This window comes from Sorex fumeus, unplaced genomic scaffold, assembly GCF_029834395.1.
Source record: "Sorex fumeus unplaced genomic scaffold, SorFum_2.1 ptg000093l, whole genome shotgun sequence".
NCBI classification, from domain to species: domain Eukaryota; kingdom Metazoa; phylum Chordata; class Mammalia; order Eulipotyphla; family Soricidae; genus Sorex; species Sorex fumeus.
Genome location: NW_026606150.1, coordinates 10,327,113 through 10,464,252, shown reverse-complemented (window position 1 = coordinate 10,464,252; position 137,140 = coordinate 10,327,113). Strand labels below are relative to the sequence as shown.

Sequence of the window (137,140 nt, the reverse complement as noted above, 5' to 3'; positions counted from 1 at the left end):
GGAACGACCATCTCCGAATGCAACAGCTATGTGTACCTAGGTCAAGAGGTCAACATGACAAATGATCTGGTACCGGAGCTGCGCAGGAGGAGGAGAGTGGCTTGGAACGCCTTCAAGAACGTCGAAGAAATAGCTAAGAGGACGAAGAACCTCCGGCTCCGGGCACATCTCTTTGATTCCACTGTTCTTCCTGCATTAACATATGCCTCAGAGACCTGGGCCCTCTGCAAACAGGATGAGAACGCTATTCGGGTCTCCCAAAGAGGAATAGAAAGAGCTATGCTTGGAATATCACGTTTCACTCAAATGAGAGAAAGAATCCAGAGTTCCGACCTCCGTCGACGATCAAGAATCAGGGACGCTGTCTCGTTTGCCAAGGTGTCAAAAGTCAGATGGGCTGGTCACGTAATGAGATTTAAAGACGACCGCTGGACTAGAGCTGTTACCGACTGGATTCCATGGGATGTCAAAAGACTGCGTGGCCGCCCACCTACCAGATGGTCAGACTTTTTCATCAAGATCATGAACGATCGGTTTGAGGCTCTTCATGTTCCCAGAGCGAACAGATGCCATTGGGCTACACTAGCACGCGACAGGGACAAATGGAGACGTTACTGGCGCCTACTCGAGCAAATCGACGACTAAGGGGAAGTTAAGTGATTAAGTGATTAAGTACAACTAGAAAGAAAGACGAAAGCCATATAGGTGCCCCTGGAAGATAGTCTCCTTGAGTTAATCCCCCCTAGAAAATTGCCTCCATCAAAATGTTTTTTTGTTTGTTTTTTTATTTTGGGTCACACCTGGCAATGCACAGGAGTTACTCCTGGTTCTGCACTCAGGAACTATTCCTGGCGATGCTCAGGGAACCTTATGGGATGCTGGGAATCAAACCCGGGTCGGCCACATGCAAGGCAAACGCCCTACCCACTGTGCTATCACTCCAGCCCCAGGTAAGGAATTTTAAAGACCATCAACTACTCCTAATCTACCTCCTTGGCAACCACCCTAAGCAAGAGACTCTTGGGTAGAAAGTTCCACATAGGCAGCTTGGGAAAAAAAACCTGTAAAAGCCAACTGAACAAAAGAAGTTCAGGCATATGCTGGCCCAGCCCATGTGCTGCCTGTGCCCATTGTGGTGCCTGAGCGTCTCCCCTTTTGAAATCTGTACGGTCACACTTTCATATCTAATGCTGGACGTATACTGGGACTTCCTCTTCACTCTGGAAAAGTCCATGTTCTCTCTTAAGTGAGTTCTCTCTCTCTCTCTCTCTCTCTCTCTCTCTCTCTCTCTCTCTCTCTCTTTCTCTCTCTCTGTCTGTCTCTCTCTCTGTCTGTCTCTCTCTCCCTCACTCCCCTTTCTAAGAATTTCCAAATAAAAATCTGTTTTACTGGGCGTTTGCCTTGCGCGCAGCCGGCCCGGCTGAGCCGGGTTCAATTCCTCCGCCTCTCTCGGAGAGCCCGGCAAGCTACTGAGAGTATCTCGCCCACACGGCAAAGCCTGGCAAGCTACCTGTGATGTATTTAATATGCCAAACACAGTAACAACAAGTCTCATGATGGAGACACTACTGGGCCAGCTCGAGCAAATTGATGAATAACAGGAGGACCGAGACTGTGACCGTTTACTATTACACTTCACTGTTGCTCTCTTCCTGAAATTCTTTTCTGTGAGGAAAGGCAGAGGGACCCAAAGGACCCGTGAGGTCTATGGCTGACTTTGCTTTCCTGCAAGGAGCAAGTCTCACAGCTCTAATCAACCCTAGATTTCCCTAGCTGTTCCCAGGTGGCAGAGATGGATAGAGAAAAAGTAGATTCCATCCTCATAACTCCCACCTCGGTCCTTCCCACTTCATCTACGTCACCCGAGGACCCCACTGGCATCAAAGCTGTCACAGTCCTGTAGAAAAGGTGGCAGGAGGTGCACAGCCTGTCTGTAGTTGCAGGTGCCCTTAGCTGCCAGCTGAGGGTCTGCATCTCTGCAACAGAGCCAGGAACTAAGGAAATGGCCTTGGGCAGAGGCTGGAGGACCTGATGAGGCAGAAGCCCCCACCCACGCTGGCACAGGCCTCTGAGGAAAGGCGGGGTGCACCCAGTCTGGGTTTCTTTCTGCCTCTGCCAGGAAGCAGGGTGAGAAAGTCCGTGTTTGGGGGTGTTCTGGGGATTCCCCGACACTCTCTGCGACTTTGAGGTGGTTTGGGAGCTGTACTTAGCACTTGGCCGAGGCAGGGGGATGCCCAGTCATCAGGGCTGAGTTCGCTGGGACCCAGAGGCAGCTGGGAGGGAAGGAAAGGGGCAGTGTTTCTGGAGCTCTCGAGGGTTGTGAACTCCCACAGTTTCCATTTGGGGCTCTAAGAGGAAGGGTCCCCATGAAAGTGCATCACCCCAGAAGTCCTTGGAGAAATTTCACCTTGGGGAGGGGGAACACACATGAGAGTGCTCAGGGATCACTCCTACAGTGTTCAGTAGACTGTATAGGATGCTGGAGATCGAGCCCTGGTCATCCATGTGCAAGGCAAGTTCCCTGCCCGCTGTACTACCACTTGGGCCCCAGAATTTGCACTTTTCCTCAACCCTAGATGTGCAAATCTAATCAGATCCTGATTAGATTTACAAATCTAAATATATTAGCTTGGATTAGACCTTATTAGATTATTGAATCAGATTTTGAATTGTCAAAAAATGATAACAGGGCAGGGACAGCAGACAGGAACCCAGCCCATCAAAAGGTAAAGAACTTTATCCCTGTTTTAATTCTTGTTTCTTTGTTTGTGGTGTGTCCAGACTTACTCCCAGCATGGTGCTCATGGCTCACTCCTGGTCGCTGGTGGGGACATCACAGTGCTGGGGGTCAAATCAGCCATTTATGCACTCCAGTCCTCTGAGCTATTTCCCCAGGCCCTGGTTTGGGGCCTCCCCCCCTCCCCTTTCACTCTTGCTGTGGTTGAACCTGTGCCCAGGCGCATGTGGCACATGCCTGACTGGTGCAGTGGACACTGCTGGCAGCACCAAGGACCACAGACAGCAGAACTTCTGGGATCATTCTGCATGCATGTGGGACACCTGGAGTTCAAGCTCACGGCCATTCACTTGCAAGACAGTTTACTCTCAGCCCATCTGCTGCCCCTTCAGCCCCAGATGACAGAAGCTTCCTAACAACAGGCTGCTGGAGCAGGGATGGGCTTCTGTGGTAGGGCTTAGTGAGCAAGGCCCAGGCCAAGTTTGATCTCCTGCATTACATGGCACCCGCTGGGCAGAGCATCACCAGAAGTGACCCCATACCCCACTAGTACCACTGTGGGTCGCACTTATAAAATAAATAAATTTGGGCCAGAGAGATAGCACAGCCGGTACGGAGATTGTTTTGCACATGACTGACCCAAATTCCAACCCCCAGAATCCCATGTGGTCCCCTGAGCACAGCAAGGAGTGATCCCTGACTGCAGAGCCAGGAGTTACCCCTGAGCATCGCAGGTGTATCCCCAAAACCAAACCAACAAACAAAAATACGTGATGTAAAACTTCCTTTAGACAATACATATATCCATACAAAAATTTAAAAAACACCTGCTGTGTTCAGATTGAGCATTGTCAGGGAGATGCTCAGAAGTCTAAAGTGTGGGCTGTCCCAGGTCTGAGCCCACCAGCACACAGCCCCTTGAGAACTGTGCTGGGAGTAGACGCCAAGCACCATCAGGGCTAGCCCTCCAAAGATCGATATCAAAGAATCAACAGAATTCGCTTGTTAGTCACATGGGACCTCTTAGTACATGGGACTCTGTACAGACAGGGCTTAAGCCAGGGATGTGACTAATTCTGCAACACTCCAGAATTTCAAAGATCTAGGTCTGCAAGGAGACTCACAGGGGGATAAAGGGCCCAAGATCTTGAACCAATTTACCTTCATGCAGAAGGGTCAACAGGGTTCTCCAGGGGTTTCCCCAAGGCCCACTGCCAGGAGCTGCCCACCTGGACCGAGCGCCACCTGCTATGAGAGAGGCTCCTGTTCACTGAGGAAAGTGGCTTCTGTCTCAACAGTGACAGACAGTGCAACTGAGATTCAGGCCTGGGCTCCGAGGTAAGGACTGAAGGAGTGGTTGTTGCTATGGATGCCGTGTGGTTCTAGAAGTCGTGAGGTTCTAGAAGGCGAGGCTGGGATGCTGGCTTGGGGCTCTTGCACCCTGCTCTGGCCCAGAGCCCCATGGCTTTGCCACAGGCACAGGCCTCGGGTCCACAGAGCATTTGAGACCTTGTGGAGACCGCAGACAAAAGTCAGAGCCACCAGACTCGGGAGCTGGGGTAACAAAGGGGACTGGGAGAGGGGGCCCCAGCACAGTGCCTCGCAGCAGGCTCCATCCAGGGCAGGTACCCAGGAATGAACTCTTATTCCTGCTGGAGCTGGGCTGCTCTAGAACCTTCCTTGGGGCTGGAGAGAGGGAGACGAGGAGGGAACAGATGCTGTCTAGGCCCTGTGGGGTGAGTATGTGGGAGGACATGTGGGTCCCCTGAATGAGTCTGAGGAGGTCTTCAGTGTCCTCCAGGCTGCCTCATAGGAAAGACCCCTGAAGCCAGGAGCCAAACCCCCTCAGCAGAGGGCACAGGGCTTTGGGAAGATACCAAGTTCTTGTTTACCTACCTCTACCCCTGCACTTCCTGTATGAGCTAGACTGAAACTCGAGAGACATCACCCCGTGGCCCCAGATGGTTCCCCCCCACCTTCCAAGCTGCCTGTCACCCTGTGGTCTCAGCCTCCTCCCTGTCACCCCATCACCCCCCCCCCTTGTCCAGATGGAGGCCTTTGATGCAAGGATCCATCTCAGGAAAGTCACTGATGCAGAATTCCAGGCCAAGTGCAGGAAGCTTCCTGAGAGGAGAGGTCACTGCACCCCTTGGGAGGAGAGAGGCCCAGGTTCTGAAACAGAGGGCATTAAAGAATATTAGAAGACCATCAACTCCCCAGACTCCCTTGGCAATCACCCTACCAAGAGATGTGTGTGTGTGTGTGTGTGTGTGTGTGTGTGTGTGTGTGTGTCTTTAGAAAAGTGTAAATAAGCTACCTTGGAAAAGGAAGAGCTCCTGTGTGCTGTCCGAAAACATGTGGCCCAAATCTCTCTTCAGGCTGCAACAAATAATGTCTCTTTTCAGGCAAGGAAAGTCAGCCCTAAGTTCTTCCCCAGGCTTTCCCAGTCTGATACCTTGTCCTCACGAAAAAGAACTTTAGGAGGAGACAGTAGTGAGGTAAAACAGCTTTATTTAGAGATTATGAGGAAGTGGAGAGAGAGAGTCAAGCATTTAAGAGAGAACCCAGGCTGATTACTGAGAATACACATCTTGGTGAAGGGACAGGCCACCCACAAGGCTGGGAGAGCATGTTTGAAGTTTCTAGGAGGGAAACAGAGCTACTCGGATACCCTTGATCCAAGAATGCGGTCAGTCTCCATTCAGGGAAGACTGTCCTCTTCGACCAAGCGCACAGCCTCAGGAGGGATGCATGGAGTGGAAAGAGAGGAAAAGGTACCAGTTCAACCAGCCAGATCAGCGGAATCAACTCTGGCAATCAATGGGGTGAGAGACGCCACAGACACCCTCACATCCCACCCCCAGAGTGGGGAAGCACTCACTTCCTTTGCAGAGTTGGTTTAGTAGGTTTTCTCCCAAGTTGTCCCCACATGGTGCTTCCTACTTAGATAAGAGCCCTTGCTATGGCATTGTCAAGGAGAAAAATTCAAAGTTATTTATTGTTTTGATTTTGGACCACACCCCAAGGTACTCAGGGCTTATTCCTAGTTGTGCACTCAGGAATCACTCCTGGAGGGGCTCAGGGGACCATATGGAATGCTGGATTTGAACCCAGGTGGCTGCAGGCAAGTAAGTGCCCTACCTGCTGTACTGTCGCTCCAGCCCCAAGTGTTTGCTGCCTTACTGCAGGCCTGGGCCATACTGCGAACAGAATGTTCCGTTTTGACTTTGTGGGTCCCTGTTCATCTTCCCTGGGTCACACAGATCTAGGTGAAGGCTTCGATGGAGAAAAGACAGACAAAATCCAGACACTTCATGTGCCGCACAGCAGGGTACCACCTCAGGGTTGGCTGGTTCCTGGGGAAGGTCCCTCCCTGTCCCTGCTCCCCCCACATGAGCCGTTGACCAAGGCACACTGGTGCAGAGTCTCTTCACATGAATCTAACCCCTGGTCCCACCTATCAGTGGGAGGTATTGGGACCATGTAAGCTTGAGCACATCTATGAGTGTATGAGTGTGCATTTATGTGTCAATGCAGGCACATACGTGTGTACATATGCAGCATGAGCATCTTGTGAGCATGTATATGAAGGGACTTAAAGATGAAAGCTCACATGTGCATGCATGTCAGCGTACGTGACTACAATGTGTAATGCATGGGCACATCTGAGCAGTGTCCCCATACCCAGCCCAACAAGGAACTCTGGGAAACCAGTGTCACCAAGGCCTAGGGGCTCCTTCCCTAAGAAAATCCCAGCTCAGGCACGAGGCTATCACCAGCACTACAGGTGGCAGAAGGAGAGTCTTAAGGCCCCTACTCAGGTGCAGTTCATTTCTACCCCCCCAGGACTCCAGAAACCCTCCCCCAGACATCTTCTCTGGCAACCCTCTTAGGAAAAGGGGGTAGCTGGTCTCAAACAGCCCTGGAAATCATACAGTCTCATTTTTTTTTTGGCTTTTTGGGTCACACCTGGCGTTGCTCAGGGGTTATTCCTGGCTCTGCACTCAGGAATTACTCCTGGCGGTGCTCGGGGGACCCTATGGGATGCTGGGAATCGAACTCCGGTCATGCAAGGCAAACACCCTAAACACCCTACCCACTGTGCTATCGCTCCAACCCCACAGCCTCACTTCTAAGAGAGTCCTGGATATGAACACGGAGAGATGGGTGACACATTCTGCAAGAGGACTCCAGCTCAGGGCAGAAGTTCAGTTACCCACCACTTCCTGTCTTAAGCACACTTCCCACCACCCCAAGATTTAGTATTAGGAAGACACGTCCAATGTTGAACTCAATGCCCCATTCGGTGTCCACCTGTAACCGAGGATCACAGGAAGAATCTATGGGAAAGTGAATGATCCAGATGCTGCTCCCAGCAGGGCCCAGAAGCCAACCAGGCCCGACCCCACCCCCACCCCAGGGCAGTGGCACATAGCCCCGGCAGGTGGGTCAGTGTCAGGGAGGTGGGATACAGGGAACCCGCACCCCAAGGACCACCACAAAGTGTCACATATGAAAATCTTTATTAACATCAATGCAGAAACTGCTGATGAGGGGGTGGGCCACAGGCAGGTCCAGCCCACATAGCGGGAGGTGGTTATGAGGGGCCATCACGAGGCGACGAGATTCTAGCATCCTCCATCCCTCCGCATTCTTTCATACTACAAATTCCCTGCGGGTGGCTATCAAAGCAATGATGATGATTCCAATGAAGAAGAGGCCCACGATCAGGCTGCAGATGTTCAGGCATTTGGCAGTGGATGCATAGCTCCGGGCCCCAATCATGTCGCCCACCATCTTCCTGTCCCTAGACTGGGGAGAAGAGGGTGAGGGGGCTGTAGCAGCTCCTGCTGACCCAGGGGCTCTGCCTCAGTCCCCCTGCAGTCCTGCCACAGCACTTCCAGCTGAGAACATCAGGGCGCCCCTCCCTCACCCCACTCCCTGCAGCCTGAGCAGGACAGGGCTTGCTGCCCTCCTCTGGTCAGCTTCCTCCCCACAGACACTCAGGGCCTCTGGGAGGCACCAGGCTCTCCTCCCTCTGCTCTGGTCCAGGTAGCCTCACCCGTGCTCTCACAGGACAGATCCCTGCCACAGCACTCACTCACTCACTCACACACATACAGACATAGAGACATACACACATACATACACACACACAAACCAAAAACACATGCACACACACACACAAAGCATGCATACATGAACACACAACTACAAAGAGAACCAACCCATGTACACTTACAGACTTCCTGACACACACATTCACAATCACGTTCTTGTTCATTCACTTTACATGTACACACAAATACACATGCACACATATGAAGAGTTTCAAGCCCATGAGCATTCACTCCCTCATTCACACACTACTCCAACACAGACATTAATAAAGTCACTTATACTTACTCGCTCATTCACTCATACACACGCTCACTGACAAATCCACTCATGCACTTACACTCACTCAAACACAGTCCTCTACTCACACGCCCTTATCCACTCCCTTATCTACTTCCTTATCCACTCACCTATCCACTCCCTTATGCACTCACTTATCCACTCATGTATCTACTCCCTTACCCACTCACTTATCCACTCATGTATCTACTCCCTTATTCACTCATTTATCTACTCCCTTATCCACTCCCTTACCCACTCACTTATCTACTTTCTTATCCACTCAGTCACTCAAACACACAGACACTCATCCATTTACTCCCTCATGCAATCTCTCTCTCTCTCTCTCTCTCTCTCTCTCTCTCTCTCTCTCACACACACACACACACACACACACACACACACATCTCAGGCTCTGACTCAACCATCTACAGTCTCCATCTACTTTCAGGGATATGCTGCACCCACCACACACCTTCACGGAGTAGGTGAAAGCCATGAAGCCCAGGCAGCAGACATTCAAGAAGAGGGTGTTGAACAGAGACCAGACGACGTGGTCGACCACCGGGGGGACCTCAGGCTGGATGTTGATCACGGTGGAGGTCACAGGGGCTCCCCTATGCTGGGGCGCCCCCAGCATGGCCACCTCGTGCTCCTCTTTGATCATCTTTCTTTGTGGGGGAAGCAAGAGATTTCACAGAGAAGAGATCTTTGATGATGAGGAAGTGAGTGACACAGACCTGAACTGCTCTGTGCAGGATGAGGGTGGAGACAGGCCTTTCATCTCCCAGGAGGCCTCTGTCACCCTGGGCACTTCAGATTTAGCTCACTTAGATTTTACCGTGAGCTGGGCGGGGAAAAAGATGTCTAATATCCCCAGGCAGCCATGAAAGAGGAAGCTTTGATTTCCTCTTGCCAGCTGCTGTGAGCAGTCCCAATTTAGTGTCTTTATTCCACACTTTGTACATTTCTGCAAGATCCTGGACTATTCCTAAGAGAGGGAAGTTAGTAATTTCCCAAAATCGTAAATTCTGCCTTGGAATTATTGCCTAATTCTGGGCAATACCAAAGGCAAATGGTCAAATTAGTGACCCAAACGATCTAAACAACCAAGACACTCTGTACCATCCCTGCATTCTCTGTAATGTTCCTGTCACTTGATAAGTAACTCAAAGATCCAGTTTTCCTTTAAGAAATCCACAAAATGATCTATCTTTATCTTAGACCTATGCTAAGATCCTCAACTACCGGACAGTTTCCTTCTTTTCTGCTTACTTTCCAGTAGTTTTTATCTTTTTGTTTTTGTTTTGGGGCTGCACTCTGGATACTCAGAGTTTACGCCTGGCTTAATCTGCCTGGCCTCAGGGATGGGATGGCCTACTGACAGATGACCAACACTCCTAAGGAATGAAATGGATTCTTTAGGTAGTCAGGCAATTTTATTCAGGGCAAACAGCACTACACAGGGACAGATGAATGTGGTACATGGAAAAGGAGATGAGGGCAAGTGATGAAGGGGATGCAGAGAAGGTTACCAGAACTATGTCAACAGGCTGTCTAATCAATCCCATATGGCGATGGTACCCTGTTTCAAGCCTGGCCATCAGTAAATAATCAATTTGCATTAATCTTCACAAGACATCAGGTCCCCTGCCCAGCCCACTGCCACCATCTGGATTAGTACACCAGGGGCCATTGCCTCCCGCATCCTGGCACATTCATGGGTCACCTATCCAGATGACTAGGGGACTGAAGCATCGGAAACTCCAACAGGGGGGTGCTCAGGGTCAAAGTGGGTTCGGTCTTGTGTAAGGCAAGCACCCTACCCAGCCCCCTAAACTTTTTATTTTCTTTCTTTCTCAATCTGATGGGGTCCCTGGGTGACTTGTGTGAAGTGGGGGAGGAAAGAGGTGGCAGCCTCGAGAAGGGAATCTGCTGCTTTCTCTCTATCCAGGGAAAGGTTGAAGAGATCTCTGACTGATAAGAATGTGCTGTGAGCCTCGCTGCTTGCAAGAAAGAAAACTGTCCTAGACTTTATCCAGACCTTTTAGGTCCTTCATCTTTGCATCTCAGAAAAGAATTTTAGGACAAGAGTAGTGAAGTAAAAACAGGTTATATTTGGAAGCTCAAAAAAGGGGGGGGGGGGGAGGGGAAGGGGACAGAGAGAGAGAGAGAGAGAGAGAAAATGTACTCAAGTGGGAAAGAGGGGGGGCTGAAGCGATAGCACAGCGGGTAGGGTGTTTGCCTTGCACACCTTGCCTTGACCCGGGTTCAATCCCCAGTATCTCATATGGTCCCCTGAGCACCACTAGGAGTAACTCCTGAGTGCAGAACCAGGAGTAATCCCTATGCATCGCCGGGTGTGACCCAAAAAGCAAAAAAAAAAAAAAAAAGGGGGAAAGAGGGGCAGAGATAGTACAGCAGGTAGAGTTTGCCTTGCACACAGCTGACCTAGATTCAATTCCCAGCACCCCTATGGTCCACTAAGCCCACCAGGCATAATTCCTGAGTGCAGAATCAGGAGTTACCCCTGAGCACTGTGGGAAGTGACCAAAATAATTGAAGAGAGAAGAAGAGCGAGAGAGAGAGAATATGGGCTTCTCCAGAATAGAGAGCCCCAGTAAACATCCCAACATTAAGTGTCAAGGTATGAAAGTATACATCTCAAGAAGAGAAATGAGATTGACACACGTGCTTGGGCACCACGTGAGCTTGGCAGCAGTACATGGGCACAGGCAGCACGTGGGCTGGGGGAGCACATAACCACACTTTCTTCTCTCAAGTTGACTTTCACAGGGTTTCTTCTAAGCTGCACATCAAGCTTACAATGTGTACTGGCTTTTTTCCAATTTGGAAAAACCAGGATTCATGATTAAGCATGTATCTTTGTCTACCTATCTCCTTCCCTCTCTTTCCTGAATAAAATTACTCCACTATTGTTTCCTACTAAAATTATTTTTGCATATTTTTGGGGGGAGAGCCACACCAGGTATGCTTACAGTTGACTTATGGCTCTGTTCTCAGGTATCACTCCTGGTAGACAATATGGGGTGCCAGGAATTGAAGCAGAGGCAACTGCATACAAGGCAAGAGCCCAACCAGCTGTATCACAGATATTTTCTGTGAGGAAACATCTTTTGGACCCCAAAAGCCTGGTTCAGAGTTAAGACCGACTTTCCTTTCCTGCAAAGAGCAAGTGTTTGCTCCAACCTGAGTCCATGGCATCCCGGAGAAATCGGGAGTCAGCGACCCTTTCCCATGCTATGCAGAGCAAGGTTTAGGGTTGCCTTGTGGGCTGGTGGAAACTTGAGGTCTGTACCATGCAGGTGCTCACCACAGACTCTCAGCCACCTGGGAACTCTTCTCCTTCACTAGTGGGGGTCTGTCTCCCATCAGCAACAGAGCCAGGCCTCACCCCCTCTCCCCAGGGCAGTGGCACAGGGCCCCGGGAGGAGGGTCAGTGTCAGGGAGGTGGGATACAGAGAACCCGCACCCCAAGGACCACCACACAGCGTCACATATGAGAATCTTTATTGACATCAATGCTGAGGGCCTGTCTGCAGAAACTGCTGATGAGGGGGCGGGCCACAGGCAGGCCCAGCCCACAGAGCGGGAGGTGGGGCACATCAGATGGTGGGCAGATTCTAGAAGCCTCCACCTCTCTGCACACTTCGATAGTACATTTCGGAAAATATTATGGCAGCAAACACCACAGCGACGATGATTCCAATGTTGAGGAGGATGCCCAGGATCAGGGCGCTGATGTTCAGGCACTTGGCGGTGGACGCATAGCTCCGGGCCCCAATCATGTCGCCCACCATCTTCCTGTCCCTAGACTGGGGAGAAGGGGGTGAGGGGGCTGTAGCAGCTCCTGCTGACCCAGGGGCTCTGCCTCAGTCCCCCTGCACTTCCAGCTGCTTGAGCACATCAGGGCGCCCCTCCCCCACCCCACGCCCTGCAGCCTGAGCAGGACAGGGCTTGCTGCCCTCCTCTGGTCAGCCTCCTCTCCACAGACACTCAGGCATTCTGGGAGGCACCAGGCTCTCCTCCCTCTGCTCTGGTCCAGGTAGCCTCACCCATGCTCTCACAGGACAGATCCCTGCCACAGCACTCACATATCTACGCACACTGATGTGCACACAAATGTACACACACGTGCGCACGCCTGCACACACACATGCACATGTACATACGTGCATACACACACATGTACGTGCACGCACATACACGGAGATGTATATACTCCACCCCTGGCACACTGACACACACATACGCACATTCTCTCTGGACACTCACACTCTCAGTCACTCGTTCTCTTGCTCTCCCACTCACCCACTCAGTTACTCCCTCTTACTCTCTCTCTCATAAGGGCACTCCTCACTCATGCATCCATCTGCTCACTCATTCACACACACAGGCACTCTCACTCGCATTCTCTTACTCTCACACACTTCCTTTCTTGCTCACCCTTTTTCTCACGCTCACACTCACTCTCTTATGTTGGGGTTCCCCACCAAGTGCAGAATATAGGCTCTACATGCTTTTCTGGTGCCCACCCACCCACCACACACCTTCACAGCATATGCGAAAGCCACGAAGCCCAGACAGCAGACATTGAAGTAGAGGGTATTGAACAGGGACCAGACGATGTGGTCCGGCTCCGAGATCTCAGGCTGGATGCTGACCACGGTGGAGGTCACAGGCACTGAAGGCTGGGGTGCTCCGACTTCTCCTATCTCATACTCCTCCTTATTCATGGTATAGCTTGGGGGGGCGACGATAGGGGTTCCTGTGAGGAAGGGCCGAGAAGTGTGGCTCATGGTTCCACTGGAAGCAGCAGCTGTGCTTTGCATGGCCAAGTGCTGCTCCTGAGGTTTTGGGAAACCCTCCTCTCCGCCCCCTTTTCTTTCCTCTTAGTTTCGATTTCTCCAAATGGCTTTTCCTGGAATTTAAGGCTGAAAATTAACTGTGTCCATGGAGACCAATCACAGAGAATCAGGTTTCACTGGGTGGGGGTGTGCCCTGGACTGGGCAGTTTCCTGTTCCAGACAGCAAGTTCCCTCCTCAAGCAGGGGTGAGGGTGGGCCCCAGGAAGATCGGCAGCCTGGGGCAGCCCCTTTCCTGTTCAGGCCCCCCCAACCCCCACCCCACACTCAGCTGTGGGTGACCTTCTGGTCCATCCCTGTTCCACAGGGTCCAAGGGACTTTCCAGGTCAGAAGTCAGGACCCAGTGGTCTGGGCTGCCTGGCTCTAAGAGCAGCCCTGTGTGTCCAGGTTACAGGGGCTTCCTGACACCAGACGGGTGAGGCCTCTGGCTGCTGCTGCCAGGCTGGGCGGGCAGCCCCTGAGCAACTCTGGCTTCACCATGTACGAGATTCTTGGAATTTGGGAATAGCAGCACTGGGATACTTGGTAGGAAGTATCCCAACCCCACCGGCATGGTGGGATAATTCCCTTCACCCTCCATCTCTCTCTGACTGCACCCAGAGACAGGTATGCCCTACAGTGCCTGCTCTCAGCTGCCCCAGGTCTTCAGCACAGCCCCTCTGGGTGCAGGACTTACCCAAATCACAGGCTTTCTGAGGTGCAGGCCTGGCCTACATCATACGCACTCAGACTCCCATCACTAACTCTCACTCACTCTCACTCACACTCACTCACATTTACCCACTCCCTCTCACTCTGTCATTCAATCACATCCACTCACCGTCACTCTCACTTATACTCATCATTGTGAGTTTACTACAGGGCCCTGACGTTCTGTCTTTCTTGCCACTTGCGTTCGGTGGTCTCCACTTCCCCCACCCTGGGGCGGTCCACGGCGATGGGTCGGTAAAGGAAGGAAGAGGGCCAGGCTGGTCGGGTATCAGTTGCATTTTATTCCTATGTCCTCTCCAGTCTCCTCTGATACCCCTCTGATTGCCCTCTGCTTCTCTTCTCTTCTCTCTCTCTCTCTCTCTCTCTCTCTCTCTCTCTCTCTCTCTCGTGCCCTTCATCTTCATTCCCTTCTTGCTTCCCCTTCACTCTCCTCCCGGCCCCTGAATCTGACTCTGCCCCCGCTGCTCTTACAGTCTTAGTTTATATAGCAATCACATAGGGTGGTGATACAAAGGTGGGTTGAATATTAACAAATCGACAAAAAGAGGTAAGACCACTCCTCCAGGAGATTAACTCAAGGACAAAATCTCATCTGAGGAGATTACTCCAGATTACTAGGAGATCTGCTGAAGACTGGGATCCCAACGAGGGTATGTCGTTTTCTTCTTTCCTTAGCTAGTAATCCACCTACATAGTTGTTGTAAATCTACTTCTAATATTTCTAGCAATGTCATTCTGTATGAGCACAGTAAAAGATATAAACTTAAGGTTTGATTCTTCTTGAGGACATCTCACTATATATTCCAGACCTCAGGCCAGATGAGTCTTCCTAACCCCAGCAGGGTTCTAATCTCATCCTTACTTTTGGATCATGACAGCATTTGTCCATGATCATGCCCTCAACTTGTAGTTGAGTATTGTGGCACTTTGTCCTGGCCCATTTTGATGCCAGGGTAGCTCACAGCTTGCCCTGGGTCCATTCAGTCCCTCATCGGGACCCTGCTTTTGGGGTGGTAGGAACTAAGGGCAACTGAGTCAAGAAAGCAGATGCCCAGGAGTAAATATTATTTGGAGTCAATCAACTCCCAAGTTACAAAGCATAATATTCACTGTCTTCCTGTGTCCAAACAGAAAGGAAATTGCTTTAAGACATAACTTACAATACAAGTTCAGTGTTCTTAGAGGAATCTGATCTTACAACAAACAGAATCTGATTAGGGAGAAAAGGTGATTAACTGGTTGGGGAAGAGAGCACAGAGAAAAGTTTACAGATAAACACAGAGAAATGGGAGTGACTCGGGAGCACTGTGATGGGTGTAACCCGATAAACCTAAGCTCCCTGTGGCAGGGAGAAAGGACAAACCAATGTTATCCTACAACCGTCATACTCACTCACACTCAGTCACACTCACTCTGTCACTCTCACTCATTCACTCACCTTATCACACTCACTCACACTCAGTCACTCTCACTCACTCACCCTGTCACTCTCATTCACTCACACTCACTCACCTTGTCACTCTCACTCATTCACTCATACTCTCTGTCACTGTCACTCACACTCACCCTGTCACACTCACTCACTCTGTCACTCTTACTCATTTACTCACACTCACTCACCCTGTCATTCTCACTCACACTCATCCTGTCACACGTATTCATCCTGTCACTCTCACTCATTGTCACACTCACTCTGTCTCTCTCACTCACATTCACCCTGTCACACCCACCCTGTCACTCTTACTCATTTACTCACATTCACTCACCCTGTCATTCTCACTCACACCTCATCACTCTCACTCACGATCATCCTGTCATGCTCACTTACCATGTCACACTCACTCACTCACTCACCGTGTCTGTTGGATAACATTGGGTTGTCCTTGCTCCTCCCTCAGGGAACTTAGGTTTATTGAGCTACTCCCACAACAGTGCCCCTGATGCACACCCAATTCCAGCAAGCACTAATAATCCTATATTGCTTTTCTCTTTCCCTGTATCATTTGCACGGCTTAGCAATGTTCTTTTTGTATAGACACAGGAAGACAGTTGATGATATGCTTTTGTAACATGAGAGTTAACTGACTCCAAATAATATTTACTCCTGGTCATCCATCATATTTATTTGACTTGAGCCTCAGTTGCCTTTACTTCCTAACACCCCCAAAAGGAGGGTCCCAACAAAGGGACTGGATGGACTCGGGGCAAGCTGTAAGCTACCCTGGCCTTTAAAGGGGACAAGCTAAGTACCATAAGAAGTACAATAAGTTAAGAACATGGTCATGGACTGTGAGTTCACAGTAAAATACAGGGGCTGCTACTGCTCCAATGCATGTGCATTCGGTGGCCCAGAGCCACCTCCCCCACTCCCCAGGCCTCCCCAGCAGAGAGACAGAGAGACAGGGAGACGGGCACCACTGCCTGATGGTGAAAATGGCCCGTTTAATGAAGAGCTGCTAGTATACTTAAAGAACATCTGAGGGGGCTTGAGGTATGGACATAGGCATGATTGATCATTCACATAGGGAAGACATCTGGAAGTTTACATAGATCATTTACACCGATAAAACGTAGAAAATTCTCTTTTGGGGAGATTAAAGAAGGAGACATTCTGTCTCCCAGGTACATCTACATTGCTTTTATTTTTCCCTCTAGTTGTATATGTATCAATACTTGAGTTTGGATAAACACAGTAAGAGAAAAAGATCCCAAAACTTCTCTGGGCTCTGAGAGCAAATGAGGCTTTTTTCATAAATCTCAGACTAAGTTCTCAGGCCAGTTCAAACTCCCCATTGGGAGTCCTGTCTCTTAAGTTATAACAGCTTGCATCAAGATCATGCATTTATGCTTTCTAGAATGTACCATTTCAATGCCGGGGTAGATTTGCCACTTGCCCCCGGCCCATCCCAAGTCCCACAACGGGACCTCCGTTTTGGGGTATTAGGACTATAGCAGCTGAAGCCTGAGTCAAGTAATTATGACCAATACACTCTGGATGGAATCCCACCCTTGAGCCTTGATTACTCCTAGTAATCTGGAGTGCTGAACCCTCAGATGAGGTTTTGTCCTTGAGTTAATCTCCTAGAACTTCCCCTGAAGGAGTGGCTTTTCCTCTGTTTGTTGTTATGACAATGTTCAACCCCACCTATGTGTACCCCCACCCTTCAGGATTTCTGTATAACTACTGTAAGTGGAAAGAGGGGACTAGATGTGGGAAATGGCGAGGATTAGGATGACAGAACTGTGATGACCGGGACTATGACGACCAAAACTAAGACTATGATTGTGCTATAAGGGGAGAGATTGTGCTATAAGGGGAGAGATCAGACTACACTACACTGGGAAGGCGAGAGAAATAAACTGACTACCAACAAGCCCGGGGCCCTGTTTCTCCTTCCCCAGTCCTTCATCCCTCCGTTGCCGTGGGCCGGCCAGGGGAATGGCTCTCAGCCACCGAATGCTCTAGTCCTGCCTGTCCAGGCTTTTATCTTGAAACTCATGCTTCACCCTCACTCACACTCACTCACCCTATCACTAAATCTCACTAATTCACTCACTCTCACACAGAACACTCATGGGAGGCTCATCCCAGCTTCTCACCCAGGCACCATTTTGTGTCTTGCCCCAGGAGAAGCCCCACCCACCACAAACATTTACGGAATAGGTGAAAGCCACGAAACCCAGACACCAGAAGTTCATGAAGAAGGCAGTGAACATGGAGGACCAGATGACATAACTGGGCCTTCAAGACTAATAGAGTCTGCCAGGACGACCAGCCTCCAGGGCTGCTATCAAGCTGTGTCTGAAGTCCACTTGTTCTTCATGACATGGAAGCTATGGGCTCAGGCCAGAGCCGGGACTTGCTCTCCCTCCACCTGAGTTCTAGGGAGTCCAGGCCTCAGGCTGAAGCAAGAAATTGCTCTCTGCAGAAAACGGAAGTTAGTCCTGATCTCCACCAGGTCTCACAGGTTTGCTGCCTTCCTTTGCAGAAGCAAGTTCAGGAAGAATAGTGAAGTGAAATCGTTTCATTTATTAAATGTGAGGAGGGAGCAAGAGTGATGCATTCAAGAGAGGACTCTGGCTTCTCCGGAGGGGAGAAAGCCCCCCAGTCAGGAAAAAAAGGAACCACACACCCCGAGTCCAGAATGGGGTGGGTATTGTCTTTGTGAATTTGGTCTTAGAACATTTTCCCTCCAAATCTCTCTCATTCAAGATTCTCAATGTGGATAAAAGTCTGCTGCTAGAGTGTTGTCAAGGAAAAAATAATTTTTAATTTTCAGGGTCTTCCTTCCAGCTTTATTTTGTTTTGGTTTGGGGCCACACCCAGGGAAGTTCATATGAAGTGCCTGGGATGGAACCAGGTCTGTGTGTGTGTTTGTGTGTGTGTGTGGGGGGGGGCAGGGGTTGGCAAGTGCCCTATCTTTCCAGCCCTTACTTCCTGTTCTTATCACAGCCTTTTGTCTCTATGGCAGGTTCCCTCTCCGGAGGGGTCCAGCCTTCTCTGGGTAGGTGCTGGCTCCAGGTGGTCTTATTGACTTCAGTTTCTGTACCCACAATCTCTTCTTGAATTTGTTGCTTCCTGAGAGGCTCATTGCCAGGGCCCCCATCTACCTGCCTGCTCTGGGCAGGCTGGGCTTGCTCTGGATCTGCGGGTCTGCAGGAGCCCTTGGTCCTCCTTGACTTTAGGTCTGGTTCCATTGCAGATGGGAGAAGGGGCTCCACTGGGGAAGCAGCTCCGGTGGCCGTAGGTCACCCTACTCGTGGCTGTCTAGCTGAGTGTTGGCGTGACTCGGGTGAAGTGGGGAGGGAGGAAAGTAGACTCAAGAAAAGAGCTTCCACCTGTGTGTTCAATGCACTCTGGCCACCTGGAACGGTGCCTGGAGGGTCAGGATGGGAAAGTCAGACTCAAGAACTTATGTGGTGTGGACAGCATGGGACACCAGCATTTCATCAGCACCCCGAGGAGCTGGAAGGATAGTACCTCAGGTAGAATACTTGCCTTGTTATCAAAAATCTGGGTTTTGGAAGTCTCCAGAACGCTCCAGGAAAGATCCCTGAAAGCAGAGCTAGGAAAGCCCTGTACTAATGATAGCCCTTTTCCAGTCTCATTCTGACCTTCAGATTCTTTGGTAGCTCCTCCTTTTCTGAGAAGTCCACCCTCCTCTGGGTGGGCCTAGGATTTCTCCATCTGGGTGTGGTTTCATTTTCTACCTCCAAAGCCCTCAGGATTTGCATCTTGGAGCTCAGCTGTCTTCATGCTTTTGGGCTACTTGCGTGCTAGGTTTGGGCTACAGACTACAAGAACAACGCACAAACTGGCTCCCACCACTAGAGTTCATGGGGAGAGTGGACTCAGGCCAGAGCCAGGACTTGCTCTCAGCAGAGAAGGGACAGTCTGCCCCAAAAGAAGTGATCTGCCTTAATGCGCATGGAAAAACCCTGGTCTGCTTGCCATGAATCTGTCAGGAAGAACAGTCCATCATAAGCCAACTCTCTCCTCTAGTCTAACTCTGTTCTGAACTCCCAGTAACTGTTGTTCACACCTTGCCAATTCCAAGGATTTTGTCAGTGAAAAACAGTGGATCCTCTCCCCTCACCTTCCTGCCTAATGAGACCCCCGTCAGTCCCCAAGAAAGAGAATAAACTCCTCAAAATACTGGGCAGATGCCACTGAAGCCCACTGTATCCTCACCAGCATCCTCCCTGAGAAGCTCGACGTCTGTCTCACTATTTGGAAAATCCTATCAGTGACCTCTCAAGCCCCTTAAGATCCAGGTCTAAGTAACACCCCTTTAACCTCTATCAGATTTTTCAAGAAACATTATTACTTCTCAAAGAAAAGAATTTCTGGAGAAGACAAATAATGAAATAAGATGGTTTTATTTAGAGAAATATGAGGGGAGGAGAGGGAGAGTGGGAGTGAGAGGGAGGAGAAAAGAGAGAGAGACAGAGACAGAGACAGAGAGACAGAGACAGAGAAACAGACAGACAGAAACAGAGAGACAGAGAGACAGAGACAGACAGAGAACATGCATGAACTGCTCCAGACGGGCTCTGGGCATGCGGTGCTGGACATTGAACTGGATCAACCATGGCAAAGCAAGTGCCCTTCAGCTGTATTATTGCTCTGGCCTCATCTTGAGGGTCTTTTTCATACTCTTATCACAGTCTTTAGTTTTTTCAAGTGTGTGTGTGTGTGTGTGTGTGTGTGTGTGTGTGTGTGAAGCAAGACCATTTTTATTGAATGAAATTTACTTAGACTTGAGGAGAGAGAAAGAAAGGAAATATATGCTCAAGGGAGAGAGCGTTCACCCTTTTCTGGTGGTGCCTCATGTTCTCCAACGCCAACATTCTCAGTAGTCGTGGCTTGGCAGTGTCAGAGATGGTGACTAGGCAGTTTTAGTCACATTTGTTTCTTTGTTGGGGCCACCCCTGCACTCCTCAGGGCTTACTCCTGGCTCTGCATGCCAGTATCCCTCCTAGTGGTGCTCAGGGGACCATTTGTGGTGCTAGGGATAAATGGGGTCAGCCATATGCAAGGTTATGGGTCAGCCCAGGGGGCTCAAGGTTGAGGGGCAACTTGAAACAGCTGGTGAGTGTCTGCAGACACAACTCCTAACTCTTGGGACTCACACAAAGACCCTCATTTGACAGGCTCTGGAGTGAGCCAACTCTCTCATCAGGCAGAAAGAGGAGCTGGTACCGAGCTAACCGCGCGTTTCTCCCCCATGCTACACCTCCTTTCCATCCCTGTCAACCTGCCCTAAGACACAGGTCTCTTTAGAAACCCGTGTTCCTCGCCCAGGAGCACTTCAATAGCCTCTTCAGCCTGACTCTCCTCTGGCTCTCTGTTTCTTCCTTTCTGCAAGCCTATCCCCAGACCTTTCACAGGCCAGCGCCCTTCCCACTGGACTATTGCTCTGACTCCTGATCACATTTTGGTTTTATTGCTAAAAGAAACCCTTGTCACTAGAGGGTCCGTCCGTGTCTGTGTGCCTGCAACAGTTAATGCTCATCACCCTCTTGGCTCCAGGCCCATGCAAGTAATGATTCAGTGTCAGAGTTATGAAGGTCAGACATTCCTTCTCTTCACATCTCTGTCCACTTCCTCTGTTGGCTGGGAGGCAGGGGTGTGTCAGTCCCCGACTGAAGCTGCTTCTTCCAGACCTCCCACCCCCCCCCCCATCCATCACCTCCCGCAACCCCCTACCCCCAACCCCGGGCCAGAACTGGGCAGCTACTGGCTGGCCTTTCACAGGGCAGGGGAGGAGGATCCCGAACAATTTCAGCATTGGGATCAAGCCCGCTGCCTTCACTGGCTCTTCCTCCTCCCTCAGATGCTCCAGCCTGCCCCTGGAGCAGGCCCCTTCCTGTGGAATCTCAGCGAACTGGCTCCATGTCCTGAACTGGGTGGCGCCTGCCGGGACTTGACAACCAAATTGATGCCTGGAACTTGGGGTTGGGTTGGGTTGTTTTTTTCTTTCTCTCTTTTATTTATTTATTTTTGAGGACACACCCAGTGATGCTCAGAGATTATTCCTGGTTCTGCACTTAGAAATAATTCCTGGAAGTGCTCAGGGCCCATATGAGATGCTGGGTATTGAACTCAGGTTGTCCACATGCAAGGCCAGCACCCGGCCCACTGTGCTATTGCTCCTGCTCCAATGCTGGGAACTCTGGACTGGAGGGTGAGACTGTATTTTCCTGCATCTGACATGTGCACTTTCTCTTTTTTTTCTTGCTTTTTGTGTGACACCCGGTAGCAGTTTCCCACTCTCTTACCCATCCTTAATCTGGATTGACCTTCAAGTATCAGTATGAACCTTCTCTTTGCCCTATGTGTAACTGACCACAAGAATGTGGGATTACGTTAATCTGTAGAGCCTACGTGTCCAGCTCCATATCTTCCTCTGATATTTTTAATCGTAACAACATAGCTTTGACAGCGTAGCTTTGATAAGACAATGTATACCCTGATGTTCCTTTGACAAATGCTCATCCTATAACTGTTTGTACTCTTGCTAGTGAGTCTTTGTGATGAAGTCATTAGGATGTAACAAACAAAAAAATAGAATAAAAGGAGGCCTCTGGCAGACGCTCCTCTCCTCGGGCCAGAATAAGTCTTGGCCCTCTGTGCTCTTTCCATTCCTCTCCCGTGCTTTATCTCCGTGCCTCCGACCGAAAGAATATTCATGCAGCACTCCTGAAATTCTTCTCTGTGAGGAAAAGGTGACCAATCGAAAAAGCCTGGGTAAGGTCTAGGACCGACCTTCCCACAAAAAGTAATTCCTGGCTCCAGTCTGAGTACGGCTCCCTGAGAAATCAGGTGTCAGGGATCACTTCCCAGATTCTCTGAGAAGAGGCAGAGTGAGTGGACTCAGGCGCAGCATGCCAGGGCCTGAGGCGGGTGAGCATGTGGCCCTCGGGTTCCCCAGCAACGCTGTGAGAGGAGAGGGATGTGGCAGACGCTCCTCCCAGGCTGCAGCCTCTCCCCTGCCTGCTTATAAGTCATCTGCATCGTTAGAACTTTGCTTTCCTGTGAAGAGCTATTCCTTGCCCCAGCCTGAGTTCCCAGCTCCCAGAGAACGGTGCGGGAGTCATTCCCATCCATTCCCACCGGGCAGAAGGAGGGGGCTCGGCAGGTGTGTCCCTGCAGTGCTCAGAGCTTAGTCTCAGTCCTCGGTTCCCTGGGCACACCGGTGACTGAGGGCTGTGGAGACAGACGCCCCTCACGGGCGGCCACCTCCCCGTAAATTTGTTTTCTGGTACGTGAACAAAAGTTAGGACCGCTCAGGAACCTGGGGTGCCTGTGCTCCGGCCCGGCCCAATCCTCTAACCCTGCTGGGCCTCCACTCAGAGCTAAGATGCGGGTTGACACAGGGCAGCCACGGGGGTCCAGGCTCCAGCAGGCGGCTGCGAGTCTCCCAGTGAGTCTGTGCAGACCCTGACCTCCCCCTGCAACTACACATGGGCCTGCAGCGCCCCCTGGCGGCATCCCCGTCACGATGCCGAACCACGCGACGGAGAGTGGGCAGGAGCCAAGGCCAGGAGTGGCCAGGAAGAGTCACTAGACCCCACAGGAGCCGGGGCACCCCAGGAGAGGCACTCAGCCCACACCACGCATTGAGCTGTCCAGTTCTGATTCTGATCTGCCCATAATTTTCTGGCAGCCTTAGGGAGAGCAGAAAAGCCACCAATCCCTCTAGGAGGCCAGAGGACAGGATCATTCTGGGTCTGTGAACTGGACAGGAGCAGGACAGCCGGGTGACCGGCTGCACCTTCTCAACAATTGTGCTTCAGCCAAATTTGTACTGCCACCCTGGCAAGCTGGGACAAACTCACCTCATCAGGCTGCTCGTGTACTGTGGACCGGTGCTGACCTTTGCCCCCTCCCAGGGTCTGACTTTAGCAGACCCTGGGTCCTGAAAGGTCAGGCTATATCACAGTTCCCCTTAGTGTCCTTTCTCGGGGCTGCTGGTGATACATGCCCAGACACGCAGGAAGTCCTCTTTGCTGCCAATCCTGCATGAGGTGGCACCCCCATAGCCTGATGTGAGCTTGGCCCCTGCTCCAGTGAACAAGGCCCTCACGTGGCCTAGGCACAGAACCAGAGGGTGGATTTCAGCGGTGTGAGTACTGAGGGGTGGCACTGCAACTCTGAAGCTGAGCCAGGGCTCAGGAACCAGAACAGGAGTCCCAGGAGAAAGTTTAAAAGAATTGAGTTTTAAGTGAAAACACAGCTTAGAAAAATCAGCACTTGGCAGCCTCTGTTATAAAAGGGGAATGTGAGACAGTGGCGCCTACAGCTGTCCAGAGTGATAGTGCAACAAGAGGAGCAATTCCTGACAGCCCATATGGTCCCCTGTGCCCACCAGGAGTGATTCCTTCCCACAGACCCAGGAATAAGCTTTCAGCACCCCTGGGTATGGCCTGAAACCCAAAAATAAATAAATGGAGACAGGAAGCTACAGTTTATCTCTCATGAACATATCACCTCAACACAATATGAGCAAATCATATTCAATAATAAATTATAGCATTGTATACCAATACATATATATCAATAATTATATTATTATTATATATACCATTATATACTAAGAATCATATACCATTACCAAGTGGGATTTATTTGAGTTATACAAAATTGGTTCAACTTTTTTTTTTGGCTTTTTGGGTCATATTCTGCATTGCACAGGGGTTACTCCTGGCTCATGCACTCAGGAATTACTCCTGGCAGTGCTCAGGGGACCATATGGGGTGCTGGGAATTGAACCCAGGTCGGCCGTGTGCAAGGCAAACACCCTTGCTATTGCTCCAGCCCCTGGCTCAACATTTAAAATCAACTTAAAAACCTATATCATTTGGGGCTTGGGGAATTAGTATAGGAGGTAGGGCACTTGCCTTGAAAGAGGAAGATCCGTTTTTTTTTTCCCTTTTTGGGTCACACCCAGTGATGTTTAAGGGTTACTCCTGGCTCCACACTCAGAGATTACTCCTGGCTGTGCTCAGGGGACCATATGGAATGCTGGGGATCAAACCCAGCTGGGCCATGTGCAAGGCAAATGCCCTACCTGTTGTACTATCGCTCCAATCCCTGACCCAGGTTTGATCCCCAGCACCACATATAGTCCCTCAAGCACCACCACGAGTAATTCCTGAGTGTAGAGCCAGGAGTAATCCTGAGCATCACAAGTATGACCCCCAAAACCAAAAACCAAAATCAAAAACAATGTTACCTACAGGCTGAGGAAGAACAATAATACAAATTAACTGTTGTACATAAAGCTTTTGATAAAATTTAATGCACTTTGGTTTTGTTTTGTTTGTCTTGCTTTTGGGGACACATCCAATGGTGCTTGGGACTTATTCCCAGCTCCATAATCAGAAATCACTACTGGCAGGCCTGGGGACCATACAGAGTGTCAGGATTAAACCCGGGTTGGTGGCGTGCAAAGCAAGCACCCTCCCTGCTGCACTACCACTCCGGGCCTCAGTGCATTATCCTGATTAAAAATCCTAAATAAGTTAACAAAGAGATCAGGTAATCCCCAAACAAGCCCTGAGACATGATCAATACAATTGGAACCAAGAGGTAGTGATGGGAGGGACTGTGGAACAATGTGGTATCTTCAAACACAGGTGAGGGGCTAGGGTGGTTGTTCTGCAACTGTAAAACATCGATGTCAACAGTGTTGTAAACTAGGGAAACTCAATAAAATTATTTGTGTTTGTTTATATTATTGGGCTTTGGGCCACACCTGACAATGCTCAGGACTTTACTCCTTGCTCTGTGCTTAGGGATCATCCCTGGTAGTGCTTGGGAAACATATGGGGTGTCGGAGACTTAACCCAGGTAGGTTATGTGCAAGGCAAGTGTCCTGTCCACTGTACTATCTCTCTGGCCTGGGAATTTCTTTAACTTGACAAAGAATACATTCCAAAAATCATCCAGCTAACACCTCATACAATTGTGAGAAACCAGAATCATCCCTTTATTGCCAGGCAAGGGAAGCCCCCTTGCTTCTCTTGTAGTACCAGAGATCCAGCTATAGAACTAGGACAAGAAAAGCAAACTCATGCAGAGTGGGAAGAAGATGCCTCGGCACAGAGAACTGTCCCTGTGGGAACAGGATTAGCTCCTCATGGAATTAATGAGCAAGTATTATGGGCACGGGATTAATATCCCACATACATACTGCTGAAAGGCAGAACAGGGCTGGAGGCTTTGTGACTCATTTGGAAGCTACAGGAATGGAGACTCATTGCCTGGGAGTGAGAATAGAGTGGAGAACCAGATGCTTGGTAAGGGGCCCACCACCCTCTCACAGGGAGAGAAGGCACAGGGGCGGGCTGGGGGGGGTTGGGTCCCATGGACCAGACGGCTAAGCCAGAAATAAATCTAGAAACACCCTTGATGATTCACAAAATTTAAGAAAACAGATCTAAATTTAAGGTCTATATGCAAAACTATTCTCCTGGCAGATAACACCGGAGGAATCTCAGTGAGCTAGAGTTGGTGATGGCTCATTCGATGAAATATCCTACTGGGGATACTGGAGAGATAGTACAGTTCATAAGTTTGATCCCTGACACGCCATATGGTGCCCTGAGCCCACCCCCCTTCAGAACAGTTGGTGTGGCCCCCAAACCAAAACAAAACAAAAAATTAGATACAAATCCTAAGTATAGTTCATGAAAGAAAAAAGGGATTTCTTAAAATATTAAAATTTGGGTATCAGGGAGTTAAGTCAATGAGCCGGAGTGCAGGCTTTGCATGCAGGAGCTCAATCCTCAGGATGGCCTACTCCCCTGATTCTTTGTTTGGTTGGTTGATTTTGGGCCGGGATGGGGGTTTACACCTGGCGATGCTCAGGGGTTACTCCTGACTCTGCAGTCAGAAATTAGTATCTCAAAAGTACAATCTAGGAGATGGAAAGATAGTACAGTGGGTAAAGCCCTTGCTTTGCACATGACTGACCTGGGTTTAATCCCCAGTGTCCCGAGCACTGCCATTGATTGCCTCAAGCAGGCCCCAGTAACGTCTCCTTTGTCCTAGCCCTGAGATTTTTAAAAGAAGTGCCATATTCAAGGCTCTTTCAGAGTTAGGAGAATGAGACCCATCATTGTTACTGGTATTTGGCACATTGGGTATGCCACGGGGAGTTTGCCAGACTCTGCCGTGTGGGCAGGTTACATTCAGTAGCCTGCCAGTTTGTCCAAAGTAGGAATGAGATGATAAGATGTCGTGTGGCTGTTTCCGGGAGCTGGGTTTTATAGTCTTGGCCGTTGATGGGATTACACGGCGCCAGGGGGCCAGTTGGTGGGTGTGACCCCCGCCTACTGGAATTTGGAGGGTCCTGGGTGGAGGATGCTCAGCCCCAACCTGCGTAGGCTTGGAGATCTCAGCCCCGGGACCCACGTGCCTTTGTTCCTCTGCTGATACCTTCATGTGTGCAGAGAGTGGTTTCAGCATGGTGGTGGCTGGTTCTGGAGGTCTTCGGCTGTGTAACTAACAACAAGAAAAACAACATAATCTCTCTCTCTCTCTTTATTGGGGGGAGGGGGAAGCCACACCCAGCAGTGCTCAGGGATTACACCTGGCTCTCTGGATCAGGGGGACAGATGAGGTGCCGGGATAGAACTTGGATTTGTTATATGCAAGGTAAGTGCCCTACCTGCTACCCACTGCAATATATCTCCATCCCCAACTTCTCTGATCCTTGAACTGAGAATGACTCCTGAACACCACTGGATCTGGCCCCCAAACAAACGAAAATACACCTCCAGAGCTGTAAAGATAGTATGGCAGGTTGGGCTCTTGCTTTGCAAAAGACCAACCAGGGTTTGATCCCCCACGCCATATATGGTCCCCTGCATCCACCAGGCATGATCCCTAAGCACAAAGCCATGAGTAAGGCCTTATGTGAACCCAAAAGAAACAAAAATGTATATATAATTTTTGACAATAAGAAAATAAGATACATTTATATATACACATCTTATTTTATGTATGTGGACGGTTCCACAATGAAATAGACCACATCATATTCAATCGGCGGTTTTGCCTAATCGATGTTGCTGTTGTCCCAAAATTCCAAACGGGATCGGACCACTATCTCCTTCGTGCAAAATTCTACCTCACAGGACGAGGAGAAAAGAATGCAAAGTTTAAGAAGAGAACTCCCAGAACAACCACCAACTGGGAGCTCTTTGGCTCTGTTGCGGCAACATGGGAAGATGCCATCATTGACAACATTGATGAGGAATATGATCGAATGATTCAGTACCTCCATGATTGTGTGAGGAATGCCAAGAGAGAGATAACCACAAAAAAACACCTTTCTTCGAACACTCTTGAACTTATTCACCAACGTGGCTTGGCACATGCCTCAGGCAACCACAAGCGAACATCTGAGCTGGCAAAACAATGCAGAGAAGCCATCAAGGATGACCTCAAAGACAGGAGAGCAGCAGTGCTGATAGATGCGGCAGAAGCCGGTAAAAGCATTCGTAATGCCCGCCTGTCCTTCACCAACTACAAGACCAAGATGACTGCCCTCCGACATCCTGATAGATCTATCACATCTTCCAGAAGGGCAATGGAGAAGATTATTCATGACTTCTACTCAGATCTCTTTAATAGCCACGTCCACTTGCCCACATACCACATTCCGCATGATGAATATGTCGTTCCCAGTGTTCTCCCTTCCGAAATCCAACATGCCATCTCATCGGTAAAGAAACAAAGAGCACCTGGTCCAGGCAAGATCAGACCTGAACACCTAAGAACTTACCATCAGTACTCATCAATACACTGGCTTGGCTCTTCACACGCTACCTGTCTGAATGCAAGTTTCCATCCCAGTGGAAAACCAGCAGGACTGTACTACTATACAAGAAGGGAGACATCCACGACACTGGCAACTATCGCCCAATCTGCCTATTGTCTGTCATCTACAAACTGTTCACTCGAGTCATCCTGAATAGGATTAGCGGAACACTAGATGAAGGACAACCATGTGAAGAAGCCAGATTCCGAAAAGGATTCAGTACTATCGACCATATCCACACGATTACTAAGCTCACTGAGGTTTCTCAGGAGTTCAAGATGCCGCTCTGTCTAACGTTCATTGATTTAAAGGAGGCCTTTGATTCTGTTGAGACGGAAGCGGTCATAAAAGCCCTAACCAATCAGGGCGTACAAACTCAATACATCAGGATCCTTCGTGAGCTCTATTATGGATTCACTACCAAGATCTCACCATTCTACAAAGAGGTAATCATTGATGTCAAGAGAGGGGTTCGGCAGGGTGATACCATTTCACCAAAACTTTTCAGTGCCGCCCTCGAAAATATAATGCAATGATTGGAATGGGAAAGAAAGGGAGTGAAGATAGATGGTCGGCAACTATACCACCTCCGCTTTGCTGATGACATGGTTCTAATAACACCAAACATCAGCCAGGCGGCACAAATGCTGGCTGACTTTGACCATGAGTGTGGAAAGGTTGGACTACAGCTGAATCTTACGAAGACAATGTTTATGAGAAACAGCCTCGTTCCTGACGCTCCATTCGCTCTCAATAGAACCACCATCTCCGAATGCAACAGTTATATATACCTAGGTCGAGAAATCAACATGATGAATGACCTGGCACCTGAGTTGCACAGGAGGAAGAGAGCGGCTTGGAATGCCTTCAAGAGCATCAAAGAAATAACTAAGAGGACAAAGAACCTCCAGCTACGAGCATATCTCTTCGATTCCACTGTTCTTCCTGCATTAACATATGCCTCAGAGACCTGGGCCCTACGAAAACAGGATGAGAACACTATTCAGGTCTCTCAAAGAGGAATCAAAAGAGCTATGCTTGGAATATCATGATTCACTCAAATGAGAGATAGAATCCGGACTTCTGACCTCCATCAACGCTCAAGAATCAGGAACGCTGTCTCATTTGCCAAAGCATCAAAAATCAGATGGGCTGGACACATAGTGAGGTTTACAGACAACCGCTGGACTAGAGTCATTACTGACTGGATTCCATGGGACGTCAAAAGATTGCATGGATGCCCACCTACAAGATGGTCAGACTTCTTCGTCAAGACCCTGAATGAATGGTTTGAGGCTCTGCATGTTCCTAGAACGAACAGATGCCATTGGGCCACGCTAGCACGCAACAGGGATGAATGGAGACATTATTGGCACCCGCTCAAGTAAATCGATGAATAACGGGGGATCAAGTGATCTTATTTTATATAATATATATAGATAGAGAGACAAGAAAACAACCCATGGGTTTGTTTTATGTTTGGTTTGTTTTTGTGGGTTTTTTTTTTTGCTTTTTGGGGTCATACCTGGCAATGCACAGGGGTTACCCCTGGCTTTGCACTCAGGAATTACTCCTGGTGCTCAGGGGACCATAATGAATTCTGGGAATTGAACCCGGGTTGGCTACATGCAAGGCAAATGCCTTACCCATTGTACTACCGCTCCAACCCCTATGTTTGTTTGTTTTTTGGGTCACACCAGTAATGCTCAGTGCTGGCTCTATGCTCAGGGATCACTCCAGGCAGTGCTCAGAGGACCACATGGGGTGTCAGGAATTGAACCTAGATTGGCAGCATGCTAGGCAAACATCTTACTCACTGAACTCTCTTAGACCCCTGGTCACAAATGTTTCTAACAGGGTTATTCCTATGGTTCCAAACTGCAAGCAACCAGATGTCTTCACAGAGTAAGTGACCCCGAGTCCCATGAACATTGCTGGTTTGGACCCTGATTTTTTAAGTAAATAAATTGGGGCTGGCGAAATAGTACAGGAGGCAGGGGTCTTGCCTTGAACATGGCTAATTCAGGTTTGATTTCCCCCCATGTCCCATATGGTTCCACAAGCACCACCAGGAGTGATCCCTGAGCACAGAACCAGGAGTAAGTCCATTGTTGGGTGTGACCCAAAACTCAAAATAAATAACTAAATAAGTGGGCCAGAGAGACAATACAAAAGTTAAGGCACTTGCCTTGCAAGTAACCAGTCCTGGTTTGATCCCTGGTACTACATATGTTCTCCTGAGCACCTTCAGGAGTGATCCTGGAGCACAGAGCCAGGACCAAACCTTGATTGCTGCTGGTGTGGCCCATTAACCAACCCGCCACCCCCAAACGGTGTTGCACTGAAACCGAAAGTACAAAGTATCATTGGAATCATGTCAGTAAAAAGAAATGAGCAAAAATGGGGGTGATGAAACAAATAGAAACTTTCTCAAAGAAGAAATCCAAATGGAACATGAGAAAATGCTTTACATCATTAATCATCAGGGAGATGCAGATCAAAACAACAATGAGATATCATCTCACACCACAGAGACTGGCCCACATCTAAAAGAACAAAAGCAACCAGTGTTGGCGCTTCACTGGTGGGAATGCCAACTGGTTCAGCCCTTTTGGAAAACAGTATGGATGATTCTCAAAAAATTAGAAATTGAGCTCCCATTTGACCCAGCAATACCACTCCTGGGAACATATCCCGGAGAGTCAAAAAAGTATAGTCAAAGTGACACCTGCACTTGTTTGTTCATTGCAGCGCCGTTTACAATAGCTAGAATATGGAAAAAACCTGAGTGCCTGAGAACAGATGACTGGTTAAAGAAACTTTGGTACACCTACACAATGGAGTACTATGTAGCTGTTAGAAAAGATGAAGTCATGAAATTTACATACAAGTGGTACTAAATGGAAAGTATCATGCTTAGCGAAATGAGTCAGAAAGAGGGACAGACATAGAAAGATTGCATTCATCTGGGGAACATAAAGAAATAAAATAGGAGACTAACACACAAGAATAGCCGAGATAAGTACCAGGAGGTTTACTCTATGGTTTGGAAGCCAGCCGCACACGCTAGGGGAAAAGGCAGCTCAGATAGAGAAGGGAGCACCAAATAAAGGGTGTTGGGAAGATCCTCCCAGGATGGGAGAGACTATAGACCGAACATGATTGCCACTCAATGCCTCTTTTGCAAACCACAGCACCCAAAAGGACAGAAAGAATAAAAGGGAATGGCCTGCCACAGAGGCAGGGTGGGATGGGGGGAAGGGGGGTGAGAGGGATGCTGGGATCCGTGGTGCTGGAGAATGGGCACTGGTGAAGGGATGGGTACTCGATCATTATATAATTGAAACCCAAGCACAAAAATTTGTAAGTCTAGAACTGTGTCTCATGGTGTTTCCCTAATAAAAATTTAAAATAAATAAATAAAAGAGCGAGCAAGGTCCCAGATGGGGAAGCCAGTGCTCAGGCAAAATGACTGCACTGGAGTTCTTATTCCCAAGGGCCACTCACAGCAGGGAAGCCAGGAAATGCTGCTTTGCCAAAGGATCTGGTCGAGGGCAACATCAACATCCATAGCCACATCATAAAGTTCACTTTCGTCTTTGTTATGATGTGATGATGGCGTCTATCTCTGTGTCTCCTCCTGACACCCAGGGTCCCTGCCGGGCCATATTGTTAGGCAGAGAACACATCACATGTGTCCAGCACAGGACCCTGGGAAGGGAAAGGCTGAGGAGGGCAGAAGATGGAGTGAGGTGAGGACGGTGTGACAGGAGGGAGGGAGCGCAGAAGTGTGGCTTGTAGGCCAGAGGTGAGGACGGGACCACATCCTCACAAGCAAGGAGGCAGGCAGCAGACACAGGTGCAGGCTCATGGGGCCAGCACAGATGTTAGGGGCGAGGGGAGCTGGGGTGCAACTCTGAGCTCTCTGTCAGTCAGTCTCCTGGCAGCCGCAGTCTGGCTGTGTCATGCTGCATGCTTGGGGTGCCTGTTCCCTTCCTCCCTTGTGCTCGAGGGCCTGCAGGTCTCCTCGTGTGGTCTGGAGTGACAGGGCGACTGCCATCGAGGTGGGTGTCAAAGCGCAGCACCTAACTGCCAGCAAGAGTCAGGAGCAGAGAGGCCAGCAGGCAGTACTGTCCCTGCCAGAAGGCTGTTGGCAGAAAATGGCCACCATGCAAGCCTTGGTCAGCTCGGGCTACAAACACCGCACGACTCCGTGGCCAATTTCCTTTCTCTTGCTTGCTAGGGACCGTTCAGACCTGGGGATGGATCCTGGGGTGGTGAAAGCCAGGCACGCCCTCCTACCTTCTGAGCCAGCGCCCAGGCCCCCGCCGTGACTGAACTTCTCAAGCTACAGAGATCTGTGGCCTCAAGCCTGATGTGGGGAAGTCCCAAGTCAGGTGCTGGCACAGCAGATTCTACAGGAGCTGGTTCAGGCGTCCTCTGGGCACTTGGACCCGCCGGGGCCAGAGGCTCCTGCTTTGCCTGCCTAATGCCACACATCCTGGAGGAGGTGGGCAGCAGAACCCCAGCCCGACCCATCACCCTGTCCTCTTGGCCTGAGCACAAGGCAGAGAGAGGCGGAGAACATCCCTACGCTACAGACACAGACCCTCCCATCTGTGCGGGCGGCCACACCAAACAGAACATTTCTCCACTCGCAGGTAAAGGCTCTCAGGAGAATCCGCTTCCCCCAGGAAAGGCTGATACTGCTTTGGGCCTCTGTACCTAGAGGTGTGGCCTTCACGTGGACAAAGGCCACATGGTTGGGCCTGCTTCCAAGGACACCACTCAGGTCCCTCACATCAGTGAAGCCACATTCCCTGGATTTGATAAGCAGAACGGTGGGGCCCTGCTAACCTGTAGTGAGACATGAACACCTGAGAGTAGACAGTAACTCCCACAGAAAGGTCTAGACTCCTAGGCCCCAGGCCACCTGGTGTCTCCTCTAAGTGGATGCTAATGGCTGCAGCCAGCATGGTGGCCACTGCTGGTGAGGGTCATGTGGTGTGACTACGCACTTCGGAGGGGTGACTGCACCCTCAGTGCAGACTGAGGAAGCCCAGCTACCTCATGGTGACTGAACTCATGTGCTTGCCCCTTGGCCGACCGGAGAGGGCAGTGAAGTGCTGACCCCCAGGCTATCACACAGGACAAAGAGCCAAGTGATGGGCAGAAGCCCCTCATCCTGTACTGGTCCAGGTCAAGGGAGGGAGGTTGTGAGCACACAGAGCCCAGCACACGGCCAGGCACATGGCACATGAAGCCCTGCACATGGCACACAGAACCCAGCACATGGCACAGGCACTTAGCCAGCATGTGGCTCAGGCACACGGCACATGGGGCCCAGTCCACAGCACAGGCATATGGCACATGGAGCCTGTACATGGAACAGGCATGTGTGGGGTTGGCACATGGGACAGGAACACAAAATACGACATGGGCCAGGAGCATAAAAGAGCCACATGGTGTCCAGCATGCAAGTCTGACACATAGTACACATAGTACAGATACACGAAACAGGCACATGGGATCAGCTCATGGAGCCGGCAGTGAATTCTGGCACATGGAGTCCAGCATATGGTTGGTACAACACCTGGAATAGGCACACAGAGGTGGCACAGCTGTCGGGTCCCACCTCTTCACCAGGAGCAGCTTTCCCTTTTGTTCGTTTTATTGTTTTGGGGTCACACCCAGTGGTCCTCAGAGGTTACTCCTGGCTCTGTACTCAGGGGACCATATGGGATGCTGGGGATCAAAGGGATCCTGCCCTCCCACCAAACACAGGATGGCCACATGCAAAGCAAGCACCCTACCCATTGTACTATCACTCCAGCCCTCAGAAGCAGCTTTCTAAGCACTAGGCCCAGGGATCTCTGCTTGTCGAGGCACTGAGAAAGTGTCTACTGGCAGAATGTGTGCAAGTAGGCCTGGGCAGGTATCATTTGGAGAAAAGACAAGTGACGTGAGCTTGTGCATAGTGCTCATCAGACCCATCTGAAACACGCACAATTGTATCTGCATTTCTATGAGTACACATGACGTGATGTGGACCATGGACAGAGCAGGGAGGACACTGACGTGTACCTGGGATGGGGTAGATCCCAAGAGAAAAGGGACAGCCTAAGGGGACTGACACTACACCCCAGGGCTACATTACGTCTCCTCCCCATTATCACTGCAACTGTGTGGACAGTTTTCCGCGGGGTGCAGTGGTGCCGCATCTCCCCACCCCAGCCCTGGTATGTAAAGGCTCTCCAGGATTTTGGTTTGTTTGCTGGTACCCAGAAAACCCTCCCCTGGGAAGACTCAACTCAGTGTTTAGCCTCCATACACCTACGGAAAGCACAAATAGCTCTAGAGTAACCACATCATTCTTACCCTCCCGCCAAGCTTGGGACGTGTTGGGGCAGAGCAGAGGGATCTTCTAGACTGTGTAAAACCCTGAGCCCCACATCCCAGAGTACAGAACACTTCAAGTGTGAGATTACTCGTTAAGAATAACGGGACTTGGGGCTGGAGCAATAGCACAGCGGGTAGGGTGTTTGCCTTGCATGCAGCGGACCCGGGTTCAATTCCCAGTATCCCATCTGGTCCCCTGAGCACCGCGAGGAGTGATTCCTGAGTGCATGAGCCAGGAGTAACCCCTGTGCATCGCCGAGTGTGACCCAAAAAGCAAAAAATAAAATAAAATAAGAGTAACGGGACTTAAAAACAGAGGATGGAGGGGAGCAGGAGGCTGGCACTGGGGAGCCGGCAAGATGGTGAAACCGCGGGGACAAAATGAACAAACACATCTTCACCCACACACTCCCAGGGCACAGTCCAACCACTCCTTGGACGCCCATTCACTCTGCACACTAAGAGTTGACCTGCGCGCCGCTGCTCCCACCCCACCCCCACAGACAGTCCTTCCCTCTGCCCGCATAGCCTCTCTCATTGCCACTGGTGGGTCCCCCACCTTGGCCCACTGCTGCTTCGTCCAGGGCACAGCAGCAAGCCCGGCAGCTAAGGGCCTTTGGACCAAGCCATGCGCTCCTGAGACTCTCCTCGCCTTCACCAGGAGCGCCCCGCAGGCCGGCCAGTCATCAGGCAGTTTCTCCCCAACGTCCTTTCCCTCTCCGTTCCCCGTGGCTTCTCAGAGGCTCAACCCAGGACCAGGGCCATCCCCAGCTCCCTGTGTCTCCACCAGACCGTACCGGAGGCTCGCGCAGTCTCCGTTCAGAAAACCCTGGCGTCACCTCCCCTCTCCAGGCTCCTGGCCCTGCACAGCGGCCCCCATCGCTGAGCCTCCCCATCCAGTCCCCCTTCCTCGGTCCCAGCACCTCGGCCCACCGCGCGTCCCCTCTGCCCCCCGCGCCCCGCTCTCCAAGCCCGGCGCACGACCGCGCCCCCGCGCCCAGGTGGATGCGCGCGGTGCGTGGAGATGCGCGACGGCACATCCTAACCTCCGGCCCCGCCCCCCGCCGCTGATTGGCCCCGCGCGTGCTGGCGGGGGTCCCGATTGGCTGGCGCCGCGGCCGGGACCGTTTCACGGTGGGTAGCACCGAAGCGTGGATGCCGCGCGTCCCGCCGCGGGCCCCCAGGAGCGCGGAGCCCCAGCGGCCGGGCGCGGCCGGGCGGGGGCGCCTCCGGGAGCCACTCGGCCGCCCACCCCGGCCGCCGCCGGGGGCAGCCTGGGGGCGCCGCCGCCGCGTGTGGCCGCGGGCGGCGGACAAAGGGCCATGCGGGGCCGCGGGGCGCGGCGCGGGGCGCGCTGGAGCCGGGGTCTGCAGCGGCGGCGCTGAGCGCGGCCGGGCGGGGCGGGCCCGCCGCGATGCCGTGGTTCCCGGTGAAGAAGATCCGCAAACAGATCAAGCTGCTGCTGCTGCTGTTGCTGCTCACCTGCGCCGCGTGGCTCACGTACGTGCACCTGAGCCTGGTGCGCCAGGGCCGCGCGCTGCGCCAGCGGCTGGGCTACGGCCGAGGTACGGCGGGGGGCGCGCGCCGGGCGGGCTGGGGCTGGGGGCACGCTTGGGTCAGTCCCGCACACCAGATGACGTCAGCGCAGACGCGCGCGCCCCCGCGGGAGCGGCCCCCAAGCTGGAGGGACCGATGGGGGTCTCTGGCCGAGGCCTCGCTTGCTCCTGGAGCGCCCTAGAGACGAAACCTAGCTGTGCCTCGGCTGCTCGCCTCCAAGGAACGGGGAAGGAGCAGGGGTCCGGCTTTGGGCGGCTTGAGGGGGCGGGGGCTGACCTGATCCAGCGCCGGTCTTCCCGGAAGCTTCCTGTGTTTTGGGAGTGGGGAGATGGGGGCGCGCATGGAAACAGACCCCATGCGCTACCCACTGTCAAGTGCCTGAGTGCAGGCACGGCGCGGACCTTGCACCCACACCCACTGCAAATCCTTACACCCATGGATCCTGCATCCACAGACCTATACCCACACCAACACGGACCCTCACCCACAGACCCTACAACCGCACGCCTGCACCCACACACCCTGCGCCCACACATCCCAACCCACACGCCCTACACCCACACACCTTATACTAACAGACCTTATACCCATAGAGCCTATTCCCACAGACCCTGCACCCAGGGGCCCTACACCTAGAGACCCTGCACTCACATACCCTGTATCCACACAACCTACACCCACATAACCTTTATCAACATAACCTACACCAAAGACCCTGCACCCTCCCACCCTACACCAACAGACCCTATACCTGCACAGCCTATACTCATAGACCTTGCACCCACACACCCTACACCCATAGACCCTGCACCCACTCAGCCTATATCCACACATCCTACACCAGCAGACCCTACACCCACTCACCCTATACCAACAGACCCTATACCCACATGGCCTATACCCAGACTCTGCACCCACACACCCTCCACTCACATACCCCGCACCTACCAACCCTACACTTTACACACGTGCACCCACAGGCCAAGAACCACCGAGCTCCTTAAACCCTGTCAGACCTGTGGGAGAGATCCAGAGGAGGGCCCTGCCCTCTAGTTGAGGAACCTGGGAGCTTCTTGGAGGAGTGAGCCTCTGACCTCTGGGGAAGAGCATTTCTAGAGCAGAAATGCACTGGTGACCAGGCAGGAGGGAATGTTAGAACCCTGGGGAAGTACCTCAGGGCAGGACTCAGCAGGACCCAGATCTGGAAAGGGGTGTTCTGAGGGTGAGGGTCAGGTTGCCGTGCTGCTCCTCTGCTTCTGCTTCAAGGACATGGACACCCTCATACAAATGTTGGTCTCATCCCACTGCCCCCCCAGGAGGTCCCCCATATAGCTCACTTCCTAGAAACAGATCACTCCACATTCCCCTAGAGCAGAGGACCCAGTACGCTTCGTAAATCCTAGAGCAGGATCCTAGAGTGTGACCCAGTGACACAGAACCCAGACGCCATCTCTGCAGCTGATTTGCAGTCCCTGAGCCACCGCCACCCTCCCCACTCTACTTCCTGAGCAGCAGGGAGTCTAGCTCAGCAGCTGAGGTGACATGGGAACCCCCTTCTCAGGGTTCCTCTGCTTTGGGCTGCAGAGTTCAGGCACTGTTCCATGCCCTGGACGTTTCAGCCCACAGATAGCACACTGTGGGGGGGTTGCCCCTGGGCCCTGTGTCCGGCCCCAGCCCCAGCAGAGTAGGGCTGTGGGGAGCCACTGAACATGCCGAAGGTTCTCCTCACTGGCTGGTGCTGCCTCTGACCAGAGACGCGGCACTGAAGGGGCAGCAACCTCCTTTCTGGCGCCAGCAGCCATGCGGATGGAGGTCACTGAGCCAGGGCTGCAGCACAGTGGCCGGCTGCTCTGGGACCCCGCTGCATCACAGATTTAGCTGGGTGAGCCATGGCCTTGCAGGCTGTGGCCTCTAGCTGGGGCCTCTCAGGAGCTCCCTTCCCATGACTGCCCTCGTGCAGAGAAGGGCATGAGGCTGCCACATCTGCGTGCCTCTCTCTCCTAGGCTTCAGGTACCCATATGCAGGTGTGCTTTAGAGCAGAGGGTCGCTGGGAAGGATCCTAGACAGATCACGTTGGGGTGTAAGAGACGGTCAGGTTCTAGGGTGTGGGACCTCCTGTGGCAGGGTGGGATGTTCAAGCCCACTGCTCACCGGGAATATAAGGGCATTGAGGCCATAGAGGTATCCTGCTCCCATCCAGGGGTTTTCCACTCTCCCAGCTCTGGAGATGGGACAGTGTTGGGGGACCGTCTCCTGGGGACAGCCTTCCTCTGGGCTTCCTCCTCAGCAGTGCACCTGCTGCTCCTGCCCAGGCTGTGCCCTGACCTCAGAGCAGGTGCATAATACACTGTATAGGCAGCAGTGCGGCTCTTCCAACAGGGGTTCAGTCATGCTAAGCTCTGGTAAAGGAGGCTTCACCAGATACTACTGCAGTCTTCAGGCAGGCAAATCACTAGGTATAGAGCAGTCCTGGAAGCCTTCCTGAAGGCAGAGTCGCTGGTGGTAATGGCCAGATGGGTGTACAAGCACCTATACATGTGCATACATGATGTATGTGCACACTCGTATGTGCATGGATGTGTTCTCATGTGTGCTGGAGTGTACTTGAATGTGCAGGCACATACACTGGTGTGTGCATGGGCATGCACATACAAATAACATGTCCATGGGTGCCTGTGTGCACTGTGTGCCTGTGTACAGCTGGTCTGGGACCCCGCAGCACCACAGATTTTGCTGGGTGAGCCATGGCCTGGCCACAAGCATAGTGGTGTGTGCATGCACACTAGCATGTATGTGGGTGTGTGTACTCACTTATGCTAGTGTACATGGAAGTACATGCACAAGCACACTATACATGCACTGGCATGTACATGATCCTGTGCATGCACACATAACTGAATGTATGCAGGAGTACATGTACGCACTTACACACTGGCATGTACACTCTTGACTGTTCTATCTAGGCAAGAGTCAGGTGCAGGCTTCAGAGTATGAGGAGAGAGCTGTGGGAGATGGCCTGGGATCAGGAGTGGACATTGAGAGATGACCTGGGATCAGAGTGGACTACGGGATATGGCCTGGGGTCAGGAGTGGACAGTGGGATATTGTCTGGGGATCAGGAGTGGACTGTGGGATATGACCTGGAGTCAGAAGTGGACAGAGGATATGGCCTGGGTCAGGAGTGGACCTGGGAGATGATCTGGGTCTCAGGAGTGGACATATGGGAGTCGTTCGCCACTATAGCTATTATTGGCAATCTCCAGGGACCAGGAGGAAGGCAGCCTTCCTGGGCAGTGCGCTGCCCATCTTGCCTCCTGCTGCCTGGTAGAGGTAGTGCCTCTGGCAGCAATCAAGTCTGAGCCTTAGCACGGCCTATGTGTCTCCCACAGATGGAGAGAAGCTAACTGGAGTGACAGAGGGCCGGGGCATCCGGGCTGCACGGTCCACACAGAGAGCAGAGGACTCCAGCGAGAGCCGCGAGGAGGAACAGGCGGTAAGAAAGTCAGGAGATTGCAGGACTCTGACCTGAGAGAGTGGATGCAGCTGGCCTGCGCACACACCCTCTCAGCTGTGTACCCCATGCATCAGCTTGGGCAGGAGAACTGAGGCCTGAGCCGGGGTCCTTGTGGGAGTGTGCAGAGCCCCACACCCCAAGTCTTGACTGTATCCCAGTGAACTTTTCTCTTGTAGGCTGAAGGTCAGGACCCAAACATGCTCCTGCCCGGGAGGGCTGGAAGGCCCCCACACCTGAACCTCACCCAGCACGTGCCTCCGTGGCAGGAGGAGGTGAGCTCGGCTTGGCTGGGATGGGTCTGGAGGGGGCTGCCAGGGCTGTGCTGAAGGGAAGGCTCCTGCTTCTCAGTACAAGGGGCAAGTGAACCTGCATGTGTTTGAGGACTGGTGTGGGGGCGCCGTGGGCCACCTCCGGAGGAACCTGCACTTCCCGCTCTTCCCTCACGTGAGTGCCCACAGCTGGGCAGGGTGGGTGAGGGTGGGGCATGGAGGGGCAGCACGAGGGAGAGCCAGGGTGGTGGACTTTGACAGAAAAGCTTGCCCCCTGCCCCAGACTCGAACCACCGTGAAGAAGCTGGCCGTGTCCCCCAAGTGGAAGAACTACGGACTCCGCATTTTCGGCTTCATCCACCCAGCGAGAGATGGTGTGGGGTCAGGTGTGCCGGGGAGGGGCAGGGAAGGGGGCAGGGAGGGGGGTCCACTCCCCCTGAACCCTCTCTTATGACCTAGGAGATGTCCAGTTCTCTGTGGCTTCAGATGACAACTCTGAATTCTGGCTGAGCCCAAATGAGAGCCCAGCAGGAGCCCAGCTATTGGCCTTTGTAGGCAAGGTACCTCCCAGCCTGTCACACCCCACTATTCCCACTGGGCCTCCTGTGGTATGACTCATAGGCCCTTCCAGCTTTTAAGGAGGCTGAGCCCTCATGGCCTCTCTGTCACCTCCAGACTGGCTCTGAGTGGACAGCTCCTGGGGAGTTCACCAAGTTCAGCTCCCAGGTGTCCAAGCCCAAGCGGTGAGTGACCATAGGGTGAGGCAGTGGGTACCATGTCTTCACCCTCCTACCCCACACCACCATACCCAGTACCCACCTTCCAGGACCCCTTAACCCCTCACACCAACGTCCCCCACCACCTGCTGCCAACCTCCACACGTTGCTCTACCCTTCCTTGAGAGTCCCGCCTGGGCCCAGTTCCTTGTGACTGTTCATCTCTTTGGGTTGGGGGTCTGAAAGCATGTGCATGGGGGAACCTGCTGCCTGACCCCCATGTCCCCAGGCTCATGGCCTCCCGGAGGTACTACTTTGAACTACTACATAAGCAGGACGACCGAGGCTCAGACCATGTGGAAGTGGGGGTGAGTGGCCGGCCCTCCCCAGGAGTGTCCAAGACTTCATCACGCCCCACCTTCCCACAGGAACAGCCCTGGGGACAAGCAGGCGCCCTGGCACCTGGCCCCTCTCTGCTCTGTCTGTTGTGGGACTCAGGAGCATCTTGAAGGCCATGAACCCTGAGTGGGGGAGGTCCTGAGGGGGGTGCAGAAAAGCGGGAGAACATAGCCACCGTGTGCCACACTCTGGCCTGCCATGCCCCAGTAGCTCAGTGTGACCTGTGCGTCCCAGCCCTGCACAGATGTGTGTTAGCCTGACTGGAGATGTGGTGGACCAAGCAATAACAGGGGAGGGGCTCAAGAGCCAGCTGGTGAGGTGACAGACAGGGGTGGGAGAGCTGGCCCTAACCCTGAGGATGGGAGTATGAGGGGTTCTCACCCCAGCTCACGATCTTGGCTGTGTGTGTGTGTGTGTGTGTGTGTGTAGGCAGGCGCGTACACGCATATCTAGTGGAGTCCTGGCTGGAGCAGCAAATAGGTGATTTATGGGTGCCAAAGGGGACTGAGGACGCAACCAGAGGGGTGAGACTGTTCCTGAGGGCCGCAGAGCTGGAGGACAGGGCTAGGCAGAAGGCCCCTCAGCAGGGAGGAGCCTCAGGAGGTCTTCAGGGGAATACAGGGCTCTTACAGGGACCCCTGCTTCTCTGCTTCCTGTTTCTAGGACCTCTGTCTTTTGGGTTGGGGGTCACACCCAGCAGTGCTCAGAGTTCACTCCTGACGGGACTCAGGACCCTGTTGGGTGCCAGGGATGGAAGGCAGGCGCCTTCCCCCTTGCACTTTCTCTCTCTCTGGCCCTTCTCGGGGCCTCTTGAGCACCACCTCCAGTTCATCCTGGGAGGGTTTGCCCCCGTGTTCTGCCGCCCAGCTCCTGACCATGCTGTCCCCCCACCCGCAGTGGCGAGCCTTCCTGCCCGGCCTGAAATTCGAGGTCATCGGCTCCTCTCACCTCTCTCTCTACACAGGTGCCATCTTGGCAGCCCCGGAGCGGGGAGGCTGGGATGAGGGTTTGTTTGGGATGCTCTCAGGTATGGGTCAGGAGGGGTCTCGGCACCCTCTGAATCCCAACTTTCCTTCTGTCCCCAGATGAGTCAGCTCTAAAGATGGATCACGTGGCCCATGTTCCCCAGTCTCCAGCCAGCCACGTGGCAGGGCATCAGCCACAGGAGGAGCCCAGAGCCGACATGCTGCGGCTAGACCCCCGAGACACCTTCTTCCTCAGTGAGGGGGCTCGCGGGGGTGTAGGGTGCACTGGATGAGCCTTTAGTGTGAGGGTGCGGTTGCAGAGGTCTGGGGGACTGGGGCCAGTCTGAGTCCCTTCCTGCAGCCCCCCGCGTGGAGCCCGCCAGTGTGGAAAGCGTGTTGGAGCCCTGTGCCTATGCGCCCACCTACGTGGTCAAGGACTTCCCCATTGCCAGATACCAGGGGCTGCAGTTCGTGAGTGACCAGCTTCACCCAGAGCCCAGTCGGCCCCCTTGGCCAGGCATGGCTCTCACCTCTGCCCTCCCTCCAGGTATACCTGTCCTTTGTGTACCCCAACGATCACACACGCCTGACGCATATGGAGACTGACAACAAGTGCTTCTACCGGGAATCACCTCTGTACCTGGAAAGGTGGGCACAGGGGGCAGCAGTGCAGGGCAGGGCTTCTGAGGGTCCCTAACTCCCGCCCCACCCCCAGGTTTGGGTTCTACAAATACATGAAGATGGACCGGCCAGATGGTGAGGACGAAGAGGAAGAGGTGCAGCGCCGTGCCTTCCTCTTCCTCAGCCCAGATGGTGAGTTTCGGCACTCCATGCCCCCACCCCAGCACTGCCCACTCCCTGACAGCAGCCTCACCTGTGTCTCCTTAGACTTCTTGGAAGAGGAGAATGAGCACGACCTGCTGGACAGTGTGGACCCCACCGGGGTGACGCCCGCACAGAGCAGCCGCTCTTCCAGTGCCCCCGCTGCCCCTGTGGAGGCCCACGCCACCTTCGCACCTCCAGCGTCCCCCAGCCTCCCGGCCGAGCAGGCCCCACGGCGCTCCAGGGCGCTGAACTGGGCCCCCCGGCCCCTGCCCCTCCTCCTGGGCCGCCCTCTACGACCCCGGAGCCCAAAGGTGTACGTGACGCGGGTCCGGCCCCAGGCCCCGCCTCCTCCGCGCCCGCCCTGGCCTCCCTTCCCTGGAGTCTTCGTGCGCCCTAGGCCCCTGCCCCGGGTGCCCCTGCGTGCACCTCCACGCCTACCTGGGGCCCGGGGACGCAGGACTGGCCGCCCCCCAGCCCCGGAGCTCAGGCCCCGGCCCCGGGCACCGACCCCCCACGGGCACCGGGCTGGCCTCCTGCCGCCCACTGCGGCCACCGTGAACTCGTCCAAGGTGCAGCCCGTGACCTCCTTCCTGAGCCTGTCGCAGGTGTCACGGCCAGGGGGGGAGGAAGAGGAGGAGGAGGAGGAGGAGGAAGAAGAAGGCGGCGAGGCCGCGGAGGACAGCGCGGAAGAGGCGGCGCCAGGGCCGGCGCGTGGCCGCTGGCGCGAGGAGGCCATTGACTGGCAGCGCACCTTCAGCGTGGGCGCGCTGGACTTCGAGCTGCTGCGCTCGGACTGGAACGACCTGCGCTGCAACGTGTCCGGCAACCTGCAGCTGCCCGAGGCCGAGGCGGTGGACGTGGTGGCCCAGTACATGGAGCGGCTCAACGTGCGCCACCCCGGGTACTGGCCGCGCCGCTGCTCGGGGCCCTCCCCGCCCCGCCCCTGCACGCAGGCTACGGTCAGCCCGAGCGCCTCGCGCCGGGGCGGTGCCGAACCCCGAGTTCCCACGGGGGGGAACCCCACTGACCCCCTTGGAAGGCCTGAGCGTGGCCGGGAGCCCCCAGACTCACCCCCACACGTGGCTGGAGGCGGGTCTCCGCGACGCTGCCGGGTCTTCCCGGGACCCAGTCTGGCTTCAGAAGCTGCGCGTGGACACCCCCCCACCGTCGCCCCCCAGTTGGCAGGATCGTGGTGGGGAGGGGCCTGCGGAGTTCTGAGCTGTGCTGGCAGGGGACAGGTGAATGTGGGCAGAGGCGGGGACCCGTGGGCGCTGGGGGGAGGGGTGGGCTGAGAGGAGTGAGATTTGGGGGGGGCAGAGGGGCGTGGCAGTGAGGGCTGTGAGAGGCGGAGCCTGTGGACTGAAACTGCGGTGAAGTCTGGAGTGGGACTGAGAGGCGGAGCCTGTGAAGGGGCGTGTGGGAGGCGGAGTCTGGGGCTTTGAGAGGTGGGGTCTATGAAGTGGGGCTGGGGGAGGCGGAGTCTGTGGAGTGGGGCTGGAGGAGGCGGAGTCTAGGGCTTTGAGAGGTGGGGTCTGTGGAGTGGGGCTGTGAGAGGCGGAGTCGGGTGGGGCTGGGGGGCGGAGTCTGTTGAGGGGGACTGAGAGGCGGAGTCTGGAGTGGGGCTGTGAGAGGCGGAGTCTGGGGCTTTGAGAGGTGGGGTCTATGAAGTGGGGCTGGGGGAGGCGGAGTCTGTGGAGTGGGGCTGGAGGAGGCGGAGTCTAGGGCTTTGAGAGGTGGGGTCTGTGGAGTGGGGCTGTGAGAGGCGGAGTCGGGTGGGGCTGGGGGGCGGAGTCTGTTGAGGGGGACTGAGAGGCGGAGTCTGGAGTGGGGCTGTGGGAGGCGGAGTCTGGGGCTTTGAGAGGTGGGGTCTGTGGAGTGGGCTGGGGGAGGCGGAGTCTGTGGAGTGGGGCTGGGGGAGGCGGAGTCAGGAGTGGGGCTGTGAGAGGCGGAGTCTGTGGAGTGGGGCTGTGAGAGGCGGAGTCTGGAGTGGGGCTGTGGGAGGCGGAGTCTGGGGCTTTGAGAGGTGGGGTCTGTGGAGTGGGGCTGTGAGAGGCGGAGTCTGTGGAGTGGGGCTGGGGGAGGCGGAGTCAGGAGTGGGGCTGTGGGAGGCGGAGTCTGGGGCTTTGAGAGGTGGGGTCTGTGGAGTGGGGCTGTGAGAGGCGGAGTCTGTGGAGTGGGGCTGGGGGAGGCGGAGTCAGGAGTGGGGCTGTGAGAGGCGGAGTCTGTGGAGTGGGGCTGTGAGAGGCGGAGTCTGGAGTGGGGCTGTGGGAGGCGGAGTCTGGGGCTTTGAGAGGTGGGGTCTGTGGAGTGGGGCTGTGAGAGGCGGAGTCTGTGGAGTGGGGCTGGGGGAGGCGGAGTCAGGAGTGGGGCTGTGGGAGGCGGAGTCTGGGGCTTTGAGAGGTGGGGTCTGTGGAGTGGGGCTGTGAGAGGCGGAGTCTGTGGAGTGGGGCTGTGAGAGGCGGAGTCTGGAGTGGGGCTGTGGGAGGCGGAGTCTGGGGCTTTGAGAGGCGGGGTCTATGGAGTGGGGCTGGGGGAGGCGGAGTCTGGGGCTTTGAGAGGTGGGGTCTATGGAGTGGGGCTGTGAGAGGCGGAGTCTGGAGTGGGGCTGTGGGAGGCGGAGTCTGGGGCTTTGAGAGGTGGGGTCTGTGGAGTGAAACTGAGAGGCAGAGTCGAGTGGGGCTGTGAGGCGGAGCCTATGAAGGGGGTGTGTGAGGGGCGGAGTCTGGAGTGGGGCTGTGAGAGGCGGAGTCTGTGGAGTGGGGCTGTGAGAGGCGGAGTCGGGAGGGGCTGGGGGAGGCCAAGTCTGAACCCCGAGTTCCCACGGGGGAAGGGGGGCTGTGAGAGACTAACCGCTGCGGGGGAGGCTGCGCAGAGGAACCCTGAGTGGGAGCGCAGGGTTTGGGCTTGGGGGTGGCGCTGAGAGGCTGAGGGGGAGGCAGGGTGGGGGAGTGCTGGGGGCCAAGTGCGTGGCCTATTAGGATCCGAGACGTGCGAGGCTGCTGTGGGCAGCAGTGGGAGCCCTTGAAGGCTTCTGAGCACGGACAGGCACCACCGCACAGGAACGAGCGCCCGGCCCGGCCTTCTGGGGGTGCCGGGTGCGGGGGGAGAGGTCCGAAGACTGATGCCGGCCCCACCTTCCAGGCGCTTTTCGCTCCTGCGCATCGTGAACGTGGAGAAGCGCAGAGACTCCGCGCGCGGGAGTCGCTTCCTGCTGGAGCTGGAGCTGCAGGAGCGCGGGAGTGGCCGCCTGCGCCTGTCGGAGTACGTCTTCCTGCGCCTGCCGGGAGCGCGCACGGGGGACGTGGACGACGAGGATGGCGAGAGCCCCGAGCCGGTGCCCGCCTCCTCCACGCGCCCCGACGGCCGCCCGGAGCTCTGCAGGCCTCTGCGCCTGGTCTGGCGCCAGGACGTGATGGTGCATTTCATCGTGCCAGGTGTGTGGGGCCTGGGACGCGGATCCCGGGAAGGCGGGTCGGGAGCGCACAGGGCGGGCGTCGCAGCCGCCTCTTCACCACCCGCATCCCTACCTTGTGCAGTGAAGAACCAGGCGCGCTGGGTGGTGCAGTTCCTGACGGACATGGCTGCCCTGCACGCGCGCACCAGGGATGCACGCTTCAGCGTCATCCTGGTGGACTTTGAGAGCGAAGACATGGACGTGGAGCGGGCCCTGAAGGCCGCGCGGCTGCCCAGGTAACCGCAAGCCCACCCCGGCCCGAGGGACTGAGACGCTCTCCTCCCAGGGAAAGATGGGTGTCCTGTCCTTGTCTGCAGGGCTGAGTGCCTTGACTGCCCTGCCCACCTCAGGTACCAGTACCTCCGGCGATCCGGAAACTTTGAGCGCTCTGCGGGGCTGCAAGCTGGTGTGGATGCGGTGGAGGTGAGGGCGGGGGCGGGGGGGGGGGGGAGGGCGGCCAAGGAAAGAGTACTGCAGGAGGAGAGGGCGGGACTCAGACCTTGGGACTTCCAGGATGCCAGCAGCATCGTCTTCCTCTGTGACCTGCACATCCACTTCCCCTCCAACATCCTTGACTGCATCCGCAAGCACTGCGTGGAAGGCAAACTGGCCTTTGCTCCGGTGGTCATGCGCCTTGGCTGTGGGAGTTCACCACAGGACCCACACGGTAATACCCAGTACCTGCTCCTGGCAGGACCCAGTACATATCCTGCACATCCTCTCTGATATCAGGGACCATGTCTGAGGTGCCTCCCACTCCCACTCCACCCCACCCCAGGTTACTGGGAGGTGAATGGTTTTGGCCTCTTCGGAATCTACAAATCAGATCTGGACCGCGTTGGGGGCATGAACACGGAGGAGTTTCGGGACCAATGGGGTGGTGAGGACTGGGAACTCCTGGACAGGTAAATACACCTGCCCTTCAGAAATGGGGCAAGTCCTTCTGACCCTGGTCCCCAATGGGGCCATTCCCTCCTAATGGCATCTCCCATGGTCCTCTGTTGAACTTCCTGGGACCCCTACGCCAAAAAGGCTGTCCCGTGGCTCCTGGGTCCCGTAAGCTGAGACAGACCCCAATCTTCTGCAGCCCAGGATCCCCTTACTTCTCCCACTCAGGCCCCTGCCCCCCACCCTGCTCTGATGCCCTGTTCCCCAGGGTCTTCTTCCCACTCAGCCCCTGCCCTGCCCTCCTGCTCCCCAGGGTCCTGCAGGCAGGCCTGGAGGTGGAACGGCTACGGCTACGGCACTTCTACCACCACTTTCACTCCAAGAGGGGCATGTGGGGGGCGCACAGCCGCAAAGGCCCACACACCCAGGGGCCCTGAAGATGGAGGACCCTTTGGTGGCCCTCTACTGCAGTGGGCTCCACACCACGATGGCCACCACCGTATCTGCATCTCTGTTCCCATGGCCAGACTGGCTGGGAGGAGCCACTTCTTGGTGGGGTTGGGCGCACTCCCACCCCTACACTGTGTGGGGTTGGGCACTCTGCGATGATTTCTGTGAAATTTTGCTGTAGAGATGACATTGTTTTCAGGGTTCCCAAACGTTCAGTCTGTTCTGTTTTTTATTCAGAATGAAATGAAATATTTTTTTTAGTTCTGACTCATCTTCTGTGTGTGGTTCTCTCTGGAGGGCAGATGGTACAGGGGTAAGTGGGTCCTGCCTCCTGCCATTGGTGGTTTGAGGGGTCCTGGTAGCCCTGGGTCCTGTCTCCAGGCTGTGGCAGCATACTCTCAGCCCCACGACCATTCACCATCTCCCACTTATTTTGAGTGTCAAGGCTGGCGGCTGTGGAGCCTCTCTGAGCCTGAGCAGTTATGAATGTGGAGGGTCTTCTACTGTGAGCAGGAATGGACAGTCTCCTCAGTCTCCTTTTTTCGGGGGTGGGGGTCTCCCCAGTGGTGCTCGGGGCCACTGGCTACACCCAGTGGCTCCGTGTGGTCTGGCCTTGGGAGCCATCTCCAGCCCGCCCTTCTCTCTGGCCTCAGAGCCTTGAGCATAGCCTATTCTGCTGGCAATGAGGAGGGTGGGATGCATTTGAGGTTGGCAGGGGGGAGACTTGTTGGGATCAAGTCACCACAAACACCAACTACAGGCTTGAGCCCTAACAGGCTCACATGTTCAGCTTTGCCATGAAACTGGCCGCCGAGGGTCAGGAGGGTCACTGAGTCCCACTCAGAGGTTGGGCAGCACTTCTAGCCCAGCATCAGGGAGGCGGGTCTCCAGGGGCTGGGGGCTGCAGGGACAGCTGTGTACACACTCAGTGGAGATTAACTGGGATCTGGGCTGAAGGCCTGAGATGGATCCCTGCAGGGCTTCCACTCTCCTGGGACCTGCACTGTCTGCATCTCCAACCTGACTTCCTGGCTTGCCTCACTACCTGCTGGGCCAGAATCACCACCTTCACAGCTTGCCCTATCCTCCTATTTACCCCCCCCCACACACACACACACCCTATCTCTCCTTCCTTCACTGTGGGCCCCTGTGGTCTCGGCAATTCTTCCCCTTCTCAGCTAGCACCCTTGCTTGACACAGTCACATCCGCTGGTCACAGGATGCGGGGACAATGACTGGGGAATTTTGGGGCCATCCCCAGACTTCAGCACACTTATAGCAACCCATCTGCTAGCAGCCTGACAAGTCACAAGCGGGAAGAAAACATTCAAATAACTTCTCAGAAAACTGTGTGTGTGTGTGTGTGTGTGTGTGTGTGTGTGTGTGTCCGCACACGCACAGATGTTCACAAGCCCTCCCATCACCAACAGCACTCCCTCCCCGCCCCGATGAAGACACTGACAACAGCCCATGGGAAGATGGTGTGGGGTACTTACAAAAGTGAACCTCTCCCATCTAGCAGTAATCCCCATCCTTGGACTTCATACAAAGGAATGAAGAGCTGAGTCCACCTGAAACTACATAAAAAAACATCTGCAGGATTCAGCATGGGTCATCAAATCATAGAAGCAACCAAGATGCCCTTTGAGAGGTGACAGATGACAGACAGGTCCGTCCAGATATGGAACATGATTCAGCGAGAGAAGCTGTGTGACAAGAACTACAAAACACATCGAGGAAAATGTGGGTGAAACTCTCCAGGGTCAAACCTCAGATGGGTCTTAAAGGTGGTTTTTGTTTGGTTTGTTTTTGGTTTGGGGGCCACACCTCAATGTTCAGGCCTCACTCCTGGTGGTACTCAGGATACCTTGTGGTGTTGGAGATCAACCCAGGTTCAGCCACACAGGAGGCAATCACCTTAAACTATCTCTTAAACTATCTCTCCTGGTTCAGTAAGTTTTTTGGTTTGTTTTTGAGTCACTTCCAGTGGTAGTCAGGAATTACTCATGGCTCATTGCTCAGAGATCACTCCTGGCTGTGCTCAGGAATGATTCCTCGTTCACTGCTTAGGGATGACTCGTGGCTCAGTGTTTACTCCTGGCTCTGGGCTTAGGGATGATTATAGGCTCTGTGTTCAGGGATGACTCCTAGCTCTGAGCTCAGGGGTTACTTCTTGAGATGCTTATGGCTCATTGGTCACTCTGTCCATGGGGCTCAAGGATCACTCCTGGTGGGTGTTGGGAGACCATAGATGGTATCAGGGATTGAACTTCGGTTGGCCATGTATAGGGTAAAGGCCTTACCTATTGTCCTATCTCTCCAGCCCCATGAATTCAAGGATATGACTCCAGTGGCAAAGGCTGCAAAAACAAAAATAAATGGAACTACAAACTAAAAAGTGTTTACATGGAAGGCTAGAGAAAGCAGGGTTGTTAAGGCATTTGCCTTTCACACAGCTGATCCTGGTTGCACCCTCTAGCATCAATATGGTCCACACTGTGAAGTGTGACCCCAAAACAAAATCATAATAATTTAAGATAATGATTTAAAAATGAAAAAGAAAGTCAAGCTAAAATGAAAAGATACCAGATAGGAGAGAAACATTTACACACGATACATCACATATGGGGCTAATGCCCACAATTTGTGAGGCCTTCACAGAGATCAACAACAAGCAAACAACCTCATCAAAAATGGAAGAGCTGCTAAAAAAAATCCCTGCCTGAAGAGGACATTCTGAAGGACAATAAGGAGACATATGAAAAGGGTCCACTGTCACCAAGGAAATGCAAATAAAAATGAGAAAAAGCAATCAACTCACACCAGTGATAATGGCACATATCAAAAAGACTAGAAACATCCAGTGATGGTGGGTATGGGATGAGAAAAGGACCCTCATTCATCATGGGTGGAAACATCATCTGATTCAGCCTCTATGAAAAAGAAAACCAAAACATTCCCTCCAAAATAAGAATCAAGTTTCCATGTGACCTAGAGAGTCTACTTTTTGGTATTTACCCCTAAAACACAAAACATTAGTTTAAAACATATTTGTATACTTATATTCATCACACTGCTTAGTACAATAACCAGAAGGAAAAACCCAAATGTCCAATGATAGGTGATTGAATAAAGCGGCTGTGGCATATCTAAAAATGATAGAATACTATGCAACTGTAAGAAATGATGAAACCTTTTCTCAAAAGTTGGAACTGGAGATTATCATATTAAGCAAAGTAAGTCAGCAGGAGAAAGAGAAATGCCAAATGATGTTACTCATTTGCACACACAAGAACAAGACAAGGAAACAGAAAGTATTGAGTGATGACAAACGCTTGTCCTTGGATCACATAACTGAGATCACCAAGCTAGGGGAGAGGGAGTGGGGGAAATGAAGAGAGAGACTAGAAGTAACATAAGGACATTGGTGGACAGCAATGGTCACTGGAAGGTGGTAAGGTACGGTACTGAACGGTCACGGTCCTCCCGTTGTTCATCAATTTGCTCGAGCAGGCCCAGTTACGTCTCCATCATGAGACTTGTTGTTACTGTGTTTGGCATATCAAATACGTCACGGGTAGCTTGCCAGGCTCTGCCATGCAGGCGAGACACTCTCAGTAGCTTGCCGGGCTCTCCAAGAGGAGGAATCGAACTCAGGTTGGCCATGTTGGCTGCTTGTAAGGCAAACGCCCTACCGCGCTGTGCTATTGCTCTAGCGATATGGTACTGAACATCAAAAATTATTTTATTTTAAACAACAATAGTTAACTTTTTTTTCTTGAAAAGGTGCCCATTTGAAAAGCTACATATAGAGTTGGGATACATACAAAGTGCCTTCTGTGTGAGGCCACACGGGGTGAATAAATTCATGAAAAGTGTGATGAAACATCTACATTTGCTATGACACTCTAGAAAAGGCAAAACAGGGACAATGACAAGATGAATGGTTGCCAGAGGAAAGGAAGGGAGGAGAAAGCAGGACTCATGGGACTCAGCGTGTCACCAAAATGGGTACAAGTCCTTACAAATGTGTCCAGATCCCAGAAGGAAGGTGGAGAAGTTCCAGCAAATTGCAGACTTGGGAGGTGGGGCAGGTCCCCAGCATGGAGCAGGCGCCCTCTGGCGGACCAGCTAGTAAGGGTTGCCCGGACTACCTTGCCCAGCCAGGGGCTGCCACGTGCACCAAGAAAGGTCTCAGCCACTATGCTTTTATGCCAGACACTGCCACTGGGTCCCGGATGCAATGCAGCCTCTGTGTATGAGCACGCAACAAAGGAGTGCGTCCACCACTAAGCACCGCAGTAACAAATGTGCGAACTCAGCCTCTGGTGAGCCCTGTGTGAGTGCTGCCACCTCAGGTCCCGGGGCGGTGAGGAAGGGAAGAGGGACATAACACACATACCAGTCATTTTCGGAAACTAGAATCATCTGACAATTCGTGGGGAAAACTAAAAGAAATAGCTGCTTCAGGACTTTTCAAAAACAAGAACTCCATGGTCTGACAAATATCCAGGAAATAGACAAACAGCACAAAGCAGCCAGGGCCACCAGGAACACAGAGCGGGTGGAGATGAGACCAGAGACAGAAGCAACATCTGAACAAACACCCGGCCCTGAGCTGAGAAGGTAATTCAGGGCCCCCTGCTGCCGCACCCCCCCCCCCATTCCCCCCACTGCCCCCCCCCCCCCCCCGCAGAAAGAAAATCCAAGCAGAGTCCAAACAGCCCCCAGGGCTAGCATGAAGGCAGTCGAGTCCTCAGGCTCAGCCTACAAGGACTGGGCCAGAAGGCTAACAAGGCTGACATTGAAGTCACTGCATAATTCACCCCCATGGAGGAAAACTGCTCTGTAGGGCAGAAAGCCAAGCACAGTCTGCAGGCTATGCTCCAGAGGTCTACCAACTTTCCTGCCTGCCAGCATTGCAAGCTGTAGCCCAATCCCAAGACCCCTCCATGACTAAGCTTCTGAAAACTTATCTGGCCTTACCTTCTCCCATCTGGACAGGGGCACAGATGAACTGGGGCTTGGGCTCCTGTGAGGACCAGTGCACTCTGGCAGACCCGGAGTGGGCTGGACCCAGGAGGGCATCTCCCTGGGCCACCTCCCTCAGGGTCAGTTCACCTCTCTGCAATCCCCCTGCCTCCCAGTGAAACTGGAAAGCATGGGGACAGGCCTCCAGTTGGTTCTGAGGTGTGGGTGGATGGATGTGAGTTCACAGGAGGCAAAGAGACACCTTCTTGCAGCACACTGGGGTTTCCAGGTTCATCCTGCCCCTCTGACACCGTGACCCATTGCTCGAGCCCCTGCTCCCTGCTGGGTCCTAGATGCAATACTGAGGTCTCTAGAGGCCTCTGCAATGTTCCCAGCTCATTGGCTAACCCCAGCCAGACAGGCAGCAATGCTGGGAGCTGTTGTTAGCATGGACGCTGACCTCCTCACTCCTAACCCCCAGGTCTAAGCCCAGGGGCACACTAGGGCTGGCAGAGCCCATGGGAGAGAGCGAGTCACAGGGCGCAGGGTGGTGCTGGGGAACGGGATGGGGCGGAGACAGGGTGGAGGGCGGGGCCTAGGCCCAGGCCCAGACACCTAGGCTAAAGCGTGGGCGTGGCAGCGGCGGCATCTGCTTGTGGCACCCACAGGAGTTGCTGCTGGAACCTTGGCGGAGCTGCATCCCCACACCTGACCCCTCCCTTGCAAGCTGGGTGTCCCATCCCGGCCTGTCTTGAATATTAATTCTCTCTGAACACTTTTGAGCTGTTGTCCCCTCCAGTGGCCAGAATCAGGACCAGTTGCAGGCATATACAAATGAGTTGGGGACCAAAAAAAAAAAAAGTCCCCGCCCAGCCCTGACTGGCTGTTAGGTCCCCAAAGCCTAGTGCCACATTCACTCTTCTCCCCACTCCTGCCCACTGCCCCAGCAGCCTCCCCACCCCACCCCTAGACCTCTCCAGACTTTGGAGTACCTACATCCAGGAGTATCCAGCCACAGACTGCCAGTTAGATGCAAGGCATATGTGGAACCCTGGATTTGGAGGGTTCCACACAGTCCAGTCTTCCCTGCCCCTACCTTCCAAAGTACATGGTCAAGCGCAGCTTACCTGATTTCTCGTCCGGGACCTGGTGGGTCTCTACACTCCCACTGCAGACTCTCCCCACACTGGTCCAGGAGAGAAGAGGCTACTCCCAGATGCTGGGTCCAAGCCTGGGCCTGTGAGCATGCCCCATCCCACAGGGGTTAGGCATAGGGCCAGGCTTTCTCGGGGACCTGACCTGCACTGCCTAGGGCGAGGGTCCCATGGGTGTGGACACAATGTGGGGGTGCAGTGTGGGGAGGTCAGGGATGATGTCACTGAGACCTAAAGTCTGTGGAACAAATATCAGCACTCCCCTTCCTGGCCTCCCCAAGAGTCCCACCTCACAGCTGTTCCAGCCACCCTAACCCACATAGCTCACTTTGGACCCCTGTGGCAGTTAGCCTTCCCAGTCCTGCGTAGGCCAGGCCTCTGCGGGCCCAGGGGGGCACAGGCGGGCCCCAGCCCGTGCCAGGCATGTGCCTCCAGGCACACTTGCTGCCGCACAAACTTGTCTCCCAAGATTTTTCCACACAAAACACGTCTCCCAGGAAAGCAACCGGTCTGATGAGCTGGGCGTTCCCAGCCCGCCCTCCTCCTGGCGCCCCCACGGACAGTCCCGCGGTGAGAGGCTGCCTGGGCCACAGCCCTAGACCAGGGACCCGGACCAGGGACCAGGCTGAGCGGCGCCTGCAATGGAGCCCAGGTCGCCCGGGCTGGTGGCTGCGGGGAGGAGTCCTGGAGCTGGCAATGTCTGCACCGGCAGCCGGGTAAGTCTTGGCCATCTGCCCCTACCCTGACATTTCCCAAGACCCTCCGCTTTCTTCCACCCACTTCTGACTCTTGCCTCCAACCTGTCCCCAGCAGTGCCCTGACTTCACACTATCCCCCACCCTCCTCATTCCCTGGCCCTGAGCCCCTGGCTGGAACTAGGCATCTAGGCCCGCCTCTCAACAGCCCCCCCATCACCCCCTCTCAGACTCCCCACCTCATCAGGCCCTTGCAGTCTGGTTACTGATCAAGGGGGGCTAGTGTTACGGTCAGGGGCATCCCCTGGGGAAAGGGGATTATCAGGTGGGGCCCACTGACTTCCAGGGGAGCTGCGAGTCTTGGCTCAGACCCACATCTACAGCCTCCTAGGCTCTCCACCCCCCCCCCCCCATTCACTCCCACAGGGGCCATCAGGACCATGCTGAGCCTGCCCTGAGGCCAGGGTAGAGCACATGGCAGAAGCAGCCCCCTGGACCAGGTCTCCCCCTCCTCTGACTCCAGCCCCTCTTGTCCCCATTCCCCTGGGTTTGCCCCCCAGCATCCCAAGTCCTGTGGCCCAACCCAGGCAGGAGGCCCCACTGAGTCACACCTCCCTGAGGGCAGCCCTGCCTGGTCCTGCCCATGCAGCCCTGCAGAGCCAGAGCCAAGCTGACTCACCTGATCCCCCTCTACCCCCCTACCCCGGCCTGAGGGAGCAGGAGGCCAGGAAGAGGGTGGCCATGGAGCACCTAAAGGGAGCGGAAGAGAAAGACTTCTGGGGTCTATAGGAAAGGAGATTGGGGGGCACAGGCCAGTCTGTCTGCCTGCTGTTAGCGGCTCCTCATCCATGCACAGATCCGGGCTATACAGGCTTCCCAAAGAGCCCCCCCTGTACTCTACCCTCCCCTCAGCACTGACTCCAGCCTAACCCCTGCTCTGGCACGGACCCTCCCTCAGCCTGTCCCAGCCTCCCATGGAGGTGGCCCCATGACCCAGCCCCTCCCTGACCTTCAGGGTAGTCCCACCTGACTACCAAAGGGACAATCTGCCCTGCCTGGCCCAAAGGCCTGACGAGAACCCAGCAGACCTGGCCCTTCCTAGGGCTTGACCACAGGCCCATCTGGGGTGGGTGGAGGAGCAGAGGCCAGGCCAGGACCTGGGCCACACAGGCCTGTTCTGCCAGCTGCCAGCCCGCCCAGATTCCACCTTAAGCAGGCAGTGGCCCCTCCCTCCCACCTGGGCTAGGTGTCCCCGCCCCCAGCTGAGCTCAGGACTGGGCGGGCGTCTGTCTCCAGGCCAGCTCTGGGTGAGGCCATTGGGGAGGGGACTTCGGGGACAGGGCCGCTCAGGACAAGACGGTAAAGACAGCTCTGACTGGAGGCGGCCGCTGGGGCCCAGGCCAGGCGGCCCCAGCCCAGCACACCCGCCACCATGCAAGACGGTCACTTCCTGCTGTCGGCCCTGCAGCCTGAGACTGGTGTGTGCTCCCTGGCGCTGCCCTCTGACCTGCAGCTGGACCGCCGTGGTGCCGAGGGCCCGGAAGCTGAGCGGCTGCGGGCAGCCCGGGTCCAGGAACAGGTCCGAGCCCGTCTCCTGCAGCTGGGCCAGCTGCCGCGGCACAACGGAGCAGCTGAGCCTGAAGGGGCGGTGGAGGTGACTCGAGGTAGGTGGACGCCGGCAGGGTGGGCACCAGTAGGCAGGGAGCGCAGTGGTGGTGGGGGATGGGGGTTGAGAACCAGAGGCTATGGCGGGGCCGGCTTCCTCGGCTCTGGGGTTCAGCTCCTGACTCACAGGCCTTGCACTGAGTCACCCGCCCCGCCCCGGCAGGCAGGCGTGGGAGAAGCCATGGGTGGGGCCTCCTTGCAAGGACCCCAGGGTCCTCCGGTCCTGCCCAGCTGGGTCCCACTTGGTGCTGAGCCCCCCAGAGACTCACAGGGAAGCCTGGGATTGGCACATGGCCTGTCCGTGCCAGCATACCTGGAGTACGCACAGCCATAGCACAGGCGCCTCACGGCTGTACCACAGAGACAAGACACCCAGACTCCAGTGCCCCCCAGTTCCTGCCCCAGGGGATCCTCAGCAGACAGAGAAGTGAGGGGCGGGCCTGGGAATCCTGGCCTTGAGCCACCACCGGCCTGTCTGGACCAGGGTCTCCCTGCGGAATTGCAGAGGAGGTTGGAGTGACCCAGATATTCTCTGTGGGAAGGCAGCGGGGTGCTGCCTCTTTGCCAGTCAAAACCCCCTGTGGGAAACCTGTTCCACAGCTGTGAGTACAGGCTGTGAGCATGTGTGAATACATGCAAGTGTGTGGGCCAGTGTGTCTCATGTCTATGTGCATGTGTTTGTGCATGTGAGAATGCATGGGTGGTGAGAATGTGTATGGGTGTAATAATAAGTGTGCGTGTGTGGTGGGTGGCAGGCGTATGATGTGCATGCAAGTGTGAATGTATGTGAGTTTATGTGGCTGTAAAGAAGTGTGTATGAGGATGTGTGTGTGGCTGATTGCGATTATGCATAAAAATGTGAAAATGTGTGTATGTCTGTATGCACAGAAATGTGAAGATGCATGTGGCTGTGTGTGGCTGTGATAGTGAATGTGCCCAGAAGTGTGAGGATTTGTGTGCCTGTGAGTGTGTGTGAGGATGCTGTGTGCCTATGTGACTGTGAGTGTGAGTGTGGATAGACGTGTGTGAAGATGAATCATGTGTGGTTGTGAGTGTGAGGCTGATTGTGAATGTGCATAAGTGTGTGAGGATGCCTGTATTCCTTGTGTGTGTGTCAGCATGACGGTACACATAGACAGCAGCTTGGGGCACTTGCTCTACATGCTTTTCCTCCTTGCTACCAACAGCAAGAGGGACCAAAGGTTAGACAATAAGATGAGCCTCGCAGGGTTTTGTACAGAAACCATGGGCCTGAGTAGATCCTGAACATCTGGAGGGTCCTTCCCCCAGCCTGGCTTCAGAGACTGGCTAGAGAGTTTAGGGGCTTCCAGGGCCGTGTGCAGTCCTGGATATCAGTTTTACTAGGTGCCCAGGGGTCATGGGGTGGAGGAGGAAGCAGTAAGGATTAATTATCACCCTGGCCACCCTGCCAATTAGGAGGAGGAGGATTATAATTTGGGGGTGGGGGGTGAGGTCCCCAGGCGGGGGTGTGCCCCCTAAACTGTGCCTCACTAGCGTCAAAGGGTTAATAGACCCTGCCCAGAAGCCTCATTAACTAGGGCGGGTGCTGGGCAGAAGCTGGAGGAGGGGCCCAGCCCCCTTCCCTTCACCTGTCCCTGAGTCCTTTAGTCAATTCTGGGAGAGGGATGATTACCCCCCAATTTCAGGGCACACTGCTGGGACCCCCCAGGCAGCCCCTCCTTGTGTATAAGCCCCACCCTCACTGCTCTGCTGTCTCTGCAGGCCTGTCTCTGCCTGCATACCTGGGCACCCCAGATTCACCTGGGAAGTCACCTAAGCATCCATTCCCACCCGCTGCACCCACTGTTCACCCCCTCTGTCCACCTTCCCTCATCCCATTTCCCCATGCCCCTGATGGCCATTGAGCGGCACTCAGGCTGGGGCTGTCCTGGAGAGGACAGGCCAGAACTGTCTGTCCTGGTGAGCCTGGTGTCCCTCCCCTCTGGCTGCCTGACAGGAACTGGTGTCCTTGGTCCTGGGTGGGAAGCAGAAGGTCAGCACTGTCCCCTCCTGCAGGGACCCCCCGGGGCCAGTACCACACGCTGCAGTCCGGCTTCAGCTCCCGCTCACAGGGCCTGAGTGGGGACACATCGGTGAGTGTGGGGCCCTGGGGGAGGCATGCAATGGCACCTCACGGGTGTTGGTGTCCCTGTGGGAGGCAGGGCGTGGGACAGAGCCTCAAAACTGGCCCTCTCGTCCCACAGACCTTCCGGCCCATCGCCAAGCCAGCCTACAGCCCAGCCTCCTGGTCCTCCCGCTCGGCCGTGGACGTGAGCTCTACCCGGAGGTTGAGCTCGGCCCACAATGGGGGTAGCGCCTTCGGGGCTGCTGGCTATGGGGGTGCCCTCCCTGCGCCCCCCATGCCTGTGCCTGCCCGACCAGTGTCCTTCCATGAGCGTACAGGGGCAGGCAGCCGAGTGGACTATGACACTGTGTCCCTGCGCTCGCTGAGGCTGGGCCCGAGCGCCCTAGATGACCGCTACAGTGTGGTGTCTGAGCAGCTGGAGCCCGCATCCTCCTCTGCCTACCGGGCCTTTGCCTATGAACGCCAGGCCAGCTCCAGCTCCAGCCGGGCAGGGGGCCCTGACTGGCCAGAAGCCTCCGAGGGTCCCCCCAGCAGGACCATCCGGGCACCTGCCATGAGGACCCTGCAGCGGTTCCAGAGCAGCCACCGCAGCCGGGGTGGAATGGGGCCAGTGCCCGGGGGCGTCCTGGAGCCCATGACCCGGGCACCCTCGGTGCGCAGCCTCAGCCTCAGCCTGGCCGACTCGGGCCACCTGCCCGACATCAGAGGCCTGGACAGTTACAGCGGCCACCGTGCCCTGCAAAGGCTCAGCAGTGGGTGAGCACCTCAGGCTGAGGAATGGGCTGCTCAGTGGTCGCAGCAGCCCCACATCAGCCTGACTCCTTGTCTCTGGTTCCACAGCTTTGACGACATCGACCTGCCCTCTGCAGTCAAGTACCTCATGGCCTCTGACCCCAACCTGCAGGTGCTGGGGGCGGCTTATATCCAGCACAGATGCTACAGCGACGCAGCAGCAAAGAAGCAGGTGACCATGACGACCTGGGTGAACCACAGAAAACTCTGCTTGGCCCTCTCATTGGCCCCTCTTTCGGTGCCTCTGAACAGCCCTTACTGACACTGCTGGCCCCATCCTGCCCAGAGCCCTCAGCAGAGATGGGGCAGGAGAGAGTCGTCTGCATAGGCGTTTACATATATCTGCACAGGTGTTCGCATGTATCTGAATATCGCGCATGCATTTGCATACATCTGCATACATCAACCAACCCTTCACACACCTGTTACCATTTGTGTACACCTCCATGGGCTCACACACACCTGCACATAGGCACCAACTCTGTATGTCTGTACCTGCAGGCCCGCAGCCTCCAGGCTGTGCCAAGGCTGGTGAAGCTCTTCAACCACGCCAACCAGGAGGTGCAGCGGCATGCCACGGGCGCCATGCGCAACCTCATCTATGACAACGCCGACAATAAGCTGGCCCTGGTAGAGGAGAACGGCATCTTTGAGTTGCTGCGGACGCTGCGGGAGCAGGATGACGAGCTGCGCAAGAATGTAACAGGTGGGCTGGAGAGATACTACAGTTGCCAGGACATTTGCCCCGCACAAGGCTGACCTAGGTTCCATCTCCAGCATCCCATATGGTTCCTGGAGCCCGCTAGGAGTGATCTCATTCCTGAACACTGATTCAGGACTACCACTGAGCACTGTTGGGTGTGATCCAAAACCAAAAGAAAATAAAAGAGAATGTCCCAGGTGCCTGGTCCCAGCCCAGCATCTACCCTCATGAGTCCTTGTCCTGTACCCCCTCCCCGGGCACCTGCCCTTACAGGCACCTGTCTCATATACTCCCTCCTAGAAACACCTGCCCTCATAAACACCTTATTGTATCCCCCATTCCCCACACCTGCCCTCACAGACACCTGTTCCATAAACCCTCACCCTGGCACCTGCCTTTACAGTGCCTGGTCCCACTGTCCCCATACTTCCCCTCTCTTGGCCTCTGGAGAAAGGACCCTCGCTTCCATATGCCATCCTGCCCTCCACTTGGGTGTGCTTGTGGTGTGTCTAGTTGGAGCTCCCTCCACCCCAGGTGGCATGTCCTCCAATACTCTCATCTTGCCCCACTGTCACTGTGACACTGCAGGCCATACCTGGGGCACCCCAGCAGCTGGGGGAGAAAAGTGCCCGGCAGGTGCTAGCAGAGGAAGGGCCCTCCCTGCTCTCCACCAGACCCAGAGCAGCCAGAGGTCTGAGGGAACCCTGACCACAGCCTGGACCCCTGCCCAGGGATCCTATGGAACCTGTCCTCCAGCGACCACCTGAAGGACCGCCTGGCCCGAGACACGCTGGAGCAGCTCACAGACCTGGTGCTGAGCCCCCTCTCAGGGGTGGGTGGTCCCCCCCTCATCCAGCAGAATGCGTCCGAGGCTGAGATCTTCTACAATGCCACTGGCTTCCTCAGGTGCATGGGTAGGCGGGCTGCAGATGGTCATGTCATAGGGACAAGTCAAAGAGGACTCTAGAACCAGGGTCCAAGTGATGATACAGTTCGGCCATGGGGGCTGGGAGAGACATATGGAGCAGATGGAAGAGACCAGGTCAGGGTCTGAGGGGCAGGTGGGCGTGTGGAGGGGTGGACCCTGAGTGTCAGGAGGACAGAGGGGACAGGGGCTGCTCAGAAAAGGCCTGGTCAGAGGGCCACGCCCAGCTCTCAGCCCTTAGGCTTGGGTTTGTTCAGGGGGCTCCTCAGTGAGTGTGCGGGCTGAGCAGTGGGAGTCTCTGGAGGGGAAGAGGGGGTCTCTGATGTGCCTCTATCCACAGGAACCTCAGTTCAGCCTCCCAGGCTACTCGTCAGAAGATGCGTGAGTGTCATGGGCTGGTGGACGCCCTGGTCACCTACATCAACCATGCTCTGGATGTGGGCAAGTGCGAGGACAAGGTGAGGGGAGAGGGAGAGGGAGGCAGCTGCTGAGGTGGGTCTGGGCTGCTCTGACACAGTGCTCCACAGAGCGTGGAAAACGCCGTGTGTGTCCTGAGGAACCTGTCCTACCGCCTGTACGATGAGATGCCGCCATCCGCCCTACAGAGGCTCGAGGGCCGGGGCCGCCGTGATATGGCTGGGGGGCCGCCCGGTGAGGTGGTCGGCTGCTTTACGCCCCAGAGCCGGCGGCTTCGAGAGGTGGGTGAAGGTCCAGGGGGTGCTGTGGAGGTCCCGCCTGAGCCCCGCCTGAGATCTGCTGACCCTATGCCAACTTCCTCCCATCCCGCTGCCAGCTGCCCCTCATGGCTGATGCACTCACCTTTGCTGAAGTATCCAAGGACCCCAAGGGCCTCGAGTGGCTGTGGAGCCCTCAGATTGTGGGGCTGTACAACCGCCTGCTGCAGCGCTGTGAGCTCAACAGGCATACAACAGAGGCTGCAGCGGGAGCGCTACAGAACATTACCGCAGGCGATCGTAGGGTGAGTTCTGTTGTAGGGCAAACCTGTGGCAGAGATGGACCCGAACTCCTGGAGAGTGGGGGGGGGGAAGCCCCAGCCAGGCAAGGCATATGGACCACTGGACCCACACTCTCAAATCCACTGCAGGGAGAGACCCTGGCTGAGGAGAGCCAAGGCTCCTCTAGGTTCAGGGTGAGGTGCGTGGGGGTGTGATTCCACAAGGGATACCCCCTCCCCACGCCCCGGTGTTGAGACCCGTGGGTGCCCAAACCAACAATGAGGAACCACCCTTTCCCTTTGCAGTGGGCGGGTGTGCTGAGCCGCCTGGCCCTGGAGCAGGAGCGCATCCTGAACCCACTGCTGGACCGTGTGCGCACTGCTGACCATCACCAGCTGCGCTCACTCACCGGCCTTATCCGGAACCTGTCCCGCAATGCCAGGAACAAGGATGAGATGTGTGAGTCAGTCTCCTGCAACCCAGCCCTGCTGGACCTGCCCTGACGCTCACAAGGGGCCTCCTTCCCACTCTCCCACGGGCTGAAGTCAGGGAACTGGGGACAGTGCAGGCAGTGGGGAGCAGGGTGGGGACTGACCTCCCGACTCTGCTGCAGCCACCAAGGTGGTGAGTCACCTGATCGAGAAGCTGCCGGGCAGCGTGGGAGAAAAGTCACCCCCAGCTGATGTGCTGGTCAACATCATAGCTGTGCTCAACAACCTGGTCGTGGCCAGTCCCATTGCCGCCCGGGACCTGCTCTACTTCGATGGGCTGCGTAAGCTCATCTTCATCAAGAAGAGGCGGGACAGGTAAGGCCCGCCCCTAAGCACCCCAATCCCCAATCTCTGCCCATGTGCCATACCCCCTGCTAACCCTTGCTCCCCCAGTCCTGACAGTGAGAAGTCCTCCCGAGCAGCCTCCAGTCTCCTGACCAATCTGTGGCAGTACAACAAGCTCCACCGAGACTTTCGAGCGGTACGTTCTGGGGCCAGATGCCGGGATGAAGGAGAGGCCCTGAGGGGTTGGGAGGGCAGGGTTGTGGCCGGTGGGCATCACCTCACTCCACTGTGTTCACTGCAGAAGGGCTATCGGAAGGAGGACTTCCTGGGCCCCTAGGCAGCCCCTTCCTGGAGAACACGGCGTGACGAGGTCCAGCCTGAGGGACAAGCTCAGCTGTTGCTTGCTGGCCAGCCCAGAGGGAAACGCTGAGGGCCCAGGGTCTTCACTGGGATCCTGCGCATCTTGGTGGGGCCTGGGTCACCAGGGAGGGGACGGGGGCTTGTGGCCGGGATCTGGGCTTCTGCAGGGCAGGGGTGGGGCAGGGTGTGAACTGCCCTGGTGAGTAGGGCGGTAACCAGGATGCACTGGCAGAGCAGAGCTGGTGTAGCCGATGGTGCCTTGGGACAACCAGCACTGGGAATAAAAGTGGCCGTGAACACAGCAGCTGGCCTTGTACACTGTCATCTGGCCTGGCCTGGGATTGATCCCAAGCCACAGCCATACCTCCCCTGGGCTCAGGGGACAGGAAGGGGAAGAGGACATCAGTGAGGAAGACCTAGCCCAACATGCAAATGAGGCAACACTGACAAACAGCAGGATTGGGGACTCCCAGCAGTGGTGCCCATGATGGTGTGGCCCTGACCACTAGGCAGCGCCCACAGGCAGATGTGCCCACCTCACTCGCATTATATCCCTGGGCCTGGGGCGTTCAAACATGGGCTTCCGCACTGTTGGCCAACACTTGGGCCAAGCAGTCTCTGGGCTCCTCCCCAACTCGAGCTTTGTGGAAAGCCACGTCATCTCTGCTCAGAGCATGAAGTCTCCAGAACCTGCCCCCCATCTATCTGTCTGGACCAGAGAGGAACATGGTCAATCACAGCGATCAGGGGCTAGGCAGGAGCTGTGAAGTGCGAGACTCATCTCAGCTGGCTCAACTGGGGAGGGCAGTCATCATTGACCTGGTGACAGTGGGGGAGAAAAAGAAGGCCGCAAGCCCTGGAGAGCCCAAGATGGAAAGGAGAAGGCTGAAGGATTCCCTGCAGGGGACACTTGTGTCCTGTCCTACTCAAGGAAAGAAGCTAAGGCCGAGGAGCATCCAAAAGAAATTTATTTTCTGGCACAAGAAGGGGTGAGGGTTGTAGGGGTGCAGGGATGGCTCCCACGTCCTACGGAGCACAGCCCCTCACCCCCAGCCTCCACCTCCCTCATCACTCTCCTCAGTTTTGGGATGGAGAGTGGTTACATGTCATCCTTGGACACCAGGCAGTAGAAGTCTGTGCGGGCACCGTAGTTTCGAGAGCCCAGGTCCGAGATGTCCAGCTCACTGCCCCGTCCCCCTCCACCTGCCTGCAGTGGGGCCAGTGACTGTCCAAACACAGGTCTCCGGACACCTGCAGAAAGGCCCATGAGATGCTGGGGCTGCTCCTCCCACCCCCCAGCAGAGCCACCCCCACCCAGCGCAGCTTCAGGGGGTATACCCAGGTCTCCCTCAGGATCAGGATCCAACTCTGGCCCCAGAGTGTGACTGTCGTGGATGCCACCTCGCACAATCAGCATGGGGTCCTTGTCATCCTGCCGCTGGGTCTGGGGATCCCCCTCCATAGCCCGGCACTGCACCTTCCGGGGCAGTGCCAGCTGCAGCTCCTTCCAGAAATCAGAGGATGGTGCCTGATAACCAGGGGAAGGGTCAGGTGTGAGCTCAGTTCTGGAAAATGCTCCTGCTCCAGGGACCCCAAAGAGCCCCAGTTCCTCTCAAGCCCCACCGCACACATGGCTGTGCTCAGACTCTGCAGACCCTTCCCAGAGCTGCTCGAGGTGCCTCCTCAGGCTGTCTACCACTGCCACTTCCATGCTCCACAGAGCACCATGGAGGCCCCCGCCCAGAGAGCCTCACAGAGCCCACCTCTCCACGAAGCCTCCCACCCCACAGAGCTTCTCTTACCACAGCCACCCTCCCCACAGAGAACCCCCTCCCCATGAAGCCCCGTCCTGAAGAGCCTCCCTCCCCACAGAGCCATCCTGCCGCAGAGCCCCACCCCACAGAGCCCCCCCCCACCATGGAGTCCCCCATCCCACAGAGCCCTTCTCACCAGTCTTCCACCCCACAGAGACCCCTTCATCACAAAGTCCACCTTGTCCCACAGAGCACCCAGCCTTACAAAGCCCCTCACCACAGAGCCCCCTTCCGCAGAGCCCCTTCCCTGCAGAGCCCCCTCCCCACACAGTCCCCTCCTGCAGAGCATCTCCCCCCAGAGCCTCCTCCCCACAGAGACCCCTCCTGTAGAGCCCCCTCCCACAGAGTCCCCTCCCCGCTGAGCTCTCTCCCACAGAGCCCCTTCCCACACAGTCTCCTCACCACACAGTCACCTCACCAGAGTTGCCTCCCGCAGAGCCCCCTCCCCGTAGAGCCCTCTCCCCGCAGAGCTCCCTCTCCAAAGACCCCTCCCACACAGTCCCCTCACCAGAGTCCCCTCCTGTAGAGCCCCCTTGCCACACAGTCCCCTCACCACTGAGCCCCTCCCCACAGAGCCCCCTCTCCGCAGAGCTCTCTCCCTCAGAGTCCCCTCACCACAGAGCCCCTTCCCACACAGTCTCCTCACCACAGAGCCCCCTCAACCACAGAGCCCCCTCCCGCAGAGCCCCCTCACCACAGAGCCCGGCCTCCAGAGCAGCAGCGTCACCAGGTGGCGGTGCTGGCGCAGCAGGCGCAGCGCAGGGTGCACGGGCTCGCGCCTCTGGCCCTCGAAGGTGATGAAGATGGGTCTGCGGGTGAGCTCCAGCAGGCGGCACAGGCCCTCCCTGGCGGGCGGGGGCGGTATGTCAGCGCGGCCCGCCAGGGGGACCCCCCCCCAGCCCATGCGGGCCCCACCGGAAGCTGTGGCTGCACCAGGCGCGGCCCAGGAAGGCGTCCGACAGCACCACGACGAGGCGCCGGCAGCGGCTCAGGTTCACCAGGAGGTCGGCGGAGGGCTCTGTGGGGGGGCGGGGCGGAATGGGCGGGGCCCCGCGCGGGCCGGAGTGGGCGTGGCCCGAGCGGGGAGGGGCGTGGCTCCGCGCGGGCCGGAGTGGGCGTGGCCCGAGCGGGAAGGGGCGTGGCTCCGCGCGGGCGGGGAGGGGCGTGGCTCCGCGCGGGCCCGAGTGGGCGTGGCCCGAGCGGGAAGGGCGGGGCTGCGGGGCGGGGCCCGGACCGGAACTGGGCGCGGCCTACCAGCCCGCGGCAGAAGGTCGCGGTCGTCCAGGAAGAGCTTGTAGCCCCGACGCCGCTCCAGCTGCGGCTTCAGGATGAAGTTCACGAACTTCCGGTCCTCCGGGCTGTCACTGTAGGATATGTAGGCGTCGTAGAGCTTCCCATCTGCGGACGCCCGAGGGTCAGCGCGGCAGCTCTCCAGCCGCGCGGCCACCCGCGCCGGTCTCCCCCAGGGGCAGGCGCAGACCCTGGCCGCTCGCCCTTCCCGTGAACCCACCGCAGCGACACCCACCGTTCACCTCCACCTCCCCGTAGGCGTCTTGGTACCAGCGCAGCACATTGAGGCGGCACTTCACATAGAGCAGCGCCACCAGGAGCAGGGCCAGCAGGACCGAGAGTGAGGCCACCACTGCTGCCACGTGGCCTGCGGGACCTGGGGACAGCACGGCTGAGCGAGGCTCTGCCCCCATCGCCCTGCAGCCCTCCCTCCCCGCCAGCCCTCACCAGCTCTCCGGAGAGTGAAGGGGGCCGAGGTGATGTTCCTGATGGTGCACGTGAAAGTCCCATAGTCCTCCACGCTGGTCAGGTTGACCCCCAGAATACTGCTCGTAAACACCTCGGACAGGTTGGCACTGGACCTGGGGAGACCCGGCCCCTTTTCAGCTAGGCTGAAGAGCCTCCATCGGTGCCCTAGAGCCCGCCTGTCTGGGACTCACCCCAGAGGCCACAGTTGGCTTCCTGGGCAGCCCTGGGAATAAGAGAAGTGGACAGAGCTGGGAGGGTGTGGGTCTACTGGGGGCAATCCTCTTGAACCTGGGTCTGCATCGACCCAAGGCTCAGGGCCTCCAGCCTTCTGATACTGCAGGCCCCACAGCCCATGGGGGTCTGCAAGACGACTACCAACAGGAAATGTGTCCCTGTGGTCACCAACCTCAACATGCGTCCAGGGTGCCACAGCTTATTTTGCACCTGGGCAGTTAGTGGCCAGCTGGTGTGCTGGTGGCTCACACCAGGGCACAGGGCAGAGGCAGCTGCCACAGGAATATCCAATGTGGACATCCGGGCTCTTACCAGTCATCCGTCTGGAGGAGGCTGGCGTGGCTTCTGTTCACCAGTGGCAGCCCGTCTTTCAGCCACTGGATGGAGGGCTTGGGGCAGTGGGGCCCTGAGGCCAGCCAGGCTGTGCAATTAAGAGTGACCACTTCACCCACGGTAGGCCTCAGGACCTGGTTTCCAGGTGGGGAGAGGAAGTGGGGATCCCCGAGACAGTCATCTGTGGAGAGAGCAGCCATGATTACCATGTCCAGGCAGAACCTAGTGTCCAGCCACAGACTCAGGGGGTCAGAGCTTGGCATTTGGCACCTTTTCCTCCAACAGTGGTGGGAAGTGGCTTCAGAGGACATTCGGGTGGGGACCCAGCCCAGCCAGGGCCCTCAGCACCAGGCACCAACCCCATGTCTACCCCCACTGCGATACCCCCCAGGTAGGTGAGGGCTGTTTTCTCCCTCTGCCCCCTGGTCCCTCTGTCAGTTGCCAGGGGGTTCAGGTGCTTGCCTGGGGTGTGACACCTGGAGTGGGCAGGTGAGGGCCTAGTGTTCCAGGACCCCCTGTTCCCACAGACCCCTGTGCTTCCTTGCAGTTCAGTTGGGGTGGTGAGTCCAGTGGAGGCCAGAGGGGACTGCCCACGTAGGCACTGTGGTCTCCGGGCAGTGCCCGTGGGCCCCTCCAGCCCCACCCTTCCCACCCAGTGTCCCAGGGCCAGCTACCCCCCACCCCCTGTGAGCTGGCTCTGGAGGCCTTGGGCAGGAGCCAGTTTAGGGTCCATCTGACCACATGGTAAGGACTGTGGGCCCTAGGGGAGGGCAAGCAGCAACCTTTGTGTCCCTCCTGGCAGCGTGACTCTGCCTGGGTCAGGCGGTGGAGATGGGCCTGTGTGGGGACCTCTCTGACTGTCCCTCCTGACCCATCTACCTGCCATGGTGTGGCCAGAGCCTCCTTGGGGCAGGCAGGCAGTGCTGTGGCCACCCCAGCTCCACTGGACTCCAGGCCGAGCAGGTCCCAAGAGCGGGGCAGGGCTCTTGCTCTCTTTCTGTCCTTGCGGCAGGTGAGTCGGGGCGCCTGGACGGGTCAGAGGCTGCCGCCATCCCCAGGGAGCAAGTTAAACAAGAACAGGATGAGTTAACGAGTAACTGACCACAGACAGAGCTGTCCCAGTCGCTGTACCTTCCACGGGGCGCAGCGACCAGTGTGGCTCTCAGGCTGTGAGGGCCCTCACTGCTGCTTCAGCCTGAGCACCGCTGCCTGGCACCCTCAGTGGGCCTTGTCTCTGCTGGGCAGCTCTGGTCAGCAGAGGACCAGCCAAGCCTTGGTCCCTGGCCACCCTTGCTGCCTGACACCGAGTCACCTTCCTAGCCAGAAGGCCTTGTCCCAAACCCCAGCCACATGTGTGCATTGACATGGCACTAGTGGCTGGGCCACCAAGTCAGGGAGGCAATGGGAAGAAGGCCACTCCTAGACCCTCACAAGCACCCCTTCTGTATCCACAGCCACTATCCAGTGTCAGGGACAGTGCCCACTGCCTGTGGCTTTCCAGGGGAAGCTCCGACTCACAGCACAACTGATAGCGGCCACAAATCCTGCCACAAAGCTCTGGAAAGAGAGCTGGCGGGAAGGAGGGGTCCTGAGCCCAGTCCTGGGGCCTCCTCCCAATGCCCCAGTTTACCCTCATTCCTTCTATGGTCTGGGTCGGACTCTGCGCAGCAGAAAGGGATGCTGCACCCACCTCCTATTCTCAGGGCAGTGCTGAAGCGTTTGAGCTAGAGGCTGTTGGGTTAATTAAGGGCATTCTTGAAGCAGGACAGCAAGCCCACTGCTGAGCAGGATCAGAGACGGGCCAGCATGTCCAGAAGGACCTGCCCTAGTCCAGTGGGTCACCAGGAACTCCTGCAGTGGCCCATCCACCTCCCAAGCTCTGTAGACCTTATACCCCTGAAAGGCAGCTGCCGACCTCCCTAAAGTGAAGGTCATGCATCCTGGACAGAGGGACAGCCAGGCAAAGGACATCATTCCCTGCAGTGATCTCTACACACTCCTCACAAGTCTCCCTGTTACCTCCCTGACATCCCCTGCATTCATCCCTGCACACCCTCCTTGCACATCCCCTGCAAAGCCTGAAATGCACCTTCCCACCCACCCACCCAGCATACCCTCCCCGGACACCTCTGGCACAGTCTGAGACACTATCCTGCACACCTTCCCTGAGACTCTCCCCATACGCCATCCCATCCCACCTTCCACGTGACTTTCCCTACACACCTTCACTGTGACTCTCCCCACACACCTTCCTGACACTCCTGCTACTCAGCTTCCCTGTGCCACCCAAGGAACCCCTTCCCGCACAGTCTGAGGCACACCTTCCTACACAACCTCCCTGCACCGCCTGACTCACCTTCCCACACAGCCTCCCTGCACCGCCTGAGGCACACCGTCTCACACAGCCTTGAGGTACACCTTCCCACACAGCCTCCCTGCACTTCTGATGGACACCATCCCACACAGCCTGAGACTCACTTTCCCACACAGCCTCCCTGCATCACCTGAGACACACCTTCCCACACAGCCTCCCCGACAGCCTGAGACACACCTTCCCACACAGCCTTGAGGTACACCTTCCCACACAGCCTCCCTGCACTTCTGATGGACACCATCCCACACAGCCTGAGACTCACTTTACCACACAGCCTCCCTGCATCACCTGAGACACACCTTCCCACACAGCCTTGAGGTACACCTTCCCACACAGCCTCCTTGCACAGCCTGAGGCACACCGTCTCACACAGCCATGAGGTACACCTTCCCACACAGCCTCCCTGCACTCCCTAGGACACTTTCCCACACAGCCTCCCTGCACTTCTGAGGGACACCATCCCACACAGCCTGAGACTCACTTTCCCACACAGCCTCCCCGACAGCCTGAAGACACACCTTCCCACACAGCCTTGAGGTACACCTTCCCGCACAGCCTCCACACAGAGCCTAGGACACGCCTTCCCACACAGCCAGATATTTTCCTACATGGCCTCCCTGCACTGCCTGAGGCACACCTTCCTGCACAGCCTCTCGTACAGCCTGTAAACCTTCCTGCACAGGCATGGCCTGCCTACTCTATGCACATGAGCCCTCTGCCCTGTCCAACTGTGCTGAAGGCAGTCCCTGTGCATGCATGCACACACTCCACACACCTGGCCCTCACTACACACACTTTCATCTTCCCTCAGAGGACACGGCCATGAGCACTTACACACGGCCCACACCTCATACCCACCCTTGGCTGAGGATAGTGCACGCACCACCTCCCTTCCCCCCTCACTGGCTCACGGGTATGCGTGCACACATATATGCACACATACGTGTTGCGGGGCCTGACTCTGGCTGAGGAAGGCTTCCTAAGGACGCAGAAGAGGACGTGGGCACCAGCAGGGCAGCAGGCTTTGAAGGGAAGGCAGGAAGTCACCTGGTTCTGGCTCTTTCCTCCTGCCAGATGAATCGGCCATTGAGGTCACTGGCGTGTGCTTGGGAGGGAGCCGACTTTCCACTCAGTTGGTCCGCTCATGCATCACCCGGCATGAGGGAGACCCGGCTGCATGCACATGGCTGGCATGGGGGAGACCAGGCTGCATGCACACGCGTTTGTGAAACTGGCCTTCCTGGCCCTGCAGTCACATCCTATTCAGACCCCAAACCCCACCCCAGCACCCACCTCCTCCGGTGGGCGGGCAGTGATCGGTTCCACCCTGCCTGCCTGCTCTTCCTGTAGCTCTGAGTCAGCAGGCTCCTTCCTCTGCGGCCCGCCCAAGCCCCCCCAGGCAGGCAGGGTGGGGGAGAGTGGTTAGAACCAAGGGGCTTCGGGTGCAAGGGGGCTGGCAAGGAGCCCAGCGAGGTCTCCTGCACAGCATGAGGAGGCAGTCGGGCTTTCTGGACCCCTGCAGCACATCCAGGGAAAAGGGTCTCCACAGTGCTTGCCCTGACCAAGTGGACCCCAGTTCTGTACCCCAGGGTGGAGAGCTCAGTGTAAACTCCCACCCACTGGGGGGCGGGGTGGTGAGTGGCCCAACTGCCTGTTCCCTGACCCCGCCCACTGAGCCCCCAGCGGGGGTGAGGGGTGGGTTGTGTGGAGTTTTTTTATTTTATTTTATTTTTTTGCTTTTTGGGTCACACCCAGCGATGCTCAGGGGTTATTCCTGGCTCTGCACTCAGGAATTACTCCTGGCGGAGCTTGGGGGACCATATGGGATGCTGGGGATCCAACGCAGGTCGGCTGCGTGCAAGGCAAACGCCCTACCGCTGTGTTATCGCTCTGGCCCCATGTGTTGAGTTTTAAGGGACACGGGTCGGTGCCTTCGGGGGCAGCCAGCACCCCCTCGCTGTTAGCACAGGGGGTCAGCAACAAGGAGCCAGGCGCCCGGGATGCACAGAGGGGAGTCTCCTTCAGCCCGACCCTGCCCTCACTCAGGGCAGGCCCAACAGAGGGGTCCCCAGCGCCGACCGGGTTACCCTTACCCCAGTCTGACCTGGTCCTCTGACGCTCACAGCCCAGGGTCCACAGTCCTGGACCACGCCAAGCATGGAGCCAGGAGACCTGGCGGCCAGCATCCGGCAGGAAGCCGAGGGCGAGGCTCTCCCTGGGGTACCCCACAAAGCACTTGCCAGCCTAACGGCGCCGGCCCGCGTCTGGAGCTGTGGGCAGCAGCAGGGACCCGCCAGCTCAGGCGCGCGAGGCCCAGGAGAGAGACTGTTGGGGTCTCCTGGTGATGGGGTCTGGCGCCCTGCACCCACGTGCCCGCGTGCCTGCGGGTGCGGCCCGCCCCGCGCTGCGCTCTGTGTCCCTAAAGGAAACGACGTGGCCTCGCGGGTCCCCACGGCTCTGTCCTGCTCCGTGACCCGCGACGCCAGATCCCTGACAACAACGCCAATCCCTGCCGCACTTCCTGCGCCGCCTTCGAGGGGGAGGGGCCTGGGTCTCCGTAGCGCCCACCCGCGGTCGGCGAGTGGGGGGCGCGGGGTCGGGCACGTGGGGAAGGACACTGGGCCGAGGGGCGCGCGCGGGACGCTGGACGGAGACGCGCGCGGGACGCTCGACGGAGGGGGCGCGCGGGACGGTGGACCGAGGGGCGCGCGCGGGACGCGGGGCCGAGGGGGGAGCGCGGGACGCGGGACCGAGGGGGCGTGCGGGACGCGGGACCGAGGGGCGCCGTCAGCTGTGGTTCTGCCCGCGACCGCGACCCGCTCCCCGAGTGGACCCCGGCCAGCTCGCGAGGGCCCCGGAGCCGGCCGCGGGCTTGCTGGCTTCCGGCGACACGGGCCCCAGGGCGGCGCGAGCAGCTTCCTGCGCGCCCCGGGGAGCCGCCCCCGACCCCCGCGCCCAGGCCCGGCCGGGCCGGCCCGCACTCACCCGGCTGCGCGCCGCCGCGGCCACTCGGCGCCCGCCCGCACCTGCCGCCCGGGGCTCACCTGGGTCAGGTGCGCAGCGGCAGGTGCAGCCCCGCCCCCGCGGCGGAGGCGGGCCCCTCCGGGTCCCAGCGGCCCGCAGCGTGGGGGGGGGCGCTGTAGGGCTCCCCGCTCCCCGCCCTTCCTCCTACCTCGGGAAGCCGGCCGGCCGGCCCCACGCCCAGGTGCGGAGGGCGGGGCGCGCTGACCGTCGCCGCGGGGAAGGTTCCGGGAAGGACGGGGGAGGCCGGAGGGGCCGACAGTCCCGACCCTTGCCCTGCCTGTCCGCGCACCACCCGGAGCGACCCCGAAGTCCGCACCACAAGCTTGCTTTTATTCCAGCAGCGCGGCGAGCGCGGGGTCGGGGCTGCACCTGGGGCCCCGAGGTCAGGGCGAGCAGGACCAGCCCCTGCCCAGCGCAGCAGATGGCCCCTGGTCTCTCCAGCGGCAGGGGTCCCCAGAGCCCATACACAGATCCCACACTCCGCCAGCGTTCTCGGCAGGGTCTCTCCCCAGCAGCGCCGGCGCCTACACAGCTGTGGTCTTGGGGCTGTAGCTGGGGCCACGGGAGGAGGGGACCTGGGACCCCGCGCCAGCCCCAGCCTGCCTCTGCCGCCCTCCAGAAATCTTCTCTCGTAGCCTCTGGTACTTCTCCTTCAGAACCTTGTTCTTCACTGTCTGAGGGACGTCAGGCACGAACCAGGCAGCAACCAGCTTGATGCACAGAGCCACATGCTGGGGACAGGGGCAGGTCTGGTCAGAGCGGGCCCTGGGGGGGCTGGGGAGCCCACTCCCCCTGCGACCCACCTCGAAGAGGATGAGGAAGGCCAGGCGGATCGCTAGGAGGACCCAGAACTGTTCGGAGAAGCTGTAGTCCTTGGCATTGCGGTAGTCTCGGTACCTGGGTGGGGTGGGGGTGGGTGTAGGCGTGAGGCCGGCCCGGGGGTGCCAGGGGAGCACCCAGGCTGGGGCTTCAGACCTGCACTCCGTCACGTTCTCGGGTCCCTGTATACTGTTGCCTTCCGGGAAGTCCTTGGTGTAGAACACGGACAGACTGTGGTTGATGTAGCCAGTGAGGCAGCTGTGGGGGAGAGGGGGGAGAGGGGCACGGGTCAGCATGGGAGGGGCCACAGCAGGCCCCCGCCAGGCCCAAGGAGCTTCCCTGCTGCTTCCCTGACCTGGGCCCCTGTGAGGCCCCCCACATGGTGGCCCCTTACTCGACTCCGGGTGAAGCCCCCCGCCGGCACGGGCCATAGTGGTATTTGTAGACCACCCGGGGAATAAACTCAGACGTGAAGGCGATGATCATGCCGTTGGCGATGACGGCCAGCACACCAATGATCTCCAGCACCTGCAGCCACGTCCCTGGCACGGCAGTGGGGACACCCTCTGGGCCTGGGCCCCTGCCCACCACCACCCACACCTCAGAGGCTCAGCGCCCACGTCCCTTTCTGGCAGGAGAGGGACCCGGCTCTCGCCTGCACTGACTCGCTGCAGGCAGAGATCCTGCTGCCCCTGGTCCCTCCCAGACACCATTCCCCCTGCCCTGCCCCTTAGTGGGCCTCCTGCCCCGCCCCTTCCCCAGTGCCTGCCCCTCCCGGCCCCTGCTCTGCTCTCAGCTCTGCTGCCCAGTCAGTCAGGGGCTGCAGCCCAGGTGGGGTCTCTGAATGCTCCCAGACAGCCAGCCTCTTACAGGGACTCGAGCCCACCCAGGCCCCAGCCCTGTCTGTGGCAAAGCCTGGGAAGGGCTGGGGTGGGGGGCTTCTCGCCACCACTCGGGACTGCCACTCCAAGGGCCGGCCCCAGGCCCTAGGCTGGAGCCCCTCCTCGCAGAGCTGCACTGTGGGGTCCTGACCGATATCCTTGGTCTTGCGGGGCACCAGGCGCCGCTGCAGCCTGACCATCTTGATGGCGTCCAGGCGGATCTCCACCAGGTTGCTGAAGAAGGCGAGCAGAGGGGCCAGCGGGAAGGCAGCCACGAAGATGGTGGTGAAGCCGTACTGGATCACTGGGGGCCCGGGAACATGCTGGGGGCAACGCCCACACACGCCCCCCAGCTCCCCGCACCCCAGCATCTGCCTGGCATGCCCCCCCTAGCCCTGCCCCCGCCCCGGGACGCACTCATCTCCATGAACTCATCAAAGAGGCTGAAGTTGTAAACTGGGTTCATGTAGTAGTTCCGCCTCCAATCCTGCAGTGCAGGGTCCCTGGGTCGGGCCTGAGAGGCCCGCTGGGAACGCCACTTGAAGGACAGCAGCCTGGGAAGGGGCAGAGATGGGGGCTGGGGCAGGGGGCACTGGGGATAGGAAGCGGGCCAGCCGGGGAGGGGGTGGTCCTCACGGGCTCAGGTACTCCATGCAGTTGCTAAGTGTCTGCTTCAGGAGCATGACGATGGCCATCTGCATGAACAGGTCCACCATGCAGCCACTGAGGTGGCACTGTAGGGGGGGAGACATGGAGGGTCCTGCAGTGGCACTGGGGGCTGGCAGGAGCAGAGGTCAGGCCCAGGGGCCCGAAGTGGGCAGGAGTCCCTGGGGCAGTCCAGAAATGGGGCACAAGGCGTCCTGGCCAGACTGACCTCTTCCAGCTTCCACAACCCTGCCAGGCGCACAGTTTTCCCAGGGTGACCGTTGATCCTGGCGGGGGCAGGGGAAGGACAGTGAGACTGGGAGGGGCAGTGTCTTGTTCTGACAGGGGGGTGCAGAGCAGGAGGGGGGTCGGGGTGTTGGAGGGGAGGAGAGGGGACAGACTGGGTAGCACCATCCCCCTAAGCAGGGCTTACCCCAGTGCACCCTCCGCACACACACAGCTCACGCGTATGTACACACTAGTGTGGTTGGGAGGGAAAACTAGTCCATGGGGAAGGGGCAATGGGAAATGTGTCCCAGACTCAGGCACTGGGGGGTGGAGAGAGACCACTGAGTCTACCAGACAGCCATGCCGTGATGCCCACGGCCCAGAGCTGGGCCACAGCAGCTGCCACTGTGGTGTGAAGTGTGCCAGTGGCTGGCCTTGAGGGGCAGTCAGGAGCCCGCTGGGAGCCCAGAGGGATGAGAGTGGACAGAGGGCCCTGAGGGAGGCCACCTGAGTGTGGGCCCTGCAGGTGGAGGCGGTGCCCACCAAGGCTTGCAGCAGCTTCTAGAAGCTAAAATGCACCACAGACTCCCCCCAGTACCCCCAGGTGGGACACATGATAAACAATATAAAAGGTGGGCGCAGAGCACCCGTGGCTTCAGCCCCATGAGACCCATTTTGGACTTGACCTCTAGAACTGTCAAAGAAAACATTTGTGTGGTTTCGGAGGCTGGAGAGAGAACTTCAGGTTGGCATTTGCCTTCCCTGCATGCGGCTGACCAGGTTTGATCCCAAATCCCTGGCGTCCCAAATGGTCCCGAGTCATGCTATGCCAGGAGCGATCCCTGAGCACAGAGCCAGGAGGAAGCCCTGGACACCACTGGGTGTGTCCTCTCTCCCAAAGAAGAGGCCCAGGGATAGTGGCAAAAAGCATCAGTTTTGCTCATGGGAGGCCATGCGGCCATGCATCCAACTCCTGATGTCCCCCACATGTGCCTGCCCCCTGGTGCCACCACATGCACTGGCACAGTCTCCACACGTGTGCGATCTCCAGCACAGCAAAGCAGGTGTGAGAGTACCTCGCTGATGCTTGGGTGATTCCGAAGAGGGCCCTGGCCAGGTGGGGGTCCCAGTGAGCACACGTGTGAACACGGGGCATCACTGGTATGAAGTAAGTGTGTCGCGCCCTGGCCATATAGCAACAAGGGCGGGAAGGCGAGAAAATAAAATCACTTTGGGGCCATTTGTTATGACCACAGTAGAAAACCACTCCAGTGTCTGTGTAGCGTCTCCCTAAAATAATTTAACTATTTAAGATTGCTGCAAGCAGTCTTAAACTAAACCACACAGAACTCAGACTTAGTTTGAGCAAATGATTCCAAAGTTTACCCAGAAAGCAAATATAAAACTGTGAAAAGTGAAACAAGAAGGGGAAGGAAGAGCCCAGGCGCCAGCTCTGCATGGCAGAGCCTCTCACCTTAGTTACATGGTAAGTACCAGGTAAAGCCATCAGAACCACAGGAAGGGAAAGGGACTCTGGCCGGGATGTGGGGTGTGGCCATGGCAGCTCATGCCCAGGGCAGGCAGACATCATGCAGCCACGGCAGGGGTGGCTGCCTGGCCCCGGCAAAGGCTGTACAGCCACCTTTGCCTCCTCTGCAAAGTGAGCAGCTTGTGAGTCAGAGACAGAAGGCCTCGCGCAGAGGAGGCCACAGCTGACCCGGATTCTAAGCTTGGTGTGGAACCGATCCTGAAGGAATGACTGACGACCACCAGGACACAACATGAAGGTGCTCCCATGTGAGGGGACCCGGCACCCACTTTCCTTAGGCCCCAAGGTGACTCCAGGTCCAGGACTGGGATCTGGGAGGCAAGAGGAGGGGCAGAACCAGCATGCAAGATGATAGGGACCAACACGTAAAGGGGGCACCTGGACACGACCATGCTCCACCCCAGAAGCTGGAAGAAAAACAAGAGGAGAAAGCAAAGCAAACCAGAAGACTCGTTCAAAAGTCGCTGCTTCCAAAGCAGGGTCACCCAGGCACGAGCAGAGGAGGAGGCAGGAGGCGTGGGAAGCTCTAGAAGGCATGCGGGGCCTGGGGGAGTCCAGCACCCAGGGCCAAGGCTGCTGCAGGCCAGGGTGGGGCTGGCACCACCTAGGACCCTCATCTGGGCAGAGGAGGAGAGATGGGAGGGGTCAAAGGTCTGACTGGCCACAGGAGTGGACTTGAGGTTGGAGTGGAGGTGAGAGGAATTTCTGGGAAAGGTATGAGCATGCATGTTAGGTGGGAAGGAAAAGTCTGGGGGCAGAAGAGGGACACCACAGCCATGCATTATCACATCCCTGACGTCACCACAGCCCTGACGTCACCACAGCCCTGACGTCACCACAGCCCTGACCTCACCACAGCCTTGACATCATCACAACCCTGATATCACTGCAACCCTGACACCATTGCAGCCGTGGTGTCATCACAGCTTTTATACCACCAAAGCCCTGGCATCATCATAGCCCTGATGTCACCAAAGCCTTGACATCATCACAGCCTTGACATCATTATAACCCTAATCTCACCACGGCTCTGAAGTCATTACAGCCTTGACTTCATTGCAATCCCACCGGTTTGGTGTCATCATGGCTCTGATGTCATCACAATCATGATGTCATCATGACTCCAATGTCATCACAGTGATATCAACCCTGTTAGATGCAACAAGCCACAAACAGACCACAAGTCTTCAAGAGTCAGAAATCTGGGTTGTGGTGGTGCCACAGAGCACTGAACACCTTGGGTTGGATCCCTGCACTCCATGGTCTCATCTGGAGAAGAAAGGAAGGAGAATTGGGCCCTCAAGGAAGAGACTAAACACTCCAGGAACCCCAACTACACTTTCCTGAGGAGCCAGAGGACCTGGGGCTGAGGTTTCAGAATGGGGCTCCCCAGGGTGAGAACCAAGGATGGTCTTCAGATGGGGGGATGTCCCCAGGACTGCAGCTCCGGGTGGTCCTGTCAGAAATCTGAGGTTCAGAGAGACAGGACTGCGGGTAGGGCTCTTGCTTTGCATATGGGTATCCCAAGTTTGATCCCAGCACCTCATAGGGTCCCCTGAGCCCTGTCAGGAGTGATCTCTGAGCACAGAGACAGGAGTAAGCTCTGAGCACCACCAGGTGTGGCCCCAAAATCAACCAAACAAACAAAAAAGGAATGGTGCATAGAATAAATGGAGCAATTACTTTCTCAAGAATGTAAAGTATCTATTGATTGAACCCCCCACTCAAAGGTTCCCTTCAAAAGAGACATGTGTTCATGTCTGCTGTGTGTGCACGTATGTGTCATGTGAGTTACTGAGGATGCTGAAAGCAGTTTTAGGTATAAATCTTCAAGCCAAATAATCCAAATGCCCGCCAGGTGAAGTTAAACAGATTCCAGCACCACTGCCAAGCAGTCCTTGGAGATTTACAAATAAGACCCAACACGTGGAAGGTGCCTGAGGTGGTCCCACGAGGAAAGCCATGCCACACGACTGTATGCGCACACAGCATGGAAGCGTGTCTGTGAGGCGCCCCCCAAAAGGCGACACTGCCATCATAGTGGCAACAGGGCTCTTGTGCATATCTCAGTGACAACGCTGTCATCTGTGCCCAACAGAGATCGCTATCTGTACACCTGTGTCTACAAGCTGTACACACGATACCAGGTTTGTGATTGGAATCTATACTGACATCACACAACACTACCCCTGTCCCCGTCTATGCTTCATTTGTTTTGAGACAAGTTTTCTGAAAAGCTACACGGAGCACGCGCTGCTGTTCCTGGTGGCCAGAACGGGCTCTCACCTGCCCAGAATGAAGGCCACATAGATGAGGGAGGAGAAGTGGGTAAAGAACTGCAGCGTGAAGAATTTGATGGTGAACTTGCTCTCACGCTCGGAGAAGGTCCTGGGCTCCTCTGCAAGACACGGGGGCGTCCACCTCCTGACCTCGCTCAAGCCCAGACCATCTCCAGCCCAGGGGCCCCAGCTCTGAATTCTCTCCAGGAGCCCTGGGCTGGGGCGCCCACTTACCAAAGTCACACAGTCTCAGGGCCACAGCCTTGTTGACCTGTGGGCGGAGAGTGTGGGTGAGCGGGAGCTGGGCGGAGGCCTCCCAGCCCACAGCCCTCACGCACCTTGGTCATGATGATGATCATCAGGTAGTGCACCACTGCCCCGGTCACCACCACGGCGGTTGTCACCTGCTCCCCCAGGAAGGGCAAGTAGCCGAAGGCAGCAGCTGCCAGGACACGATAGACCACGAGGACGTGGGCCATGCCTATCATGATGCAAATCTGCGGACATGGTGGAGGCAGGGCCTCAGGAGGCCGTGCCCAAGCCCCGCCCTCGGACTGAGGTCAGCAGCAGGATGACCAAGCCCTCCCCAGGGCACCATGATCAGGGCCAGCAGCAGGATGATCGAGCCCTCCCCAGGGCACCATGATCAGGGCCAGCAGCAGGATGACCGAGCCCTCCCCAGGGCACTGTGACCAGGAGCAGGATGACCAAGCCCTCCCCAGGGCACCATGAGCAGGGCCAGCAGCAGGATGAGTGAGCTGCGCAGGTACGAGTGCTGGTGTGGCTTCAGCTGATAGTCGGGGCAGTTGATGAGCTCCAATGCGATTTCCTCCTGCAGGGATGATAGGCAGACCCCAGACATGGGCACACAATTCAGACACAGGCACGTGCCTCAAACACAGAGCACATGCTTCAGACATGGGTGCATGCCTCAACACAGAGCACACACCTCAGACATGAATATGCGCCTCATGCATGGACACAGGTGTCACAGTACATGGCTCAGATGGGACACATGTCTAAGACATGGCACATCCCTCAACATGGGACACGCATCTCAGACATGGGCACATGACTCAACACGGAGTACATGCTTCATACATGACACATGCCTCATACAGGGGCACGTGCCTCACAGGACATGAGCCTCGTAGAGGGGCATGTGCCTCACAGGACACGGGGCCCAGGCTGCACACAGGCTGCCAGTGCAGCTGACAGGTATGGAGAGCCTGGGGCCTCACCTGGTCCTCATCCCAGTTATACAGGTCCCAGTGCAGGACCACTTCTGCTCGCTTGCGCTTCCAGAACTCCAGGAACATGGTGGCTATGGCAGAGAAAACGAGAGGGGCTGTGTGTCAGGGGGTGCACAGGGCTGCTGGGGTCTGGGGCGTGGAGTAGAAGAGGCCCTGGAGTTCAGGGTGGCCCCCACGACTCACCCCACAGCGCCATGAAGATGGCAAACAGCACGGTGCCCTCGTTGTCAAAGAGGTGAGTGAGCTGGGGAAAGGGTGGTGTGAGGTGAGCTCCTGGTCTGTGCCTCAGCCGGGCGGCAGGGGGCCCCGTGCAGAGGCTGGGCCCCATGTTCCCTGCTTTAAGTGACAGGTTGGAGGGGCCCGGTGGGAACTCGGGGGCAAACCTTGGCAAAGGTGCAGGTGTCCGAGAGCCGATGGTACCTAAGGCTGTGGTCACCACGTGGGCACATGTAGATATTGTGGGCCTCGCAGATCTCCTTGCTGGGGACAGAGGCCAGGCTGAAGGCTCTTCTGGAACTAGAGTGCACCCACCTGGCCCTCAGCCTCCCTGCCCAGGCCCTTACCTGATCTGACTGGCATCGAAGTGGATAAAGCCAAAGAGGAAGACCACGAGGCCCACGAAGGCGGCAGGCAGCAGCATGTAGGTGTACCAGCCAAGCCAGGCAAAGTACAGGGCCACCTTCTCGCCAAAGTAGTTCCTGTGAGCACAGTTGAGCATCAGGACCACTCTGAGGGGCACAGGTCATGTATGGGAACAAGAGTGTTTTGTCACATACGGGAGCACAAATACGTCTGTTATTGGGACACAGGTATGTCTGAGTGCGAAGGCGTATCTGGGCACAGGCCTGTCCAGAGCACAGTGTGTCTGAAGCACACGTGTGTCTGGGGCATGGGTGTACTGATCACAGGTCTGTCCTGGGCACACAGCTGTGTCTGGAGCACACAAGTGTGTCTGAGCACACAGGCCTGTCTAGGGCACAGGTGTGCCTACACGTAGGTGGCTGGTCTGGGCACTTGTACCTGATGTCATCAATGGGCTGATTCTGGAACATTTTCTTCCACTGGGCCCACTTCTCCTTCAGGACTTTCTCTTCCTGCAGACACCCAAGGTGAGATCTCTAGCTTTGGGGTCCCACCCTCAGTACCCCCTCCCACCCACATGCACAGCCAGCCTCACCTGGTGCAGGGGAAATCTGGCTTCAAAGACCCCGTCCTTCACCATCTTCTCAAATGTATCTGGGTGTTCAGAGGCAGGGTAAGCAAGGGTGAGGCTGACCTGATTGCCCACCCCTTGTCCTGCCAACGTCCGCCTGCCTGGCCTGGCCCCTCCTGTCCTTCCATCACCTGCTGTCCTGACCCTCCTGCCCCCACCTACCCTTACCATCATCTGCCGTCGTGCTGTTCAGGATGAAGTTGACAATGCGGATTCTGAAACAAAGAACTCAGGATGACCTACACCTGGGGCCCGTGGGGTCTCCAGCCTTGAACACAGACCCTGTCCTGCTGGGTCCAGCACAGGGACTCTCCAGGTTTCCCTCTCCTCCCAGGACCCACCTCAAGCCCCCGCTCCCCCACTGCCCAGAACCCACACGCCAGCCCACCCTCAAAATGCACTTATCCTCCTTCTGGGGGGACGGAGGCTCAGGCAGGCTGGGAAACTTGTCCAAGCCCACACAGCAAGGAAACAGCAGAGCCCACCTGCCCACAGTCCTCATGCCCCAAGTCCTCCCCACCAAGGACCGCCAGGTCTGTGACCCCCAAGTCCCCTCCCACATTCCACTACCACAGCCTCCTCTGATGGGGCCCATCTGAGCTGGCGAGAGGAGGAAGTGGGGGCAGAAGCCTGTTCGGAGGTTGGGAGAAGCAGGGCAGTCTCGGTGAGGCACTCAGTGTGGAGAGGGAAGGGTCCTGGCCACGGTTCCTCCCACCCTTCCTTGGGTGGGGGACTGTCAGGCCTGCCCTCTGCTCGGGGTCGCGGGGTCCTTTGTGCTCCTGTGGCCAAAACGCCTCCACTGTCCAGGGGGCTCGGCAGCTGTGAGGTACCGCGACCCCCCACTTCCAGGCCAGCAGGGTTGGGAGGACGCTGGCTCAGCATCTCACCGGGTGGTGGTCGGAATGGTGGCCAGGCTGTCTGGCTTTGCCGTGGGGGTGGGATCCTCGGGCTCCAGGAGGAGTGTGCGGTACTTCTCGAAGATGCTGTCTTCAGCTCGGATCCCAAAGAAGACCTTCTTCCCGTCCTCCACCACCTGCGGGGTTGGGGGGTGGCACTGTTCATACCCAAGGCCACCTGCAGGGGGCACTGTTCGCCCCCATGGCCACATGCGGGTTGCCCAGCTTGATCCACCTCAGATTCCTCTCCGGAACCCCCCTCCCCGCCCCTGCAGACACCTGAACATGGAAGCCCTTAGCCTCCAGCTCCTTCTGGAACTGCTGCTGCCTCTGAATCAGCGTGGGCTTCTTCTGGGCGCTGATGTCAGCCACCAGCACATAATCGCATGGTTCAGTGCCCTGGGGTGGAGAAGGAGACAGGAGGGCACAAACCAGGAGCGGGCTTGGGGCAGTGTAGGGGGAACTGGTGGGAGAAAGGTCTGTATGTGTGTGTACACGCACATGTATGTGTGTGAATGTATGCATGCGTGTGGTCACGTGTATGAGTGCTGGTGTGTGTGCATGTCTGTGTATGCACGTGTGTGTGTGTGTGTGTGCTTGTGTGCATGCACGTGCAAGTGCATGTGTGGCAGCTCACCTCATGATTGTTAATTTCCACAAGCGGGAGACTGTCTCCTCCAGTGCCCATCAGGACCTGGAAGCTCTCTTCTTCCTGTGAGAAAGAAGATGCGATGCTGTTGCCTATTTCCTGGACAGAAGCAGGTGAAGACCTGGGCAGTTGCAGGCGGTACTGGGCACCAGGACGGCGTCCAGTAGGTGGGCCTCGGGTGGTAGGCACCAAGACAGGCCAGCAGAGACGTGGCTGAGGCTTCCCAAGGGGCAGGTTGCACTGCCACCTGGTCGGTGAACTGCAGACCTGTGTGCGGCCAGCCTGCGGGGCCCGCGGAGGGCAGGCTTGGGAAACTGAGGCAGCACTGCTCCCCGCAGACACCCGCACAGCGTGCCATGCCCTGGGGAGCACGACTGTCCCCTTGCGTTGGAACCAGCCCGGCCGACCAGACATGACCCTGTTTAGTAAAGTGTGTCCAGGAGAATCACGTGGAAGGATAGGAGGGGGGACCCCAGCAGGACTGAATTTAGGAGCAAGACCTGGGCAGCACCCAAATATAGACCCCACCCCTGGGGCGTGGTATGGTCACATGCAGGCTCCACCTCTGGGGATGTGGTAAATCACAGAAGACTCCACCCCTGGGGCGTGGCAAAACCACAGAAGACTCCACCTTTGAGGCGTGGCAAGCCAAAGACTCCACCCTGGGGCGTGGCACGGCCACAGAAGACTCCAGCCCTAGGGTGTGGCACAACCACAGAAAACTCCACCCCTGAAGGCAAGGCAAATCATAGAAGACTCCACCCCTGGAGCGTGGCACAACCACTTGCAGGCTGCACCCTGGGACTCCACTCTCCAGGGTGCTGTATCAGTCAGTGAGGGAGGGAAAGGGGCTTCTTCTCAGAGAACCCGGATAGGTGCCTGCAAAAAATGCCAAGATGAAGGTAACAGTCATGCCATCTAGAACAGAGTTCCCACATGTTTTGGTCCACCCTGTGACGGGGCAACTGCAGTCTCATAGGAAGGGGGACGGTACCGGCTCGTCCTTCACGCCTTAATGAGGTCACGAGTTGCCCCCCACAAGTGGCTCTCTGGCACAGCTATGGCTCCAGAGGCAAAAGGACTTAATCCAGAGCCCAGCACCTTGTGGCAGAAAAGTGAATGGACCACGCGTTAAACTAAGGTGCCATGCCTCCCCGGGAGGGAAAGGGTGTTAGTCCCTTCTGCCTTCACCCACCCCCCGCAGCAAGATGGCTGCCACCTCAGAGCTTATAGGAAAGCCAGGTATGAGCTGGCGATGGCAGGGCAACTGCAGTCTCATGGGAAGAGGGGCGGTACCGACTCGTCCTTCACGCCCTACCAAGGTCACAAGTTGCCCCCCACAAGCAGCTCTCTGGCACAGCCATAACACCAGACGCACAGAAACCAATCTCGTGATTATATGGCTCTTTGCAGAAATCCAGAATCGCGGCCACGTGATATTATATGATTCTCATAACCAGCTATAGAAAACAATGCCTTTTCAGCAATTCTGATTGTTGGGGGGGGGGGAAATTCTAAACAATAATGGTGCATCTTTTGTCAAAATAATGAATGTAATCAATGTAGAGAAGAGTTAAGTAGAAATCATCTACCTCACAGGCATTGGGAGGGTTGGGAGGGGGGTATATTGGGGTTCTTGGTGGTGAAATATGAGTACTGGTGAAGGGAAAGGTGTTTGATCATTGTATGACCGAGACAAACCTGAAAGCTTAGTAACTTTTCCCACAGTGATTCAATAAATAAATATTAGAAAGAAAAAATAAATAAATAAATTATGAAAAAAGAAGTAAGGTGGAGTTCATGCCCAATTCAATCAACTAATCAGTGGCTGAATAAACAGCAGTACTCCTACATAAAAGAAAAAGTCACCCTGAAAATCTACTTGTTTTCAGTGGGCCCCTGCACTTTGTGTTCTGCCCAGCGTGGTATTGCCCATTCTGGGGCACCCCGACAGATGCCTGAGGCCCCCTGACAAGATAGAATGTGACAGCGTGTGGTCCTCCCTGAAGCCGCAGGGCAGCCTCAGCAGCACAGGTTGCCCAGGGGTTTACTCTAGAGCCTGCAGGGCCAAGGAGCCAGAGACAAAGCCTCAATAGTCACATGCACTGTGGTTAGCTCACATGCGGCCAGCAGGGCCTCTGCACCCGTGCTCATGGCACTGAGCTCAGGGAACCCAGGGAACCCCCTTACTGTTTTTCTTTTTGTTGTGTTTTGCTTGAGGGCCACACTGGGCTACTTGGGGGCCACTCCTGCTGGTGTGTATGGCAATACGTGGGGGCCACACGTGATGCCAGGATTCAAACCAGAGCTGTGGCAGCAGCTGCATGCGAGGCCAGTGCCCTGACTCTGCACTGTCTGCCCCCTCACTGTAGTTCATAAAGACCCACACCCAGCAGTGCTTGTGCTTACGTGTTGCACTGCCACCTGCAAGACCCCTGGGGACGGGGTGCCCATGGGCTGGAGCAATAGCACAACAGGTAGGGAGCTGCCCTTGCAGGCTGCCGACCTGGGCTTGATCCCCGGCACTGCAGAGGGCCCTGTGCTCTCCTGACGATAGCCTGGTGTGCCCCCGCACCCACAGTGATGTGCTCTGTGGATGATGATGTGGCCCATGGACAGTCAAGCCCTGTGGACAGTGTGCCCCATGGGTGGTGTCCTTTGGGTTTCATTGCCCCTCGGAGCAGATGGAAGACTTCAGAGCTGAGACCGTTGCCCCCAAGCCCCTTTCCTGGGGGAGCCCAGCAGCTAAGGAGAGCTTTCAGGGAGCTGCGGACCCTGGTGCTGGAGGAGGCGGCTGTGGGCAGCCAATGCCTGAGCTGCATATCTCCCTCTAGTTCCAGGTGAGGTCATCAGCCTGAGGGGCAGATGCCATCCTGGAGCCAAGGTCGCCGGTGACGGAACCGGTACCAGCAGGCAGTCCTCCTGGGAGGCTCAGATGCTACAGGGCTCCCGGGGCTGGGGGCTCTCTGGGGCCTCCCCCCACAGCCCGGCTGTCCCCCAGGCCTCATGGCACCTCCACCCCAGCCCTGACCCTGCTGCCCACCTCCTGCTCACTGCCTGGTTGCACCCAGCTGGCATCCCCTGCCCTCCTTCCCGCCCGCCCTCGAAACCACATTCCTCCGCCTGCTCCAGCCCGTCTCCCCGGGGCTGCCAGGACAAGGCTGCTCAGATGAACAGCAGGGATGCCTGGCGGAGGTCGTCCTAGTGACAGCAGGCTCGAGGGACATCGTGCTCTGGGCAGCTCGGGGTCTTGTCCTGGTGTCTCCCTGAACCTGCAGCCTTCGCTCTTGCCCCACACGCCGGGACGAGCAGCTCCAGAGGAGGCTGCCCCCACCCCACTTGAACAAGGCCCTGGACATGGGAATTCAGCCAGGACAGCAGGCGGCAAGGCGATGCTGCCCCACTTCCCAGGCTCTGCCCTGGCTCACCCTCCGGTCTCTCGGGCACTCCCTTTGCTCTCACAGCCCACGGACACCTGCTCTCAGGTGTGGCTCCATACCTGAAACTCCTGCCATCTAGGCCAGAGGAGGAGCCTGCCCTCCCTGGGCCCAGCATCAGGGGCTCCACGACCCTGTCCCTAGGACCACTCTGGTTTTGCCAGACCCCAAGGAAGAGTCCCAGGACTGACCCTCCTGGCAAGACTGCCAGGACCCCCCGACACTGCTGAGGGCTATGGCCAAGGAGGGGTCAGCTTGGCTGGGCAGCAGGTGGAGTGAACAGGAGGCTGGGCTCAGGGAACCAACCATGGGGTGCCCAGGTCGGGGTGGACACCCTCAGCAGTGGGGTTCCAGGAGTGGCCATGTCTAGCTGGAGCCCCATCCCACACAGCTGTGGTGGGTCAGTGCCCAGCCCCTCGGGAAGTTGGCCTCTCTGGGGCTGGCCTGTGGCCTGGACCAGCGGGCAGAGAAGAAACCCAAGAGCCTCCTGGACACTGACCCCGTCTTCAGTCAAGTCAAGGGACAGGGCCAGGCTCCCCGGGGCAGCATGCACTGCACTGAGATTCTGCTCCTTCTGCCTCCACCCCTGGACCACGCACAGTCTCCTGGTCAGGGACTCGGCCCCGGAGCACCCCAGCCGCCCTGAGCCTCAGGCTCCAGGTTAGGCTGTTTCCTGTCCCTCTGTCCAGCCACCATCTGTCCTCCAGGATGAGGCCTTCCTGGTGGCACCCACCCCCCATTCACAGGGTTCTGGGGACATGGTGTTTACGCAAGTCCCACTCAGGGTGCCATCCCAGCCACCAGTGGGACCAGAGGTGCTCGTGCAAGCATGCCTGCCTCAGCCTCAGGCCAGAACCAGCTGGAGGCACCCTCCATACACACTGGGGGACACTTTCCAGACCCACTCCACACCCTAGCCCGCCCCCAGGATCCTCCTGGTCTCCTGCGGAGGTCCCAGCTCTACCCTCTTCCACCCAGGGGCCTCCAACCACCCCCAGGTCAAAACACAGGCCCGTCATCACTGGGTCTCCCTCCATCCCTCCTTGAGTGTCCCGCTGTCTGCACCCCTTCTGTCTCCGTCTTTCTGTCCCCGGTACTCCCCGTTCTGCAGGGATCAATAGGCAGAGCACCTGCAGCGGAGCCTGGAGCTCCATGGGAGGCAAAGAAAGGTGGCCTGAGGGACAGCGAGTTATTGATGTCCAGGGACTCAGTATTTAATGCTCCCAGGGACTTAGCACTCAACACCACCAAGGACTCAATAGTTAGTGGTCCCAGGGACTCTCCCACTCTCTCTCATTCACTCTCATCACCTCACACTCTGTCACTCTCATTCTCGCATTCATTCACTCTTACCCTCACACTTTCTCACCATCACTGACCATTCATTCATTCATTCACTCTCACTGATACTCATTCACTCCCTTCCTCTCACTTTCCTTCATTCATTCATTCATTCATTCTCTCTCACTCGTTTACTCTCTCTCACTCTTACTTTCACTCCTCTCAGGTCTCCAGGCCCTGGCCAAGAGACCCACCTCTCCCTGACTTGACCCACCCCCTCAGGTGAGAGCACCTGGATGCCACAGCCCTGCCCCCAGGGCAGCTGAAGGTGTGGAGCCCTGTGCTGGCTGGGACCCTGGGGCGGGCATCTCTGCCTGTCCAGGCCCCACACGCTCCCCGATAGCCTCGGGAGGGAGGGACCGGAGCTGGGTGCTGCCCCGAGCCCCTGCCAGCAGACACCTGAGTGGCCCTCTTCACCACGGCACAGTCCAGTGGCTCCCGGCAGCGCCCTCACCTGCTTTCTGGTGCGCAGCATGGCATCGGCCCGGGGGCTGCAGGTGGAGAGGCGCCCAGCACGCTCCCTACCTGACTTCCGCCCTCCCAGCCCGCCTCCTGCCCCGCCTCCCGCGGTGCCACCGCCCAGCTCAGGGTGGCACCCGGGCGGGACCCGCCCCTCACCTGCAGGCCTTCCCTGGGAGATGGGCTTCCCAGCCCGGTGGGGGGGGCGGGGGGGAGAGGGTGGAGCCCAGAACTCACCTTCCCAGGTCGCCTCATCAGGTTCTCCTAGAGGAGAAACACACAGACCTCCGGGAACTCCTTCCCACCCCAGGCCTGGCTTTGTGAACCCCAGCTAGCACCTCTGTCCTTGAGGCCCTGGGAGGTGTGGCCGGCCCAGCTGCCTGGAGGAGAGACGGAGAACACAGCCTTGCCTAGTTGGGTCCAGGGCAGCCTACGCCTAGGACTCCGGGCCATCAGAGTGGCTGTGGCAGGGAGACAGCGGCTGTCCCTGTTAGGGGGCGGATCGTGATCTCCCTTTAATGACAAAGAGACTGCAAACAGCAAGCAAGGTTTATTGTGAGACTGGCTAGCCAGGGTCAAGCCGCCTACACAGACACACAGGTCAGTTAGGTGAGGCAAGACCCCGAACTTCTTCAAAGGGGATCTTATATAGGCCTTCACTGGCCGTTACAGCAAAGCCCGCGCATTTCATAGCCAATAGATTTGTAGCAACATATACTTTCTTAACCAATCCATTTAAAAGTACATCACTCCTTAGCCTATAGATTCGAAGATCAGCATTTACATACATAGGCATTGTGGCTAGTGGGCATCTGGTAACTGGGACATTTGGTTATCACCTGGCTTCCTTTGATTCTCAGCCCTGCATTCCAGTGATGGTGGATAAGGGAAGAGTTCCTAAGGGAGGTAACAGATAAGGAGGGCCCAACAAGTGGTTCCAGAATTTGCATTCCAATAGGGAATGGTTTCACTCTAAAGCTCTGCTAGGGGGGCTGGAGCAATAGCACAGCGGGTAGGGCGTTTGCCTTGTACGCAGCCAACATGACCAACACAGGTTCAATTCCCAGCACCCCATATGGTCCCCTGAGCACCGCCAGGGGCAATTCCTGAGTGCATGAGCCAGGAGTAACCCCTGAGCATCGCCGGGTGTGACCCAAAAAAGCAAAAAAAAAAAAAAAAAAAAAAGCTCTGCTAGGGAGGGGGCAGGAAAGGGAGAGTTAAAATTTATAGAGTTTTAACTCTGGAATCTCCCTCAGGGTCCCTAGGGACCTAACAGTCCCCACAAGGGCACACGGGCCCCAAGGAGCTGACACTCAGGCATGGACAGGGCTGGAGGCAGGGAGCACCACAGTGTCCCAGGACAGGGAGCACCACAGTTTCACGGGACAGGGAGTACACACAGTGTCTCAGGACAGGGAGCACCATAGTATCACAGGACAGGGAGCGCCCACAGTGTCACAGAACAGGGAGCACCACTGTGTCACGGGACAGGGAGTACCCACAGTTTCGCAGGACAGGGAGCACCACAGTGTCACAGGACAGGGAGCACTACAGTAACACGGGTATGGCATTATGCAGCTCCTTGCAATCCTGCCTGATCAGATGTGGTCTGACATGGGTCAGCTCTGATTTCCCCGGGGATAACATGCTGTCCCCACGGCAGGCTGTGACTTCAGCAGGGACCAGAACTGAATTGGGAGGTGCTGGAGGTAGGAGGAAGCTGACAGCACAGCATCAAGCAGCTTGTGAGACATTCCCAACAGAAGCTTCAGATGGGGCGAGGGAGGCCCGAGTGTGCTTCAAGTTAGCCGTGCGTATGTTTGCTCTTGAGTGGGGTCCAGAGCTCCTCATCCAGGTAGGGGGTGGGCTTGTGGCTCTGCTCCCACCACTTGGTCCAGAATGGCTGCTCTGGCAGCAGGCGTTACACCTACTTTCCAGCCAGCATGGAAAGGAAAGTGAGAGGGAGGGACCTCCACTCTCTGGGTTAGTCATGGCCTTGCCCTCCGCAAGGAACCAGGGCCTGCAATTGCTTTTCCTAGGAAGAGGGTATGTTGGGTAACATTGCTTTGTCCCTCTACAAGAAGTTTAGGTTTTATCTGGTTACACCCATCAATCTGGTTACACCCATCACAGTGCTCCTGAAGCACTTCCATTTCCATTGTGTTTATCTGTAAACAGTCTTCCCTATGCTCTCCTTCCCACCCAGTTAATCAGCTTTCCCTTTAATCAGACTCTGTTAATTTGTAAGGTCAGATTCCTCAGAAATCTATGATTTTATATGTATGAGTGAAACATTGCCTTTCTCCTTTCCTTATGCCTTATGAACAGTTTACTTTAAAGCAATGTCCTTTTTGTATAGATACAGAAAGACCGTTAACATTATGCTTTGTAACTTAGGATTTGACTGGCCTTGAATATTATTCACTCCCGGGCATCTGCTTTCTCGACTTAGCCTCAGTTGCCCTTAGTTCCTAACACCCCAAAAGCAGGGTCCCGACGAGGGACTGAATGGACCCAGGGCAAGCGGTGAGCTACCCTGGCATCGAAATGGGCCAGGCCAAGGTGCCACGATTCTTAACTATAAGTTAAGAGTTTGATCATAGACAAATGCTGTCATGATCCAAAGGTAACGACTAGACTAGGATCCTGCTAGGGGTGGGAAAGACTATCTGGCCTGAGCACCGTAGTCTGAGATCAAGATGGCCCTAGGAGAGCAATTCTATAAGTTTAATACATTTCTTACTGTATCCATACAAAATGATTTATATTATATATGCTTATATGTTTGCTAAACAAGGAGAGGAGAAACACACCCAGGAGAATCTGCTCTAGGGTGGATTGATCTGATAATGAGGATCTGTCCTAGGAGCGGCTTTCCCTGAGGCTAAGAGTTCTACCCCTATTGATTGTGACCACACCTATGTGTAATTGTTCCCCCAATTCCTCATGGAGAAAGGATTTAACTGTACTGTAGGAGTGGGCTAGGGGGAGAAGGAAGAAGAGGGTTCAGAGAGGATCAGAAGGAAGAGGAGGATGAAGGGGGATGGAGAAGGAGAATGAAGTAGCTGGGGGAGGAAGACTGGGAGCAGAGATAGAAGGAGGAGGGAGCAGAGAGACAGGAGAGAGGGACCAGAGACAGATGAGGAGAGAATCAGAATAAACTACGACTAATACCTACCAGCCTGGCCCTCGTTCCTTCCTCCGCCTGACCATCGCCATCGACCTCTCCGGGGTGGGAGAAGGGTGAGACTACCGAACGTGGGCAGCGGGAGAGATAGAGCCACCACTGCTGTGTGAGTGCCGTGCCCCCCACTTTGTGTGAGTTTACACAAGGGTAGAAGGATGCAGTGGGAGCAAGGAGGCTTCAGCAGAGGCCAAAGGCCTCAGGGTCCTGCCAAAGCTCAGGCAGTGATGCAAACTCAAACCTGTAAAGCTGATGTCAGTGGACCCCACGAGTGACTTATGTGAAGCGGGGAGGAGAAAGACAATCACATTCTCCCCACCTGCCCCTGCCACCCGGGACCCTGGGTGGGCTAGGACTGGTAAAGTCTGCAGTGAGCACCTACTCGGCATGGGCCTAAGTCCCGCCAGCCCCACAAGGTGGCCGTCAAGCCACACCTGAAGTCCACTTGATCTTCTCGGCACGGGAGTTAATCCCCGCCACCCGATTGCTCGGGGAGCCACGGACTCAAGCTGGGGCGAGAATTTGCTCTTCGCAGGAAAGGAGAGACCAGTCCCAAGCCTTACCCGAGGTTTCTGGGGTTCTTGTCTCGCTCGCAGAAAAGAATTTCAGGAGTAGACGAGCAGTGAAGTAACAGGTTTTATTTGGAGGCTTTTGGAGAGGGAGAGAAAGGGATAAGCAGATAAGCGGGGGAATGGAGAGTAAGAGAGAGAGAATAACGCGTCCAGAGGGAACGCGGGCTTCTCCGAAGGTGGAGAGAGCACCAAGTGGGCTCTTGAGCTGGCTCTTATAGATCCTTCCACTCAGAATGTTCTGGAATCTCCTTGGGGCTGGGTCGCTGGAGTCAACCGGATTAAAAGCGGGTTCTCGGAAAGGAGGAATTTCATGGGGAGGAGGCCCATATCTTCAGGGTGTGGGGATGGTCTTATTAAGCCTTTGTTTTCTGTCTCCACAGGGTGGGTTGGTCCCAGAATACTTCTTCTATGAGACTTTGTTTCATTGCAGAGAGCCTTTCCCTATCTACCTGCCTACATCAAGGCAACTGGCTCTTGCCTGGCTGTGATCTCCGCCCCCACCCCCCTTCCCAGCCTCAGCCCCAAGCACTCCCCTAGCAGCGGTTTGCTCTGCACTTGGGCTCATCCCTCCAGGCCCCTCTTCTTCCTGACCCACAACACTGCAGCTCCAGCCTCAGTGTAGCGGCAAGAACCAGGCCCGTGCTGCAGTCTGGATGCTCAGAAGCAGCCCTTGGTGCCTGTTTGCAGTCTGGGAGAGAGCAGAAAGCTTAGCTATCCAAGGGGTGAGCCCCAAGTCGCCTCTGCCTGTCAGATATGCAGAGGAAAGTCTGCAGTGAGAGTCAAGAGTCAGCCATGGAGTCCCCATTCTACTTGGCTGGCCCAGCAGTGCTCAGGCCTGGCTCCTGGCTCTGTGGTGAGGATCACTCTTGGTTGGGCTCAGGGAACCATACATGATGCTGGGGTCAGCCTCAAGCAGAGCAAGAGCCTGCCCCACTCTGCCATCCCTTGGGCCTGTTATTTTGTTCGTAGATTTGTGTTGGGCCTTACTCCGGCCCTGTCTGCCTCCCTGCTTGGGCGCCAGTGCTTCCTGCCACTCCTCTCCTCCCTGGGGAAGACTGTTTCTTGTGAGGATTTTCCTTTCTCTCCCTTTTCATAAAATTTCTTCCGGTAAGAGGAAGAAGGGGCCGATTGTTTAGACTTCTGTCCATTCTCTCCATGTTTCTAGGGGGACGTACCAATCAACAAGGGGGGGGTGTGAGCTCATTGGATGAAAAAATGCGTCCAAACGCACACAGCAGCTCGGGGAGGGGTTGGGGGTGGCAACACTGTCCCAGCAGACGCAGGATGTCCCGGATAGCAGCCTCACCTTCCCCAAGCAAGATGGGCTGTGGGTTTTCTTGTGTGTTTTCTTCCTGTGCTTTCTTAGAACTTTCCACAATCAATACATTGCTCATCTTGTTGATTACTTTGCTCTCACACCAAAGTCCACTGTTCTGAACCTCACTTCCCCAGTCACAGCCTGAACCCGCAGGCAGCCAGCAGCACCCCGCCCTGGCAGAGCTGGGCCCCACATAGGGCAGGACCTTGGGTCAAAGCTCAGACAGGCTTCCCGCTCCGCGGTGGACCCTGGACCCTGCCCTTTCCTCCAGGAAATGCACACCTGCCATCTTTCCCCAGGATGAAGGGCGGCGGCAGCTGACCTCACGTGCTGCCCAAGGAAGCCTCGTCCCTTTTCTGACCACGAGGAGACAGGTCAGCAGAACAAGGCCCCCAGGGCTCCTCTGCCCCTACCCAGTGGCCCCCAAGGGCCCTCTGACCCCCTAGCCCGGCCCTCGGGTACCCTGGCTGGAGATGCCATCCTCAGGCCCTGCTTGTACCCCTCTCAGGCGTGGGAACTGGGTGTCCCTGTGACGTGAGGGTGACATGGGGGTGCTCTTCCCACGCCCTGCTCCTGACCCTGTCCTGGGGCAGACATGGTCCTGGTGAGGTGGACAGCACTGCCCCCCAGCCCCCAGGGCAGATGTATGCTGGGAGAAGGGCTTGCTGGAAGTGGGTTTCTCTGTAGGGCTCACTTTTGTCCCCTGGGACTACCATATCCCTGCCCCCCCAGGTCTGGAAACTGGACGAGCACTGTGTCCACACAGCTACACACAGGAGTCACCCAGCTTGGGCTCTCGAGCTGCCTGAGGCCACTGGGGCAGCTGGGACAGGGTCCCGAGTCCTGCTGTCTTGGGAGCTCTGGAAGTCCAGGCCTGGCCTTCCGTGGCACTGGTTCCTGAAGCTGCCCTACGATGCCCTTGAATGTCTCTTGCACCCCAAGGACCTCAGCTTGGCAGGTCTCTAAGCTGACCCATGAGCCACACACGTGCCAATGGGGCAGGAGGTCCAAGCCAGCCCAGCACGGTGGCCAGGAGAGGGACCAGGTGGGGGCAGCCCCTGGCCATGCGGGGGCTGGGTACTGGCCTCTTGCTTGAGTCTGTGATGAGCCGGTGTGAGGTGACTCTGGTTGTGGTGTCTGCTGGTGTTGAGCGGGGCCAGTAGCTGAGCAGGTGTGTTGCCGTGCCCGCGCCTGGCACAGGAGAGCAGGGGAGAGCAACAGGGCATGGGGAGAGACCCAGAGGGGAGAGCGACTGTTTGGGGGTGTGGCTACTCCAGCCCCGCACCCAGGCCTGCCCTGCCTGTGGTAGCCCTCGGCCAGTCCCCTCACCAGTGCAAGGCCCAGGCTCATTAGGACCAAGGAACTCTGTCTACCTCTCCTGACTCTGTTTCCAGGAAAGGCAGGCAGGAGAAAGGCTTTTCTGGGGCAAACATCCGGGTCCAGGGCGCAAGCCTTCACTGTCCAAATAGAACAGCTGGCCTGGAGAGCTGGTCCAGGTGCCCGGGGGCCACGCCTTGCCTGCATTCCCCCAGGTTTGATCCCTGGCACCATGTGGTCACCCAGGCTCTGCTGGGAGTTACTGCCCCGCCCCCAGCGCAGAGCCAGCCTGAAAAGCAAGGCAGTACTAAGCAGCACAATTAGTTTACTCAAGCAGCGCCCGCGGGCTTGGAGCTTGGGAGCCTGGACAGGCCAGACTGCCTGACCGACGGAGGAGGGTTGGTGGGGGCTGTTCCTGAAGTATGCGTGGAGATGGTGAGCCAGGGGGAGACAGTGAACTGCGCCCGGATGGTGAGCTCAGCGGGGGACGGCGAGCTCACGCCCGGGCTTGCCGCCGGAAGGAAAACTCCTTCTTGGAGGGTGCGACGGTGCCGCCCAGTGGGCGTGGGAAGGCCTCCTGTGCCGCCTTCTGGACCCTGGGGCGGCGGGCCCCTCCCAACTCACAGCCCCCCCACGAGGGGCCGGGGCGCCTCCAGCCCCCGCCCGGGAGCCGGGGCACCGAGTCTGCACCGGAGCCCGCTCTAGGCACCCAGGCCCGGGCGCCCGGGGCTCAGCTCGGGCCCGGCGGCCCCCAGGCGGCGCCTGCGGTCGCCTAGCAACCGGGCGGGCCCGGGCGCGCGGTCGCCTAGCAACCGCAGGTCGCTACCCAGCAGGCCCCGCGCCCGCGGCCGCGCGGACTCCAGGTCCCGGCGGGCCCCGCGCGCGGACTGCGAGTCCCAGGATGCAGCGCGCGGCCGCCCCCGGCCCCCGCCCGGCGCGACCCCGGCGGGCCCCGCGCCCCGCGCCGCGCGCCGCCGCCGAGAGCCCGCGGGCCATGCGCAGGCCCGAGCGCCGGGGGGCCGGGGGGCCGCGCGCCGCCTCCCCCGCGCCCGCGCGCCGCAGCACCGAGTCCGAGGTCTACGACGACGGCACCAACACCTTCTTCTGGTGAGCGCGGCCGCTGACCTTGGGCCCGGGGCTCCCCGGAGGGCGTGGGGCGGGCGCGGGCCCCGCAGGCGGCCCGACCCCCGCAGACGGCCCCGGCCCCCCGCAGGAGGTCCTGACCCCCCGCCCCCGCCCGCGCGGGCGGCCGACCTCCCCGCACCCCGCAGGCGTCCGATCCCGGCAGGCGGCCCGACCCCCCGCAGGCGCCCGACCCCCACCCGCAGGAGGGCCTGAACACCCGCGCAGGCGGCCCGGCCCCCTCAGGCAGCCCGACCCCCCACAGGAGGTCCTGAGCCCCCCCCGCAGGCGCCCGACCCCCCCACAGGAGGTCCGGCCCCTCCCCCCCGCAGGCGCCCGACCCCCCCACAGGAGGTCCGGCCCCTCCCCCCCGCAGGCGGCCCGACCCCTGGCAGGCGGCCCGAAGCCCCCCGCAGGCGACCCTGACCCTTCCCAGGCAGCCCTGACCCCCCACAGGAGGTCACAACCAGCCACAGGTGGCCCTGACCCACAGGAGGTTCTGAGCCCCCCCGCAGGCGCCCGACCCCCCCACAGGAGGTCCGGCCCCTCCCCCCCGCAGGCGGCCCAACCCCCCCGCAGGCGGCCCGACCCCTGGCAGGCGGCCCGAAGCCCCCCGCAGGCGACCCTGACCCTCCCCAGGCAGCCCTGACCCCCCACAGGAGGTCACAACCAGCCACAGGTGGCCCTGACCCACAGGAGGTTCTGACCCCCCCTTCCCCCGCAGGTGGTCTTGAGCCCCCCACCCCCACAGGTGACCCTGACCCCCCTAGTCCCCTCCAGGTGGCCCTGACCCCCCCAGGCGACCCTGACCCCTCCCAGGCAGCCCTGACCCCCCACAGGAGGTCACAACCAGCCACAGGTGGCCCTGACCCCTTCCAGGTGGCCCTGAACCCCACAGGCTTCCAACCCCACCCCCACCCCCACCGGAGGTCCTGACCCCCTGCAGACTGTCCTGAACCCTCCTCCCCCACAGGAGGCCCTGGCCCATTGCAGGTGAAGGGGTTGTGTCCTCACGGCCGTCCTGCCCCCCCTCACTGCCCAGTAGAGCCCCCCCAGCCGTGTGGATGTCCCAGAGACTCTTGTTGGTGTCACCCCTCTAGTTCCCAGTGACCCACTGGCGCTGCTGTGGGGCTTCATTTTGGGGCCCCCTTTGGCCCAGCACTGGTGGCAGGGCTGGGGAGTTGAGCCACCTGTGGTCCAGCCCTGGTGGCTTTTTTAGGGACATGCAGACATGTGGCAGTTGGCGCCTGGTTACTTGACTCCAGGCCCTGGACAGTGCCCACCTCTGGGTGTTCCCAGTTGTGTTGCCCCTGAAGCTGCCCTGCCCTTTAGGTGTCCTGGACAGACACCCCCACCCCCTTACTCTGCGCCTGGGGCCCCTCAGTGGCTGGCCTTGCCCTTTTTCCATGGGTTGTGGCCCGCTGAGATCCGATGTCCTGGGCAGTGCCTGTGCCCCAGACCCACCTCGTCCTCTGAGCCACTACTCCGTGGACGCTGGTCCTCTGGGCAGGCCACAGAGTAGGACACCATTGCCACCAGCTGTATCAGTTCTTCGCCATGCAGGGCACTGCGTGCACGTGTCCATGTGAGCATGTGGGGCACCAAGTGTGTGCAGGATGCTGCATGTGTGCAGGGCACTGCATGCATGCAGGACTGTGCATCTGGAATGCTGTGTGCGTGCACGCGTGTATGTGCGTGTGTGTGGGCACTGTGTATGTGTGTGCTGGGTTTTGTGGCCCGTGGGGGGCAGTAACCCCAGCAAACTCTTGGCGGGCTCTGTGGCATTTGACTGAGGTTTGCTCTGGTCCCCACCATGGTCTCCGCTCCTTGTCAGGCTTCTGGGGCTCCCCTGGGTATAGTTACTTAGTTACGTGGACCCCCAAAAATCAGGAAGCGGGGGCTGTGGTGGTTCCCTGCTTTCCTGTGGCTCAGGGAACCGGCACTTGTGGCTGTTGCTGCTCCAGGTCCCTCAGCAGTGCTGCTGGGGCCCGCTGCCCTCTGTGGCCTGTCACTGGGCAACTGGACACCTGGCTGCTTCGGGCCCCATCAGCTCTTTGCTTGTGGGGTCTGACGCCTGCCATGGCTGTGAGCTGCTGCCCGTCTCTCCTCGTGCCCCCACAGCCCGAGCCCGGTCTGCGTCCCGGCCCTGCTCACTGGGCCCCAAGGGGACCCTTTTTTTTTTTTTGGTTTTTGCTTTTTGGGTCACACCCGGAGATGCACAGGCATTACTCCTGGCTCATGCACTCAGGAATTACTCCTGGCGGTACTCAGGGGACCATTTGGGATGCTGGGGATCGAACGCAGGTTGGCCGTGGGCAAGGCAAATGCCCTCCCCGCTGTGCTACCGCTCCAGCCTCCTGACCGTGTAGTCTGGCCGAGAGCTCCTGTTTTGCTCCAAATTCCCGCAGAGTGGACTTGGAGGGGCCCACTCACCCATAACCCATCACCTATCACCCAATACCCCTCACCTATCACCCATCACCCGGTCTCCTCACCCGGTCCCCTCGCCCAGTCCCCTCACCCTTTTCCCCTCACTCGGCCCCCTCACTCAGTCCCCATCACCCGATCCAGTCCCCCTCACCCGGTCCCCTCATCCTGTCCCCCCTCCCCAGTCCCCCTCACCCAGTCCCCTCACCCAGCCCCCCTCACCCGGTCCCCTCACCCTGTCCTACTCACCCAGTCCCCCTCACCCGGTTCAGTGCCCCTCACCCGGTCCCCTCACCCAGTCTCCTCACCCTGTCCCCCTCACCCAGTCCCCTCACCCTGTCCCCCTCACCTGGTCCCATTACCCAGTCCCATCACCCAGTCCAGTCCTCCTCACCCGGTCCCCTCACCCTGTCCCCCTTCCCCAGCCCCCTTCACCCAGTCCCCTCACCTAGTCCCCCGTACCCGGTCCCCTCACCCGTCCCCCCACCCGGTCCCCTCACCCTGTCCCCCTTCCCCAGTCCTCTCACCTAGTCCCCCTCACCCTGTCCCCCTCACCTGGTCCCATACCCGGTCCCGTCACCCAGTCCAATTCCCCTGACCCAATCCCCTGACCCAGTCCCCCTCACCCGTCCCCTCACCCGATCCCCCTCACCTGGTCCCCCGCACCCGTTCCCCCTCACCCGGTCCCCCTTACCCGGTCCCCCTCACCTGGTCCCATCACCTGGTCCAGTCCCCCTCACCTGGTCCCCTTACCCGGTCCCCCTCACCCAGTCCCCTCACCCGGTCCCCCTCACCCGGTCCCATCACCTGATCCAGTCCCCCTCACCCAGTCCCCTCACCCGGTCCCATCACCCAGTCCAGTCCCTCTCACTCGGTCCCCCTCACCCAGTCCCCTCACCCGGTCCCCCTCACCCGGTCCCATCACCTGATCCAGTCCCCCTCACCCAGTCCCCTCACCCGGTCCCTCTCACCCAGTTCCCTCACCCGGTCCCATCACCCAGTCCAGTCCCTCTCACTCGGTCCCCCTCACCCGGTCCCCTCACCTGGTCCCCCTCACCCAGTTCCATCACTCGGTCCCCCTCACCCAGCTCCTGTGCTGTCACAGCACCTCCCCTGGTGCAGCGCCCAGTGCAGAGTTGAGGGTGAGAAGACAGCGGTCCTCGTGAACGCTTGGGCCAGGGCGCAGGGCTGTTTTAGGGCAGCGCCCTGGACCCTGGGGTGACTGCTGCTGCGTGCCTCAGCCGCCGCCTGCCTGCCTGTTAGTCAGTCAGCTGCTTCTTCTTGCCTGTGCACTGGGTCCGTCCGTCTGTCTGTCTGTCGGCTGCTTCTTCGTCTCTGTGTTCTGGGCAGCTTCATGGCCAGCCATCGTCCACCCTGTGCCTGCCCGGGTGTACCGAAGGACACCCCAGCCCTGCTCACCGTCCCCATTTCCCCCACCCCACCCTCTGTGTTGGCAGCTTTGGCTGCATGTGTGCCCTGTGCCTACCACTTCCTGTGTGGGGGTGACCTCCCGTCCCAGGTCTCCTTGAAAACAGGAATTCAGAGCTGAGTTCACAGTTCTTGCCTGAGGCTTTCTGGGTGGAGGGCGACAGTCTTGGCCGGACAGACCTGGCTTACGTTAGCAGACGCCGGATTGCCGTCTTGGGGCTTTGTGGACCTCTGGCACTGTAGCTGCAGCACCCCACCCCCCATGCCCACCCCTAAAACTCTACTTCTCTTTTTCTGTAAAAATTCCTTTCTGTGGGCTGAGAGTGTGGCTCAGTGGGACCTTGGCCTTGCCTGGGTTTCGTGCCTGGAGCCATACCACCAGTCCCTTTGTGGTGTCAGGCTATGCTCTCCAGCTTCTTTTTTATTTTTTAAAATTAATTATTTATTTATTGGGTCACACCCGGCGATGCACAGGGCTTACTCCTGGCTCTGCGCCCAGGAATTATTCCTGGCTGTGCTGGGGAGATTGTATAGGATACTGGGGATTGAACCCGGGTGGCTGTGTGCAAGGCAAATGCCCTACCCGCTGTGCTACCGCTCCAGCCTCCACTCTCCAGCTTCTGAGGCGCAAGGGTGGCCTTAGCCTTAGGGCCATTCCTTAGACTCAGTGCCCAGAGGTGAACCCTGGTGGTGCCCTGGGGACCGTACCCACTAGAGCTAGGGTTGGTCGCCTGTGGCAGACGCTTTAACTCCATTGCGCTCTCTCCAGCCCAAAAGAATTGTTTTCAGTATGGGTCCTGACTTGTTTCTGAGTCAAATCCATACCCTTGTGGCGGCACTTTTGCTTCCAATTGTCTTAAGCCCGGTCGGTTGTCTCAAACTTAAAAACTAGGCCGCGGGCGCCCTGGCTCCAGGTGTGGAGCCCTGTCAGCCGGGCCCCTTTCCTGAGCTCCAGCCCCTGCCTCTCCTGCACCGGCTCAGGCTCTCTGAACACCTTTAGCCTGGCGTCCCAGCCTCTGGGCTCGCCCTGAGCGTGTGCTGAGGAGTCAGGAACTGTCCTTTCTCTGCGAGCAGCACCTGGGGGCATTTGGAAGGAGGGCAAGTGCTTCGGAGCTGTCTCAGCTCTGGGCTTCCACCAAGTGCTGGTCTGGCCACCTGCACTGTGGTGGGTACTGGAAGCACCCACTTTACCCCCCAGGACACGCTCCTCTTTCTGGCTGTCTAGTGGCTGTTTGCGTTTTCTGTCGTATCCTTTGGGTCCTAGAGAGTGGCTTTCCCAGTGGCGTGGCCAGGGCGGCCTCAAGTTTAGGCCCAACCCCTCCGTCTTCCATGGTCCAGGCCTAGCCCCTCTGTTCTCTACGTCCTCGAGCGTCCCGGCTGAGAGAGGAGGAAGCCGTGTCTAGCGGATGGTGGCTTCTCCAAGGACACGCTCTACTGATTTCTCGGGAAAGGGCCGTCACGCCTTCTAAAGGCACTTGGAAAAGCAAAAGGGCAGGCAAGGCCTCCCGGTGTCATGTTTATGTTTGTGCCACACGGAACTGTGTGCATGCGTGTGGGATCCTGTGATTGGTACTGTGTGATCATATGTGTAATTAGCATGTGTGCAAAGCTCGTGTGTGGACGATCATGCATGTGATTTGGTGTGATGATGCAAATGTGCACACGTGATTGTTCATGTGTGGTTGTACATGTAATCACGTGTAATTGGTATGCGTGCACATGTGTGTTGCATGGGGTCATATGTAGTTGATTGTGGCGACACGTGATCATATGTGTGGCCGTGCTGGGTAGTGTGTAATGGCATGTGTGCACAGAGTGATCGTGTGTGTGGTTGTGCTGGGGTAGTGTGTAATGGCATATGTATACATATGCATGTATGTATGTATGTGGGATCGTATGTAATTTCTGTGTGATGGTATGTGCATAATGTTGACGTGTGGTTTTAAGTAATGGTATGTGTGATCATGCATATGGGATTGTGTGTATTAGTATGATGGTGTGTGCATACATGTGCTTGTGAGATCATGTATGATTTGTGATGTGTGCATATGAACAGTCATGTGTAATGGCATGTGTGCACACGTGCATGCATATGTGTTGCCTATCCTGCTGGGTATTTGGCTGCTATGGGCCCTGGTTCCAGTGAATGGTATCCATCGAACTCCCTCTCACCCTGGGCATGTGGTCTGGCCTGAGCGGGGTAGGGGGTGGCTGGACCCCCCCCCCCCCCCCAGCACTCTGCAGCCCTGAGCATGTAGCCTGTGGATGCACCATCTCGCTTGGGCCTGCTGCTCTGCTCTCTGCTCTTTCCTCGGGCTTGACTTGTGGCCGGCTCCATTGTGGTCAGCAGGGCTGGCAGCTTCTGTGACAGTGCCCAGACCCGAGACAGCTGCTGCTGCACAGCCTCTGGTTGGCCTCTTCCTGGCCCCTTGGCAGGGAGCACCGAGTCAAGGCAGGAGCTGACAAGTCTGTGTTGGGTTCCAGGCGTGCCCACACACTCACCGTACTCTTCATCCTCACCTGTGTGCTGGGCTATGTGACTCTGCTGGAGGAGACGCCGCGGGACACAGCCTACAACACCAAGAGGTGAGGAGCTGCTACCTTCCGCAGTGCCCTCAGTGCCCGGGCTGGGCCGTCTCCACTCCCCTGTGCCCGGGCTGTCTCCGTAGGGCCCAGGGCTCTGGCCACTCAGGCTGTGTTGGCAGTACCCTGCCGGAGAGGCTGTCAGGCTGGCATCCTGGCTGTGCTCTGTCCGGGCCTCATCTGGTCTGTGCTGGTGGGCTGCACACCTGGCGTTGCTCAGGGCCTGTGCAGGCTGGGGAGGCACTAGCCTGTGTGCGGCTCCCCTCTGCCATGCTGAGTGTCTCAGGGCCTGCAGGTCCCGGGCTCCCGCGTGGGGCAGAGGCCTTGGTCAGTTCTGGTGGTTCTGCCTTTGCTCTCAGCAGAGGACTTGGGGCTGCGGGCTCTGAATAGCCCCTCAGGCTCGAGCCTTGTCTGCCTCGAGTGTGCACCTACCTGTGCCCTGTGGATCGTGACCTTCCTGTCTCCTGACCCTGACACGGTCAGTCTGCCCTGCCTGTCCAGGGGTCTGGGAATGGCCTTGGCTACAGCTGTGGGTGACTATTCTAGGTAGAACTGGAGCTGTGTGGGGCCTCTCTGAAGGGAACGTGGTTCTCTGAACACACCCATGCAGGGTGGAAACGGCCCACGGGCCGTGCTGGGGTGCAGGGCCACCTTCCCGGAACGTCCCCCACACCTGGCACTGCTCCTCTTCCTCAGGGACCCGCTCGGTGGTGGCTGGGCTGCTGGGTGCAGGACCGAGGTGCCCAGTCCCTGCTGGGCCTGTCTGGATTTGGGTGCTGTTCACCCCTAATCTGTGTGCAGTCACTTCCTGTCTCACCCTGTCCCTGATGGGCAGGTCAGAGTGGGGCGCCTTGGGGGCACAGATGGTGACTTCTACCTCCCACGGCTACAGTGTCCACAGCGGCTCTGAGACAGTGCCCTGGATAGGTGGAGGGGTCAGTGGTGTCCAGTGCCCGGAGCCACTGGGAATGTGTGCCATTGTGTGGATGGAGCAGGTCTGGCCTCTGCGGCATTCTGGAGGCATGTGGCTGTGAGGTCTGCAAGAGCCCATGCTGGCCCACATGCCCGCAGCCCAGAGTGGCCTTGGTGCAGGCGGGGGGTGAGTGCCTAGGGCAGGGCCTGCAGGAGGGAGCCAGACAGTGGGACTGCCACAGCTACACGAGCGAGAGTACGGGGAGGAGCAGGTATGGCCTCAGTGCGCTGTCCCCCACAGTTCCTGCGTTGCCCGAGAGCAGTGGGTCAGAGGTTCCAGGGGTTGCAGGTGTGGTAATTTGTCTGTGGGACTGTGGGCACCGCAGGCCAGTGTGCAGTGCCCCCATCCTGCTGGTGGGTGGAGCGCACACGTGGGGGTCCACAGCCTGCCCTGGTTAGGCAGCTGTGTCCAGGGCTGCTGTCGATAGCATCTTGTTGGGTTCCTCAGAAGTGCATGGAGGGGACAGAGCAGCCAGAGCCTGTGTTGGATGCGACCAAGTATCGATCCAGCCCAGGTCTGTCCTCAGCCGAGGGTGTCGGGGAGAGAGGTGGTCTCCAGCACAGGAGGGTGCCATTGGTGGCGTCAAGGCTGTGTAGCTTCTGTCCTGAAACAGACTTGAGACTCGAGGGGCCACACCGGGAGTGCCAGGGATCGAACCTGGGTGGGCTGTCTGCAGGGAAGCATCTGCCTGCTGTGCTCAGACCATCCCCTAAATGTTCTGGTCATGGCCATCTGCTTTCTGTGGGCCGGGGAGCTCATGGGCTTGAGCTTATGCAGGAGGCCTGGGTTTGGCCTCTGGCCCCTCTGGTTCCCTGAGCACTGCCTGGAGTGATCCCCAAATCAGAAAAGGTAAAGACAAGTGCTGCCTTGGCCTGCGGCTCCCCGAGTGCCATGAGATTGGTCAGGAGGCAGGACTGGCAGGCGGGCCTGGGGCTCAGGGTTCTGCCCTGACATGCCCGTGTCTGCTGCAGGTGTGAGCTGGGTGGCCGGGGCTGGGTGGTCTGCCCGCCTGTTTTCAGACTGAGACTGACCCTTGTCCCACCTTTCCTCGGGTGTTCTTCAGTCTGGGGGCTCAGGCTCTGGGTCCCTGGACATTTGTCCATAGACTCAGTGCCCTGGCCGGCTGTCCAAGGGGAAGACCTGCCTGCCCCTTGGAGCCTGCCCTGGGCCCGTGGAAGGGGCGTCCTCTGGAGGGCTCAGCCTCTGGAGGGGTCCCCCAGCTCTGTGAGGAAGACAGGGTGCCAGGCGATGGGTGTGCTGACCCTGTGCTGCCATGTGGGTACCTCCCCCGCCGTTCTGTGCCCCTCGTTCTGGCCTGCAGGTGCCGGTGCCCGCCTGGCTGCAGTGATGGTGCTGGACCTGTTCTCGGATGTGGGGCTGGAGCAAGCCCACGCACCAAGCTCTGATGTTTTGGGGGTGCCTTTGTGCCCCTGCAGGGGCAGGGGTGTAGGGTTGCGGGGGTCTCCCTCCCCTTCCCCTGCAGGGCTAGCGGACACTCAGGCTCTTTGTTCTTTGTTGCAGAGGCATTGTGGCCAGTATTTTGGTTTTCTTATGTTTTGGAGTCACACAAGCTAAAGACGGCCCATTTTCCAGACCTCACCCAGGTAATCATGTTGCTCTCTGCGTGTGCCTGTGCGTGGGACTCTGTCCTGCGCGCCACCCGTGTCTCGAGCGGGTGGGTGGCCTCTGGGCTGTGGGCAAGAGCCTCTTTAAGGCGTTTCTGCAGAGCCTCCCAACAGAGGAGTGGTGCTGGCGTGGTGCTGGTCTTCCTGAACTGCCCAGGCCTCTGCTGTCTGCTGGCGGGCTGCTGGGTCAGGTACTCCCTCTGTCCTGTACCTGGTCTCCCGGGGTCAGTCCCTCCACCTACCTTCCCTGGGATCAATCCCTGTACCTGGTCTCCAGGATTCAGTCCCTGCATCTGGTCTCCCGGGGTGAGTCCCTGTACCTACCTTCCCCGGGGTCAGTCCTTGTACCTGCCTTCCTTGGGGGTCAGTCCCTGCGCCTGCCTTCCCCGGGGTCAGTCCCTGCACCTGCCTTCCCTGGGATCAGTCCCTGTGCCTGCCTTCCCTGGGATCAGTCCCTGTACCTGCCTTCCCTGGGATCAGTCCCTGTGCCTGCCTTCCCTGGGATCAGTCCCTGTACCTGCCTTCCCTGGGATCAGTCCCTGTACCTGCCTTCCCTGGGATCAGTCCCTGTACCTGCCTTCCCTGGGATCAGTCCCTGTACCTGCCTTCCCCGGGGTCAGTCCCTGCACCTGCCTTCCCTGGGATCAGTCCCTGTGCCTGCCTTCCCTGGGATCAGTCCCTGTACCTGCCTTCACCGGGGTCAGTCCTTGTACCTGCCTTCCTCGGGGTCAGTCCCTGCACCTGCCTTCCCTGGGATCAGTCCCTGCACCTGCCTTCCCTGGGATCAGTCCCTGCACCTGCCTTCCCTGGGATCAGTCCCTGTACCTGCCTTCACCGGGGTCAGTCCCTGTACCTGCCTTCACCAGGGTCAGTCCCTGTACCTGCCTTCCCCGGGGTCAGTCCCTGTACCTGCCTTCCTCATAGTCAGTCCCTGCACCTGCCTTCCCAGGGGTCAGTCCCTGTACCTGCCTTCCCCGAGGTCAGTCCCTGCACCTGTTCTCCCAGGGTCAGTCCCTGCACCTGCCTTCCCTGGGGTCAGTCCCTGCACCTGGTCTCCTGGGGTCAGTCCCTGTACCTGGTTCCCAGGGTCAGTTCCTGTACCTGGTCTTCTGGGGTCAGTCCCTGCATCTACCTTCCCTGGGGTCAGTCCTACACCTGCCTTCCCCAGGTTCAGTCCCTGTACCTGCCTTCCCCGAGGTCAGTCCCTGCACCTGTTCTCCCAGGGTCAGTCCTTGCACCTGCCTTCCTCGGGGTCAGTCCCTGCACCTGCCTTCACCGGGGTCAGTCCCTGTATCTGCCTGCACCTGTTCTCCTGGGTTAGTCCCTGCACCTGATCTCTTGGGGTCAGTCCTTATACCTGGTCTTCTGGGGTCAGTCCCTGCATCTGCCTTCCCCGGGGTCAGTTCCTGCACCCGGTCTCCCGAGGTCAGTCCCTGTACCTGGTCTCCTGGGGTCAGTCCCTGTACCTGCCTTCCCCGGGCTCAGTCCCTGTACCTGCCTTCCCCAGGGTCAGTCCCTGTACCCCATCTCCCGAGGTCGGTCCCTGCACCTGCCTTCTCTGGGATCAGTCCCTGTACCTGGTCTCCTGGGGTCAGTCCCTGCACCTGCCTTTCCTGGGGTCATTCCCTGTACCTGCTTTCCCCAGGGTCAGTCCCTGCACCTTGTCTCCCGTGGTCAGTCCCTGTACCTGCTTTCTCCAGGGTCAGTCCCTTCACCCAGTCTCCTGGGGTCAGTCCCTGTACCTGATCTCTCAGGGTCAGTCCCTGAACCTGCCTTCTTCAGGGTCAATTTCTTTTGGACCTCAGGTCAGCTGGACTGTGAGATGCCACTGATCCCAGTTCTCTCTGTGTCCAGCTCGAGGTTCTCCCTCCTGCCCCTTTTCATGTGTTGTGTCCCCCCTAAGCCCTTGTTCCTCCCTCCCCGGGGACTCAGCGTGTCCAGAAGGTGGCTTCACCCAGAAGGTGGCTCTGGGCTGTGGTCGGTCAGTTTTCCTGCTTCAGTGACTCTCTGTTTTATCTCACTCGGGTGTGTGCTGTGTTTGATTTGGAAGACGCCAGAAAAGTTTGGTTGCAATAAAGGTCCCTCACAGAAATGACCATTTAAGTCTGGGTGTGTTTTGGTGTGTCCACAGGCCCCACCAGTACATCCCAGCTGGGAGCACACGTCTGGGCTGGGTTCTGTGGCTGTGGGGATGGACCCATAGTGTCCTTGTGGTCAGCTGGCACTAGAGGAGCCTCCTTCCTTCAGGGCCCCAGGAAGAACAGGGTTGGAGGCTGGCTTGGGCCCAGCAGGTGGACCGTCTTAGGTGCATGTGGACTGCCCAGAGCCAGGAGCTGTGTGGGAAGGGTTTCATGTTGCCCCTCACTGGGGGGCCCAGAGGGTGGGAACGTGGACCCTGCCGTCCGGCCACAGGGAAGGGGCTGTGGAGCCCTGAGAGTGTGGATGGTGCTGTGGGGACTGCCCGCGTGGACATGAACCAACCTGGACAGACAGACTCAGGACAGACACCTGTGCTGGGCCCAGGAGGGGCTTCTGATGAACCTGGACTCTGGTTGCAGGACTCCATCTGAAAGCTTCTGCCATGGCCTCTCATGGCCTGTCTGGACCTTTCCAACGAGGTTTCTGAGTGAGGACTGCGTTTCTTGATCTGGCTCTGGTTTGATGGTACTAGGGCTCCCCCAATAGTCTCTGTGTCTCAATGGTCAGGACGTCCTCGGAACTGTCCAGGGAACCCTGGGCAGTGGCAGTTGCTGCTGGGAGATGGGGTGGGGGTGGTTGACCGGGGAGGGTTGCTGTTGGCCCCGTAGCCCTGCTCCCTGTGCTCCCGACACCTGGGCACATGAGGACTGGAGTGTGGGCGGGGGTCATGGCAGCTGGATTTGGTGTCCAGAAAGATGAAGTAAGTTTGGGGTGGCTTGAGGGTGGCAGAACAACCCTGGAGAGAGAAGGGGACATGAGCCCTGGCAGAGGGTGTGGCAGGCTGGTTCTGGTCAGCGTAGCAGGTGCGTCGTGAAGGACCAGGGCCAGCTGGAGGAGAGAGGCAGGGGCTGTGCAGAACTCTGCCTGTGACTGGGAAAGCCACCCCAGCCAACAAGCTACAGCAGCCTTCTGGGCTTGGAGATGGAGCCTCCTTAGCCCTCACCTGTCCAAGTGCCCACAAAGCTCCAGAGCATGTGGAGAGGTCATCGGCGGACAATTCCAGACCCCGTTGTGGCCTCAGTCACCTGTGCTTGTGACCCTGCTGTGTCAGTCCAGGGAACTGCTGTGACTGGAGCCGAGGGAAGGCAGCACCTATGACTGCCACAGGAGAACAGGAGTCGGGAGGGTATGCTCACTCTTGCTGTCCTCTGTAGTGTGGGCAGCCTGAAGTGGAGAGGGAGTCGTGGCAGGGCAGGGTTCAGGGAGGCCTGGTGGACATGGAGTACCAGAATGTGCTATACAGCATCTGAGTTCTTGTGAATGAAAGGAACATCATAGGTGGCTCTGAGCCCCTTGGGGCCATGGCAAGCTTGTCTATTAGTCACACAAGCTCTAAATGGAACCCAAGGCACTGCTGCTTCTAGCACTGTGGGCTGGCAGAGCCTTGCATGCAGGAGGCCTGGGTCTATCCCTGGCACCACATGGTCCCTAGAGTACCACAGGGATGAGTTCTGAGCACTGTGGGTTGTGGTTTAAAACCAAAAAACAAAACTCAAAACAGTAAATGCTTCCGAGTTGGTTATTCCAGATAAAAAGGATGGTTTGGTATCATGTGCAAGGAAGAGGTGATCCTCTGAAATGCAAACTCAGTGCATAAATAAGGGCTTCTGTTTGCTCATGCTGAGGACAATCCCTAAACCTTGGCCTGAGGAGACCCTCCCAGGCCTCCTGCCAGCATCTCCAGTGTTGTTGTGTTCCTGGAGACCTATGTGGGGAGCAGAGCGCATGGCAGCAGAGGCCCCTGCTGAGATAGACACCCACGTGCTCGCCTTGAGATGGGGCTAACCATCTGTTTTGTCTCACAGCCTACTGGAGGTTCTGGCTCTGTGTCAGTGTGGTCTATGAGCTCTTCCTCATTTTCATCCTCTTCCAGGTAGGTGGGCATAGGTAGGTAGGTGGGTTGCATGTTGGTCCCTGGTCTCAGCACGTCCTGGTGGCGGGGTGGGGCACATGGCTGGATAGGACACTGAGCCAGAGTGGACTGGGATCAACCAGTGCTCATCCTCACTCTGCTCCTACACCTGGTTCCTGTTCTGCTTTCTGGTGGTCACTTCACTTTGGGAGCAGGTACAGCTTTCTTGTTCTTTTGGGCCACACTCAGCAGTGCTCAGGCCTTATTGGCAGTGCTTGGGGGATCATAAGAGATGCCAGGAATCAAACCCGGGTCAGCCATATGCAAGACAAGCACCCTCCTGCTGTCCTGTCACTCTAGCTCCAGTTGTAGTTTCTATACTGTTATTTATTTTGGGGGGCCTCCCAAATGGCACTCAGGGTGGGCAGGCGAGCCAGGGCCCAAGGAGGTAGCATGGCTTGAGCCATGTGGAGCTGGGGAGCCCCAGGACCATCCGCCTGGCCCTTGACACTTACTTGTATGTGGAAATACGGTTGTTTCAGCAGAGCCTTCTGTACAGTGTTACTGGAGATGAGTTGGGCGCCCTGCCTGCCCGGGGCCTGTGGTCCACATTTCACCCCATATGCTCGGAATCCGGCACAGGGGTCAGACTGGCCTTCCTCCGAGGTCCTAATGGGCCTATAGGCGTCTTCCTGGAATTGCACTTTGATGTTTCTCCTGGTTTTTTTTTTTTTTTGCAAAGTAAAATAGTTTTATCGCAGGAGTATGAGGCAGGGGGAGAGAGAATTGGTTGTGTACAAGGCAGCTTGTCCTGAGAATAACCCTGCCTGCCTGCCTATTCTCTGCAGCCCATAACAATGATTTGACAAAATAAAGCATCATCAACAGTGGTGAAGAGGGAATGAGAAAGTAGTTTATTTTTCAGCACATTTGCCAATCGTGTGTGAGTCCAGACTTGCCTGGTTTCCCTCAGTGACCTCTCCCTGGACTTTGTCTGCTTCCTCCCCACCCCCCGCGCCTTGGCCTCTTCCTGAGGCTTTTTGCCACCCCTGATTCCTGGACATTTGATGATCACCCCTGCCGTGTGCACTGTGTTGGTGACCACTTTCTTCACTGTGTGAGGGGAGCAGCGGGACTAGGGTGCTCCTTGTGTGGCACAGGCTCCCTGCTTAGGCCTTTCTGTAGACTCCCTAGACTGTCTTTGGGATGTTTTTGTGCATTGAGCGGTTTCCTTGGTCTTCCTGGGCAGGGGGGTACTTTGCCAGACTGATGTCATCTGTGATGGCTTGGGACAAGCTGGGGTGGCATCACTCAGCTCAGTGTGGCATAGTCCAGCTGATGAGGGTGTTGTATGTAGACTGTCCACGACGGCCGTCAGTTTCTGAAGTATGTGGACCCAAGGCTGGGGGTCCCCCTGCCAGAGAGGGACTACGGGGGAAACTGCCTCATCTATGATGCAGACAACAAGACTGATCCCTTCCACAACGTCTGGGTGAGTACCTGCAGGCCCTCTGACCACTGTCCAGCTGCTGAGCTAAGGGTGGGTGAGCCCCTGAGCAGCGGTTTCTCAACCTAAGCCCATGGTTTTGCAGATGTTCGGGTTGGCAGGGGGTGGCCTAGCCTCACTCCTGCCTGGCCCAGTGCCTTGGGTTGAACCCTTCTCCTCATGGCAGGTGTGTGGGGGCAGCTGCCTGCTCATGGTCAGGTGTCTGCTCACAGCCACAAGATACTCCTTTTGTCCCTGGGGAACACTGGCAGGGCTGGGGAGTCACTCTGGCTACCCCCAAAGTGAGCTGCAGGGGAGGGACATGTGCCAGGCCTATGTGCTGTCACCCACAGGACAAGCTGGATGGCTTTGTGCCTGCGCACTTCATTGGCTGGTACCTGAAGGTAAGGTGGCCTCAGAGGGCATGACTTCCTGTGTTCTAAGTTCATCTCTGTTATAGGACTGACCCTCACTGAGGCCTCAGTCAGGGAGAGGGGGAGCAACTGCCTGGGGGGGCCTTGACTCTGCAGCTGGACACACGTGTGGGCAGCTGGATGCTAGAGGCTCTTACGGAGAGCACTTGAGCTGGGGGCCCCACGCTGTGTCCCTGGAGGAGCTGCCTCTGTCCACAGACCCTGATGATCCGTGACTGGTGGATGTGCACCATCGTGAGCGTCATGTTCGAGTTCCTGGAGTACAGCCTTGAGCACCAGCTGCCCAACTTCAGCGAGTGCTGGTGGGACCATGTAGGTTTCCTATAGCTGGGATCCCCAGCATTGGTGGGTCCCGCCAGGTCTGGGTGGGCATCTAAGGCACCCACTTCCTGCCTTCTTCCACCCCCAGTGGATCATGGATGTGCTGGTCTGCAATGGACTGGGCATCTACTGTGGCATGAAGACCCTTGAGTGGCTGTCCATGAAGACGTACAAGTGGCAAGGCCTCTGGAACATTCCAACCTACAAGTACGTCTGCAGTCCTGTACCTTTGGCCTTGGGAGGGTTTGGGGTAGGACTTAGTCTTCTGTTACCTCCCTGCTGTGGGTTACCTTTCCTTTTTCCTGTCATTCCTGCACCCCAACCAACTCCTCGGGTGGTTTCTGGGGTCAACTCCCTGGCCATCCTGTTGTTAGAAGTGGTTGCCAGCTGTTAGTTTGGGGACTTGAAAGAAGAGGCCTGAGAGTACTGGGGCTGCCTGTGAACAGAAGAGCTGGGCCCCTGCAAGCAGACTGATGCCCTTGTGGTCCCAGGGGCAAGATGAAGCGGATTGCCTTCCAGTTCACGCCCTACAGCTGGGTGCGCTTCGAGTGGAGGCCAGCCTCCAGCCTGCGCCGCTGGCTGGCCGTGTGCGGCATCATCCTGGTGGTAAGGCCCCGGCCTCCTGCGCGCGGCTCCTGGCCTTGGGCCCCGCCCACCCTCCACTGTCCCCCAGTTTCTGTTGGCAGAGCTCAACACTTTCTATCTGAAGTTTGTGCTGTGGATGCCCCCTGAGCACTTCTTGGTCCTCCTGCGACTGGTCTTCTTTGTGAATGTGGGCGGTGTGGCCATGCGCGAGATCTATGATTTCATGGACGACCCGTGAGTGTGGGGTAGGGCTGGGTCAGGGCTGTGCCCTCCCGGCCACTCAGGTCCCCATCACTTTCTCTCCACTCCCAACACTGCCACTGTCCACAGAAAACTGCACAAGAAGCTGGGGCAGCAGGCCTGGCTGGTGGCGGCCATCACAGTCACTGAGCTGCTCATCGTGGTCAAGTACGACCCGCACACACTCACACTTTCACTGCCCTTCTACATCTCCCAGTGCTGGACACTCGGCTCCGTGCTCGTGCTCACCTGGACCGTGTGGCGTTTCTTCCTACGGTGAGCTCCAGCCCTGGGCGGTTCTCCCACACCAGCCCCTCTGGGTGGCGCCAGAGTCCAGTGCTGAGGCTCCTTCCCTGCCCACAGGGACATCACCCTGCGCTACAAGGAGACCCGAAGGCAGAAGCAGCAGAGCAGGGCAGACCAGGATGGCGCCCTGGGCAATGGACACCAGCAAGGCCCGGAAGAGCCTGGAGTTGATGAACAGGAAGGGGCGCCAGTTCCTAACTGACCTGCATCCAGGGACCTGCTGGGCCCATTCCCTCTGCCCCTGCACCCTGTGATTCCCGCCAGAATCCTCACAGGCCTCGGCCCTGAGGCTTCACTGCCCTCCAGCGCACACTGCTGTGCTCCGAGGGGACCATAGTGGCCGAACACGGCTGCGAGCCTGGCTGGTGTGTGCGTGTGTGTACCAGTTAACATATGTACTCGTGGCCAGGCAGTTGTGTGTGAGCAGCAGCTCCAGAAGCTGCCGGGCCGGATGCCCCTGGTCTGTCTTCCTGGATTCCAGGATCCTTGTCACCAGACAGCCCGGCCCCACTTAGGAAGGACAGTGGGTCAGAGCCAGGATGGCATGGATTCTGCCCTGTGTCCTCTGTCCCTACCCACTGGGGGAGGGCTGGAGTCTCTGTGGATGAGTTGAGAATCATCTCTATGAGCAAACAGAACAAATAAATCAGCAGTGAAGTTCTGCAGCTTCCTGGCTTGTTCCTGGCCTTGAGCCACAGCAGAGGGCAGAGATGTCTGACACGCCTAGGGCTGGTGGGTGACAGCCCTGAGTCAGGCGAGTCTTAGCCTCCTGTTTTCTGCACACAGGCTTGGGCCTGAAGGTCATGCTCAGTAGGGGAACCTATTGCTGGCCCTGGATCTGTGGGCTCATACTGCTTTGGCAGTGTGACCTTGGCTAAGGACCACCAGGAGTGTCCTGGAGTCTTAGTCCCAGCCCCACTCCTCAGGCCAGGCTGCAGCCATGGCTGTGTTCATGGGAAGGGACACCTGCTTGGCCTGGGCTTCTGACCCCTTGGGCACTCTTCCTTCCTATTCAGCCTGTGGGAATGGCTGTGGGACCTTATTCCTCCCCTCTTCCAGGGGGTCTAGGGAGGCTCTGTACAGCTGACAGAAGCAAACCCAAACCTGCTATCCAGGTGCCAGACCTGATGAGAGTTGCCGAATCTTGAGGGCCACAAAGGACCATTGCCGTGGTCCCTGTGCTGACTGGCCGTAGGGAAATAAGCCCAGTGGCTGTCCTGCCATCTACAGGGCACTGCTCGGCTAAGGCCGCAGCAGACCAGCTACTGTGAGGCAGTGTTTGGGGTACTGCCTGGCTAAGGCCACAGCAGACCGGCTACTGTGGGGCAGGGCCTTGGAGCACAATCCTGTCCTTTGTGTGTGTGGGAGAGGAGGCAGTCTTCACTCCACAATGGGTATTGTGCCCAGGGAGCAGAGGCTCCTGGGGTGTGCCCAGCTGACCTGACAGCTCTATGCAGGACCTGCCATGGAGGGACGAGCAGCCCTATGCCGCAACAGTGCTTTAATGGTGATAAAGTCTGACATTCTCTTGGAGCTGTTGATCTGTTTTTTCAAAGCTAGGAATCAAGCGTGAAGGCCCCAGGTGGGGGTAAGGCACGGCTGCTACAGGGCGGGAGATGAGTGGGGGTGCTCAGAAGATGACCTTCAGGTTGGACTTGCTCTCCTCCAGGGCCCGTAGGCGATCTTCCATAGCCTCCGACCAGTAAATGTCATACAGGCTGCAGGAGGCAGGGGGAGCCGTGCTCAGGGTCTTGGCATGCACCTCACATCCCACCCAGCTGTGACATCCCTGGCTGTACTTACACGAGCTGTTCCAGGTGGCTGTCAGGACGCTCCAGGCTGGTGACTAGCAGCTGGATACCGGGGTCGCCCAGACCATTGTTGCTGAGGTCCAACTCTTTCAGACTCTGGTTGGTGCAGAGGAGAGCAGCAAGGGCCCTGCAGCTGCTGTCTGTCACTTCACAGTCCCCCAGGCTAGGTGGCAAAAAGGGCACAGGCTAGGACAGAAGCTCCCTGGCTGCCATCAACCATGGGACCGCCTGAAATGTGGGTTGGGGAAGACAGTACGGCCCTGTCACAGTCCCCTGTGCCTGCTCAGCATGCTCTAGGTTGAGGAGCCTGACTGACTCCCACAAGATGAACCAGAAGAAGATAGGAACAGACGGAGGGAGGTGGCTAGCCCCTGAGGTGGACCAGAAGCAGCAGACAGGAGCAGATGGAAGGGGCTGACTCCTTGGAGGGGCTTCAGAGGAGGTCTGAACAGGCTGCAAATTTGGTGAGGTGTATACGGCTGAGCAAATGGGTGAGGAAGCTCAGGAAGCCACTGAGGGTTTGGGTAAGACCTGGCAGCAGGATGGGACCTTCAGAAAGGCCCTCAGCCTCAGGGTCCCTTATCCAGTGCCTTCAGCCACTGGCCAGCCCAAGACAAGCGGGTGCATGGAAACTACCTCAGACACAGCACAGGACAGAAAGGAAAACTGGAGCAGAAGACTGACAGAAGGGGTAGGTAAGAGAGTGCAGTTGTGGGGTTAGCGACAAAATCAGAAAAGCATCAAGGCTAGGCCTGGGCCAAAGTATCCTGCAGAGCTGTGTGAACGGGGGCACACTGCCCTACTTCAGGCAGGAGGGAAGCTAGGAGGGGTGGCCTGGCCAGGATCCCAGTGCATGCACACTGTACTCACCAGAGTATCTGCAGTCTTGTGCTGGGCTGGGACAGGGCCTGGCAGAGCTGCTGGACACCAGTGTCCCCCAACTTGTTGTTGCTCAACTGCAACTCCACAAGGTGTTTGTTCTGGGCCAGCACCGCACTGAAGTGCTGGCAGCAGGCGCCGGTGAAGCTGCACTCCTTTACCCTGTGCCCACAGGAGCATGCTGAAGCCAGCTAGGCCTACCCCTACATCCCCTACCCCAACACACACACACCCTGCATTTGTGAGGCCCACACTGGAGCCAGCCAGGCCTAGCCCCTGTGGCTCCCACCCAGTGACACACACACACCCTACCCCCAGGACTACGCCTCCCACTCCAGACCTACACACACACCACCACCACCACCACTCCTCAGACTTAAACACACACCACCACCACCACCACCACCACCACCACCACCCCTTGCCCCGCTCAGGCCTGTACCTGTGGCCAGGGAATGAGGCACCTCCCTCACACCCTGCCCACGTACCATAAGGACTGCAGCTGGCAGCTGGGCTCCAGCAGGCGCTCACACAGCAACTGGGCACCCTCGTCCCCCAGGTTGTTGCCCACCAGACTGAGTTCCTTCAGGCTCTCCTTGGCCCCCAGAATTCGGCAAATATCTCTGCAGCCTTTGCTGGTGATGTCACACTCCCAAAGCCTAAGGGGGGGGTGTCACCAGGAACAGGTCAGCCCCCCTGACTGGCTGCAGATCTCTGGGCATAGAGGGCAGGGATGGACACAGACACAGCCAGGGTCAGTGATACTGCCCAGAAGCCAACTCACCAGAGGGTCTTCAGCTGGGAGCTGGGGCTCAGCAGCCCTGGGCAGAGCTCAGCAATACCTGCGTCCCCCAGCTTGTTAAAGCCCAGGTCCAGCTCACTCAGTGAGGCCTTGGAGGCAATCAGGCCACATAGGTCCTTACAGTTGGCTGATGTGAGGCCGCAGCTATCCAGCCTGGGGAAGTGGGGTGGGGGTGACCAGAGCAGAGTGGCAGTGCAGGGTCCTAGTACTCATCTGCCAACCTGACTGGTAGAATATCTTCAGCAATGGCTCCAGGACCCCTGAGTGCCACTTTGGAGACCCCCATAACAAGAAACTAAATGAAGTAGCTAAGTAAATAAACTATACCTGGGGCTGGAAAGGTAGTATAATGGGTAAGGTGCTTGCCTTACACGTGGCCGACGTGGGTTTGACACCTAGCACCCCACAGGTGCCTGGAGCACTGCTGGGAGTGATGCCTGAGTGATGCCTGAGCACTCTGGGTATGGGCCAAAAGACAAAACTGCACCTGTCCCCAAAGTGACGTGACCACCAGGCAGGACAGAAATACTGGGGGAAAAGCACTGGCCGAGCCCTGTCCAGTCCGGCTGATGGGACAAGCCCCTTTGTGCATCTTGCCAGGCTGGAAAAGCACTACCAATCTACCAGGCCAGTCCACCTAGCCCCACACTTACTTGAGCGTCTCCAGCTGGCAGGTGGACTTGGCCAGGCCCTGGCACAGCTCTCGAGCACCCGCCTCGCCGATACTGTTGTTGCTCACCACAAGCTCCTTGAAGTTGGGCTTGACCCGGAGCACGGACGCCAGGGCCTCGCAGCCTGTAGCAGTCAGGTTGCAGTATTCCAGCCTGGGGATCCACAGGACCTTGGGCTTGTTTCTCACCTGACAGCCTGCTGGGCCCAAGCCTCCTGGATAGTGTCTGCCGGCCTTACCCCACCCAGATAACAGTGCCCCAAACTGGGCATCTGTGTGCTCAGCAAGGTGCTGGGTGGTGGGCGGCAGGGGTGTCCAGAACAGCTCAGCTGTACTGAGAGCTGGGCGTGGGGAGACTCACTGCAACTTTTCCAGGTGGCACTGGGTATCCAGAAGTCCTTCGCAGAGCAACCGCAGGCCTGTATCCCCCAGGGGGTTGTCATTGAGCTGCAGTTCACGCAGGGTGGGCAGGGAGCGCAGGGCACTGGGCAGGACTCCACAGCCGGCCTCTGTCAGGGAGCAGTTCTGGAGGCTGGAGGATAGCCCAGCAGTAAGTGTGAGGCAGGCACAGGGCAACGCACAACCTGGCCTTGCCTGTTCCCCTCTGCTGGGCTGGGCAGGGGACCACGAGTGACCATCACTGGACTGAGGCTGGAACTTGCACCTGACTCTGGGTGCTGGTAGGCTATCCTCCCTCTCCGCCCTTCAGACTGGGCTCACCTGAGCTTTCGGATCTTGCAGGTCGGGGCTTGCAGGCCTTGTAGCACCAGGTGCACGCCAGCATCGCCCAGCTCGTTGGTGCGCAGGCTGAGCTCAGTCAGGGAAGGGTTGGCCTGCAGGGCAGAGCTGATGTCTTTGCAGCGGCCCTCTGTCAGGCCACAGTCGTCCAGTCTGTGAACAGGACCAGTGGTTACTTTATTTTTCGTTTTGGGTCATACCTGGCGATGCACAGGGGTTACTCCTGGCTCTGCACTCAGGAATTACTCCTGGCAGTGCTCGGGGGACTATATGGGATGCTGGGAATTGAACTCGAGTCAGCTGTGTGCAAGGCGAATGCCCTCCCCGCTGTACTATTGCTCCAGCCCCCAGACGTCACTTTAAATGGCAGATATGACCGCACAAGGTGAGTCACAACCAAGATGTTCTGAAGGGAGACCTGGGGGATGGGGGGGGGGGGGTTCCTATGAAGCACTGGGAGGCATGTGGCTATACACCAGACCCAGACAAGGCAACAGGAAACAGATGTGGCGCCTCAGAAACACACGAGCCAAACCAAGGGCTTGTAAAGACCAGTACCAAGACAGGAGTGCCCTGCCCTGCCCACTGGTTCTCCTAGGGCAACAGACAGAAGCAGGTTAGCAAAGGAGGAACTGAGCTGTTCGCACCATGTGAACACACGTTGTTAAAGCTTATGTGGAAGTAAATTCTTTAAAAAAATTTTTTTTCAGATTTAGTTTGAGGCTATACCCAGCAGGGCTCAGGGATCATTACTGGGGACCATATGCGGCACAGGGATTGAACAGGGTAGACATGCAAGGGCTAGGGGTAACCCCAGTTCTATCTCTGGCACTAAATTCTAAGGCAAACAGGGTGGACCTGGGTTACTTCTTTGAGAACTTTGTCTTTCCCCTGAGATGAAGAGCACAGATTTCTCACACAGGACACTGAAGCCTTAACTCCACCAGGTCAGCTCAATCAGCCGCTCTGCCCACCCATCTTCTCTGTCATCTTCATCCCCCCACCCCCCAGGCGACACTTTTGTGCCCGATTTCAGGCTAATGTCTTTTTTATTGTTGGGGCTAAACCTTGTGGTGCCAGAGTGAACCCGCGACTTCCACAGGCGAAGCCAGCCCTTGCGCCCTGCCCCAGCACCTGGGGCTCAGTGAGGGGCGTCTGAGTCTTTGGGGAACGGGGCGGGGGAGGCCGAACAAGATAAGCTGACAGGCTCATTCCGATGAGATGAGCCACGAGACGCTGGGGAGAGCCAGGCAGCCCTCCCTCACAGAATGAGTCAGGAAACGTGGAAGGAATTTCAAAAGCCCGGCTCTGCGTCACACAGTCATGCCGAGGGCAGGGTCACCGAGAATGTCCAGCTCGAGCGACACCCAAGTCGCTCTGCGGTGAGGGCCAGTGAGATGCCCAGCTCTGGGCTGCCGAGCCGGGCTGAGGCGAGGGTCACCGAAATGTGTGGGTGTCCGCGGCAGAACCAGAGCGAGGGCTGAGCCTCGGGGAGGGGCCTCGACGGGCACCCCGCGGGGGGGGCGCGGTGGCCACTGTGACGCCGCAGAGCCGCCACCGCCCAGGTCGTGCCACTGCGCCCGCTCCGGCCTCAGGCGCCCGCAGAGGGGCTTGCCCCGAGGGGCGCGCGGTCCCCGGACAGCGGCCTCCGCCGGGCGGGCGGGCGGGCGGCCTCTGCGAGGGGTCCCGCTTACCTGACCACCTCGGACTGCCGGATGAGCGGCAGGACCTCCGTCCAGCGGGCGTCCGTCAGCTGCTCGCACTGGATGTCCAGGCTCATGGCGGCGCCCCGCGCGAGTGCTGAGGAGAAGGCGCGGTCCGTGAGGGCCGGGCCGGCGGCCGGGGGCGAGGCCGCCGCCCACGGCCCGGACGCCCCGCCCCGCCCCGCCCCGCGCCGCCCCTCGTCGGCGTCCCCGCCCGCGGCTCGGTGCCGGAGGGCGCCCCGCTCACCTGGTGCCGGGCGAAGCACAGGCTGAAGGCCGAGCCGGGCTTCCGGGGTCCGGAGCGGGGGCGGGGCCGCGCGTCACGTGCCGCGCCTGCGCCCCGCGGCCGCCCGCGCCCCGGACGGCGGAGCTCGCCCGGCCGCGTCTGCGGGATGTCGCGCCCGCGCCCCGCCTCGGCCGGCGTGGCCGGTGCCGAGCCCTTCGGAGACGCCCGGATTTTCGCTTTCGCGGCCAGCAGGAGCGCAGGCCGGGCCCTCCCACCCGGCCCCGGCTCTGGCCGTCGCCTCGGCCCGCGTCCGATCCGAGCGCGCGGGCCCGAGTGGCGTCCTGCCGGCCGCCCCTCCCGGGAGTCCGGCGCGGGAGGACGAGGAGCCGCTTGCCGTGCTCTCCCTTCAGGCTGGCTCTCGGGCCGTTCCGCGGGCGGCTGTGGCTCTCGGAGCCGCCCCTGCGCGGTGCATCCGGGAGGGGCAGGGGTGGGTGGACGGGAGCGAGCTGCCCGGGGCCGGTGTCCCCGCAGAGGTGAGCCGCACCCGACCTTCAGGCCCGGGCCAGGAGCGGGGCCTTTTCACGCGAGACAGACTTTGGCGCGGCCGATGCGTGTTTGTTTATGGTCTCGCCTTTGGACCTCCCCGGGAAGCGCCGCAACTCAGAAGTCGCTTTGTCCAGTCCCTCCACAGAACCAGTCTCTCTGGTTCCAAGGTATATCCGAGGATGAGGATGCACGAGCCCATGTGAGGAGTCGTTTGAGTTTTTGGCAAAAGACTTGAAAAAGTTAAGATGCACGTTGAGCCCCAAGGGAAAGTTCCGGGAAGCAATTTCTAGGTCTTGGAGGCCAGTTTCTTCCCTCGTTCCAGTGTCAACAGGAGCAGAAGTTTTCTTTAACCAACAGTGACTCGGGTGCATCTTGGCATCCTTTCCAAATGCCTGGCCTCAGGTGGGTCTGGTTCCTAATCCCGGAGAGTCCTAAGGTGTTTTCCCAGATTTGGATCAAAGCTTGTCCTGGGACATGGAGTGACATGGCAGCCTGCTCTGGGCCTTGGCAGGACTCATATTTTGGGGTGTTAAGAACTCAGGCCAATTTTAGGATAACTGAAGCTCAAGTTAAATGACAAAGGCTCGGGTTTTTATAATAAAACATTACTCACTATTAGAATCTACCCGAAATACTTGTATTTAGGGATAAATTAGCCTTAATTTCGAAAGTACAGTTATCTCTGACATCCCAGACAGTCTCTGGAAATAATACATCCCCAGATTATCTATTACAAGGACATACTGACTTCCTATGCTTGTGCAAATAGGCATTGCCATGAAGTGTTAAAAAACATACTAAAGTTGCCCCCCCCCACAAAATACTAAAGGTATCCAGAAAAGGGAAAAGCTAATATTTTAGTCCACTTGTTGTATGATATAATTTATCAGGTTTCTTCAGACTGAAGTTTGGTCTTAATAATCCATCTAGCCTAATACAGAAAATCTTGAGCTGCTGAAATTTTTAGGAGTTCAGTTTTTTCTTTTCTCTCTCTTTTTAGGCCACAGCCAGCAGTGCCCAGGGGTTACTCCTGACTCTGCACTCAAAAATTACTCCTGGCAGTGCTTGGAGGACCATATGGGAGGCCAAGGATTGAACCTGGTCGACTGCATGCAAGGCGAGCACCTTACCTGCTATGCCATGGCTCCATCCCTAAGATCCAGTTTTTTTCAAAAACATTTTTACCATCAGTTCCCCAATAAGCCTGCAGCTCTCAATATCTATAAACAACGCTGAACAAGATATCAGAATAATTCTACAAATGGCAAAAGGCTTTAGAATGCTCATAAATAAAGATATTATAAGCACAGTTGACAAGAAGTTTGCTTAGTAGTGATATACAATTCCCTAAATATCCAGAATTAATCATAATTATCAGGATCTTTGGGATTCCCAATGAATTTCTTCTGTGACAGTGCTTCCAAGAAAACTTAAGTACTAAATAGCCCTGATTCATATGTACTTCTCTTTTCATAAGGGGAGAAAGTAATTATCACAGGATGCCTTTGCCCTTCAGAGACCTTTCATATTAACTTTAACCATCCAAATACTTTTTTCTTAGAATTTTGATTTCTGGGAAGTTTTGTTTCACACTTGTTTAAAACACAAATCACCATGAAAATAATACTTAACTATCCATTTAAACAAAGTAGCCAAAATTTCAAAACTCTAATAGGACTAGAGAGAGATAGCACAGTGCTTGCTTGCACATGGCTTACCCTCATTTGATCCCTGGCATCCCATATGGTTGCTTACCTGAGCCCTGCCAAGATTAATCCCTTAGCACAGAACCAGGAGTAAACCCTGAGCACATCTAGGTGTGCCCCAAAAACCAAAGGTGGAAAAAAATATAATAATAAAACTTAGCTATATTAAAGCCAAAACTAGGTTAAAAGACTTGATAAAACTCACATTTAATAATTCTAATTATTTCCAAACTTCACTCACCATAAGACACAATAAAAGGAAAACATCAACATATTAACAATTTTAGCAAAGTCATAGATCTTTGAACCAGAATGACTATCAGACCTGCAAAATTTGCTGCTTTTGGTTTTCTGTCTTATAACAGGAAAGATGGAGACTAGATCCCATAACTCAAGAAATGAGGAAGTTACCTTGAACTCTCTGAACACGAAATAGCAACAGCACATGACGCATCACATGGACAGTGCACGAAATCCCCCTTTCTTGTTGCACTTTTTCTTTTCCTGGGAAATAAGAAATGTAAATGGCTACTCAGGCACAAACAGATTCAGGGTAAAAGTTCACAATTATTCCTATTCCCAGAGAGCATTTGCAGAAGTGCTCCAAGTCTGACAGTTTTTTGGGCACACAGCCCAAGGCAAATATCCCACTTACAGACAAAGGAGTGGTCTCAGGAAAGAGAGGGGACAGTCCCCAGGCCGACCAAGGGGTTCACCCAAGAGTTTCCTCGTCCTGGGTCAGCTCACCATAGCAGACTCCACTCCCAACTGGCCTTTTCAAACTATAACTATGAAAGCTCTGTTCTGCTGCCACTTGAATGCCAATCAAAGGAGGGAAATAGTGATGGGTCACAAAAGAACACAGTACTGAGGTTGGAAGATGAAGGACTTCTGTCACAAAGCAGCCATCTTCCCCACCCTGTCACAAGTTTTTACAGAGAAGGAGAATAGGGAAGCACACTTTAGGAAGAGTGGGTTGTAGTTATTAGGCATCAGGATAATCAATAAATCCACTTAGACTGACCCCAAGTCACCCTCTGATGTGACTGCAAATGAATATTTCTAAATGTTTTCAATCCTCTTAGCCTTTCTCAACATGTTCAACCATCCCTAATCACACAAGTTTTCTGATTCCCACCATTAAATTAACACCTAACATCTTCAGGCTGGTTTCAGAGCACCAGGAGCAGTACCTGGGAAGGTTTCTGTGTCTCCAGCTTTCGAGGATGAACGGAGGACAGGCTCTGGGACATGGGCCACTCATACCAAGACCAAAAGCAGGTCTTCCTGGGGCTGGAGCAATATAGTACAGTTGGTAGGGCGTTTGCCTTGCACACGACCGACCTGTGTTCAATCCCTAGCATCCCATATGGACCCCAAGCACTGCCAAGAGTAGTTCCTGAGTGCAGAGCCAGGGGTAACCCCTGAACATGACCAGGTGCCATGTGACATGTAGCCAGAAAGCCATAAAACAAAAAACAATACTAAAAGAAAGCAGGCCTTTTCTTCTGCCCCACTGCACAGTCCAGCTGCTGGGGGACTTTTCTGCTGCCAGGTAAAAGGGGATGCAAATGATCATTGTTTTTATCTGTGATGAAGTGGGGAAACTAACTGGTGAGGATACCATAGGCTCAGAAGAATGGCACAAAGAATGAGAATACCTCCTTGCAAGTTTACAGTCATATGTTGAAATCTCCGAAGTTCAACAACACTACATTGGCAACTCTGCTGTCTGCAGGCCTGGCACCAAGCAAGTGTGTGTGAGCCTCACTGAAGTATGACCCCCCCTACCCCCAGCAAGTACAACTAAACAGATGTGCAAGTGCCATGGCCATGAGTATGACCCTGGGAACATGTGCAAGCATGCCCTTGGGGAGCACAAGAATGACTGTGCCTCTGCTGAATGTGTTCCCTGTACTACACGATCATGATCACGATCACGACCATCCTGTTATTCGTCGATTGCCTCGAGCAGGCCCCAGTAACGTCTCCTTCATCGTAGCCCTGAGATTTTTAAGAAAGTGCCATATTCAAGGCTCTTTAGGAGAATGAGACCCATCATTGTTACTGGTATTGGGCATATTGGGTACGCCACGGAGAGTTTGCTAGACTTTGCCGTGTGGGCAGGTTACATTCGGTAGTCTGCCAGTTTGTCCAAAGTAGGAATGAGATAATAGGATATCGCGCGGCTGATATCCTATTATCCTACTGGAATTTGGAGGATCTGGGTGGAGGATGCTCAGCCCCGATCCGAGTAGGCTTGGAGATCTCAGCCCCGGGACCCGCATGCCTTTGTTCCTCTGCCGGTACCTTCATGTGTGCGGAGAGTGGTCTCAGCATGGTGGTGGCTGGTTCTGGAGGTCTTCGGCTGCCGGAGTCCTGGTCGGGGCAGGGAGGAAAACTCAACCCGCTCCCCTCCAAGGGGCCCCGGCGAGGACAGCCAGGCTCGGGGGCAGGAGATTCTGCGCTGTTCTCTTCCAGGAGCTGGGTTTTATAGTCTCTGAGTCTTGGCTGTTGATGGGATTACACGGCGCCAGGGGGCCAGTTGGTGGGTGTGACCCCCGCCTACCCCTGTACCACACATTTTTTTAAAATGTAGGAGTATTGCTATTTATTTTTGATTAGGCTGATTGAAATGGGCATGAACTCCACCTTACTTTTTTTTTTTATATAAATTTATTTATTGAATCACCGTGAGAGCTGTTTTGGGTGTAAGTCTCAGTCATACAATGATGAAACACCTGTCCTTTCACCAGTGCCCATTTTCCACCACCAAAAACCCCAGTATAACCTCCATCCCACATCCTCCCCCTACCTGTGGGGCAGATGATTTCCACAGTACTCTCTCTTCACTTTGATTTCATTCAAAATTTCAACCCCTGACCCACCATTATTATTTGGGATTTTACCCCAACACTCAGATCTGCCAAAAAGGCAATCGTAGACAATTTGTTTTCTATTGCTCGTTATGAATAACATGATGTCACACGGCTGCAGTAGTGGCTGCGTGATTTTGGAATTCCGAAATTTTAACAATTAAATCTGGAGGGATTTCTACCAAAACCTGCTGGGTTCCGAGATTTGTTCCTGAGTCTCTGGGATCATGGCCATTAAGCAGTTTGATCAGGAGCCAGAGAGACCGTTCATGGATGGCATCTTGGGATCTCGTTGGGATGGGGAGGAAAGGGCTGGCTCCACCCCCATCCCATGAGGCCCCATGTGTCTCATCACTGCAGGCTCAAACCTGACTGGCCAATGACCTCTGGAGGATGGCAGCCACCAAACCGCGAAGGGGGAGCAGGCGGAGGAACAGCACCCTTTCCCCCCTGGAGTGGTCTGGTGCCAGTAACCTACTGTGGGGACTGGATGCATCTCTGCCAAAAGCCGCTGGGTTCCAAGATTTGTTTCTGAGTCTCTGAGATCATGGCCGTTAAGCAGCTTGATCAGGAGCCAGAGAGCCATTCGTGGGTGGCAACTCAGGATCTCGTTGGGGTAGGGAGAAAAGGGCTAGCTCCACCCCCCTCCCGTGAGGCCCCACATGTCTTGTCACTGCAGGCCCAAACCTGACTGTCCAATGGCCTCTGGAGGATGGTGGCCACCAAGCCGCCAGGGGAAATAGGCCAAGACACGAAACCTACTCCCACCTAGGGTTGCCCGGTGCCAGTAACCTACTGCGGGGACTGGACGCATTTCTGCCAAAGGCTGCTAGGTTCTGAGATTTGTTTCTGAGTTTCTGGAATCATGGCTGTTAAACAGCTTGATCACACATCAGAGAGACCTTGCCTCCAATTATATAGCTAAGCCTGAGGTGGTTTGTGGGTGTGTCTCCCACATACCTAACATTTGACCATTTACTTTCTTGGTAAACTTGGTCCCAAGTTGTTGGGGTCTGGCCAAAGGCACAGCAGCAATTTTGGGGTATCAAGAAGTCTAAAGGCACCATCAGGCTGCTGATGCACTCGCCTCACAGGTAGAGATTGACGAGCTGGTGGGACCATACCCCCTTTTTAAATATTTTTTTAAGGAAAGATTCACTTGTGAGTTTAGAACACTTTCAAAAATGTCTTGTAGTGGGGCCGGCTACCTAGAATATCTTGCCCGCTCATCAAACGCCTGGCAAGCTACCCGTGATGTATTTGCTATGCCAAACACAGTAACAATGGTCACAATGGAGATGTTACTGGGCCCGCTCGAGCAAATCGATGAACAACGGGAGGACAGTGACAGTGACAGTGACAGTGGGGCCAGAGAGATAGTGCAGCAGGTAAGATGCCTGTCTTGCATGCAGCCAACCCAGGTTAAATCCCTGTCACCACATATAGTCCTCCAAATCCTGGCAGGAGTGATCCCTTAGTGCAGAGCCAGGAATAAACACCACTGGGTTTGGCCCCCAAATAAAACAAATGTCTGTTGTAGTCTTTTGTAAGGATAAAACTGTGTAACAATCCAAATAGCTATCAGTAGGAAAACCGTGAAAGTTTGTAATATTCCTAATCTACCTGTTAAAAATATTATTACTGACAGAAAATTCTTTAATTATATACTATTTTTGATTTGTGTGTGCATGTGTGTGAGAGCGAGTGGAGTGTGCATGTGCACATGCTCGTTCCTGTGACTCCCAGCAGAGCTGGGCCAGTGGGGCATGGCATCCTGTGCCAGGATGGAACCCAGGGCCTGAAAACTGCAAGATATGGGCTTAGCCACTTGGCCATACCCACAGTCCACTGATGTATGAAACACTTCTGACATGGAGGACCATGTCACCTAATGAGAGGATCACCGCAAATAATCAAACTGTTAGTCCTAGTTACTTGCGAGACCAAGGACTCCAGTGCATTCTCATCAATCCAAGTGACATTTGCCAAACACTAAGTACTGGGGACTGCTTCCAGAGCTTGAGGGCACCCCAACGAGCAAGGCAGGGCAGAGGACTTCAAGCTTCCCAGGGTTCAGGGTCTGTATGGGGAATGATGAAGTTTAAAGGTAAATCAAGGGCTATAGAGGTAGCACTGGGGTTAAACTGCTTGCCTTGCATGCAGTTGACCAAGGTTTGAACCCTGGCAACACACATAGTCCCCTAAGGTCCAGTAAGATGATCCCTGAGTACAGAGCCAGGAATAAGTCCTGAGCAGAGCTGGGTGTGGCCCAAAACAAATTTAAAAAGGGCAAATCAATAGCATTTAGGATATAATAATTACAAAGGAGAAACTCAGGCAAGATGAAAGGGAATCCGAGTGTTAGCAGAACAGATCAGAGGTCAGGTCTGTCTCTCTGAGGCCAGAGCAGGCCATGGGTGGGAGGTGAAGGTCACATGGGCTAGGAGGAAGTGGACAGAAGCACTAGTTTCACAAACACCATCACTGCAGCATGACCTCACCGCAGGCCACAACATACCAACACAGAACAGCACGGTTGACATGGGGGAAGAGAGGTGGGGAGCTGAGCTGCTGCTGGAGCTCAACTGTTCTTTGGACACTAAGGTGAAGGGCTAGAAAACTGGTGTGACTGGCTGGGCCTACTCTTGTTTGTGCACTTGCTGGGTTCCAATGGACCAGGGCACTGGAGCCTCCAAATCAGGGCCAGTCAGTTCCCCGAGGCAGGTTACCAAGTATGGATACTGTCTACACTCCACAAGCACCTCTCAAGTGCTGTGAGGTGTTCACAGACCCCAAAGGTGTTCTGGAACCGTCAAGAGAGGCCTTCCATCTCCCCTCCGGAAGTGAAAAATGGGGTTAGTGGTGGTTTTACACAAGGTTACAGCAGCCAAGGATGAGACACAGGGGCCCTAACAGTGCTCACTGGGCCTTAGGCTTGTGTGTGCATGCTAAGTCTGTGCTTCTGTAGAAAAACACAAGTCAGAGACAAGACAAAGCCCTGGAAACCCCATCTCCAGAGATGAGCCCTTACACCCAACGCTGCGTGACACAGAGAAAAGCATATTTATTCATGGTAGGTTGATGTTGGGTTGGAGCGATAGCACAGTGGTAGGGCATTTGCGTTGCATGAGGCCAGCCCGGCCAAACCGGGTTCAATTACTCCACCCCTCTCGGAGAGCCCGGCAAGTTACCGATAGTATCTTGCCTCCATGGCAAAGCCTGGCAAACTACCGTGACATATTCGGTATGCCAAACACAGTAACAACAAGTCTCACAATGGAGACGTTACTGAGCACGCTCCAGCAAACAGATGAACGAGAGGACAGTACTACAGTGCTACAGGTTGATTTTGGCCTCTTTTGTCAGGGGCTTCTTCACATGGCCAAGGGGTCTTTGCAGATGGAACTCAGTCAAGCATTTGAGACAGGACTGCCTGAATCATTAAGCACCATAACCCGAGAGTCCTTACAAGATGGGGCAGAGCCAGGGCAGTGAGGAGCTATGCCAGGGATTCAGAGGCAGAAAGTGAAGACTCATCCTCCAGAAGCTGGAACAGACTTGGAGCCTCTTCCTGGAGCCTCCTGGACCAGCGTGTTTACCCTCACTTGGTCCCTTCCTGTCCGTTTTCAGACTTCAGGCTCCCAGCGCAGTGACTCAGGGCCTGCAACCTCTTAAAGCAGCAACAGGGATTGGCATTTGGAGCTGACACTCATCTAAATATGGGGCTCATAGTGTCCCCTCTTCTGGTGCTTCCTCTGTGGTGCCAGGCAGTGACTCCACACCCCTTAACACCCCGGGTGCTCGGCAGTGACCTCTGGTGGTAATGCTGGACAGTGATCCACAACACCACATCCCCAAGCCCTGATCAATAGTCACCCCACTCCATCTCTCTCTCTCTCTCTCTCTCTCTCTCTCTCTCTCTCTCTCTGTCTCTCTCTCTCTCTCACACACACACACACACACACCCCTCTTCAACATTCTCAGCAGTACCAGTACTCCCAGGCAATGCTCGCAGTGAACACAAACTTGCTGGGGATGCAGTGCCTGAATGAATCAGGTGGCTGGGAGGAAGGAAAAGCCTTCACCCCTGCACTCTTCATCAGCGCTCTTGTGACAACTGTGCATACAACGTGACTCGATATATTCGCATATTAACATGCACGAATATAAACTGTTTTGGGGGAAGGGGGTTCGCCAGAGCTCAGGCAACCCTGTGCTAGGAGAGTGGTGAAACCCAGGTGTCCCGCGTGCAAGGCAGCATCCTCCCAGCTGTCCTGTTTCTCTGGCCCACCGACCTCGATTTTGATGGCCACATTCCGTGCCCACTCGTGGCGCACCCTGTCCACCAGTCACTCGGTTCCCAGGTCCAGCGTGACCCAACACTGGGCGCCCGCCAATCGCAGGCTAATAAGGAAGCAGGGGGAGTGGTGTGGGAGGGGGACGGGGGTGGGGGGACCTCGGGCTCCAACACCCGCGCAGCCGCGGGGAAAACGCGTCTCCCCGCCATCATTCGGTCCCTCAATGCGGCCCCTCGGTCCCACCCCTCAGTCTCGCCGCCATTCGGTTCCTCAATCCCGCCCCTCACTTTCACCCCTCAGTCCCGCCATCATTCAGTTCAGTCCCACCCCTCAGTTCCGCCGTCACTCGGTTCCTCAGTCCCGCCCCTCGGTCCCACCCCTCAGTCCGGCCGTCATTCGGTTCCTCAGTCCCGCCTCATTCATCATTCGGTTCCTCACTCCCACCCTTCAGTCCCGCCAGCACAGGTTCCTCAGTCCCACCCCTCAGTTCCGCCGTCACTCGGTTCCTCAGTCCCGCCTCGTTCATCATTCGGTTCCTCACTCCCACCCCTCAGTTCCGCCGCTCACCCCGTTTGGCTCCTCCCACCTTACCCTCAGTCCTGTCGCCATCACGCCCCTCAGTTCCGATCCTCAGGAGCGCCCCGTATCCAGTCCCGCCTCCTCGCCCCTCAAGCCCTGACGCCTGTGAGCGTCGCGTGTCCCTAGGCGCCTCAGATCCTTGCCGTCAGTCCCGCCCCGGCCCCGCCCACCCTCCCCAGGATTCTGACTGCAGGTGTGAATGATCCGTGGGGCTGCTGGTGAGGCTTGCCTTCCCAAGGTCGCTACCACAGAGCCCCCTGCAGCCCCCACTTCTAGACTGCGAAACTCCCTTGGAGTGTGGTTTCGCAGCAACAGGGAACGAAGGATCTCATGTTAAGTGAAGTTAAGTCAGAGTCAGAGGACAAGGGCCGACACTGGATGTTCTCACTAATTTGTGGTATGGAGAAAAACATGTCTCGGGATTGGCAGTTAGCAGAGGTGGGCAAAACAGTGAGTCCAGGTAACAGAAAGAAAAATCCCAAAGGAAGAGAAAAATGGAAGTGGGAGACAAAGAAATTAGGTTTGGAAGCAACATGGAGGGAAGGGTCAGGGGCCTTGGGTCCCTCTATGGTGTAGAGGTGCTCTAACACTACATCTAATACTGCTATAAGTATGGGGTCCAACAACAACAATATGCTTTAAAATGTATCTGTCTAGGGCCAGAGATAATACAGCTGTTAAGGTGTTTGCCCCAGCTGACCTGGGCTTAATCATTGGCATCCCACCTTGTTCCTGGAGCAGGAAAGGAATGGTCCCTGAGTATGGAGCCAGGCTTAAACCCAGACACAACCAGGAGTGGCCCCAAAATAAAAAAGAGAAGAGAAAAAAATCTTGGGATAAAATACTGACTGACATCTCCCTCCAAAAGGCTAATACCATCAATTTATAAAGTGCTCACAAAATTTAACAGAAACAATAACAAAAACAACAACATCAAAAAAAAAACAGCCTCACTAAAAATGAGGAGAAGAGCTGAACAGAAACTTCTTTAAAGAAGACTACAGGGGCTGGAACAATAGCACAGCAGGTAAGGCATGTGCCTTGCAAAGAAGTGACCTGGGTTTGATCCCCAGCATCCCAAATCGTACCCTGAGTCCCACCAAAAGGCAGAGCCAGGCGTAAGCCCCGAGCCCAGCTCGCTGTGGCCCCACAAACAAAAGAAAACATAAATAAAGTAAACAGAACACAATAGGCTATGAAAAGTGTTCCTCACTACTGATTATAGGAGAAAAATATTAAAGTGACAAGAAGTCACTTTCATATTAGTGAGATGGCCTATATAAAAAAGTTTCAAAAACAACTAGATTTGGAAAAGTTGTTTTAGTAGGGATGTTTTCTGGTTCAGCATCATTGGAAAATAGTGTGGAAAGTTCTCAAAAATTAAGAATAGAGATCTGACACCCTCTGCTACCAGAGAAACAGTCCCGTTTTATGATGGATATTGGAGAGATGCTGGCAGTTGAATTATTCCAGGTAGGCCAAATGCCACTGGGCAAAGAACTCTGGAGCCTTAGCAGAATGATGGCAGACCGAGTCCCCACCAGCCAAAGACCCAGTGCTCCACCCACCATATCTGAATCCCACCACTGGAGAGCAACAGCCCAGCTTCATGACTGATCGCAGAGAGTAGCAAGAGAGATGAACGAAGTTGAGTGTCCCAGCTTCAAAGCTCCTGAAGTGTAGAGCCACATATGTGGCCATCCAATACTTCCAAACTTCACAGAGCTGACAGCCCTGTGAATTAGATGCAGAGAAAATTACATGGGAAAATTGAGTAGAAGACCACTAAGCTCAATAGTGAAAACAATAATACAGAAGGCCCAGCTCTCATAGAGCTCGTTGTCGGACTTCTGCTCCGGGGCAGTGGGATGACTCTGACACCAGCTCAAGATCTTTAGTGGCTACTTGAGTGCAGCTTTCCCAATATACTTTGATTGAAATTATACCATTTTATGCTTTTAAAGCAGAGTCTGGCAAACTCCCTGTGTCGTACCCAATATGCCAAATACCAGTAACAATGATGGGTCTCATTCTCCTAAAGAGCCTTGAATATAATCTCAGGGCTATGATGAAGGAGACGTTACTGGGACCTGCTCGAGGCAATCGACGAATAACAGGATGATCTGTGATCTGTGATGCTTTTAAAAGGGTTGGAGCGATAGCACAGCGGTAGGGCGTTTGCCTTGCACGCAGCCAACATGGCCGACCCAAGTTCGATTCCTCCGCCCCTCTCGGAGAGCCTGGCAAGCTACCGAGAGTATCTCGCCTGTATGGCAGAGCCTGGCAAGCTATCGTGATGTATTCGATATGCCAAACACAGACACAACAAAGTCTCCAGTGGAGACATTACTGGGCCCGCTCGAGCAAATCCATGAACAATGGGAGGACCGTGACCGTGATGCTTTTAAAAAATCTAATTCTGGGGCCGGAGGGATAGCCCAGTGGGGAAGGAGTTTGCCTTGCACGCGGCAGACCCGGGTTCAATTCCCGGCATCTCTTGTGGTCCCCTGAGCACCACCAGGAGTAATTCCTGAGATCAGAGCCAGGAGTAACCCCTGAGCTTTGCCGGGTGTGACCCAAAAAGCAAAAAAAGAAAATCTAGTTCTGGATTCTGACATGAGAACAAAATTGTTTCCAATCTCCCTCTTGATCATGTTTGCACTTCTTTTTGTCTTACTAGGCTCCTCAGTTACACTCAGGGAGTGCAGTACCATCTCTTGGTCACTCACTGGGTCTCTGGTCTTCCTGGCCCTGGCTCTCCTGAGCTGGTGCAGTTCTTTAGTGGTTGGCTTTGAATCTCCTTTTTTTCTATCTCTCTGCAGGCTGAGTGTTCTGCCTTTGGAGCTGTTGCTGCTGCACTTCCAGGAGGCTCTCAAGGGACTCTGAGCTGGAGGGCTCCTCTCCTCCCCATGCAGGTCTCCACGGCCTGGGCACAGGCCTGCATACTGCCACGGGATTTGAGGAGGGTGAGGACCAACCGCATGAGCTGCACTGTCAGTCCTGCTCCTGGCAAGGGATGCTTCCCTGGCTGGCACCCAGGCCTGCTGCACTCTGTGCAGGACTTCAGGTAACTAGGTTAATGCTTGACTGCTGCTGAAGCCCTTACCCTGTCTACTTGTGCCCCCATCACTATTCTTCAGATGGGTGGTGGGTGTTCTGAGGGTGAGTCACGAGTTTTCAGGGAAACGTTTCTCACTCTGGAAACACCTTTTCCCATGGGAGCTTCATGAAGTCTCTAGACCAAGAAGCACACCACTTGATCACTTGATCACTTGATACCCTGTTATTCATCGATTTATTCGAGCGGGTGCCAGTAATGTCTCCATTCATCCCTGTTGCGTGCTAGCATAGCCTAATGACATCTGCTCATTCTAGGAACACGCAGAGCCTCAAACCGAACATTTAGTGTCTTGAGAAAGAAGTCTGTCCATCTCGTTGGTGGGCGGTCATAGAAAAAGCATACCTCTGAAACCCTGGGACCACAGGCATCCTGGGGATGAAACAGAGACAGGAAAGACAGGCCACATATCTCATGTCCACTATTGCAATAAACACAAACATGTCCCAAAAGCCTTGCAGGAAAAAGCCACTGGGAGACTGGACATTGAAGGCCCTAACTGTGAGCACTTGGCCTGCAGCTCTCCTGGAACTGGAAGATGTGGGCCTCATTGCCCAGAGCAACAGAAGTAGGAACTTAGAGGGGTTCAGACCAACCCAGGCTGCTTTGGAGTGAGTCCAGCTCATTAGGCTTCAGCTCCACGAGAGAGAGTCACATGCTGGGCTCCTGTCCAGGTTTGAGAAGGGTCATCATTGCCATTTGCAGCCAGCAGCCAGCACAGACAGAAAGGCACGATGTAAACAGAAGGATTAGTAGAAGTCACAGCACAGAGGGATTCCCGGGGGAATTGAGGGCAGATAGGGACAGGAAGCAGGAAAGGCCACGTGTGGGCAGCTCACCTGACCTGTGGAATATAAGGTCCATGCCCAGGATGCTCTACACTCAACCTCGCTCTCCCTGCTCGGCCTCCACATCTGCCCTCCTACACCTCACCTGCCAGAACCATGGGCTGCTGTGACTGTTTCAGAATCTGTGATTGCAACTGTCGGTGCTGTGGCTGCCGCTGCTGTGTGCCCTTGTGCTGCTGCAGATCCGTTTGCCGCTGTGTTTCTGCTGGAACCTGCAATGGCTATGGCTCCCATTGGGGCCGTGGTTGGGGTGGTTGGTACCGGGGAGGCTGGTGCTCAGGTGGGGGCTGGCGCTCAGGTGGGGGTAGGGGCTCTGGTGGCTTCCATTCCAGCTGCTGTGTGCCCTTGTGCTACCAGTGCAAAATGTAGGGTCTCACCTCATGCCAGTGACAGTGGCAGATGATAAAGTCTCCTGCCAGTCAGAGCTGGTTCTGCCCTGCCTCATGCAGTCTACACAAGCCCTCTCCTTTCTCTCTCAGGATCCCTCTCATCCCCATGTTCACCAGCCTCTGATCTCATGGAGGAGACTGTTCCCGGGGCCAGGACACTGGACTGAGACTCTCCCTGGTTTGATGCTGGTCTCTGCGTCCATCTCTGGCCAGTCCCTGGGGCAGCTGCTCTGACTGGCTTTGCTAATATTTTCAATGCCCTGTTATCAACAAATAAAGACACTTCTCCACTCACCGAATCTTCTCTCAGCAATTCTTTTATTCTGCTGCCACTAGCGCAAAATGCCAAAGACCTAGCCAGTTGGGTAAGGGTGGAATTGATGAGGACAGGCCACTGTGTCTTCATTTTGGACCATTCACATAACCTCTGAGTAGGGACTTGAACTCTTGGAGAACCCATCCCTAGGAAGAGAATTCTCCTTCCCCGCTCCCCGTTTCAGAGCCTGTCTCTGCTGGTCTCAGTGTGCAGCACAAATCAATAGGTAAGAAAGAAGACAGCGAAGCGAAGAAGCAGCAGTTCCCAAGCCTAGGCTCCTTAGGAAAACAGACTCTGGGCTTCCTAGTTAAAGGTCAATGACATTTTTCAAACTTCCTAAGGAACTGTACTAATCAAGGTGGGTAATGGTTAATCACCTCAAAAACACAGCAATTAGTGGTCGGATGACCTAAGAAAATACAAACAAATCCCAGAAAATTAATTTGTTTTCACTAATCTTTTTGTTGGAGTAGCACTGATGAACAGACACCTGTGAAATTTCTTTTTTTTGCTTTTTTGGGTCACACCTGGCGATGCACAGGGGTTACTCCTGGCTCTGCACTCAGGAGTTACTCCTCGCGGTGCTCAGAGGGTCATATGTGATGCTGGGAATCGAACCTGGGTCGGCTGCGTGCAAAGCAAATGCCCTAACCACTGTACTATCTCTCCAGCCCCAGACACCGATGAAATTTTTATGGGAAAGAAAACATGTAACAGTACTGGTATAGGTGTTGAGATTTTAGTGTAGGACCAAGGAAGCTAAACAAAACCCTTCTAGTTCTGAGTTTAAATCAGATATAGTGATATATCTGCCAGCTAGCATGCCTGAGCATAGAGCCAGGAATCACCCCTGAACACCTCAGGTGTTATCCAAATGTCACACACACACACACACACACACACACACACATATATGTATATATATATATATATATATATAAAGGTAAAGGTAAAAGGTAAAGGCCCTCCCGTTGTTCATCGATTTGCTCGAGCGGGCCCAGTAACGTCTCCATTGGAGATTTTGTTGTTACTGTGTTTGGCATATCGAATACATCACGGGTGGCTTGCCAGGCTCTGCCGTGTGGGCGAGATACTCTCGGTAGCTTGCCAGGCTCTCCAAGAGGGGCGGAGGAATCGAACTCGGGTCGGCCTTGTTGGCTGCGTGCAAGGCAAACGCCATACCACTGTACTATCGCTCTAGCCCATGTATACATATATATGTAAACATATGTACATATGTGCCCCTGGGAGCATACTGGAGGGATACCTCACAGACCACCCCTCTGAAACTGTCAGATGGAGCTTGATCACAAGCTTGCCAGCTTCTAGAACACTTGTCATCGTCACTGTCCTTCCATTTTTCATCGATTTGCTCGAGCGGGCCCAGTAACATCTCCATTGTGAGACTTGTTGTTACTGTGTTTGGCATATTGAATACGTCATGAGTAGCTTTCCAGGCTTTGCTGTGCGGGCGAGACACTCTCGGTATCAAACTCAGGTCATCAGGGTCGGTCATGTGCAAGGCAAACACCCTACCTGCTGTGCTATCGCTCCAGTCTTCTAGAACAGTGAGAGAGAAAATCTATTTTTAAGCATCCAGTCAATAGTCATTTGTTTTTGTGACCCAAATGGATTAAGAACAGAAGTTCATAGTGAAAAACACATATATTAAAATACTGAAAGACCTCACGGAAATAACCTAATGTTATGACTCCAGGAAGTAGAGAAAAAGTCAACGAAGCCCATCATTAACAGAAGGAAGGAAATAATAAAGACCACAGCAGAATAAACAAACTTGTGACTAGAAAAACAATAGAAAAGATGATCAGAATGGAAAGTTGTGTTTTCTAAGAGAGAAAGCTGTAAACCTATGGAGTTGCAAGAAAATATTGACTGGAATAGATACTTGAAGAAGAGGCATCACCAGTGTCAACACAAGCTCAGTCAGAGGGGATGGTTGCCACCCACTGTACCCTGAAGATGGGATCACTCCCAGGAGTGTCCAATCACTAAGGGTGAGTTCTCAGGACACTGCCTCTGGTCACATGCATTCACCTCACTTCTCTCAGGCTCTAATCCCTGGAACCAGCAAGGCTCAGTCCCACAGTACCTCCAAAGTGATTTGTGACTTTAGACCTAAATCACAAGTCCAGGATGTCACCTGTGACCTCTAGATAGGAGGTCTAAGACCTTCTTCCTGGGTCTATTAATATGCTGGTGTGGTCACAAAACTCTGGAAACATGTTGTTGATTTGGTTACTTGTTTGTTGCAAGAGATTGTCACCCAGGAAGAGCAGGTAGAAGAAACACCCAGGGAAAGGTTTTGGAGAGGGAGGCAGCAGCCATGTCCTCTGGACACACTGAGTCTCATGTTCTCCCCTAGAATTCCTCAGCACTTATTATGAAAGAGTTCCACAGCATAGAGTGTGCAGTACAGGCCAGTATGCATTACCGTCCAGGTGCATTATCCCACCAGGCCTGGCGGGGGTCTCTGATTGTCCAGCATTCTAAGTACTGGGGCTCTCAGGGATGGCCACATCTATAAGACCCAGCACCTCTTTAATCACATGCATTAAGGGGCACTCACAAGGAACCCCAGGGCAATGACACAGACACTTCTCTCTCAGGAAATTCCGTGACGTGATCCCCTTCCCCTTCTCCTCCCCTCCTTGCTCCACTGTCTTGACTCCTTCATGCCACTACTAGCACATTAACATAAAGAACAGGCTGAGATGGCTGGCAACAGGCTGATGACTGGGCACTGGAATAGGCTGCCTCCATCTTCTCAATCTTGTGTATTAAAAAAACAAATACGAGGGCTGAAGCGATAGTACAGCGGGTACGGTAATTGCATTGCATGAGGCCGACCCGGGTTCAATTGCTAGCATCCCATATGGTCCCCTGAACACTGCTAGGAGTGATTCCTGAGAGCATAGCCAGGAGTAACCCCTGAGCAATGCCAGGTGTGATCCAAAACAAAAACAAAAACAAAAACAAAAACAAAACAAAACTAATATGAAAGCCATAGTGCACTCTCGCTGCCTGCGTTTGGTGGTCTTGGAGCCGCTTCCCCCACCTGGGACAGCCAGCTGATGGCAACATTCAGACGAATGAGGAAGCGAGGGCCCGGCCAGTTGTTCTCAATTGCAGTTTATTCCCATCTCATCTTCATTCTCTCCTGAGTCTCCTTCCCCCGATTCTCCTTCATTTCTCCTATCTGGATCCTGCTCCGCCATTTTTCTTCTCCCTTGCCCACTTTCTGCCTTAGTTATATCTCAAATCACAAGTGGATTGGGGTAGCAATTACACCCAAGTGTGGTCTTACAATCAATGGATGTAAGGTCCCTCCATCACGGGAAGCTTCTTCCAGGACAAACTCTCATTCAGCAAGGAGATCCGCCTAAGGGCAAAATACATCTATGGGTGCATTTCTCCTTTCCTTAGTTAAACCATTTAAAAACTCATCTTAATTCTACTTATTAATAACATTAGTCATTTTGCAAGGACACAATAAGAGATACATTAAGCTTATAGGATGGCTCTCCTGGGAGCATCTCACTATAGATCTCAGACTACACTTCTCAGGTCAGATTAGTCTTCCCTAACCCTAGCAGGGTCCTAGTCCAGTTGTTACTTTTTTGATCATGACAGAATTTTTCCATGACAAGGCGCTTAACTTACACTTAAGTATTATGGCGCTTGTCCTGGCCCATTTTGATGCCAGGGTAGCTTACAGCTTGCCCTGGGTTCATCCAGTCCCTCGTTGGGACCCTGCTTTTGGGGTGCTAGGAACTAAGGGAAACTGAGGCTTAAGTCAACAAAACAGATGTCCAGGAGTGAATTATTCAAGTCAATTAACTTCCAACTTACA

General features: G+C 56.2%; 8 protein-coding genes across 9 annotated transcripts; 3 read left to right on the top strand and 5 right to left on the bottom strand.

Annotated features, from left to right (window-relative positions):
• Window positions 1-7,336: 7,336 nt before the first annotated feature.
• LOC130039961 (interferon-induced transmembrane protein 3-like) lies at window positions 7,337-8,826 on the bottom strand. The gene is made up of 2 exons (XM_056131961.1): window positions 8,610-8,826; window positions 7,337-7,549 (listed from the first exon to the last, which is right to left on the bottom strand). Exons 1-2 carry the CDS (start codon window positions 8,799-8,801, stop codon window positions 7,394-7,396), a joined length of 348 nt encoding a protein of 115 aa, XP_055987936.1. The 5' UTR covers window positions 8,802-8,826; the 3' UTR covers window positions 7,337-7,393.
• A 2,822-nt stretch (window positions 8,827-11,648) lies between these two features.
• Window positions 11,649-13,023, bottom strand: LOC130039888 (interferon-induced transmembrane protein 3-like). Its single transcript, XM_056131838.1, has 2 exons — window positions 12,706-13,023; window positions 11,649-11,970 (listed from the first exon to the last, which is right to left on the bottom strand). The coding sequence occupies exons 1-2, from the start codon at window positions 12,985-12,987 to the stop codon at window positions 11,779-11,781; spliced, it is 474 nt and encodes a 157-aa protein (XP_055987813.1). The 5' UTR covers window positions 12,988-13,023; the 3' UTR covers window positions 11,649-11,778.
• A 22,564-nt stretch (window positions 13,024-35,587) lies between these two features.
• On the top strand, window positions 35,588-47,767 carry B4GALNT4 (beta-1,4-N-acetyl-galactosaminyltransferase 4). Of its 2 annotated transcripts, none has more exons than XM_056131800.1 (20): window positions 35,588-36,029; window positions 39,412-39,523; window positions 39,725-39,808; window positions 39,885-39,980; window positions 40,089-40,179; window positions 40,265-40,365; window positions 40,481-40,548; window positions 40,811-40,889; window positions 41,818-41,884; window positions 42,006-42,140; window positions 42,247-42,356; window positions 42,433-42,533; window positions 42,601-42,698; window positions 42,774-43,611; window positions 45,852-46,144; window positions 46,247-46,400; window positions 46,515-46,587; window positions 46,678-46,831; window positions 46,943-47,069; window positions 47,366-47,767. In XM_056131800.1, exons 1-20 carry the CDS (start codon window positions 35,620-35,622, stop codon window positions 47,487-47,489), a joined length of 3,315 nt encoding a protein of 1,104 aa, XP_055987775.1. In that variant the 5' UTR covers window positions 35,588-35,619; the 3' UTR covers window positions 47,490-47,767. The 2 variants fall into 2 exon arrangements, with proteins under 2 accessions (XP_055987775.1, XP_055987776.1); XM_056131801.1 differs by having other exon boundaries at window positions 35,771-36,029; window positions 39,412-39,515; window positions 39,713-39,808.
• Window positions 47,768-55,665: 7,898 nt separating this feature from the next.
• On the top strand, window positions 55,666-62,703 carry PKP3 (plakophilin 3). Its single transcript, XM_056131802.1, has 13 exons — window positions 55,666-55,986; window positions 58,025-58,101; window positions 58,213-58,850; window positions 58,935-59,058; window positions 59,388-59,592; window positions 60,321-60,495; window positions 60,855-60,972; window positions 61,042-61,212; window positions 61,308-61,493; window positions 61,776-61,929; window positions 62,084-62,276; window positions 62,355-62,442; window positions 62,548-62,703. Exons 1-13 carry the CDS (start codon window positions 55,755-55,757, stop codon window positions 62,581-62,583), a joined length of 2,397 nt encoding a protein of 798 aa, XP_055987777.1. The 5' UTR covers window positions 55,666-55,754; the 3' UTR covers window positions 62,584-62,703.
• An 855-nt stretch (window positions 62,704-63,558) lies between these two features.
• On the bottom strand, window positions 63,559-72,190 carry SIGIRR (single Ig and TIR domain containing). The gene is made up of 10 exons (XM_056131834.1): window positions 72,105-72,190; window positions 67,625-67,787; window positions 66,725-66,926; window positions 66,158-66,291; window positions 65,946-66,086; window positions 65,675-65,818; window positions 65,336-65,438; window positions 65,115-65,265; window positions 63,945-64,134; window positions 63,559-63,857 (listed from the first exon to the last, which is right to left on the bottom strand). Exons 2-10 carry the CDS (start codon window positions 67,629-67,631, stop codon window positions 63,706-63,708), a joined length of 1,224 nt encoding a protein of 407 aa, XP_055987809.1. The 5' UTR covers window positions 67,632-67,787; window positions 72,105-72,190; the 3' UTR covers window positions 63,559-63,705.
• A 477-nt stretch (window positions 72,191-72,667) lies between these two features.
• On the bottom strand, window positions 72,668-84,709 carry ANO9 (anoctamin 9). The gene is made up of 24 exons (XM_056131608.1): window positions 84,676-84,709; window positions 82,698-82,837; window positions 82,544-82,654; window positions 82,186-82,305; window positions 81,898-82,043; window positions 81,179-81,225; window positions 80,975-81,033; window positions 80,818-80,891; window positions 80,361-80,495; window positions 80,181-80,277; window positions 79,981-80,041; window positions 79,786-79,868; window positions 79,272-79,376; window positions 78,883-79,041; window positions 78,779-78,815; window positions 78,552-78,663; window positions 74,718-74,775; window positions 74,480-74,577; window positions 74,261-74,397; window positions 73,995-74,147; window positions 73,357-73,504; window positions 73,119-73,220; window positions 72,947-73,040; window positions 72,668-72,874 (listed from the first exon to the last, which is right to left on the bottom strand). The coding sequence occupies exons 1-24, from the start codon at window positions 84,707-84,709 to the stop codon at window positions 72,668-72,670; spliced, it is 2,517 nt and encodes an 838-aa protein (XP_055987583.1).
• Window positions 84,710-95,141: 10,432 nt separating this feature from the next.
• PTDSS2 (phosphatidylserine synthase 2) lies at window positions 95,142-112,410 on the top strand. Its single transcript, XM_056131796.1, has 12 exons — window positions 95,142-95,290; window positions 101,645-101,746; window positions 104,238-104,320; window positions 108,346-108,413; window positions 109,750-109,884; window positions 110,232-110,282; window positions 110,511-110,624; window positions 110,722-110,840; window positions 111,125-111,239; window positions 111,307-111,452; window positions 111,549-111,734; window positions 111,822-112,410. The coding sequence occupies exons 1-12, from the start codon at window positions 95,178-95,180 to the stop codon at window positions 111,964-111,966; spliced, it is 1,377 nt and encodes a 458-aa protein (XP_055987771.1). The 5' UTR covers window positions 95,142-95,177; the 3' UTR covers window positions 111,967-112,410.
• An 814-nt stretch (window positions 112,411-113,224) lies between these two features.
• Window positions 113,225-118,464, bottom strand: RNH1 (ribonuclease/angiogenin inhibitor 1). The gene is made up of 9 exons (XM_056131797.1): window positions 118,359-118,464; window positions 116,647-116,817; window positions 116,288-116,458; window positions 115,910-116,080; window positions 115,239-115,409; window positions 114,943-115,113; window positions 114,446-114,616; window positions 113,568-113,738; window positions 113,225-113,482 (listed from the first exon to the last, which is right to left on the bottom strand). Exons 1-9 carry the CDS (start codon window positions 118,442-118,444, stop codon window positions 113,395-113,397), a joined length of 1,371 nt encoding a protein of 456 aa, XP_055987772.1. The 5' UTR covers window positions 118,445-118,464; the 3' UTR covers window positions 113,225-113,394.
• Window positions 118,465-137,140: the final 18,676 nt, after the last annotated feature.

Bases quoted from the DNA above. Each gene is read 5' to 3' on its own strand.
- LOC130039961 (XM_056131961.1), bottom strand. From the start codon at position 8,801: ATGATCAAAGAGGAGCACGAGGTGGCCATGCTGGGGGCGCCCCAGCAT. The intron at 7,550-8,609 runs GTGTGTGGTGGG...TCTTCTCCCCAG, and splicing joins CTTTCACCTACTCCGTGAAG to TCTAGGGACAGGAAGATGGT.
- LOC130039888 (XM_056131838.1), bottom strand. From the start codon at position 12,987: ATGCAAAGCACAGCTGCTGCTTCCAGTGGAACCATGAGCCACACTTCT. The intron at 11,971-12,705 runs GTGTGTGGTGGG...CCTTCTCCCCAG, and splicing joins CTTTCGCATATGCTGTGAAG to TCTAGGGACAGGAAGATGGT.
- B4GALNT4 (XM_056131800.1), top strand. From the start codon at position 35,620: ATGCCGCGCGTCCCGCCGCGGGCCCCCAGGAGCGCGGAGCCCCAGCGG. The intron at 42,141-42,246 runs GTGAGGGGGCTC...CCCTTCCTGCAG, and splicing joins CCGAGACACCTTCTTCCTCA to CCCCCCGCGTGGAGCCCGCC. The intron at 43,612-45,851 runs GTACTGGCCGCG...CCCACCTTCCAG, and splicing joins CTCAACGTGCGCCACCCCGG to GCGCTTTTCGCTCCTGCGCA.
- PKP3 (XM_056131802.1), top strand. From the start codon at position 55,755: ATGCAAGACGGTCACTTCCTGCTGTCGGCCCTGCAGCCTGAGACTGGT. The intron at 60,496-60,854 runs GTGCATGGGTAG...CTCTATCCACAG, and splicing joins AATGCCACTGGCTTCCTCAG to GAACCTCAGTTCAGCCTCCC. The intron at 61,494-61,775 runs GTGAGTTCTGTT...TTCCCTTTGCAG, and splicing joins TTACCGCAGGCGATCGTAGG to TGGGCGGGTGTGCTGAGCCG.
- SIGIRR (XM_056131834.1), bottom strand. The intron at 65,439-65,674 runs GTAGGCCGCGCC...GCCCCCCCACAG, and splicing joins CGACCTTCTGCCGCGGGCTG to AGCCCTCCGCCGACCTCCTG. The intron at 63,858-63,944 runs GTATACCCCCTG...GCCTTTCTGCAG, and splicing joins TGATCCTGAGGGAGACCTGG to GTGTCCGGAGACCTGTGTTT.
- ANO9 (XM_056131608.1), bottom strand. From the start codon at position 84,709: ATGAGCACGGGTGCAGAGGCCCTGCTGGCCGCAT. The intron at 82,838-84,675 runs GTGAGCTAACCA...CGGGCCCCGCAG, and splicing joins AGAGGCCCTGCTGGCCGCAT to GCTGGCCGCACACAGGTCTG. The intron at 80,892-80,974 runs GTGAGGCTGGCT...GGGTGTCTGCAG, and splicing joins CCAGATTTCCCCTGCACCAG to GAAGAGAAAGTCCTGAAGGA.
- PTDSS2 (XM_056131796.1), top strand. From the start codon at position 95,178: ATGCGCAGGCCCGAGCGCCGGGGGGCCGGGGGGCCGCGCGCCGCCTCC. The intron at 108,414-109,749 runs GTAGGTGGGCAT...TGTTGTATGTAG, and splicing joins TCATTTTCATCCTCTTCCAG to ACTGTCCACGACGGCCGTCA. The intron at 111,735-111,821 runs GTGAGCTCCAGC...CCCTGCCCACAG, and splicing joins GTGTGGCGTTTCTTCCTACG to GGACATCACCCTGCGCTACA.
- RNH1 (XM_056131797.1), bottom strand. From the start codon at position 118,444: ATGAGCCTGGACATCCAGTGCGAGCAGCTGACGGACGCCCGCTGGACG. The intron at 115,114-115,238 runs GTGAGTTGGCTT...CCCCCCCCTTAG, and splicing joins TCCCAGCTGAAGACCCTCTG to GCTTTGGGAGTGTGACATCA. The intron at 114,617-114,942 runs GTACGTGGGCAG...CTGTGGGCACAG, and splicing joins TGCCAGCTGCAGTCCTTATG to GGTAAAGGAGTGCAGCTTCA.